Source organism: Ahaetulla prasina, chromosome 3 (assembly GCF_028640845.1).
Source record: "Ahaetulla prasina isolate Xishuangbanna chromosome 3, ASM2864084v1, whole genome shotgun sequence".
NCBI classification, from domain to species: domain Eukaryota; kingdom Metazoa; phylum Chordata; class Lepidosauria; order Squamata; family Colubridae; genus Ahaetulla; species Ahaetulla prasina.
The window spans coordinates 219787305-219931483 of NC_080541.1; the positions used below are offsets into that span (position 1 = coordinate 219787305).

The 144179-nt window shown below is 45.2% G+C and overlaps 1 protein-coding gene across 1 annotated transcript; it reads left to right on the plus strand.

Annotated features, from left to right (window-relative positions):
* The first annotated feature begins 8485 nt into the window (after nucleotides 1-8485).
* Nucleotides 8486-86442, plus strand: SLCO4A1 (solute carrier organic anion transporter family member 4A1). The gene is made up of 13 exons (XM_058178519.1): nucleotides 8486-8509; nucleotides 8746-8876; nucleotides 46678-47687; nucleotides 47974-48064; nucleotides 51556-51677; nucleotides 54612-54723; nucleotides 61330-61484; nucleotides 66032-66227; nucleotides 71147-71312; nucleotides 74346-74518; nucleotides 75356-75420; nucleotides 83073-83221; nucleotides 85753-86442. Exons 3-13 carry the CDS (start codon nucleotides 46874-46876, stop codon nucleotides 85903-85905), a joined length of 2196 nt encoding a protein of 731 aa, XP_058034502.1. The 5' UTR covers nucleotides 8486-8509; nucleotides 8746-8876; nucleotides 46678-46873; the 3' UTR covers nucleotides 85906-86442.
* Nucleotides 86443-144179: the final 57737 nt, after the last annotated feature.

Here is a 144179-nt window from a genome sequence, read left to right on the forward strand (position 1 = left end):
TGCACCGGACAGCTGGTCTTTGTGTGAAGACCTGCTAGCCAGCACATATGTGCGCGCTGGAATCTAGAAGAGAGCAGCTGTCCGGCACACAACAGAACCCGAAAAAGCAGCTGGCGAGGGCACATGTGCCCACAGAGAGGGCTTTGTGTGCCACCTCTGGCACGCGTGCCATAGGTTCGCCATCATGGGTATATTTATTTATTTATTTATTTATTTATTTATTTATTTATTTATTTATTTATTTATTTATTTATAATTAAACTTTTATACCACCCTTCTCCCGAAGGACTCAGGGCGGTGTACAGCCATCTTAAAATACAACAAAGAAATAGCAAATTTAAAAGAATTTAAAAACAAATATTAACAAGGCCATCAACTAAAACGGTCAAAGACCGACTTAAAAACCCCTTAAAATACAGTTAAAATACACATTAAAATATACTTAGGCTAGTCCCGCCCGATGAATTAGTAATAACGTCTTCAATTCCCGCTTGAAGGTCCGGAGGTCGGGAAGTTGGCGTAAACCCGGAGGCAACTCGTTCCAAAGGGCCGGTGCTGCCACAGAGAAGGCTCTCCCCCTGGGGGCCGCCAACCGACATTATTTGGTCGACGGCACCCTGAGAAGGCCCACTCTGTGGGAGTGCACAGGACGTTGGGAGGCTATAGGTGGCAGAAGGCGGTCTTGTAAATATCCCAGTCCTAAGCCATGGAGCGCTTTAATGGTGGTCACTAACACCTTGAAATGCACCCGGAAGGCTACCGGCAACCAGTGCAGGCTGCACAGGATGGGTGTTATATGGGAGCAGCGCGGTGCTCCCTCTATCACCCGCGCAGCCACATTCTGGACTAGCTGGAGCCGCCTGGTGCTCTTCAAGGGGAGCCCCATGTAGAGAGCATTGCAATAGTCCAGGCGGGTCGTGACGAGGGCGTGAGTGACCGTGCGTAAAGAGTCCCGGTCAAGGAAGGGGCGCAACTGGTATAAGTTCTGCTTGAGCAGGAGGCTGGACTAGAACAGGGGTCTCCAACCTTGGTCCCTTTAAGACTTGTGGACTTCAACTCCCAGAGTTCTTCAGCCAGCTTTGCTCTGGGAGTTGAAGTCCACAAGTCTTAAAGGGACCAAGGTTGGAGACCCCTGGACTAGAAGATTTCCAAGTTCCCTTCCAACTCTGTTATTCCCTTTCTTGCCTTTTTAGCTTTCTCTTTGAATTCTTTTTCTTTCCTTTTTCTTACTTTACTTGCATTCGTTTTTAATCATTTTTGTTTAAAACCATCACTTCAAAATAATAAAAAAAAAAGAGAGAGAGAGATGGAGATTTTATTTGGAGGACATATTCTTTGCAAAAAGTGAGCGGGGCCAGAGGTGAAATGCTACCGGTTTGGACCGGTTTGCCCGAACCAGTAGTTAAAAAAACGCTACCAGTTTGAGCGAACCGGTATTTCCAATGATCAGCTGTGCTGTGCAATTTATATTCGCGCAGGAAATCCTGGTTTCTAGCGAATCTAAATACGCAGCACTGCTGTTTTCCTCCTGCTTTGCTGTTCTACTTACCTTTGCAGACTCAAAAAGGCTTCTTAATCCTCCTTTTTCAGCGCAGCACGGTAGCGCCTGCGGTCTGCCTGTGTGCAAAGCACGTGTTTGGCATGCACCACGCATGTACGTATGAAGCGAACCGGTAGCGAGGTGAACCAGTAGCAGACTTCAGAGCATTTCACCCCTAAGCGAGGCATCTTTGAATCAAAGCAAGCAAGCAGACAATAAGGTAAAGGTAAAGGTTCCCCTCGCACATACGTGCTAGTCGTTGCTGACTCTAGGGGGTGGTGCTCATCTCCGTTTCAAAGCCGAAGAGCCAGCGCAGTCCGAAGACGTCTCCGTGGTCATGTGGCCGGCATGACTCTACGCCAAAGGCGCACGGAACGCTGTTACCTTCCCACCAAGGTGGTCCCTATTTTTTCTACTTGCATTTTTACTTGCTTTCGAAACTGCTACATTGGCAGAAACTGGGACAAGTAATGGGAGCTCACCCCGTTACACGGCAGCACCAGGGATTCGAACTGCTGAGCTGCCAACCTTTCGATTGACAAGCTCAATGTCCTAGCCCCTTGAGCCACCGCGTCCCTTCTAAGCAGACAATATAGATGGGCAATAACAGTTGAAGAAAAGCAGAAGAAAAACTAATCTCTGCACTGCTTCCAACTTCCTTGTTCTTGAACTCTAGTCTTTAGAAACCCTTTGATTAAAACCCACATCAAATGTGGGAAATAAGTAAACTGATACATCGAATGGTAAAACAAGAAGTAATCTCCCAGGTCCCTTTTTCAACCTTAGAACAAAACAAGAATTGGAGACGGGGAAAGAAAGAAGCCGCTGCATCCTTCTTCACGGGTTGTTGAGACTCCTTCAAACCTCAAATTTTTATTTGCCCTTTTCATAGCTTTGGTTTGAGGATAGCCGTTATTTCATCTCTGTTCTTATCTTCTGCCTAAGGTAGATTAAGAGTTTATTTTTACAGAAGGTCCTTGGACTGAGCTAAATCTTCTGATGGCTGGGAACTCTTCTGTCTTTTTGGCACATCTAACAGACCCTTGCATGCAAGAAATTCTGCTTTTAAACTACGTAAACAAACAAACAAAAAATCGGAGTACATTTTTTTTCTTCCTCTTTAGGTTCTGTCTTCTTCCTGGTTTCTTGTTGCCTTATCCTAGTGTGTGTTTTTTTAGAAAGAGAGATTTTAAATAGAAGAAGAGAGAGTTCTTGTTAATTCATGTTGTATCTTAAGCATTTAAGGATGTAGGCAGTGGTGGTATTCAGACGGTTCATCCCAGTTCAGGCGAACTGGTAGCGGCAACCCAACTTGGTGCTATGCAGTCCTATTTAGACATGTTTTTGAGGCTGGGTGCATGCACGAAAGGCATGTGCATGTGAGCAAAGCACATGCATGGATAGCTGGGAGAATGCGCATGCAAAGTGAGCGTGCGGGCGCAGGGCGAACCACTCACAAAAATATACGAAACCCACCTCTGAATCTAGTGATTACCACCATTCTTATCCCTAAATGTCTTTGACCTGTGTTTGGAAGCAACAGAATAACAGAATAATAGAGTTGATGAAAGAGTTATTGATGGGGGCTCTAGAGATATGACAGCGGGAGGTAGATGTAGAGGTAGTTGAAATACTTAGATTAAATATGAATGATGTAAAGGGATACAAGATCCCAAGGGACGAGCATCGGAGATTTATCCAAAAGTCAGTAAGAGCTGAAATACTAAAAAGGGCAAGAGATGATGGATAGATACAGAATTACGTCTTAATGTGGGATTTGCTTTATTAAGGGTTAGAAAATAGAGGTAGAAATTAGAAATTGGAAAAATATTATGTATCCTGCTATATATCCTGAAAATATTTACAGATCCCTCACATCCAGGACATAAATTGTTTCAACTCCTACCCTCAAAACGACATTATAGAGCACTGCACACCAGAACAACTAGACACAAGAACAGTTTTTTCCCGAAGGCCATCACTCTGCTAAACAAATAATTCCCTCAACACTGTCAAACTATTTACTAAATCTGCACTACTATTAATCTTCTCATGGTTCCCATCACCCATCTCCTTCCACTTATGACTATATGACTGTAACTTTGTTGCTGGCAATCCTTATGATTTATATTGATATATTGATCATCATTTGTGTTGTAAATGTTGTACCTTGATGAACGTATCTTTTCTTTTATGTACACTGAGAGCATATGCACCAAGACAAATTCCTTGTGTGTCCAATCACACTTGGCCAATAAAAAATTCTATTCTATTCTATTCTATTCTATTCTATTCTATTCTATTCTATTCTATTCTAATATATTATAATTACTATGTATGTGTAAATGTTAGAAGTTGAAAGATTATCATGGATAGCTAAATAGTAGTAGTAGTAGTAGTAGTATTGTGTATAAAGTAAATTGACCCATACAATACACTGTTCGCTAAGCACTTACGTATGTCAAAGAAAAAAACATAAAAGTAAAGAAAAAAGAAAAAGAGATTTTAGATGGAAAAAGAGAGTTCTTGTTAGGTCATGATGTATCTTAAGCATTTAAGGATTACCACCATTCTCATCCCTAAATGCTTTTGACTTGTGTTTGGAAGCAACGGAATAACAGAATAAAAGAGTTGGAACGAAAGTTGGAGGTCTTCTGGTGCAACCCCCCACTCAAGCAGAAAACCCTAAACTATTTCAGACAAACCGTTGTCCAATCTTTTCTTAAAAACCTCCAGTGTTGGAGTACCCACAGGTTCTGGAGGCAAGTCCTTCCACTGATTAATTGTTCTAACCGTCAGGAATTTGTCCTTAGTTTGCTAGACCAATTCTAGAATACAGCTCGCCTGTTTGGAACCCTCACCACATCTCTGACATCAACACAATTGAACGTGTCCAGAAATATTTTACAAGAAGAGTTCTCCATTCCTCTGAAAACAACAAAATACCTTATCCCACCAGACTTGAAATCCTAGGCTTAGAAAACTTGGAACTCCGTCGCCTTCGACAAGACCTAAGTTTAACTCACAGAATCATCTATTGTAATGTCCTTCCTGTCAAAGACTACTTCAGCTTTAATTGCAATAATACTAGAGCAACCAATAGATTTAAACTTAATGTTAACCGCTTTAATCTAGATTGCAGAAAATATGACTTCTGTAACAGAATCATCAGTGCTTGGAATACTTTACCTGACTCTGTGGTCTCTTCCCATTATCCTAAAAGTTTTATCCAAAAACTTTCTACTATTGACCTCACCCCATTCCTAAGAGGACCATAAGGGGCGTGCATAAGCGCACAAACGTGCCTACCATTCCTGTCCTATTGTTTTTCTTTTCTTCTTCTTTTCTAGTTCTAGGTTGGTTCTCTCCTTGATTAATTTCTATCTTGTTTGCTTCTTGTCCTGCCTTCGGGTGCTTTGGAAATTAAGTTGACTCCTTCTTCTTGGTGGCAGCCTCTCAGATATTGAAAGTACATTCTGGATAGATGGAGCTGGGCTGCTTGTAAACAGGGAGGAAAAAAATGCTCCATTTAAATTTCAAGAAGCAACCTGGGTGTCAAGGTTCCAAGGAACACCCCCAACGAGGTTCCTCAAAGCTCCAATTTTTTAGAGATGTCATGTTGGCACAGCTGGGAGAACCCGAAACTGAAAGCTTCCAGGTTTTCCACACTCAGTTGACAGTTCACAGCCCTGCCCCACACCGACAAGTTCATCACATTGTCCAATCAACTCTTCACACTCAATTGGATACAATCTTCAGGCAGTCTCTATCAGACGCAGTCCTTGAATACGGAATGTTATGACTAACTTTCTACTGCTCCAACAACAACCCCCTCCCAACTTCCCCAGCTAAAATATGTGGCAGTTAAGAAGCAAAAAGAAAATTGCCTTCCAAAATTGACACTGGGATATAGTCTGATGCATCACTATTTCATGGCACAGTGTTAGATTTGTGGACTGATATGCTAGTTTTTAATCAGTCTCACTTGAAGTCATCCAGAAGTGAGAACAGCTGTGATAGTGTTGGAACTCAGATAAGTGCTATGTTGGAACTCTGTTTTTAGTTAACCTTTATCTGGTATTTAAACCTTGAGTCTATTCTTCTTCTAATTTCCCAGATCTTTCTCTTATCAGCCACAATATACACCAGAATAAATTGAGCATAGCTTTTCAGGGTCAAAATAGACACCAGGTCCCAAAATGGATGATTAGGTTCTCCTACATTTTATCTTTGACTATTTTGCGAAAGGCTAAAAAGATGATTGTTGGATAGATAGGTGTTGTTGTTGTTTTTTCTCCTCTCACACACATCCTCAGCAGCTTTTGCTTGTGGGTTGGGCCTAGCCAGGTTGCTGAAAGATTAGATAGTGGAATGTGCACAAGCCAAGCGTGTGAAGTCTGTTTGATTAGGGTTGAATGGATTGCACAATCCAGCCGATAGGATTAGCTACTCATTGAATGGATTGTGCAAATGCAAATACAAAAAAAAAGCAGTGAATTTAGCACTCAGGTTAAGAGAGTTGCATCAACACAATCCTCGCACAAAATGGTCTGTAACCAGATTAAAGGTAAAGGTAAAGGTTCCCCTCGCACATATGTGCTAGTCGTTCCCAAATCTAGGGGGCAGTGCTCATCTCTCTTTCAAAGCCGAAGAGCCAGCACTGTCCAAATACGTCTCCATGGTCATGTTGCCAGCATGACTCCACGCCAAAGGCGCATGGAACGCTGTTACCTTCCCACCAAAGGTGGTCCCTATTTTTCTACTTGCATTTTTTATGTGCTTTTGAACTGCTAAGTTGGCAGAAGCTGGGAGAAGTAACGGGAGCTCACCCCGTTACACGGCACTAGGGATTTGAACCACTGAACTGCTGACTTTTCTATCAATGAGCTCAGCATCTTAGCCACTGAGCCAGCACATCCTTGTAACCAGATTAGTTTCTCCTAAAGCAGTGGTCTCCAACCTTGGCAACTTTAAGCCTGGAGGACTTCAACTCCCAGAATTCCCCAGCCAGCAAAGCTGGCTATGGAATTCTGAGAGTTGGAGTCCTCCAGGCTTAAAATTGCCAAGGTTGGAGACTTCTGTCCTAAAAGATCTGGTGAGGATGCAGAAGAAGAGAAAACCACCAGTTGTTCTGACCCAGCCATAGCAGAGCCAAGAAACAGACTTCTTGTCTCAAAAAACCCCTCTTCATTTAACTACTGGGAATTCATGGCATTCACACACAGAAAAGTCCAGGCAATAATTCTTCCAAGGGTTAATGGCAATAACAGACCTTATCAGTCACCAGTCACAAGGATCCTGCAAGGGTCATTGTAAAAATCACTTTTTTTTCAGTGTCCTCGTAGTAACGGTCCCTAAATGAAAGGTTGTTGAGCGGAGGCAGGGGTGAAACCAAGCAGGTTCTGGAGAACCGGTAGCGGAAATTTTGAGCAGTTTGGAGAACCGGCAAATGCCACCTCTGGCTGGCCCCAGAGTAAGATGGGAATGGGGATTTTGCAATATCCTTCCCCCAGGAGTTGGGAGGGAATGGAGATTTTGCAATATCCTTCCCCCAGGAGTGGGGAGGGAATGGAGATTTTGCAATATCCTTCCCCTGGAGTGGGGTGGGAATGGGGATTTTGCAATATCCTTCCTGGCCCCAGAGTAAGATGGGAATGGGGATTTTGCAATATCCTTCCCCCAGGAGTTGGGAGGGAATGGAGATTTTGCAATATCCTTCCCCCAGGAGTGGGGTGGGAATGGGGATTTTGCAATATCCTTCCCCCAGGAATGAGGAGGGAATGGAGATTTTGCAATATCCTTCCCCTGGAGTGGGTTGGGAATGGGGATTTTGCAATATCCTTCCCCCAGGAGTGAGGAGGGAATGGAGATTTTGTAATATCCTTCCCCTGGAGTGGGGTGGGAATGGGGATTTTGCAATATCCTTCCCCAGGAGTGGGGAGGGAACGGAGTTTTTGCAGTATCCTTCCCCTGCCATGCCCACCAAGCCACACCCACACCACACCCACCAAGCCATGCCCACAGAACCGGTAGTAAAAAAAATTAGATTTCACCACTGAGTGGAGGGCTACTATGGACTATGGACCTCACCCCATTCCTAAGAGGACCATAAGGGGCGTGCATAAGCGCACAAACGTGCCTACTGTTCCTGTCCTATTGTTTGTTTTTTCTTTTCTTCTTCCTATATATATGCTTATACCTCCTTATATTTACTCATATATGTGTTTATATACTATATAATCTTTTGTATGATACCTACATATATTGTTGTGACAAAATAAAATAAGTAAAATAAATAAAATCTTCTTGGATGAGAAGCCAGAAACATGGTCAAAAAAATTGAAAACTCCAGTTGCCTCTTGAAAAAGTCCAGTTGTGGGAGCTTCATCCCTGGCAGCTTTCAATAAGAGACTGGACTGCCATCTGTCAGAAATGGTGTAGGTAGCGTCTTCCGCTTTTGGGGGGGGTTGGACTAGATGACCTACAAGGTCCCCCTTCCAACTCCACCTGTTTAAAACTTTAGTTGGGGTGGGGGATATTCCCCAAAACCTCTATGCCTCCTTTAAATTTTCCTCTTATTCTTGCACCCGTTGGCTATTGTTCCCCTATTTCTTTTTGTTCTCGTCATTGTCTTTCTCACTCACACACACACCTCACCCCACCCCGCCCCGCCCCGTTTTGACACGCCTTCCCGCATTTGCTTGTTTTTAACCTTTTCCTTCCCTCCTTGGCTGTCATTTCGGCTGCTTCGCAGGTTTTCTCGCCATTGGCTTAAACCGAGATAAGACCATCGCGTCAGAGGCGCTTGGGTTGGTCTGGCCAAACCTTAGTCCTGGCGAAGGAGGCGGGTTTTAATGAGAGGGGTTGAATGAGAGAGGGAGGGGAGAAAGGAGGGGGAGGGGAGGGGAAAAGGGAAGGAAGAACCGAAGAAGGGAGAGAGGCTCCCCGATCAGTGCAAAATAAAAACAGGTACAGGTGAAGCGAGATGCAGCGAGGTGGAAGCGAGCTGTAAGACGTGGAAGGAAGATTAGTTAGGGAGGGAAGGAAGGAAGGAAGGAAGGAAGGAAGGAAGGAAGGAAGGAAGGAAGGAAGGAAGGAAGGAAGGAAGGAAGGAAGGAAGGAAAGAGGGAAAGAAAATCGAGTGTCTCGAAAGAAACGTCGGGAAGCTACCTGGGGATGAGTGAATTACGATGTTTTCCGCGCAGCCTTACGCTGATCGGCGCGTCTCCCCGTTCGGTTCCTTAAGAATCGGAAAGCGCGCGATGGGAATCCACCCAAGCCCGGGGCAGCGTCCGTGACACGTGGAAGACAGTCACCCGTGGGAACGGGAGCCTAGGTAAGAATGGAAGGGAATCCGGGCTGGGTTGGACGGGCGGGCGGGAGAGGGAGGGAAGGGTGGTGGGTTTCAAGCGTCTCGGAGGAGATTCCTGTGTTGAATACCTCGATTGTCGTCAGCCGTTACAAGCGCGGATTCGGAAAAAATAATCCAGATGTGTAAAAAAAAAAAAAAGAAGAAGTAGAAGAAGAAGCAACTCGGCTGGTTTAGATTCTGCTTCGACGTTTCTCTTCGGAGCCTCCGATTTTTTTTTATTCTGTATTATTTATTTGTTATTTATTTATTTATTTGGATGGGAACAGCTGGTTGTTTTTTTCTGGCCGCTTGCTTGCTTGCTTGCACCGAGCCACAGCGGAGAGAAGATGCGGGTCGTTGGCTGTTAAGAGCCGGTAAGGGGGTCGTTGCCCCCACTTTTTTCCTTCCTTCCTTCCTTCCTTCCTTCCTTCCTTCCTTCCTTCCTTCCTTCCTTCCTTTCTCCCTCCCTTCCTCTCTTCCTTTCTTCCTTCCTTCCTTCCTTCCTTCCTTCTTTCCTTCTTTTTTTTTTTTGCACGCTGCAGATGCAAACGGCGCCGACATGACACAGCGTTTCAGAGCCGGGAGAGCGGTTTGTTGTAGCGGCGGTGTGCGCGGTGGCTGGCGACCCAGTGGGCGGAGATGAATGGGGACGCGGCGGGTGTTGTTGAGTGTGGGATGCAGAAGGGCGCGAAAAGCCCTTGGCAACGAGACGGGCGTGTTTGTGTGTGTGTGTGCGAGCGCGCGTGCAAGCGACTTCCTTTGTGTGACAAACGTCTCCCCGGCAGCCAAGCGGTTCGCTCGGGTGGGCTATGTTTGCTGAACAAACACCCGAGTGCAGCGGCGTTAGGGAAAATTAACGGGGGGTGAGGGCGGGAGGGGGTTTCCCTATTCTCCAGCCCCCACCCCAATAAAGGAGAATATTCGTAGCTCGGGTTTGAGATGATGAGAGATTCTTCGATGCTCTTTGAGGCTTGGCGGTTTTCTTGCAGACGTTCCATTACCCGATTAGCTAACATCATCCATGCTAGAAGGAAGCGGGGTTTGCGAGGAAGAGGAGTGGGATGGGAAGGGGGACTGGGGGAGTGGGTTTCCTTGGTGCTCTCTGAGGCTTGGTGGTTTTCTTGGAGACGTTTCATTATCCCAGGGAACACCGTCCGTGTTCTTCGTGCCGTTTGGCGGGATCCAGCGGGCGCCCGAGAAGGAGGTTCGGCCGGTGCTTTTCTTGAAATTCTCAGGGTCCCTTCTGCAGTTTCGGGGTGCTTGTCTAAGAGAGACGGGCGAAGGAAGCGTTGCACTTCTTCCCAGGAGCTCCCCCAAACGCGGGGGTTTTAGGGAACGCGGGTTGGCTGACCCTGAGCAACCAGGCGTGATCTTGCTCAGAAAGCAGATTATGATCAAGTCAAGGGTGATTTGTAAAAAAATCAGATCTGCGCAAGTTAAGACCCTTTGTCTAAAACCGAGGAGTTATTCTTCCCCCCACCCTCCACCTCCCGGAGATGAGAAAAAAAGACGTTTTCTGCCCGAGAGAAAAACAAGATGATCTTGTACTGTCTTCACACGACTCGCTTGACTTGGGTCAGGTGCAAACGTCTCGGCCCGAGATTCTTCCCAAGCGCTCAGGTTGGGGCAGGTTTCGCCGGCGAAGGGAGGGCGGCTTAATTCTGGAGGGAAGCCAGCTCTGGGTTTAGTTGGTTTTTTTTTCCCGCATGACGTGCGAATCCAAACAATGAATGAAGTCGGCCAACGGGGTTGTGCGAAGGCAGCCTCCCTGCGCCGTAGATTCCCCTTCCGGCTCCGGGAGCGGCGGGCGCAGCTGTCTTCTGGAGCGAGAAGCGGAGACGCGCCTGCAGGATGTGGGTGGCACAATGAGTTGGCGTGCGGGGACAACCGTCGCGCTTGGGCGGAGGGGGCGAGCGCGCGCCTGCTACCCGGGGTTACCTTCGGTCATCTTTCCAATCTTACGGAGAGAGGTGGGGGGGAGGGGGGAGAGAAAGAGAAAGGGAAGGAAGAAGGGGGATAAGGGACACAGAGAGACAGAGAGAGAGAGAGAGAGAAGGAAGGAGGAGGAGGGAGGAAGAGGGAAGGAAAGAGGGGAGAGAAAGGGGGAGGAAGGAAGGAGAGGAGGAGGGAAAGAGGAGAGAGAGCGGGAAGGAAGGAGAGAAGAAAGGAAAACGAAAGGGGGTGAGAAAGAGGGGGGAGGGAAGGAAGGAGAGGGAGGGAAGGAGGGAGAGAGAGCGGGAGGGAAGGAGAGAGAAGGAACGAGGGAGGAAGAGGGAAGGAAGGAAAGAGGGGAGGAAGGAAGGAGAGGAGGAGGGAAAGAGGAGAGAGAGCGGAAGGAAGGAGAAGAAAGGAAAACGAAAGGGGTGAGAAAGAGGGAGGGAAGGAAGGAGAGGGAGGGAAGGAGGGAGAGAGAGCGGGAGGGAAGGAGAGAGAAGGAACGAGGGAGGAAGAGGGAAGGAAGGAAAGAGGGGAGGGAAAGAGGGGAGGGAAGAAGAGAGAGAAAAGGGAGGAGGGAGGGAAGAGGAGGGAAGGAGAGAAAGGGGACGGGAGGAGAGAAGGAGACAGAGAAGGAAAGAGGGAAGGAGAGGGAAGGAAAGAAAGAGGGGGAGAGAAAGAGGGGAGGGAAGGAAGGAGGGAGAGAAAGAAAGAGAGAAGGAAGGGGAAGAAGAGGGAAGGAAAGAAAGAAAGAGAGGAGGAGAGAAAAAGGAAAAAGTGGGAGGTGGGGAGAGAGACCCACCCTCTTCCAGCGAAGTCTCTTTCTCGCCGCCGACGCTCTGGGGAGACGGGTTTTCTTCCCACGCTGCTTGACAACGTGGGAGCGGCCGCAGCTTGACCCCCACCCCCGCTCCGACGCCGACGCCGGCGGGGCTTCTGAGCTGGTTTGGCAGCAGGCGCGCGGCGGAGGGGATCCCGTCGGTTACAGGAGGAGGTCAAGGAGAGAGGGGCTATTATCCCCGGGTGGGCCGCAGAACAAAGTGGCATTGAGGGGATTGCAGCCCTCGACGCTTGTTAGCTGGCTTCACTCCTCATTCTGGCCCTGGGGACTAAGTTAACCCTTCTCTGGTTTTGTGGGGTGCAGTCCAGTGATGGGATTCAGCCAGTTCGCACCACTTCGGGAGAACCGGTTGTTAACTTTCTGGACAGTTTGGCAAACTGGTTGGTGGTCGAAATCATTAGGGCAGAGAACCAGTTGTTAAATTACTTGAATCCCACCACTGGTGCAGTCCAACAGGACCCAACCCACAGGAGCAGGAAATCCTCCAAAACCCGGGTTATTTACGGGACCGCCTGCTGCTACTGGTGGCCTCCCATTGACCAGTGTGCTCCCATAGGGAGGGTCTCCTCAGGGTGCCGTCACAATGCCGGCTGGCGACCCCCAGGGGGAGGGCCTTCTCTGTGGGGGCTCCAACCCTCTGGAACGAGCTACCACCAGGGATCCGCCAACTTCCTGATCTCCGGATCTTTCGATGGGAGCTGAAAAACATTTCTGTTCTATCACGCAGGGCTGGCCTAATGGTTTTTAAATGGGGTTTTTATTGGATTTTTAGTTCCTAGCCAAATTTGAATATTTGTTTTTAAATTTGTTTTAATTTTTGTATCTGTTGTTTTTATCTTGGCTGTAAACCGCCCTGAGTCCTTTGGGAGAAGGGCGGTATAGAAATTGAAATAATAAATAAATAAATAAATAAATAAATAAATAAAATCTAGCTAAAGTGACCTTGTGTGAATGTGACAGCTAAGGAGGCAATTGATCTTAGGGAATCAATTTTATGTAGTGATTGTTTTGCCTTAATCATGAAAGCCAGCTGGTGATTTTGAGCCGATCACTAGGAGACTGGGAGTTCTAGTTCTGCCTCAGGCATGAAAGCCAACTGGTGATTTTGAGCCGATCACCAGGAGACTGGGAGTCCTAGTTCTGCCTCAGGCGGGAAAACCAGCTGGGTGATTTTGAGCCGATCACCAGGACACTGGGAGTTCTAGTTTTGCCTTAGGCATGAAAGCTGGTTAGGTGACTCTGAGCCAGCCCCTCTCTTTCAACCCAACCCACCTCACAGGGTTGTTGTTCACAATAGGAAAAAGAAAGAGTATTATTACGAATGTTTGCCATCTTGAATTACTTACAGAGGAAAAAACGGTGGAATAAAATAAATAAATAAATAACCTGGCTAAATGTGTGTGAGGGAATTGGTGATTCAGGGAGCTGCTGCTGCTATCAGGCGTTGTGTTGTATGAAAGGTAGGCCTCCTGCTGAGTTTATAACCTGGCTAGCAACTGTCCTCTTTGGTTGGAGGTCCATACAGGCCCATCTCCTTGATCTAAACAGGGAGGGTGACCACAATTTTCCCAGGGATTGAAAACGCACTTTTGGTGCGACCTAGGAGAGGTTACCTCCGTGGGCTGCCGCTCATGAAAGTTCATGCCTATCAATAAAGTTTCTTCCACAGAACTTATTGAAGTTCTTACAGTTCTACTGTATAAAGTTCTAACTTTATACAGTTCTTCTAGACCCCTCTGTAACAACATTGCCAAAAAGGCACTAAGAGTTGTTAACCTAATCTTGCGTAGCTTCTTTTCTGGTAATATTGTACTACTAACTAGAGCAGGAGTCTCCAGCCTTGGCAACTTTAAGACTTGTGGACTTCAACTCCCAGAATTCCTCAGCCAGCAAAGCAATCCAGGAGCCCTCAAGCAGTCGCATTAATGTGATTGCTTGAGGGCTCCTGGATTGGAGCTGAACAGCGAAAGGGAAGCAGTATGCTCCCTCCCGTATTGGGGTAGACCAGGTGCTTCGACAGAAAAACATTTAATATATATATATACATACATACATACTTGTTTTCTGAGGTTTTCGCGGGTGTTTGTATGTAGGTCTTTGGTTATTCGAGTTTTCTCCCGCGTAAAATTGGAAGTGTCTTGGCGACGTTTCGACGAAGTCTCGTCATCTTCAGGCTTCAGCTTCGTGCTTCTGGGAGCAATTGCTTCGTGCTTCTGACATTGCTCCCAGAAGCACGAAGCTGAAGCCTGAAGATGACGAATGAGACTTCGTCGAAACGTCGCCAAGACACTTCCAATTTTACGCAGGAGGAAACCCGAATAACCAAAGACCTACATACATACATACATACATACATACATACATACATACATACATACATACATACACATATACACACACCTTCTCTTGGGCCTTGCCTTTGAGCTTCCTGTTCCTGTGCAAGAAATTTATCCTATTGGCTGTCAGACTCCCAGGGGGCTATGCGGGGGGGTCTTAGCTAACTTTGTAGGCTGTCTGTGTCCCAGGCTTGGTTGAATCTTGCTGGGTGATGCAATGAAGGGGCTTTGGGCAATTCCTATTATGGCTGAAGGCTAATCCTACCTTTGTTGGCTCTTGGGTGAGGGTATTTGCTTATGAATAGACCTAGCCATCTCTTTATCTCTTAAGTGCTGACATCTGCTATGGGCTACTGAGGAGGGTGGGCGCTATTAAAAGTGAGTCTGCTTCCTGCCTCAAAAAAAATGTTTCTCCATTTTTCTTCCAGTGAAATATAATATTCTACCTTTTTAATATTTCCTAGAATATTTCATTCTTCTAGGAGAGGGGTGGGTGCTAAATTTCTACAATGGTGTGCTGTCAAGTCAATGTTTGCTCTTTAGGAACCACATGGATACATTTTCTCCATGATGATCTGTCCTTAATTTGGTCTTCTACTGGAAGTGCTCTTCAGGCACAAAGTATCAGGACCACACATTAAATTCCAGTTAAGATGGTTGATTTGTTCATGCCTATACATAAGAATCTAGTCAACTAACACTAGATTAGAGTGTTAAGGCTAGTGTCGTGTCCCACTCCTCCTCTGACGGCCGGGTCTGGGAAGTCTGTCTCAAGTGTGGCCACAGAGCCTCTGCAGCTTTGCCAAAGTCCTGTCAGAGTTCTCAGGGCAGGCAGGAATCCAAGGTGTGACTTCAGCAATCAGATTAGACTTTGCCTGACTCAAGGAATGCCAGAAAGCAGATCCTTTATATAGGCCATGGGGTGTGGCTCCATGACTCAGCACTTATCCAGGCCTGCCCCTCCCTTCCTTTTGCTGACGTCGCTTCTCCATTCTCCGGAAGCGGGGATTTGTCCACCCTCCAGCTGCCGGCAATTCTAGCTCGTGACTGGCTTCATGCTCACACGCTGTGGGGGGGAGGTTTATTTGCTCAGTCTGTCCGGGCATGGTGCCAGGACTGGGGGCTGGAGGCATGCCAGGCCATTCATCTGCACTATCAGTCTCTGGCTGAGATAGCAGGAGATGAGAGGGGCCCGGCTGCGGAGAGGGGGGCGGGCGAGGCACAACAGCTAGTCAACAGTTGATGGAGTTCAAGGGAGTGCTGGACTTGGATCGCTTGTGGGAACGTAAGGACTCCAGGCTGATTACTCACTTGACTCCACCTCCATGCTCTGCTTCGTACTCTCCTACGGTCCTGGCTGATGGTTGTCCTCTTCTTCTATTTATAGGTTATATTCATTGTTTTGTTGCTGTGGTGATGTAGGTTTATTTTTATTTTATTTTATTGTCAATCCTTTTCTTCATTTTCTCTTGGTGCAATATTATTAAACAAAGTGGGCCTGGACTTAGGTCTCTTTCAGAGGCATAGAGATTCCAAGAGACTCCAAGCTGATGATATGTTTGATCCCCCCCACCCTTGGACTTAGCTTGGTCATCTTCTTGCAGGAATTAGGTATGGTTAGTTTAGAGAAAAGGGACATGGTGGCTCAGTGGCTAAGATGCTGAGCTTGTCGATCGAAAGGTCGGCAGTTCAGCGGTTCGAATCCCTAGTGCTGCATAATGGCGTTACTTTCCCAGTTTCTGCCAACCTAGCAGTTCGAAAGCACGTAAAAAATGCAAGTAGAAAAATAGGGACCACCTTTGGTGGGAAGGTAACAGCATTCCGTGCACCTTTGGCGTTGAGTCATGCCGGCCACATGACCATGGAGACATCTTCGGACAGCGCTGGCTCTTCGGCTTTGAAACGGAGATGAGCACCGCCCCCTAGAGTCGGAAACGACTAGCACATGTGCGAGGGGAACTTTTACCTTTACCTTTAGTCCAGAGAAAAGAAGATCTAGTGAGACATCATAGCAGTGTTCCAATACTTCAGGGGTTGCAACAAAGAAGAATGGGTCAGTGTAAGGCAAGACAAGAAACAATGGAAACTAATAGAAGAGAGAACCAACCTGGAATTAAGGAGAAATTTCCTGACAGTGAGAAGAATTAACCAGTGGAAGGGCTTGCCTTCAGAAGTTGTGACTGCTCCAGCATTGCAAGCTTTTGAGAAGAGACTGGACAGCCATTTGCCTGAAAGGGTCTCCTGTTTGAGCAGGGGATTAGACTAGAAGACCTCCAAAGTCCTTTCCATCTCTCTGTGTTAAAAGAGCCGTGCTGGCACAGTGGTTGGAATGCAATATTGCAGGCTAATTCTACCGACCGTTAGAAGTTCGATTCTTTCTTTCTTTCTTTCTTTCTTTCTTTCTTTCTTTCTTTCTTTCTTTCTTTTGTCACAACAGTATATATAAGCATAAGCATAAGATTCTGATAGGCTCAAGGTGGACTCAGCCTTCCATCCTTCCGAGGTCAGTAAAATGAGGATGCAGATCGCTGGGGCAAATAAGCTGACTCTGCAAACCGCTTAGAGAGTGCTGTGAAGCACTATGAAGCGGTATATAAGTCTAAGTGCTATTGCTATTCTATTCGGTTTTGGGGCGTTTTTTTGTAAAAAAAGGAAAGGCATATGGGAGAAAGGGTGTGGGATGCTTTCAGTTTTGCAGAAACGGTGTTTTGGGCCCTGTGCAACATCTGGACATCACCTTCCATCCATTCCACCTGTGCTGTGGATTATGGCAGTTTTATTTTTATTTTATTTTTATTTTTCGCATTTTTATACCGCCCTATCTCCCTAGGGACTCAGGGCGGTTTACAGCCAGATAAAACATACATATAAATACAAAATAAAACATCAATTAAAAAACTTATTAAATAAGGCCGAATATTTAAAAATAGCAATACAAATAGTAAAAACCCCATTAAAACCAAATTCAAAATTTAAAATTCTAGTCCAGTCCTGCGCAGATAAATAGATGTGTCTTAAGCTCGCAGCGAAAGGTTCAAAGGTCAGGAAGTTGGCGGAGTCCTGGGGGAAGTTCGTTCCAGAGGGTGGGCCCTTCCCCTGGGTGTCGCCACAGAGAAAGCCCTTCCCCTGGGTGTCGCCAGTCAGCACTGCCTGGCCGACGGCACCCTGAGGAGTCCCTCTCTGTGAGAGCGCACGGGTCGGTGAGAGGCATTCGGTAGCAGCAGGCGGTCCCGTAAGTAACCCGGCCCTATGCCATGGAGCGCTTTGAAGATAGTTACCAGAACCTTGAAGCGCACCCGGAAGGCCACAGGTAGCCAGTGCAGTCTGCGCAGGAGAGGTGTCACATGGGAGCCACGAGGGGCTCCCTCTATCACCCGCACAGCTGCATTCTGAACTAACTGGAGCCTCCGGGTGCTCCTCAAGGGGAGCCCCATGTAGAGAGCATTGCAGTAGTCCAGACGAGATGTCACGAGAGCGTGAGTGACCGTGCATAGGGCATCCCGGTCTAGAAAGGGGCGCAACTGGCGAACCAGGCGGACCTGGTAAAAAGCTCTCCTGGAGACGGCCGTCAAATGGTCTTCAAAGGACAGCTTTCCATCCAGGAGAACGCCCAAGTTGCGCACCCTCTCCATTGGGGCCAATGACTCGTCCCCAACAGTCAGCCGCGGCTGCAGCTGACTGTACCGGGATGCTGGCATCCACAGCCACTCCGTCTTGGAGGGATTGAGCTTGAGCCTGTTTCTCCCCATCCAGACCCGTACGGCTTCCAGGCACCGGGACAGCACTTCGATAGCTTCGTTGGGGTGGCCCGGTGTGGAGAAGTACAGCTGAGTATCATCAGCGCACAGCTGGTACCTCACACCGAAGCCACTGATGATCTCACCCAGCGGCTTCATATAGATGTTGAACAGAAGGGGCGAGAGAATCGACCCCTGCGGCACCCCACAAGTGAGGCGCCTCGGGGCCGACCTCTGCCCCCCTGTTGTGATCCGAAAGCCAGTGTAAAAGGCAGCAGGTTAAAGCAGACTGTTTTTCCCCTTTCATGTTGCCTGTCTTTAAGATTTCTTCTTCTTGAAAAACAACAACAACAATTCAGAGTTTTTCCTCTGTCCTTTAATTTAAATGACAGGAAGGATTGGGGGCCGCATGGAAAAGGATTTTTATTTTTCAACATTTCTGTGTCTGTTTCAGTTTCAGGCTGATTTTTGCTCTGTTTTATTTTTATTGGTTTGAAGTTGAATTTCCATTTGCAATTGTATTTATTTATGATGCAACTAAATCAAGGGTTTTCTGCAGAATTAGATGTTTGTGGATCTCATTAAGCCCTGTGTGTTAAAAAACATGTAGCCCTCCATCAGGTTTACTCATCTCTCCTAGTCTAGAACAAAATTTGTGAGATTCATCACGCAAGTCCCAATTTGGGGGTGGGGGGTGGTTTCCCCCCCTCCCCTATCAACTCTTTATGGTCCCTTGTGTTTGTGGCTCATGGAATCAGAGATATGACTCAAGCAAAATTTTCTCATTCAGACCGAAAACCCAGATCCTTGAAGGAGATGAGTTTGCAGGTTTGATAAAATTACTCAGAGGTAATGAATTTGTAGCGTGAGTAAGAGCGAGTGGAACAATCACATGTGTAAGACGCATGACTAGGAAATCTGGAGTTGTCATCTCAACGCTTCTGACGCATGCTAGCTTGGGGAAAGCAGTTTAAAAAAAAACCTATTTAATTAAAAAAAAGCATCAGAATATTCAGTGAAACTAGAAAGAACCTTGACCTCTATGAAGCTAAAGCTTGAAGGTGAAAATTGCACGCACAGAACAATATCTGTACAAGCCAACTTGTTTTCTTAGGCAAGCTAAGGCAATTATTTCATCTTACTTTTCAATGCCAGCCTCTGTGGCTTAAACTTTATCTTATGCATGTGTTCAGAGGCCTCCAATTATCTTCCACCTTATCTTGAAAAGTTGGAATGGCTAGATTGACAGATGTAAAAAGACTCCATTTCCCTAAAACGTCCTTGTATCTGCTCCCTTCTTCTCCTTCCCCCAAATTATCAACGGCATGAAGAAACTCCAAATTTGGTTTGAGATTCGCTTTTGATTCACCTGGAGTGACCCTGAGGTTGAAATAGACTAGCGTTTCTCAGTCTGGGGCAGTTTGTTACCTCCACCTGCTCTATAAAACTTGGCACATTCAAGTCGGCCCATCATTTTTGGGGCAGTCACACAACTCCAAAACACAATACAGTCTTTCCCATGCTTATCTGTTAGCAAGATGTTCTGTTCTTCTTCGCCTTCAAACTTTTTATTCCAAAAGTATTTTGTGTGGCTGTGACTAAACAATTCCATTTCCCCCCCCCCACATCAGTCCCAAGCTTTTTGTTCCAAATTGTTGCAGGCTTATCATAGTTGTCTTTAGACAATAACATCTGTGATGTGATCGGCGAAAAATACACTTTCTCACCACGGTCCCACATACATCATTCTGATGCACAAAACTGTGCAGTGGTTCTGTGGATAACTACTCCAGGATTGGCTATTATTTTTTTTAAGCAGGTGGTTTGTACTGATTTATGGATTCTTATAATAATAACAACAGAATTGGAAGGGACCTTGGAGGTCTTCTAGTCCAACCCCCTGCCCAGGCAGGAAACCCCATACCATTTCAGACAAATGGTTATCCAATATTTTCTTAAAAATTTCCAGTGTTGGAGCATTCACAACTTCTACAGACAAGTTGTTCCACTGATTAATTGTTCTAACTGTCAGGAACTTTCTCCTTAGTTCTAAATTGCTTCTCTCCTTGGTTAGTTTCCATCCGTTGCTTCTTGTTCTACCCTCAGGTGCTTTGGAGAATAGTTTGACTCCCTCTTCTTTGGGGCAGCCTCTGAGATATTGGAACACTGCTATCATGTCTCCCCTAGTCCTTCTTTTCATTAAACTAGACATACCTAGTTCCTGCAACAGTTCTTCATATGTTTTAGCCTCCAGTTCCCTAATCATCTTTGTTGCTCTTCTCTGCACTCTTTCTAGAGTCTCAACATCTTTTTTACATCATGGCGATCAAAACTGGATGCAATATTCCAAGTGTGGCCTTACCAAGGCATTATAAAGTGGTATTAACACTTCACGTGATCTTGATTCTATCCCTCTGTATATGCAGCCCAGAACTGTGTTGGCTTTTTTCTTATTGTAAAGGTCCTTGGTGCTCTCTGAGCTTGGTTGTTTTCTGGCAGAAGTTTCATTACCCATACTAGTCTCTCACTGATGATGTTACCTATTCTGGCAATGAAGTGACTGCCAGAAAACAACCAAGCTCAGAAACCACCAAGGTCCTCTCATTTCAACCCTGAGCTGCAAATATTCTCCTCTATTTGCCAATCTTCTTTGCCAATCTCATCAGATCTTGGCAACAGTGAAATGCTCTCGGTTCGAACCGGATCAGCCGATCCAGTAGTGATGGTGGCGGGTGGTTTGGCGAATCTGTAGCAAAAATTCCTGCCCCCCCCCCACATGCCTAACCAATTGCCCGGTCGCCTGCTTGCCGCTTTTTAAAAAAAATACTTTTAAAAGTAAAAAAAAAGAGGCTCTGACAATCACAGCTGAGCTGCGTGATCGTCAGAGCCTCTTTTTTAAACTTTTAAAAGCATTTTTTACAACCTAATCAGCCGAATAGGTTGTAAAAAATGCTTTTAAAAATTAAAAAAAAGATCATGTGCCACAGCTGATCTCACACACAGAGAGACCCCTCGTGCTGTTCTACTTAGCCCATGACTCCTTTGGGCATGCACTGCGTAAGCGCACACCTCGCATTTGGTGCTTGGTGCGCGCTACACATGCCCAGCCAGCGAACCTGTAGTAAACCGGTTCAGATTTCACCGCTGGATCCGGGGCACTTCTAGCAGAGATCCTGGGTAGTTTTATTTTTATTTATTTATTTATTTTATTAAATTTTTATACCGCCCTTCTCCCGAAGGACTCAGGGCGGTGTACAGCCAAGATAAAACATGAAATATATACAAGTTAAAACATTTAAAACCTAGCAAATTACAAAAAGGCTGAATATTAAAATTTAGTTTTAAAATTTTAAAAATATTAATAAAACCCCAAATTAAAATTTGACACTATTATGCCAGTCCCGCTTGAATAAATAGGTGTGTTTTGAGCTCACGACGGAAGGTCCGAAGATCAGGCACTTGACGTAAGCCAGGGGGAAGTTCGTTCCAGAGCGTCGGTGCCCCCACAGAGAAGGCCCTACTCCTGGGGGCCGCCAGCCGACACTGTTTGGCGGACGGCACCCTGAGGAGACCCTCTCTGTGAGAGCGTACGGGTCAGTGGGAGGCATAGGGTAACAGCAGGCGGTCTCGTAAGTACCGGGTCCTAAGCCATGGGCGCTTTAAAGGTGGTAACCAAAATCTTGAAGCACACCGAAAACCACAGGAAGCCAGTGCAGGCTACGGAGCAGTGGTGTTACGTGGGAGCCACGAGCGGCTCCCGTTACCACTCGTGCAGCCGCATTCTGGACTAACTGTAGCCTCCGGGTGCACCTCAAGGGCAGCCCCATGTAGAGAGCGTTGCAGTTATCCAACCTAGATGTAACCAGGCGTGGTGACCGTGCATAAGGCATCCCGGTCAAGGAAGGGCGCAACTGGCGGACCAAGCGAACTTGGTAAAGCCCTCCTGGACGGCCGCCAGATGTTCATCAAAGGACAGCCGTCCATCCAGGAGGACGCCCAAGTTGCGAACCACCTCCTTTGGGGCCACTAACTCGCCCCCAACAGTCAGCCGCGGATGCAGCTGACTGTACCGGGGTGCCGGCATCCACAGCCACTCCGTCTTGGAGGGATTGAGCTTGAGTCTGTTTCTCCCATCCAGACCCGTACAGCTTCCAGGCACCGGGACAGCACTTCGACCGCTTCGTTGGGGTGGTCCGGGGTGGAAAGGTACAGCTGAGTATCATCAGTGTACAGATGATAACTCACCCCAAAACCACTGATGACCTCACCCAGCGGCTTCATATAGATGTTGAACAGGGTAGGCGAGAGAATCGACCCCTGAGGCACCCCACAAGTGACCGCCTCGAGGACGACCTCTGCACCCCCGTCAACACCGTCTGCGACTGGTCAGAGAGATAGGAGGAGAACCACTGATAAACGGTGCCCCCCACTCCCAATCCCTCCAACCGGCGCAGCAGGATACCATGGTCGATGGTATCAAAAGCCACTGAGAAGTCTAATAGGACCAAGGCAGAGGAACAACCCCTGTCCCTGGCCCTCCAGAGGTCATCCACCAACGCGACCAAAGCCATCTCCGTGCTATAACTGGGTCGGAAGCCGGACTGGAACAGGTCTAGATAGACAGTTTCCTCCAGGTGCCGTGGGAGCTGCCATGCGACCACACTCTCTACAACCTTTGCCACAAAGCGAAGGTTGGAGACTGGACGATAATTTCCCAAAATAGCTGGGTCCAGGGAAGGCTTCTTGAGGAGGGGCCTCACCACCGCCTCTTTCAAGGCGGCGGGGAAAACCCCTTCCACCAAAGAAGCATTTATAATCCCCTGGAGCCAGCCTCGTGTCACTTCCTGAGCAGCCAGCACTAACCAGGAAGGACACGGGTCCAGTAAACATGTAGTCGCATGTAACCTCCCCAGCAACCTGTCCACGTCCTCGAGAGCCACAGAATCAAACTCATCCCAAATAACATCAGCAAGACGTGTTTCTGTCATCTCAGTTGGATCGCCGCAGTCTTGGTTCAAACTATCCCGAAGCTGAACGATTTTATCGTATAGATAACCGTTAAACTCCTCAGCTCGTCCCTGTAAGGGGTCATCCTGTCCCTCTTGATGGAGGAGGGAACAAGTCACCCGAAACAAGGCGGCCGGGTGGTTATCTGCCGATGCAATGAGGGTGGAAACGTAAGAACGTTTCGCCTCCTTCATTGCCACTAGGTAGTTCTTAGTAAAAGACCTCACTAGTGTCCAATCAGCCTCGGAACGGCTGGAACTCCAGGTGCTCTCTAGGCGTCTTCTCCGGCATTTCATCTCTCTCAGCTCCTCGGAGAACCAGGGAGCCAATTGAGATCTACGCCGGGTCAGAGGCCGCAAAGGCACGACACGGTCCAAAGCCCCAGCCACGGCCCGTTCCCAGGCCACAACTAGTTCTTCAGTCGTGCCGTGGGTAAGATCCTCAGGAAATGGCCCAAGCTCCGTCAGGAACCTCTCCGGGTCCATCAGGCGCCTGGGACAGAACCAACGCACTGGTTCCGTCTCCCTGCAGTGGTGGGCGGCGGTCTGAAAGTCTAGGCGAAGAAGAAAATGATCTGACCATGACACCGGTTCCTTCACTATATCTTCTAAAACCAGATCATTAACCCACTGACCAGAGATAAAAATCAGGTCTAGCGCGCCTCCCCTGCTGTGTGTAGGGCCATCAGTTACTTGAATCAGGTCCAAGGCCGTCATGGAGGCCTGGAACTCCTGAACCACCGTTGATGACAAGCCGGCCGATGGCAAGTTGAAATCCCCCAAGACCATAAGTCTGGGAATCTCAACCGCCACGCCAGCAAGCACCTCTAGTAGCTCAGGTAGGGCCGTAGTCACGCAGCAAGGAGCCAGGTACGTGATCAACAGTCCCATCTGATTCCGATGGCCCCACTTCACAAGGAGGGATTCACAACCAGCTATCTGAGGAACAGTGGACTCCCTCGGCTCCAGACTTTCTTTAATCACAACCGCCCCCCCCCCCACCCCTACCTTGGGCCCTCGGCTGATGAAATGCCCGGAAACCCGGAGGGCACAGTTCAACCAGGGGGTTGTTAAAATTTTAATTCCGGATATAATCTTTTTGGGGAAGACAATTGGAAATTGGCCGATTAAAAACAATATAAGACGTAATGAAGTGATTAAAGAGGAAAATATAGAAACTATTAGAGATTGGATAAAAGTTTTGGAAAATGAAAGGAGGAACAAAGAAATTACTGAAAAATTAGGGTTAAGTTGGTTTGAAAAAATACAGATAGAAAAATGGACAAAAAAATTAAAGGAAAACTATTCGATAAATAGATGTGAAACTGAATTTGAATATTTAGTATCTCGGATTATGAAAGATGAAATTGGGCTAAAGGGACTCGTTAGTAGGGTTTATAAGATTATAAACTCTGATGAAAAATTACAAAGAGTGATGAGGACAAATTGGGAAAAAGATCTTAATATTGAAATACCAGAGTCAGATTGGAATGTGAATTGGAATAGTAGAATTATGAGAACTTTATCTATAAGGATTAAAGAGCATAATTATAAAGTTGTTTGGAAATGGTATTTGACTCCAGTAAGATTGTCACAAATGGATAAAAAAATTAGTAAAAAATGTTGGAGATGTGAGATGGAATTGGGGACTTATGAACATATGTGGTATAAATGTGATAAGGTTAAAAAGTTTTGGCAACAATTGGAGAAAATGATATTTGAAATGATGGGGAAAGTAATAATATTGAGAGTGGAAACTATATTATTGTTGGTAATTAAGGAAATAGAATTAACAAAATATGAAAAAGAATTGATTAGAATTATGATTATAATAGGTAGAATTATAATAGCTAGATATTGGAAATTAGATGTGATTTTTAGAATAGAAGAGTGGAATTCTGAAATGTGGAAATTAGCCTTAAATGATAAAATGACATGTGATATTAAAATTAGAAGTGGTGTGTATAAAGAAGATATTTTCTGGAAGACTTGGAAACCATTCGTGGACTATGCGCTCGGAAAATTGGACGCCTCGGTACCTGTACCTCGAGAACGTGGATTTTGGCAATCATGAGGACATATCCGAAGACCCAAATCTTCCTTTTTTTATGTATAGCACAAGGGTGCAATAATGTATTTTCTTTTTTGTTTGTTAGAAAAAAGCAATAAAAAATAATAATAATAATAATAAAAAATAATCACAACCGCCACCCCGCCATCCCTACCTTGGGCCCTAGGCTGATGAAATGCCCGGAAACCCGGAGGGCACAGTTCAACCAGGGGTACACCCCCTTCCGTGCCCAACCAGGTCTCCGTAATGCCCATAAAGTCCGCGGACTCCCTCTGAATGAGATCACAAATCAGGGGAGCCTTGTTAACCACGGACCGGGCATTGCAAAGCATCAGCCGAAGACCCAAACTCTGAGGGTCTTGACCATCCGGGGAACGAGTGAGGACTGGGGGGCCGGAGCACGTGATCGCTTTTAAACATCGAACACGTGCTCCCAAAGAACGATACGGCCCCCTGCCTCCGCCATATCTGCCTCTCCCACTTACCGTACAGATGGAAAAACACTCTCTGCTCTGCACAATCCCCTCCCCCCTGTCTTCGGACCAACTAAAATAATGTCGTGAACGTGCGCTGGGACTGGACATACTCTCGCCGACGGGTTCCCCACCCTCCCCCCCAACCCCTCCAACCCAAACCCGTCAGTTCCCACCCTCCCCTTAAAATTTCCATTAAAACTCCCCTTAAAAAACCGATTAAAACAATTAGTTAAAAATCCCCTGAGTCTCCTATTTTTGGCATGCCATCTCTCGGGGTTCCAAAACCCATCCTCAAGATGGGCCTTTGATAATGTGGGGGGCCAAACCCGCGAGAGAGGGGAATCTCGCAAGGCAAGAAGGTCAGCCGCTTTTCAAGCTAATGTCCCACAGCCAGGGAAGAAATTGAAGTTGAAAGGTGGTTGAATAAGATCCTAAATTCAACACCCGTGGGAAGATCTCAAACCTGCCCTCTATGCAAGGAGACCTACGAATAGTCCTCAGTTGGAAGATTCTGCACAGATGATGAGGGGATTCCAGAATCAAGAATAGAAATATAAGTGTTGATTTTGCCTTTCCTGTTTTTGTGAAGCACCATTTAGAGCAGGGGTCTCCAACCTTGGTCACTTTAAGACTTGTGGACTTCAACTCCCAGAGTTCCTCAGCCAGTTTTGCTGGCTGATGAACTCTGGGAATTGAAGTCCACAAAGTCTTAAAGTGGCCAAGGTTGGAGACCCCTGATTTAGAGCATGGAAATACTGAGAAAGGAAGAAAAGCCAACACTTTATTTGCCTTCTAACATGTTTCCCCAAAAACAAGACCGGGTCTTATATTAATTTTTGCTCCAAAAGATGCATTAGGGCTTATTTTGTGGTGAGGTCTTATTTTGGGGGAAATATGGTACTAAATTCACCCGTCTGGCTGACAATCTTTTTTATTATTATTATTATTATTATTATTACGATTTTCCTTTTGGTGCATATTCAACAAACTGTGACATTATTGCATATTTCGGATCTTCCTTCCATATAGTTTCTATATACATTATACGCTGACAATCTTAACTGGGGCTTATTTTGGGGGTAGGGCTTATATTACGAGCATCCTGAAAAATCATGCTAAGACTTATTTTCCGGTTGGGTCTTATTTTCGGAGAAACAGGGAATGTTCTTCACTCTATTTTTTTTTTCCCAACAAAAATCACTTTTCTCTTTTCTTAATTCCAAAAGATTATCATAAGTCATGTAATGTGGCTGGGGGGGAAAAAATCCAAGTTCAATTACAGAGTTCAAAAAATGACTTTGAGCCAGCTGGTATCTCTTAAGGTCAGTCTAAGGATAAAGATGATCTTGGTGTCAGTAGCAGAACATAAAAAGGTCACAGTTCCTGCATCACACAACTCTTAGATTTAAAAAAAAAATCAAACCACAGTGGCTTTCTTACTATAGAGTGTTATAACCACGAAAGTACACTCCCTCAAGCACAAAAGTAGGCCAATTCAAACAGCACAGCTGAATCATAAGTAACTCAACTCCCCTTTCGCCTAAACTACCATGTTGTGGGAACCTGGTTAATCAACACCAAGAGATTTCAGAGGAAAACAGGTGTAAAAGAGGAAGAAAGAAATAAAAACTGCCCTACAAGGTCTCGATTCTGTGGTATTCTGGATTTAAAAGTGGCAACCAAAAAGGAGAAGGATATGACCTGGCCTCCATCTGCCTTCTCCCACCCCACCCCACCAAATCTGGCATGGAGTTAATATGGGTATTTACAGAATCTTTTCATCGCCTCTTTCATGATGAACTGCAACCGCTGATGGCAAATTTGATGACTAATTGCAAACATTTGCAGAATTTCCAGAAACTTTCCACTATCGCCAACGTTGCAGATGTGAAGCTCAGATAGAACAAGTCCTCAAGAACACACGAGAGGCAGCAGACATGCCCCAGTTTTAAGATAAATCTGCTGCATTCTCGTATTGACCCACGAATAACTGACAGCATCTCAAAAAAAAAAAAAAGGTAGAACACAGGAAGTGGGGATTGGCAGCTCCTTTGCCTGAGCAGCCACATTATTATTATTTTTTGAGTTGCTTAAAGAAGTCTCTACCGCAGGTGAAATGCTACCAGTTCGGACCGGTTTGGCTGAATCTGTAGCGATGGTGGCAGGTGATTCGGAGAACTGGTAACGATATCAGCACGAGGTTCCATCTACCCAGCCAGTCGTTGTTACTTATTTATTTATTTTATTTATTTATTTATTTATTCGATTTTTATACCGCCCTTCTCCCGAAGGACTCAGGGCGGTGTACAGCCAAGGTAAAACAAACAGTGCAATATACAATTAAAATACGAATTAAAAAACTTATTACATAATTGGCCTAAAACTTTGGAACATATAAAACTAAAACCCATTAAAAATTAATAATAAAAATTTAAAACCAATAAAATTTAAGCCAGCCCCGCGTGAATAAATAAATGTGTTTTCAATTCGTGGCGGAAGGTCCGAAGGTCAAGTATTTGGCGTAAACCCGGGGGAAGTTCGTTCCAGAGGGTAGGAGCCCCCACAGAGAAGGATCTTCCCCTGGGGGCTGCCAGCCGACATTGCTTGGCGGACGGCACCCTGAGAAGTCCCTCTCTGTGTGAGCGTACGGGTCGGTGGGAGGCATGAGGTAACAGCAGGCGGTCCCGTAAGTACCCAGGCCCTAAGCCAAGGTTTTAACCAGGAAGTAACCTTTTTTTTTTACTCTGCACAGGTGCAGAAGGGTTTGCGCATGCGCAGTGGGTCCGCGCGCACATGTGATGCGTTCACTTCCGAACCAGTAGGGAAGATAAGTAGATTTCACCCCTGGTCTCTACCTTGAAGCCATGATATATAGTTGTAGAGTTATATGTATGATATATGTATACGTATGATATACAGTTATATGTATGATATACAGTTGCATGTATGATATACAGTTGTACGTCTAGTTTGATGAAGAGGAGGACTAGGGGAGACATGATAGCAGTGTTCCAATATCTCAGGGGTTGCCACAAAGAAGAGGAAGTCAAACTATTCTCCAAAGCACCTGAGGGTAGAACAAGAAGCAATGGGTGGAAACTGGTCAAAGAAAGAAGCAACTTAGAACTAAGGAGAAATTTCCTGACATAACAATTAATAAGTGGAACAACTTGCCTGCAGAAGTTGTGAATGCTCCAACACTGGAAAAATTTAAGAAAATGTTGGATAACTATCTGTCTGAGATGGTGTAGGGTTTCCTGCCTGGGCAGGGGGTTGGACTAGAAGGCCTCCAAGGTCCCTTCCAACTCCGTTGTTATTATTATTATTATTATTATTTCTCTTTTGGTACATTGTTCCCCAACCATAGTAGGGAGTGACTTCAACTCCCAGAATTCCCCAGACAACATGTGTGGACTTCTTGCCTTGAAGCCGTTGTGCTAACAGCATTTTGCTGGACTACTTGCAGCCAGAGGCTGCTGGATGTTTGTGTGTGTGTGTGTGTGTGTGTGTGTGTGTGTGTGTGAGAGAGAGAGAGAGAGAGAGAGAGAGCGTTTTGCTACGGGACTTGCCATAAACATAGGAGCGTTTGGCAGAAAGTTGGAGCAGTAAAGGGGTGTTTGAACTGTCAGCTGACTGGGTTGCCTCCCTGCCTTGCCCAGGATCATCACAAACATGTAGAGGAAACATCAATTGAGAACGCTTCAGCCAGATCCACAGAATGTTCTCAGTTTCATGGCCTCCAAAGCTCTTTTGAAAGATTAGCGATTTCCCAGGAAACTTATTCCCCGGCCTGCCCTTGGGGACGGCTGCCTCTGCCAACTTGGAGAGCTGATTTGTTAATGGCCCGTCTCTCTCTCCTGGCAGGAAATAATCCGCAACTGGTGCCAAGACATTTGGGCCATCATTGGTAACACGATCTTCCTTTTTTTCCCTGCCCTTTATCGTAGAAAGAAATGGCACTTCCATTTGATCATGTTTTCTTTTTTGTTGTTGTTGTTCTTGGACCAGAGAATTATTTCCAAGCATAAAAGCTCCCTTTCTTTTCCAGAGGCTTCTTGGAGCTGTTGCCTCTTGTTTCCTAAACATTTTCTTGGCTTAGACTTCTCTCAAATTGTCCTGGACTTGGTGATCTTTCATATTAGTTCTTGGAATGCTGTCATACAATTGGTGAGGATATTGTTTCACCCAGTGGTGGGATTCAAATAATTTAAGCCAGCCCCGCGTGAATAAATAAATGTGTTTTCAATTCGCGGCGGAAGGTCCGAAGGTCAAGTATTTGGCGTAAACCCGGGGGAAGTTCATTCCAGAGGGTAGGAGCCCCCACAGAGAAGGATCTTCCCCTGGGGGCTGCCAGCCGACATTGCTTGGCGGACGGCACCCTGAGAAGTCCCTCTCTGTGTGAGCGTACGGGTCGGTGGGAGGCATGAGGTAACAGCAGGCGGTCCCGTAAGTACCCAGGCTCTAAGCCAAGGTTTTAACCAGGAAGTAACCTTTTTTTTTTACTCTGCACAGGTGCAGAAGGGTTTGCGCATGCGCAGTGGGTCCGCGCGCACATGTGATGCGTGCACTTCTGAACCAGTAGGGAAGATAAGTAGATTTCACCCCTGGTCTCTACCTTGAAGCCATGATATACAGTTGTAGAGTTATATGTATGATATATGTATACGTATGATATACAGTTATATGTATGATATACAGTTGCATGTATGATATACAGTTGTACGTCTAGTTTGATGAAGAGGAGGACTAGGGGAGACATGATAGCAGTGTTCCAATACCTCAGGGGTTGCCACAAAGAAGAGGAAATCAAACTATTCTCCAAAGCACCTGAGGGTAGAACAAGAAACAATGGGTGGAAACTAATCAAGGAGAGAAGCAACTTAGAACTAAGGAGAAATTTCCTGACATAACAATTAATAAGTGGAACAACTTGCCTGCAGAAGTTGTGAATGCTCCAACACTGGAAAAATTTAAGAAAATGTTGGATAACTATCTGTCTGAGATGGTGTAGGGTTTCCTGCCTGGGCAGGGGGTTGGACTAGAAGGCCTCCAAGGTCCCTTCCAACTCCGTTGTTATTATTATTATTATTATTATTATTTCTCCTTTGGTACATTGTTCCCCAACCATAGTAGGGAGTGACTTCAACTCCCAGAATTCCCCAGACAACATGTGTGGACTTCTTGCCTTGAAGCCATTGTGCTAACAGCATTTTGCTGGACTACTTGCAGCCAGAGGCTGCTGGATGTTTGTGTGTGTGTGTGTGTGTGTGTGTGTGTGTGTGTGTGTGTGTGTGAGAGAGAGAGAGAGAGAGAGAGAGAGAGAGAGAGAGAGAGAGCGTTTTGCTATGGGACTTGCCATAAACATAGGAGCGTTTGGCAGAAAGTTGGAACAGTAAAGGGGTGTTTGAACTGTCAGCTGACTGGGTTGCCTCCCTGCCTTGCCCAGGATCATCACAAACATGTAGAGGAAACATCAATTGAGAACGCTTCAGCCAGATCCGCAGAATGTTCTCAGTTTCATGGCCTCCAAAGCTCTTTTGAAAGATTAGCGATTTCCCAGGAAACTTATTCCCCGGCCTGCCCTTGGGGACGGCTGCCCCTGCCAACTTGGAGAGCTGATTTGTTAATGGCCCGTCTCTCTCCTGGCAGGAAATAATCCGCAACTGGTGCCAAGACATTTGGGCCATCATTGGTAACACGATCTTCCTTTTTTTTTCCTGCCCTTTATCGTAGAAAGAAATGGCACTTCCATTTGATCATGTTTTCTTTTTTTTTGTTGTTCTTGGACCAGGGAATTATTTCCGAACTCAAAAGCTCCCTTTCTTTTCCAGAGGCTTCTTGGAGCTGTTGCCTCTTGTTTCCTAAACATTTTCTTGGCTTAGACTTCTCTCAAATCGTCCTGGACTTGGTGTCTTTCATATTAGTTCTTGGAATGCTGTCATACAATTGGTGAGGATATTGTTTCACCCAGTGGTGGGATTCAAATAATTTAACAACCGGTTCTCTGCCCGAATGACCAGTTGGGTAGGCGTGGCTCGGTGGTCATGTGACCCTGTGGGCGTGGTCAACTCAACGTCACTCACATCGATGGGCGCTTCACCATTAGCTGTTACAATGTAATAAGGGTTAACCAGAGAGGCAGTTTCTGTAAGCAGGGCAATACAGATTAGACTAGAAACACCACCAGAATGTTTCCTTCCTGCCTTCCTTACAGGATTAGCCCTGTAAAGTGGGAAAAAACAAAATAAGATTTAATCCAACAACCGTTTTGCTGAACTGCTTCGAAAGTTAACAACTAGTTCTCCTGAATAGGTGCAAACTGGCTGAATCCCACCACTGGTTTCACCCCATTGTGTGTTGACTGGTTTTGATTTTCCAGTGTCCAAGGCAGGAGCCCTGTTCACACAAAATTACAGTCCTGTAGTTAAAGGATATAATGATTTACCAAATTTATCTAATAGTCCAAGTTTGCACAACACACCGAACTATAAACTTATAGCTTGATGCCAACTTACTTTCCTGATCATCTCCTTCCATCAAAATTTATTCATCCGATACATACAGTGCATTAGAATTTCATTTTAATATGTGCCATTGTGTATGCAGGAAAACGTCAACAAAGATTATTCAATTCAAACATGGTGGGGGAAAATTGCTTATGATTCCCCATTTTTTAAGATTAGGGGCCTGAGGCAAAGAAGATATGAAATAATCCGTTTTCTGGATCTACCCTATGCATTCAAACATCAAATAACCAAATGGATTCTGTTCGCACAACATGTAAAGCCATGTATGCAAAAGAAAACAGCAACAATTTATAATGAACCTAAGTTATCACTAACCAAGGTCAAGACGTTGTGCAGATGTTTCACTTCACAAATGTTGTGCAAAATGTTTCCCATTTTTGTCCTTAACAAGATATCCTTTCTTTCTGTTTCTCTTTTTGTGGGAAATTTTAGCATGACTTGAGGGAGAAAATGTATGAGTGAGTTGAACATCAGATATTGTACTTGAAAGACAACCAGTTAATTCCAAAAACAAAATGAAATGGAGGGGAGAATGAATGAATGAATGAATGGGGAGGGAGGAAGGAAGGAAGGAAGGAAGGAAGGAAGGAAGGAAGGAAGGAAGGAAGGAGAGAGAGAGAGAAAGAAAGAAAGAAAGAAAGAGAGAAAGAAAGAAAGAAAGAAAGAAAGAAAGAAAGAAAGAAAGAAAGAAAGAGAGAAAGAAAGAAAGAAAGAAAAGAGAAAAAGAAAGAAAGGGGAAAGGGGAGAAGGAAGGAAAGAAAAAGGAAGGAAGGAGAAAAAGAAAGAGACAGAGACGGAGAAAGACAGAAAATAACAAAGAAAGAAAAACGCAGGGGGGGGGGAGGAAGGAAGGAAGGAAGGAAGGAAGGAAGGAAGGAAGGAAGGAAGGAAGGAAGGAAGGAAGGAAGGAAGGAGAAAAAAGAGAAGGAGACAGAGAAAGACAGAAAGAAACAAAGAAACAAAGAAAAAAGAGGGAGGGAGGAAAGAAGGAAGAGAAAAAAGAAAAAGAAAGAAAGGGGGAGAAGGAAGGGAAGAAAGAAGAAAGGAAGGAGAAAAAAAAGAAAGAAAGAAAAAGAAAGAAAGAAAGAAGAGGGAAGGAAGGAGGGAGGGAGGGAGGAAAGAAGGAAGAGAAAAAAGAAAAAGAAAGAAAGGGAGAGGGGGAGAAGGAAGGGAAGAAAGAAGGAAGGAAGGAGAAAAAGAAGAAAGAAAGAAAAAGAAAGAAAGAAAGAAAGAAGAGGGAAGGAGGGAGGGAGGGAGGGAGGGAGGGAGGGAAAGAAGGAAGGAAGGAAGAAAGGAAGGAAATAAATATCACAAGTTAAACACATTTAGTGACTTTAAGATTACAAACATCCATCCCAGATTTTCTTACCCACAAACAAATCTACAAAGCATCAATTCAGTCCAGATGCCACTAAAAGCCCATTAAGCATTTCTGTGTACAATATTATTTATTCAAGGGTGAGACTATCGCTGCTGACACTTCAACCTTCGATTTACTTTGTGTTCTCGGCAGGATTGCCCCGAAGAGCGATTCAAATAACTCCAGAGCTTTATCTGTGACTTCCAAATGTGTAAAAAGCTTTCTCGAAGCAAAGTGAAGGAGAAGAGCGGGGGGGGGGGGATATCACCCAAGTGATTTTTTATTTTTTTTTGCTCCCACGAAATGTGGCGCCCTCCGTTGTCAACCTGCTTTGCTTTTTCCTTAAAGCCATAATTGACTTGTTGCCTTGGTGGATGCAGATGTAAAACTCCATTTAGAGCCTGAATTGATTCCTGTGGGATCAAGCCAGAAATGGATTTTGAGTCCTTTGCTATTATAGTACTGGCTGGCAAAATGCTTTGGTGAAGCATGGATAGGAAAACATCTGAAGTCCAGCATCTCATTTGAGGTTCTGCTTATCTAAGACATCAACAATAGATTATGATTGGGTATGAGAACTCTTATATCGGTTTCACTTATGCTTTTAGTGGCTCCTGAAATCCTTTAATCTCTTTTTAGGCATGCTTTTATCCTTCCTTCCTTCCTTCCTTCCTTCCTTCCTTCCTTCCTTCCTTCTTTCCTTCCTTCCCCCCTCTCTCTCTCTCTCTCTCTCTCTCTCTCTCTCTCTCTCTCTGTCTCTTTCTTTTAATTTGAGGATAGGTGGCTTAGACTGGTACAATGGCGGTATTATTTTAAATAAATTGCTTTATGGTTGTTAGAAAGACTTCTTGTGGTCCACCAGCAGCCTGTGGAGCTGGCAACAGAGACGGACAGCAATGAGGCTGAGGAAGAATGTGGGCCAGTCCTGGAGGCTGGGGAAGGCCTGGATGAGGGCTCTGCGTCAGAGGCAGAAGTGGGGCGAGGGCCATCGGGGAGTCATGTGCAGACTCCAGCCTCCAGAGGCTGACAGTAGTGAGGCAGAGGAACAGGAGGAGCCTGTTCCTAATGCACGCATGAGAAGAGCTGCCAGAAGGCAAGAGCAGCTCAAGCAGAGAGGACGACTCAGGAGTAAGGCCAAGAGATGACTGGCCCCTCCCATAAGGCTTAAAAGATCAGCAATGGCATTTGGGCTCTTTGCTGGAAAACAACGTTGATAGCTTTCTCTTCTTGCATTTATTTTGTATCGGTGTCTTCTGAACTTTTTGCCAAGAAAGGCCTTTGGCAGTTTGCCTAATTGGACCAAGGTTTGCGGTAGGACTGAGGAATTTGTGTTGGAAGGAATTTGCTTTAATTTAGTTGAACTACACTGAGAATGAAGTAATTCTCAGCTGTTCGAATAAAGTTTGTTTGTTTTACACTGACTGAGTTTCCTACTATCTACTGGAGCCTGGGTCACAACAAGACCTTAACACCGTTCTTAACAAGAAGCAAGCTACAAATCCTGTTCTTATTGCAGTTAAGGGGTACGGCCATTAATGGAGGATAATGCAGGTAGTCCTCGATTTAAAACAGTTTGTTGAGTGATCGTTCAAAGTTACAAAGGCACTGAAAAAAAGCTTTTCATATTCTGGTTTCCCCATTGACTTTGCTTGTCAGAAGGTCTCAAAAGGGGATCCTGTGACCCCAGGACAGGGCGACGGTCATAAATGTGAGTCAGTGGTCAAGCTCTGAATGTAAATCACGTGACCAACCAAGGATGCTGCATCAGTTGTAAGTCTGAAAAATGGTCATAAGTCACTTTTGTCAATGCCGTTGTAACTTTGAAGGATCACTAAGCAAACTGTTGTAAGTTGAGGACTACCTGTAATAGCCTGATTTGTTCATCACTGCAAGTTGTCCTCATCTTACAATTCATTTAGTGACCATTCGGAATTACAATAGCCCTAAAAAAGGTGTCTTATGGTGGTTTTTCACACTTATGACCATTGCAGCATCCACATGGTCATGTGATCAAAATTCAGACACTTGGCAACTGGCATGTACTTCTGACGGTTGCATTTTTCCAGGGTCATGTGATCGCCTTTTGTGAACTTCTGACAGGCGACACCAATGAGGAAGCCAGATTCACATAACAACCGTGTTACTAACTTAAGAACTGTAGTGATCCACTTAACAACTGTGTTAAGAAAGGTCACAAAATGGGAAAAAACTCACTTAACAAATGTTTCACTTAGCACAGAAATTTTGGTCTCAATTGTGGTCGTAACTTGAGGACTACCTGTACTTAAAATAACCACTTAGTACAAGGGTCTCCAACCTGTGGGCCACAGCTCACTACCGGGCCGTGGGAAATTGCTGCCGGGCCGTGTGATTGGCTGGCCGGTGTGCTTGCCTCCACGTGTGCGCACAGCCCTGCTCACACGAGCCTTGTCGCGGGAGCTCCCGGCCCCACTCGTGTGAGTGCCACCGTGAATATCGCAAGTGAGCTTGCCCCCTCCCAAATCATCCCCTCTTTCCTCCCCCCTTCCCCTCTTTTGGGCCATCAACCCAAAAATGTTAGAGAACCCTGGCTTAGTACATCTAGAGCAGGGGTGGCAAACCGTGCCCAGAGTGGACATGGACAGCTCAACGTCGCTTGTGTTGGGAGTGCCTGTGGTGGCCAGTGAAAATGGGCTCCTTTGCCAGTGAAAATGGGCTCCTGAGTTTCGTTTTTGGCTATTACAGCTTTCTGCAACCCTCTGCCAGCAAAAACAGAGCTTGGGAAACAGAGCTTGTTGTGGTCCGCCAACAACCTACGGAACTGGCAACGGAGTCGGACGGACAGCTTTGCCGGAAAACAACATTGTAGCTACGTCTTCTGCTTCGTATCTGTCTTTGTTTTTGTGGCTTCTGGACGTTTGCCAGGAAGGGCCTTTGACAGTTTGCCTAATTGGACCGAGGTTTGCGAGAGAACTGAGGAATTTGTGTTGGGAGGCATTTGTTTTACCTTGAGTTGAACGATGCTGGGAATGAAGTAATTCCCAGCTGTTCGAATAAAGTTTGTTTTTCCACAGACTAAGTTTATTACTACCTGCTTAGGCCTGGGTCACAACAGAACTGCCCCCGGCCCTCGCGAGCTTGTTTTTGCTGGCAGAGGCACTGCGGGCTGGTCCTTTGCTGTTTCCAGGGCAGCCCCGCCGGCCATATCTAAGCACCCCGCGGGCCGGATCCGGCCCCTGGGCCTTGAGTTTGATACCCCTGTTCTAAATCCTACAGTCTTTGTGTTTTGATGTTTATTGGAGACCCATTTTTTCATTTTCCAATATGAGAGTTTCAGAGCAGCTTTTTAAATAATCCCCAGCATATACTGTAAGTAAACCTCAATTTACGACTGGTCATTTGGCGACTGTTCGAAAGTTATGACAGACTCCCTCAAAAGATACTTAGGGCCCGATTCCAGTGGCTTCGGGGAAGGTGGGCCTCATGATCCAGAGGTGGGTTTCAGCAAGTTCTGACCAGTTCTGGAGAACTGGTAGCAGAAATTTTTTTTTTTTTTATTATTGAAAGAGTTTTAAAAAAACAAAAACATTTTTCCCCCTTTTTTCCCCCTCCCTCCCAAAAAAAACAAAAAAAAAACAAAACACCCCCCTCCCTCCCCCACCCCCCGGCTTCCCGGGTCAATCACAAGGTAAAGTCCAATCCAAATAACCACATCCAAAGCTTTTCGTCTCCCAACCCCCTCCCCATTACATAAAATAACTTTCTAATTATTCAAGGGCAATCTGATATTTCTTAATCTGATATCTGTTTTGTAGATAATCAATCCATTTTTTCCATTCAATTAAATATCTTTCCTGCGTATTGTCTTTTAAAAACGCTGAGATTTTAGCCATCTCAGCCAAATTAATAACTTTCAATATCCATTCTTCTATTGTAGGTACCTCTTCTTTCTTCCAATATTGTCCAATCAACAGTCTTGCTGCTGTTATTAAGTTCAAAATCAATTTAGTCTCAATCCCTGTACAATCCATTATAATTCCCAAAAGGAAAAATTGTGGCAGGAACTTTATCTTCTTCTGGTAGCAGAAAATTTGAGTAGCTCGGAGAACCGGTAGGAAAAATTCTGACTGGCCACGCCCCTATCTATTCTCTGCCTCCCGAAGTCCCAGCTGATTGGGAGGAAATGGGGATTTTGCAGTATCCTTCCTCTGCCACACCCACCAAGCCACATCCACCAAGCAATGCCACATCCACCAAGCCACACCTACAGAACTGGTAGTAAAAATTCTGACTGGCCCCACCCCCATCTATTCTCTGCCTCCCGAAGTCCCAGCTGATTGGGAGGAAATGGGGATTTTGCAGTAACCTTCCCCTGGATTGGGGAGGGAATGGAGATTTTACAGTATCCTTCTCCTGCCACACCCACCAAGTCACACCTACTAAGCCATGCCATGCCCACCAAGCCACACCCACAGAACCGGTAGTAAAAAAATTTGAAACCCACCACTGCCGTGATCATGTGACTACATTTCACCCTGTGGTGACGTGACTGTAGTTCAGTCACTCAGCAATCAGCTAACATTTATGCCTGTTTCCTGTGTTCCATGATCACATGACTGTGATTTACAGTAGTTTGACCGAAAAATGGCATTTACTTCCAGTTTTCATCAAAGAGGCCCCCTAGTGAACCATAACTTTGCTATAGTTTTTAACAAACACAGATTTCCTTAACAACCACGGTGATTTGCTTAACGACTGCTGCAAAAATGGTCATAAAATCAGGTTGGTCAAGTAATGGCCCGATTGACAACTTTCATGACTTACAACCATAATGGGGAGGCTCCATTATAGTTGTAAATCAATCTGTATATACTATCTCTTGTGGGGTCCTTGGTGCTCTCTGAGCGTGTTCATTTTTTTGCCGATGTTTCATTACCTAAACAAGATAATATTATCAGTTCTACCTAATTGTTCTCTTTCTCCTCCTCCTCCTCCTCCTCTTCGTCTTCTTCCTCCTCCACCCGTTCCTCCTTTGCTTCCTTCTCCTTCTCTTCCTCCTCCTCCTCCTCCTCCTTCTTTCTCCTCCTCCTCCTTCTCCTCCTCCTCCATCTCCTCTTCTTCCTCCTTCTCTCCTCCTTCTTCTTCTCCTTCTTCCTCCTGCTTCTTCTCCTTCTTCCTCCTCCCTCCTCCTCCTCCTCCTCCTCCTCCTCCTCCTCCTCCTCCTCCTCCTCCTCCTCCTCCTCCTCCTCCTCTTCTTCTTCTTCTTCTTCTTCTTCTTCTTCTCTTCTTCTTCTTCTTCTTCTTCTTCTTCTTCTTCTTCTTCTTCTTCTTCTTCTTCTTCCTGTTCCTCCTTTGCTTCCATCTCCTCCTCCTCCGCCTCCTCTTCTTCATCTTCCTCCTCCTCCTCTTTCTTCCTCCTCCTCCTGTTCCTCCTCCTCCCCCTCCGCTCCACAAACACCTTTCTCTTCTAGCCCTGATGGTGTTACCTAGTTTGGGTAATGAAACATCTGCAAGAAAACCACCAAGCTCAGACAGCACCAAGAACCCCCTCATGTCAACCCTGAGCTACAGATATTCTCCCTTATTAATATCTCATTTGTTGGAACTGAATAAGGTCATGGCAATTTATGCAACTGAATTAACAGAGGGGGATTTTGATGTGCCACTTTATCCGACATGAGTATTATCTCCCACTTCTGAAGGAAGAAAAACCCTGGCACTGAGATCGCAAATGGTTCTGCTTTTCTTGTCTCCGTTTCAACTTCTCTTTCACGCTGGCTCATCGTTACCAGTTTTAATAAGATTTCTCTCAATGGTCTCCTTGTCCTGAAAATGTTATCCTCTGAACAGTGGAACGATTGAGCATATTACCATAAGCTGAAAGATAAAAGTATACATTGGATTCACCCAATTTAAACTCTCTTAACTATTCCTTGAGATGTTGTCATCTTCCTTTTGACATCCTACTTCACGGAGCATAATGAGGACTTAAGAGAAGTAGGTAGGAAGTCTCCGCGGTGGCAGATTAAACCTGGTTGGATGTTACGGCAGTAATCAATTTTTTGGAGTGATTTCACATCTGACAAAATGATTTACTATTGATTTACGATTAATCAATCAATTAAACAGAATAGAGCTGGAAGGGACCTTGGAGGCCTTCTAGTCCAGCCACTCCTTAAGCAAGAAGAAGAGGAGAAGGAGGAAGAGGAACAGGAGGAGGAGAAGAAGGAAGAAGGAGGAGGAGGAAGAAGAAGGAGAAGAAGAAGGAGGGGAGAAGGAGGAAGAAGAGGAGGTGGAGGAGGAGGAGGAGGAGGAGGAGAAAGAAGGAGGAGGAGGAAGAGAAGTAGGTAGGAAATCTCTGCGGTGGCAGATTAAACCTGGTTGGATGTTATGGCAGTAATCAATTTTTTTGGAGTGATTTCACATCTGACAAAATGATTTACTATTGATTTACGATCAATCAATCAATTAAACAGAATAGAGCTGGAAGGGACCTTGGAGGCCTTCTAGTCCAGCCACTCCTTAAGCAAGTGACCAATTTTAGACAAATGGCTGTCCGGTCTCTTCTTAAAACCTCCAGTGATGAAACACCCACAACTTTTGAAAGCTAGCTGTTTCATGGCTTAATTTTTTTTTTAATTTCATTTTGTCACAACAGTATATACAATCATCAACATAAACAATAACCCATCATGAGAGAGAAAAAAGTATATATAAGTAAAAGTATGCAACAACTATGTTAATCTGATATAATGAAGGGAACAATAGGACAGGAACGGTAGGCACTTTTGTGCTCTTATGCACGCCCCTTATAGTCCTTTTAGGAATGGGGTGAGGTCAATAGTAGACAGTTTTTGGTTGAAGATTTTGGGGTTTTGAGTAGAGACTATAGAGTCAGGTAGTGAGTTCCAAGCGTTAACAACTCTGTTACAGAAGTCATATTTTCTGCAATCAAGTTTGAAGCGGTTGACATTAAGTTTGAATCTATTGTTTGCTCTTGTATTGTTGCGACTGAAGCTGAAGTAATCTTTTATAGGAAGGATATTACAATAGATGATTCTGTGTGTTAAACACAGATCATGTCGGAGTCGGCGGAGTTCTAAGTTTTCTAATCCCAGGATTTCTAGCCTGGTGGTATAAGGTATTTTGTTGTTTTCGGAGGAGCGAAGAACTCTTCTAGTAAAATATTTCTGGACGCGTTTGATAGTATTAATGTCAGAGATGTGGTATGGGTTCCAGACGGATGAGCTGTATTCAAGAATAGGTCTGGCAAATGTTTTGTATGCTCTGGTTAGTAGTGTAGAGTTTTTGGAAAAGAAGCTACGTAAAATTAGGTTTACAACTCTTAGAGCTTTTTCTGCTATGTAGTTGCAGTGGGCTTTGGCATTTAGGTCATTTGATATGAAAACTCCAAGTTCTTTGACAGGGAGGGGGTCGTCGGTAAGGTAATGTCCATCAAGCTTGTACTTGATGTTAGGGTTCTTTTTACCAATATGTAAGACTGAGCATTTGCTGGTTGATATTTGAAGTTGTCCTCATTGTTAGGAAGTTTCTCTTTAATTCCAGGTTGCTTCTCTCCTTGATTAGTTTCCCTCCATTGTTTCTTGTCCTGCCCTTCTGGTGCTTTTATAAAATAAGTTGACCCCCTCCTCTTTGTGGCAGCCCCTCAAATACTGGAATACTGCTATCATGTCCCCCCTAGTCCTTCTTTTCTCTAGAGCAGGGGTCTCCAATCTTGGCAACTTTAAGCCTGGAGGACCTCAACTCCCAGAATGCCCCAGCCAGCTTTGCAGGGGTTCAGGAGAACCTTCTGTGCAGTTCGGAGAACCCCCTAATCCCACTCCTGGCTGGTCCCTCCCACTGCACCCTGCGCCTCCCCTCCCAGGAGTCCCCATGTGGCCCAGCATCCGAATTTTGACCATGTGACTATAGGGTTGGTGGTGCAACGGCTATAAGTGTCGAAAAAATGGCCATGTCCCTTTTTAAGACTTTTTGGACTTAACTCCCAGAGTCCCTCAGCCAGCAAAGCTGGCTGAGGAACTCTGGGAGTTGAAGTCCAAAAGTCTTAAAGGGACCAAGTTTGGACACCCCTGGACTATAGGGTTGGTGGTGCAACGGCTATAAGTGTCGAAAAAATGGCCATGTCCCTTTTTTTCAGCGTTGTAACTTTGAATGATCACTAAATGAACCATTGTAAGTCAAGTACTACGTGCGCTTGTAGAATCAGAATGTTCTCTCAAAACAAAGATGATTAGGGGACTGGAGGCTAAAACATATGAATAACAGTTACAGGAATTGGGTATGTCAAGTTTAATGAAAAGAAGGACTAGGGGAGACATGATAGCAGTGTTCCAATATCTCAGGGGTTGCCACAAAGAAGAGGGAGTCAAGCTCTTCTCCAAAGCACCTGAAGGCAGGACAAGAAGCAATGGATGGAAACTAATCAAGGAGAGAAGCAACCTAGAACTAAGGAGAAATTTCCTGACAGTTAGAACAATTAATCAGTGGAACAGCTTGCCTCCAGAAGTTGTGAATGCTCCAACACTGGAAGTTTTTAAGAAGATGTTGGATAACTATTTGTCTGAACTGGTGTAGGGTTTCCTGCCTAAGCAGGGGGTTGGACTAGAAGACCTCCAAGGTCCCTTCCAACTCTCTTTATTCTATATTCTATTCTAATGTTTTCACTTCTCTAAATCTGAAAAAGGATCCGTTATTTATAGCCCTTTATTTCCAGCAATGCACTAAGTGGTGAAATGCAGCCGTTCAATTTCCTCTTTTGCCAAGTTTCCATTTTTCCCTCTTACGAGGAAAGTGAAATGCCTCGAGTGAGAACATCCTTGGCTTCAGAATTTTTCCCATAGGAGTTGTCCTGCTTCAGAGGAGAATTAATGCAACCCTCTCTACAGTCAATCCTCAGAATGAATAAACTTGTAGGGCAGTGCTACTTCTTATCATTAGTGGCTTCTAATTGGATTATATGTTACTGTTCTGACCCAGCCCTCCGAACACGACAAATCCTCTGAAGTGAACTCAAAGATTCCTTTAATTAGGAGTGCTGGCAGCCTGAGCAAAAAGTTTCTGTCTCACCCCAGGCTAACAAGTCTGTCTGGCCAGAAGATGAATAGTTGTCTGCCACATCTATTCATCTCCGCCCCCTGCCTTTTATCCCCAGAGCTAGGGTGGGGCTTTGTTAGCAGCAGTGGCTCTTCCTTCCCAAGGACTGGCCCCTAGATTTCCACTGCTCTCCTCTCCTCTGCATTCTGGGCATCGGTGCGTCAGGCACTGGACCCAGCTGTTCCTCCTCTTCCTCATCAGCCACCTCCAGACCTGGGGGCTGTTGACTCTCCATCTGAGGACTGACGGAAGGCCCAGGCTCTCTCTCTCTCTCTCTCTGCCAGCTCCATTCCCTCTTCCCCCACAGAGCTCTCAGGTTGCCTGACCCTGACTCCCATGCCTCCTCCTCCTCTTTCCATTGGACAGCCAACAGGCCACAACAGTTACTCGGATATTTGGATTATCATCTTGGAACACTGCTGTCATGTCTCCCCTGGTTCTCCTCTGGTTCTCAACCAGAGGTGGGTTTCAGCAGGTTCTGACCAGTTCTGGAGAACTGGTAGCAGAAATTTTGAGTAGTTCGGAGAACTGTTAATAAAAATTCTGACTGGACCCGCCCCCATCTATTCTCTGCCTCCCAAGTCCCTGGGAGGAAATGGGGATTTTGCAATATCCTTCCCCTGGAGTGGGGAGGGAATGGAGATTTTACAGTATCCTTCCCCAGTCACGCCCAGCAAGCCACACCCACAGAACCGGTAGTAAAAAAATTTGAAACCTACCACTGGTCTCAACATCTTTTTTATAGTGTGGGGACCAAAACTGAATGCAGTATTCTAAGTGTGGTCTTACTAAGGCTTTATAGGGGAATCTCTGATGCTGCACAGATTGTGAAGTTTCATCAGGGTTGTCCTCTCAATATCCTAATGGACCAAGGCAAAGATCATTAGTTCCTTACAGCAGATCAATTATTACTGGGTAGCCCTGTTCAAACAAAATCCTTCACTAGGTCATGAACTGGGTTAGTATGTCAGTGGACTTAATTTTAGCTTCAAAGTCCCTAGAGCTCTTTGGTGCTGATTAAGCCTGCATCTTTCTCCAAAGGTTGAAAGACTTTCCAAAGTAGATTTAGAATAATTGGGCCTCTCTAAAATACTCCATAACTGTTTATTTTCTACTTTTTTTAAATTTATTATTTTATTTGCATTTATATCCCGCCCTTCTCCGAAGACTCAGGGCGGCTTACACTATGTTAGCAATAGTCTTCATCCTATTTGTATATTTATATACAAAGTCAACTTATTGCCCCCCCAACAATCTGGGTCCTCATTTTACCTACCTTATAAAGGATGGAAGGCTGAGTCAACCTTGGGCCTGGTGGGACTTGAACCTGCAGTAATTGCAAGCAGCTGCTGTTAATAACAGACTGTCTTACCAGTCTGAGCCACAGAGGCCCCTGGTCCTGAGTTTCACTCCTGGTCTTGACTTTGGTGACACGATAGCAGTCTTCCAATATTTGAGGGGCTGTCACAGAGAAGAGAGGGTTGACCTATTCCTCAAAACATCAGAGGGCAGGAGAAGAAATAATGGGTGGGAGATTATCAAAGAGAGATCCCAACCTAGAATTGAGGTGAAATTTCCTGACGTGAATAAAATAACAAAGCTGGAAGGGACCTTGGAGGTCGTCTAGTCCAACCCCGTGCTTAGGCAGGAAACCCTACTATTTCAGACAAATGGGTATCCAATCTCTTCTTAAAAACTTCCAGTGTTGGAGCATTCAGAACTTCTGGAGGCAAATTGTTCCACTGATTAATTGTTCTCACTGTCAGGAAATTTCTCCTTAGTTCTAAGTTGCTTCTCTCCTTGATTAGTTTTTGTCCGTTGCTTCTTGTTCTACCCTCAGGTGCTTTGGAGAATAGCTTGACTCCCTCTTCTTTGTGGCAGCCTCTGAGATATTGGAACACAGCTATCATGTCTCCCCTAGTCCTTCTTTTTATTAAACTTTACATACCGAGTTCCTGCAACCGTTCTTCATATGTTTTAGCCTCCAATCCCCTAATCATCTTTGTTGCTCTTCTCTGCACTCTTTCTAGAGTCTCAACATCTATTTTACATGGTGGTGACCAAAACTGGATGCAATGTTCCGAGTGTGGCCTTACCAAGGCATTATAAAGTGATATTAATACCACTGTTGAGAACAATTAATCAATGAAACGACTTGCCTCCGGAAGTTGTGGTACTCCATCACTGGAGGTTTTCAAGAAGAAATTGGACAGCCATTTGTATAGAATGGTATAGACTCTCCTGCTTGAGCAGGGGGCTGGATTAGAAGACCTCCAAGGTCCCTTCCAACTCTATTATTTTGTATTCTATTCTGTTTGCGTTCTGCAACCCAACAAGAAAGACACAGACTTCAGAAGATAATTAGAACTGCAGAAAAAATAATTGCTACCAACCTGCCTTCCATTGAGGACCTGTATACTGCACGAATCAAGAAGAGGGCCGTGAAAATATTTACAGATCCCTCACATCCAGGACATAAACTGTTTCAACTCCTACCCTCAAAACGACGCTATAGAGCACTGCACACCAGAACAACTAGACACAAGAACAGTTGTTTCCCGAAGGCCATCACTCTGCTAAACAAATAATTCCCTCAACACTGTCAAACTATTTACTAAATCTGCACTACTATTAATCTTCTCATCGTTCCCATCACCAATCTCTTTCCACTTATGACTGTATGACTGTAACTTTGTTGCTGGCAATCCTTATGATTTATATTGATATATTGACCATCATTTGTGTTGCAAATGTTGTACCTTGATGAACGTATCTTTTCTTTTATGAACACTGAGGGCATATGCACCAAGACAAATTCCTTGTGTGTCCAATCATATTTGGCCAATAAAAAATTCTATTCTATTCTATTCTATTCTGATTCTTTTTCACCCTCTCGGAGTACAAAACCAGCAGCTAGGAGTTGGCAACTTCTCAACCTCCTTTACAGAGGTTGGAAGACCCCAGAAAATGGCTGCTGTCCAAATGACTAAGTGGTCTTGATGCAGCACTGCTGACATGAGGGAATTGGCCATGACAGCTCATGACCAAAACTGTCAATCAAAAAAGCCACAAAGATATTATTTTGACTCATCCTGTAGACCGCGTTTTGGGTGATGGAAATGGATACGATTACTTGTTTTCTCATGTCATCGAAAAAGGGCTCAGACAGAGTCAGGATCCAGAGTAGGCCATGTGTTCAAGCAGAACTGGGCCACCTGTGAACTGGCTTGAACATGTTATGATTTTTGTATAATAAACAGGAATGCTACTTAGAACATAGAGTCATAAAATAAGTTTCTTAATCGTATTTTAAATTGTACATTGTATTACCTGTTTTATTTTGCCTGTACACCGCCCTGAGTCCTTCGGGAGAAGGGCGGTATAAAAATCAAATAAATAAATAAATATAAATAAATAAAAAATAAAAATAGGGCTAGAAGGCACCTTGGAGGTCTTCTGGTCCAACCTCCTGTTCAGGGTGAAAGACTGTATACCAGTGGTGAAATGTAAAATTTGTTAGTACCGGTTCTGTGGGCGTGGCTTGGTGGAATAATGTGACCCAGCGGGCGTCGCTAACCTTTTTAATTTTTTTTGCTTTTAAAAGCATTTTTTTCTACAACCTCTTCGGCCAAAGAGGTTGTAAAAAAATGCTTTTAAAAGGCTCTGATGATCCCAGCTGAGTTTCCTGATCGGCAGATGCTTTTGTTTTCTTTTAAAAGCATTTTTTTGGTCTTTAAAACAAAAAAAAAAAGCCTCTGACGATCAGGCAACTCAGCTGGGATGGCCAGAACCTTTTAAAAGCAATTTTTCTACAACCTCTTCGGCTAAAGAGGTTGTAGAAAAAATGCTTTTAAAAGGCTCTGACGATCCCAGCTGAGCCACGCAATCATCAGAGGCTTTTTTTTTTTACTTTTAAAAGCATTTTTTCGGCTGAAGAAAAAATGCTTTTAAAAGTAAAAAAAAAAAACCTTTGATGATCACGCAACTCAGCTGGGCATGGCGGGGGGAGGGATTTTTGCTACCGGTTCTCCGAACCACCTAATGCCATCACTACCGGATCGGGCAATCTGGTCCGAACCGGGAGCATTTCACCCCTGCTATATACCATCCCAGTCAAATGGTTGCCCAGTCTATTCTTGAAAGCCTCCAGTGATGGAGCACTCACAACTTCTGGAGCTAAGCTATTCCACTGATTAATTGTTCCCACCATCAGGAAAATTTTCCTCAGTTCTAGGTTGGATCTCTCCCTGACAAGCTTCTACCTGTTTACTCCTTGTCCTGCTTTCTGGTGCTTTGGAGAATTAAGTCAATCCCCTCTTCTGTGTGATGGTCCCTCAAGAACTGGAAGACTGTTATTCTAAGATATTCTGCTGATTTCTCTTACGTTCTGTTTCTTTTTTTCAGAATGAAGTGTTTCAAAATCTCTCCTTGGCCCACCTTTTCATTTATCTGTTTTCTACAAAATCCCTTCTTCTGAAGACCCAGATTTTAGCCTTCAACCACAAGGATCCAAGCCAACTTGAGGGAGGACGAGAGAGAGAGAGAGAGAGAGAGAGGGAGAGAGAGATCTGAGAACATCAACTGGGCCTGTTTGATAGAAATGTCTCACAAGATGGTGGGAGAAAATGGCTTCCACTGCACCCACAAACTTATTTTCTCCAACACACCCAATTCCGTGGAGAACAGCCCTCCTTTTGACAGCCCCAGTCCCCAGGAACCCTGCCCCACTCCTTTGAGCAATGGGACATTCTACTCCAACACAAACAGTCCTTCAGATTCCTGCATGAAGCCTCTCTGTGAGGCGACGTCCCCCAAAGAAAACGGGTTCAACGGCGGCATTAAATACGTCTCCACCGATCGGGAGGTCCTGGTGTGCGGTTGGGGAGGCTTCACCCCAAGTTGTTTACAGTTTTTCAACACCCCCAAAGGGGTTCTCTTCTTTTTGTGCGTGGCTTCCTTCTTGCAAGGCATGACCGTCAACGGCTTTGTTAACACCGTCATTACATCCATCGAGCGGCGCTTCGACCTCCAGAGCTACCAAAGCGGATTGATTGCCAGTTCCTACGACATCGCGGCCTGCGTGTGTTTGACGTTCGTCAGTTACTTTGGGGGCAACGGACATAAACCGCGGTGGCTGGGCTGGGGAGTTTTGATCATGGGGATTGGCTCCCTCATTTTTGCCCTGCCTCACTTCACCACCAGCCAATACGAAGCCCATTTTTCGGAGGAGATTGGCACGTGCTCCTCCAATCAGAGCACATGGTGTTCAGAAAGTGTCTCCACCCTTTCTAATTATCAGTTTGTCTTCATGCTCGGTCAGTTTCTACACGGGATTGGAGCAACGCCACTCTACACCCTTGGGGTGACCTACCTGGATGAAAATGTCAAGTCCAACTATTCTCCTGTGTATATTGGTAAGTCCTGCGGTCTACATAATGAGGGAATAGGTAGGGAATGCCATCCATGATGGCTGGGGAATTCTGGGAGTTGAAGTCCACAAATCTTAAAGCTGCCAAGTTTGGAGGCCTCTGGATTAGAGGACCAGTTGAATTCTTTTCAACTTAATGACTGAATGAAACGTGGAGAAGGTTATAGGCTCCAGCGGTGGCCTTCTTTGCCCCAATTTGAGTCTGAGCAAACACCAAAATCTTCCATGTTGAACTTTGCCCATTATCATAGTTGTGTCTTTTCTCTTTTCAGCTGTTTTCTACACCGCTGCCATATTGGGCCCAGCAGCTGGCTACTTGGTTGGAGGCATCTTTCTCAATATTTACACTGAAATTGGGAGACAGTAAGTTCCTGGCCCCCTTTCTCTTTCCTTCCATCAGCCCTTCTGAAATTCCCAGGGAACCTTCTGCCCCTGTCTCAACATATTTCTGTTGTGACCCAGGCCCAAGTAGATAGTAGGAAACTCAGTCTGTGAAGAAAAAAAAAACTTTATTCAAACAGCTGAGAATTACTTCATTCCCGGCGTCGTTCAACTCAAATTAAAACAAATTGCCCCCAACACAAATTCCTCAGTCCTATCACAAACCTTGGTCCAATTAGGCAAACTGCCAAAGGCCTTTCTTGGCAAAAGTTCAGAAGTCACAAAAATAAATGCAAGATGTAGACGAAGCAGAAGGTGAAGCTACCAACGTTGTTTTCTGGCAAATCCCAAATGCTGTTGCTGGTCTGTTTTAAGCCTTATGGGAGGGGCCAATCATCTCTTGGCCCTACTCCCGAGTTGTCCTTTTTGCTTGAGCTGCTCTTGCCTTCTGGCAGCTCTTCTCATGCGTGCATTAGGAACAGGCTCCTCCTGTTCCTCTGCCTCACTACTGTCAGTCTCTGGAGGCTCTGGAGTCCGCACCTCACTCCCCGATAGCCCTGGCCCCACCTCAGCCTCATCACTGTCCGACTCCATTGCCAGCTCCGCAAGCTGCTGGCGGACCGCAACATATTTCCATCAGATAGAACCAAAGTCGGTATCAACAGAGATGTAGCTTCAATAAATGCCAGCGTTTTCAGACAGGTGTTTCAAGTAAGACATTTGTGTAAATCTGGATGTCCAGACATTATGCAAGTTCAAGCATCTTCTAGGCCAGTGATGGTGAACCTTTTTGGCACTGAGTGCCGAAAAAGGAGCACTTTGCGTGCATTTGCGCTTGTCAGGGCCGTGACCAGGAAGAGGAGCTGCCCAGGGGGCATGCACATGCCAGATAAGGTACTTCTGGTTTCCAGTGCATGCATGCGCACCAGCCAACAAGTCTTCCGGTTACTACCATGCAGGCACACATGCCTATCAGCTGGTCGGCGCGCATGCTCACGCCAGAAAATGGAAGACCAGTTTTTCTGGTTTCCGGCACTGCCACATGCACAAAGGCCAGCTGATTGTCATGCGCCAGAAACCCGGAAGAGGAACGGGCGATGCCGCGCATGCCAGGCGACATGGTTCCACGTGCCACTTCGGGCACGTATGCCATAGGTTCACCATCATGGTTCTAGGCAGTGTTTCTCAACACTAACATTTGAAGATGAGTGGACTTCAACTCCCAGAATTCCCTAACCAGCAGTGTTGGCTAGGAAATTCTGGGAGTTGAAGTCCACTCATCTGGAATTCAGTTGTCAAGGTAAACACCAATCTAGCGACGGCAGTTGGTGACAATTCACTCCTCCCCAACTTAGAGCACCTTTGAGATCCTAAAATTCCACACTCAATTCTTAGTTAAAATATAATGGGGGGGGAAGGATGTGGTGGCTCAGTGGCTAAGATGCTGAGCTTGTCGATTGAAAGGTCGGCAGTTCAGCGGTTCGAATCCCTAGCGCCACATAATGGGCTGAGCTCCCGTTACTTGTCCCAGCTTCTGCCAACCTAGCAGTTTCGAAGGCACGTAAAAATGCAAGTAGAAAAAATAGGGACCACCTTTGGTGGGAAGGTAACAGCGTTCCGTGCACCTTTGGCATTGAGTCATGCCGGCCACATGACCACAGAGACGTCTTTGGACAGTGCTGGCTCTTTGGCTTTGAAACGGAGATGAGCACTGCCCCCTAGAGTCAGGAATGACTAGCACATATGTGCAAGGGGAACCTATACCTTTACCTTTAATGGGGTGAAACCCGTAATTCTCCAGGCCTCATTCTTTTATTTATTTATTTTGAAGCATGTCCATTTCTGGCTTGGTCCCTGCATATTACTGTTGCCATGAGAAATTTGTAGCCTTGTTATTAACTTTTCATCACCAGGTGGATAGTTCGTGTTAAAAGGAAAAGAGCACCGTTCAAACTATAGTGGTAACTATGGTAATAACTCCTGGGCAATGTATCCGTAGCTCTGGACAGAGAATTCAACCCCCGCCAAAGCCAATTAACAGTTTAATTTAGAATACAATAAAGGTATCCTATGGTGATGTGAGTCAACAGAATATTACAAGAGAGCTCAACCACTCCATTCAGTTCTTCAGCCGAGTCACCGGTTACAACTCTGTTGGCATTTACACAGTGTTATCCAAGAATGACATTCATTCATTCATTCATGACACTAGTCCTCGACTTACGACTACAGTTCAGACCGGAATTTCTGTTGCTAAGCGAGGCAGCTGGGAAATGAGTCACGCCCAATTTCATTGTCCTTTTTTTTTTTCCCCTGCATTCGTTAAATGAATCACTACAGATGTTAAGGGCTGTTAAATGAATCTGTTTCGCACTGACTTTGCTTGTCAGAGGCTGGCTAGGAAAATCACAAATGGCAATTACCTGACCCCAGGATACCTCAGCTGTCATAAATACATGCCAGTTGCCAAGCCCCCCAATTTTGATCATATGACCCTGGGAGCAGTGCAATGATCATAAAGTCCAAGGACTAGTTATAAGTCACTTTTTTTTAGTGTGGGTGTCACTAAACAAATGGTCGTAATTTCAGGATTACCTGTAAGTTTAAAGTTCTCCAACTAGCCTTAGGAGCTTTCCTTCTTCCTCATCTTTCACTTTCTTTTTGTACTTTGTCACTCTCACTTCCCTACAGAATATCCCTTTGAGTTGTTTATCCGATATCATTTAAAGATCTCATCTCTTTCTCCCACTCGATGAGTAGCTTAAGATCCAGCAAGAAGATTTTTACAATGATTGGTCCCAGATGTCCATTTGAGTGGCATGATAGCATAGTGGTGAAGACGCTCACCTCCCACTCGGAAGGTTGAGAGTTCAATCCTAGGTAGCGGCAGATATTTCTCTCTTTGGGCACAAAGAAAAAATATCTGCTGTGAACTCCACATAGGCATCGGGAAGGGCATCCAGCCAGTAAATGCTCAGCTCCATCCAGTCACCCTGACTCTATGCCAAATTAGATGTCCATTTGGAAACTTTACACAGCTAGTTCTCTTTTCTGCTTATCCTTGGAACTGTGGTTATCATTAACATGATTGTTATTTCTGTCTCAGTTTGTCAAATGCAGTCCCAACAAACCAGAAAGTCTCAGACTGGGTGGGAAAAACTACTCTGAGACTCGCTTGTGTGCAGGTGTGTGTGCACACTTTATTGTTGTTGTTGTCATTATCCTTTAGCCCTGCCTAAATCAAAGTACAATGACTCTGATTTATTTTTTCTGGTGGTGTCCGGTTTGTAACCCTTACAAAAGTATGTCCTTCTTAAAAAAATTCTCCCAAGCAATTAAGGAAGTAATATATCTTTGAAGAAAGAAATGGCTACATTTCACGCTTGTGTGAATTAGCTTTGTCTCAAAGCCAGAGAGACCGATTTGATTAGACTTCTGAAAGTTTATGGCTTTTTTCCTGGTTTTATTCCCAGAATTGATCTTACACCGGATAATTCCCTGTGGGTCGGAGCATGGTGGATTGGATTCTTAGGCGCTGGCGCCGGTTCCCTCTTGATTTCGGTACCCATTTTGGGGTACCCTCATCGTCTCCCAGGTACGTGAACTGAATCCCAACCAAATCCTTTGAGCGTCTTTTCAGGATTTTGGAAACCTGCCAAAGTAGCCATTTCTCCTCCGTTGACTTCCCATCAAGGGTACAAGGCGCTATAATAGTTTTCCTTTATTTAAAATTGCAGTGTTTTGAATCTTGACCCATTGTAGTATTCAATGCAGATTTTAATGCAATACTGTTTATGTAATTGAGTTAAACCTTATGGACATTCTGTTATTTAGAAAGGCTAGAGTATGATGGAGGAGGAGGAGGAGGAGGAGGAGGGGAAGGAGAAGGAGGAGAAGGAGAAGAAGGAGAAGGAGAAGGAGAAATAATTATATCAATCTTATTTTAAGGATGTTAATACAGATATTCCTCGACTTATGACCACAGTTAAGACTGGACCTTCCATCACCAAATAATGTGGTCACTAAGTTTAATTTCTCCTTGATTTCACATCCTTTTTCCATGCCTGTTAGAAGCCAGCTGGGAAGGTCACAAATGAAAATCATATGATCTAGGGATGTTGCAATCATTGTAAATACATGCTGGTTGCCAAGCTCTTGAATTCTGATCGTGTGTCCATGGGGACACTCAGACAGTTGTAATCCTGAGCATCAATCCTAAGACATTTTTTTCAACACCATCATAACCTTTGAACGATGGGTGGTCCATTTCTGGAGTTTTTAAGAAGAGATTGGAAGACGTTTGTCTGAAATGATAAAGGGTCTCCTGCTTGAGCAAGTGGTTGGACAAAAAGACCTCCCTTCCCTTCCCACTCCACTGCATTCTATTCTATCTTCTATTCTATTCTCCAAAGCATCTGAAGGCAGAACAAGAAACAATGGATGGAAACTAATCAAGGAGAGAAGCAACCTAGAATTAATACAGCTTAATTAATACTTAAATTAATTAATTAATACTTGAATACAGCTCGACTGTTTGGAACCCATACCACATTTCTGACATCAATACAACTGAACGTGTCCAGAAATATTTTACAAGAAGAGTTCTCCACTCCTCTGAATACAACAAAATACCTTATGCCACCAGCCTTGAAATCCTGGGTTTAAAAAATTTAGAACTACGCCGCCTTCGACATGACCTGAGTTTAACTCATAGAATCATCTATTACAATGTCCTTCCTGTCAAAGACTACTTCAGCTTCAATCGCAACAATACACGAGCACACAATAGATTTAAGCTTAATGTGAACCGCTCCAATCTTGATTGCGGAAAATATGACTTCAGTAACAGAGTTGTTAATGCTTGGAATACACTACCTGACTCTGTGGTCTCTTCCCAAAATCCCCAAAGCTTTAACCAAAAACTGTCTACTATTGACCTGACCCCATTCCTAAGAGGTCTGTAAAGACAGTGCATAAGAGCACAAACCGTGCCTATCGTTCCTGTCCTATCGTTTCCTTTCGTTATATCCAATTAATATAGTTATTACATACTCATACTTATATATATGCTTATATATTTTATAGTTATTTCATACTTATGCTTATATATACTGTGTGACAAAATAAATAAATAAATAAAAATTAAGGAGAAATTTCCTGACTGTGAGAACAGTTTATCAGTGGATTACCTTGCCTTCAGAAGTTGTAGATGCTCCATCCTTGGCAGTTTTTAAGAAGAAATTGGATAGCCATTTGTCTGGAATTGTATAAGCAGAGAGTTGGACTAGAACAGGGGTCTCCAACCTTGGCAACTTTAAGACTTGTGGACAAAGCTGGCTGAGGAATTCTGGGAGTTGAAGTTCACAAGTCTTAAAGTTGATAAGGTTGGAGATCCCTTAAAGTTGGACTAGAAGACTTCCAAGGTCCCTTCCAACTATGTTATTCTATCCTGTTCTGTTCCAATCCAATCCAATCCATTCCATTCAATTCTATTTTTTGCAATGGTCATACAGTAGGTCGAGGACTATCTCTATTGCAAGCGTAAAATTAATTAACAGTTTTTTTCCAAAATTGAGTATAATGCTCAAAAAGGACTGCTGCACAAGATTATAACTTTTGCTTGCCAAGGATTGGAAGTTTTTTCCTGAGCGCTTCAGTTAAAAGTTCTCAAGATGATAAGACTGGAAAAGGTATAAATATTTATAGCTGGACTACCTTAGAGGGAAAGTGTTGGCATAAGTTTGCAGGAGTATAGTACCCGTAACAAATGATCAGCCTATCAAATAGTACCCTGAGTAGAAACATGATATATAGCCCACTTTGCTAAGTCCTTTGTGCATCAGAATGCAACATAGACCAAGTCGGAGTATACAGGTTGCAATAAATCGTTCTAATTACAAGCATAATTTGTTGAATAAATCACCAGAGGTAAGTTTTATTTACTGAGCATACTAAGCTATAAATCAAATTTTGCAGGGCACATTAGTTTAACTCGTAACCTGCTAAGACAAACTACACAAAATACTTGGGGTGTTTGACTGTTCGTAAATCTTGCGCCACCTCCGCATATGCGCAGGACCTTCTGCGCATGTGCAGAGCATTAAAAAAAGGACATGATGACATCTGGGTGGTGGGCGGAGCCTACAGTAGTGGCAGCTACCAGTTCGCCGGAACCAGGTAGAACCAGCAGAATCCTACCACTGACCTTATTTTAAGAGAAGGCATAGCAGGAACCTCAGGATGTTGGTTATTGATAGAATAGAATAGAATATAATTTTTTATTGGCCAAGTGTGATTGGACACACAAGGAATTTGTCTTGGTGCATAGGCTCTCAGTGTACATAAAAGAAAAGATACGTTCATCAAGGTACAACATTTACAACACAAATGATGGTCAATATATCAATATAAATCATAAGGATCGCCAGCAACAAAGTTACAGTCTTACTGATGGGAGCATTGATATGTTCAGACGATCCAGCTGATAAGTCACGAATGAATGACCTTATTGAAGCATTTGCTGTCCTAGGATCACAACGTTACATAGTCATGCGAGTTTCGGAAACCCATCAATCAAAAGATGGCAGCCATAAAACCGCCTCGGATCCTGATTTCGGAAAGACGGTCAAAGATCTGCCACAGTAAGAACATCCCTTTTTAATCATTCATAGATATGTGAATTGAATGTGACTTTGGGGTGTGGGGAAAAATAACTCCAACACTGTCTGTGTTCCTTTCACCAAATGTATTCATAAGGCAGATACGGTATTCAGACAATACATAGAGCCAGTTTGGCATAGTGTTAAGGTTTTGGCGTAGAAACCAGGAGCCTGTGAGTTCTAGTCCTGTCTTAGGTACAAAACCAACTGGGTAACTTTGGGCCAGTCACCAGGAGACTGTGAGGTCTAGTTCCGCTTTAGGCATGAAAGCTGGCTGGGTGACTTTGGGCCAGTCACCAGGAGACTGTGAGTTCTAGTTCTGCCTTAGATCACATGAAATATTAATGCCGCTTTATAAAACCCTAGTGAGATCACACCTGGAATACTGCAACCAATTTTGGTCACCAGACTACAAAAAAAAGATGTTGAGACTTTGGAAAAAAGTTCAAAGAAGAGCAACTAAAATGATCAAAGGCCTGGAGACTAAACCGTATATAGAATGTCTGCTGGCTTTGGGTTTCGCTAGTCTACAGAAAAGAAGAATTGGGGGTGACATGTTAGCAGTATTCCAGTATTTTCACAAAGAAGAGGGTGTCAAATTATTCTCCAAGGCACCAGAGGGCAGGACAAGAAACTAATCAAAGAGAGAAGCAATCTGGAATTAAGGAGAAACTTCCTAACACTGAGGACAATTAACCAGTGGAACAGCTGGCCTCCAGAAATCATGGGCGTTCCATCGTTGGAGGTTTTTAAGAAAAGACTAGACAGTCACTTGTCTGAAATGGTATAGATTCTCCTGCTTGAGCAGGGGGCTGGACTAGAAGATCTCCAAGGTCCCTTCCAGCTCTATTCTGTTCTATTCTTAGGCATGAAAGCCGGTTGGGTGACTTTGGGCCATTCAGTTAAGCAGGAAAGTTGGCTGTCTGTGACATTGGGTCAGTCACCTTCTCTTTCACTCCAATGCACCACATAAGGTTGCTTTTGTGAGGAAAATAGGAGGAGGAAGGAATATTATGTATGTTAGCTGTGAGTTATTTATAAATCCTGTAATAAAGGTAGGATAAAAAACTAATGAATAAACAAATACAGGAAATCAAAGCTAACAAAATACAACAAAATACAACTGCTACAGTACGTTATTATAACATAGTATGTTCCCAGAATAAATCACAGAGTTTATGTTAATAACCTTGATTTCCAGTTGTTATGACTCTAAAATGTTTAGTCAGATCACTTACAAACCAGGGGTGGCTAAAGAATACAACATGTTGTACAACCAAGAGCCGTGGTGGCGCAGTGGTTAGAATGCAGAAATGCAGTCTAAATCTGCCAACTGCCAGCAGTTCGATTCTGACAGGCTCAAGGTTGACTCAGCTTTCCATCCTTCCGAGGTGGGTAAAATGAGGACCCAGATTGTTTGGGACCAATAGGCTGACTCTGTAGTAAACCACTTAGCGATGTCTCTAAAGCACTGTGAAGCGGTATATAAGTCTAAGTGCTATTGCTATCCTGACACCGATTAGTTTAAATCATGAACAAATGTACAGTAGCTTATTAATAAATAAACTCAACTGATCTGATAGGATTCAGTCCCTTCTTAAAAAAAACCCATAACGGGTAGGGTGACAAGTTTATTCATTTATTGAACATCTACAGTTCAGTGGTGGGTTTCAATTTTTTTTTACTACCGGTTATGTGGGTGTGGCTTGGTGGGCATGGCATGGCTTGGTGGGCATGGCTTGGTGGGTGTGGCAGAGGAAGAATACTGTAAAATCCCCATTCCCACCCCAATCCTGGGGAAGGTTACTGCAAAATCCCAATTTTCTCTCGATCAGCTGGGACTCAGGAGGCAGAGAATAGATGGGGGAGGGGCCAGTCAGAATTTTTACTACCAGTTCTCCAAACTACTCAAAATTTCTGCTACCGTTCTCCAGAATTGGTCCGAACCTACTGAAACCCACCTCTGCTACAGTTGTATAAGCATAGCCATATTTTACTAGAAGAGTACTCAAATCTTCTGTTCAAAATAAAATTCCCTATCCCACCAGGCTTAAAATTGTAGGTCTGGATAGCCTCAAACTACGCCGTCTACATTCTGACCTATACTTAGTTCATAAGATTATTTACCAAAACGTTCTACCTGTAAATGAGTACTTCAGTTTCAACCATAATAACACAAGGGCTATCAATAGATTCAAACTCAATGTAAATTGCTTTAATCTTGATTGTAGGAAATATGACTTCTGCAACGGAGTGGTAAATGTCTGGAATACTCTACCTGATCCTGTTGTTAGTCTCTCTAATCCCCATACCTTTTACCGTAAACTGTCTACGTGGACCTTTCATGTTTCTTAAGAGGTCCCTAAGGGGGTGTGCATAAGCGCACCAGCGTGCCTACCATCCCTGTCCTACTGTTCCCAATTATATGTAATCATTCTATGTGTTTATGGCTATGTTTTGCCTATTTATATTCTTTTTTTGTGCCAATTTTTTTCATGTGTCCATGTCCATGTCTATTCTGTTACTTGTTTCCTTATTCTTTTTGACCAATAAATAAATAAATAATATAAATAGCAATAGTAAGCACAAGAGAAATATTCAATCGGAACAAATTATTAAACAAACAAACAAACAAACAAAGCCAGTGGCTGGGTTCCTTCAACATGCTGAGTCATGACATCCCTAGTCTAATCTAATTTGTTGTTTCATTCCTTTGATGAGTCTGCTACCAAACCGAAGAACAGCATTGAATTGTCTTCTAAAGAGGATCCAAACAAATGCACCCTTCATTTTGGACACCCTTGTGCTGCCTTCAAAACAGATGGCTATAATGCAGTGCTGTATCTTCATTGTACACAAGTTGTTAGCTGCCGCTCCTAAAGGCAAAGAATCAACAGTATTTTAATTTTGCGGGGAAGCAAACTAGGCTACTCCAGAAATCTGAACTGAGCTAAACTCAGAAGCATAAACTTTAGAGGAGGAACAGTAGTTTGGTTAATGCTAGAGTTAAACCTGTTGGGAATTGTGAAGCTGAATCTATTGTTAACTCATCTTTGCAAAGAACGTGGCATTTTCTCTGAGATCTCTTGATAAAAGCAAGTACACAGCAGCTATCGTTAATCTAAGAACTGTTAACAGTAATATATATATGGAAAGTTTAAAAAAAATGACCATTTGCCACTTTTGAACACCATGACACAGTTATTCTGCGTAAGACAATTAAGTTCCAAAATCACATTTGAAATGGGCCGTAATAGCTCAGGCTTTTAGAAGCCTGTTATTAGAACACAGCAGCCTGCAATTACTGCAGGTTCAAGCCCGGCCCGAGGTTGACTCAGCCTTCCATCCTTTATAAGGTAGGTAAAATGAGGACCCAGATTGTTGGGGGGGCAATAAGTTGACTTTGTAAATATACAAATAGAATGAGACTATTGCCTTATACACTGTAAGCCGCCCCGAGTCTTCGGAGAAGGGCGGGATATAAATGTAAATAAAAAAATAAAAAAATAAAAAGAAAGCCAGGCAGCGTGTGACCAACTCAGTGGACAAAAATGAAATAAAAAGCAGACATTTAAACTATGTTGTGACTTTAACCTCTTTTTCTTCCAAATATTAACCCAACTTTTATTGAATGAAGGGATGAAATGGAGATCTTTGCATTACGAAACCATCTGCAAAACCACTCTAAATCATTTCCTTATGCCAATACTAACTATGCAGTTGGGTTTATACATTGTGTTTAATCTTAAACTTAACTATGTACAGTTTTATTCCTTTAACATGAAATGCATAAACAAATAGACCTCATTGTGGTTTAATATGGCCTGATCACCACAAGATGCTAAGAGTCACTTGTTTCCCACAATCTATATATATGAAAGCCAAATTCAAATCACTCATTACAAAATCTCCAGAACGGTAAAGCATACAAACTTGAAATTTGGCATGTATGTTCCTCTTGGCTTCTAGCTGCTCATTAAGAAATGATTTTTTCAAAACGACCATCAGATCATTAGTATTTCATATACAGTATTATATTTACATGGGGCTCCCCTTGAAGAGCACCCGGAGGCTCCAGCTGGTCCAGAATGCGGCCGCGCGGGTGATAGAGGGAGCAAATCGAGGCTCCCATATAACACCACTCCTGCGTAGGCTGCACTGGCTTCCAGTGATCTTCCGGGTGCAATTCAAGGTACTGGTTACCACCTTTAAAGCGCTTCATGGCATAGGACCTGGCTATTTACGGGACCGCCTACTGTGACCGACGGCCCCCCAGCGACCAGTGCGCTCCCATAGAGTGGGCCTCCTCGGGGTGCCGTCGGCTAGACAATGTCGGCTGGCGACCCCCAAAGGGAGGGCCTTCTCTGTGGGGGCCCCAACCCTCTGGAACAAATTACCACCAGGTATTTGCCAACTCCCTGATCTCCGGACTTTCCGACGTGAGTTGAAAACATGGCTGTTTCATCGTGCAGGACTGGCCTGATAGTTTTAATTGGGAATTTTAAATGGGTTTTAAGGAGTCAGCCTAAATTTAAATATTTCATTTTAAATTATTTTAGTGTTTTTAAAAATTGTTTTAACATGGCTGTAAACCGCCCTGAGTCCTTCGGGAGAAGGGCGGTATAGAAATATAAACAAATAAATAAATAAATAAATAATGCACTGATGCTAAGGAGCTAGACATTCTACTCCCCCTCTCCACCTGAAAAGAACTCTGTTCCAACTGCCAGTTGCCTTATATTAACATGCTCTGATGCTACTCCTTCGCTAAACCGGGCGTGGGCATGGCCAGCACGTGACTCATCCAGCTTGCAGGCTGGGACATTGTACTCCCTCTCTGTTCCAACTGTCAGTTGCCTTATTCTACATTAAATTTCAGGCTTTAAGTATCAATTTATCATGCCCGATCACATAGTTTCGTAGGGCGTCCAGCTAGTATCAAATATAGAAGTCACAAAATAGGTTTAGCTGGCATGAACTCAGCCACGTTTCCTACTAATGGTTCACATTCAGCACTGAAAATGTTACCTAGTTTTGGTAATAAAACGTCTGCAAGAAGGAAAGAAAAAAAAAACCAAGCTCACAGAGCACCAAAAAACCCCTCGTTAAAATTCTCCCTTTCCCGATACCTTTGACTATTCAAACAGAAAGAGCTATTGTGTAACATACATTGTCTGGTTAATTTTGTTCTCTTTCTAATTTCCTGGTAGGGAACAGGAAAAAAAACACACCTTAAGTAAAGGAGAAGAAAGTACCACCAATTGCATTTTAGATTAGTTGTGGGTTTTGGGGTTTTTTTCTTCTTCACCCGATTTAACTGTCTAGAAATACAGACATCTTACCAACTGGTGTGGGTTCCTAGGTCATTCTCACTTCTGGGAAAGTGCCTGTGTGAGAAAACATTGCTGAGCAGCTGCTACAACATATCACAAGGGAGTTGGTGCACAAATTATTGTCTCTAATAGATTTTTTTTTAAGGAAGCAATTTTCTGTAAGAGACCTTTCTCTGTTCCCAGGACTGTGTTATTTTTCCCTGAACAAACACTTCAATAATAAAGATTATTTATTTGTTTGTTTATTTGTTTGTTTGTTTGTTTGTTTGTTTGTTTATTTATTTATTTATTTATTTATTTATTTATTTATTTATTTATTTATTTATTTATTTATTTATTTATTTATTTTACAGTCCACCTCATCCAGAAATCATTTTTAGAGGGGCATTTTTCTTGGATTTAGGGATTTTTCTTGGAGCTAATGATTCTTGATGATGGAGGAGGAGGAGGCACAATAATACATTTTCGTAAAAAAAGGGATAGATTTGCACAACACACAAACTAAAATACAGTTGCTGTATTGTGGGTCACTATCAGGGGTGAAATGCTCCCAATTCGGACCGGATCAGGTGATCCGGTAGCAATGGCAGCGGGTGGTTTGGAGAACCGGTAGCAAAAACCCCTGCCCCCACCATGCACAGCTGAGCCACACAATTGTCAGAGCCTTTTTTTTTTTACTTTTAAAAAAGAGGCTTTTTAGTTCCTCTTCACTTTCTGCCATTAGAGTGGTATCATCTGCATATCTGAGGTTGTTGATATTTCTCCCGGCAATCTTAATTCCAACTTTTGATTCATCCAGCCCCGCCTTTCGCATGATGTGCTCTGCATATAAGTTAAATAGACAGGGTGATAGTATATAGCCTTGCCGGACTCCTTTCCCAATTTTGAACCAATCAGTGGTTCCGTGTCCAGTTCTCACTGTTGCTTCTTGACCCGCATACAGGTTTCTCAAGAGACAAATAAGATGGTCTGGTACACCCAATCTCTTTAAGAAGTTGTCAGAATAAATAAATACAGATAAAAACTAATCACAATGGAGAGAGAACAATCTTTTGAAAGATAACAATCATTTCTTTTTAATTATAAGAAATTGGAGGAACATGCCATGAGGGATATGGGATTATAATCCTCAGGAAAACCTAGAATCAACTAAAATAAATGGAAATCACCTTATTAATGCTTGTACACCTAGCTTGGAACGTAGGATCTACACTAAATAATTTGTTCCCTTTTGTTTTTTGGGGGGATCCTAAAGGTCACTTTGGCTGCTACTGAAGAACCCAACTTTCATCTTCCTTTGCTTAGCTGGAGCTACAGAAGCTACCTTGATTGCTGGGATGTCAACTTTTGGCCCCAAATTCCTTGAATCCCAATTCAGCTTAAGTGCCTCTGAAGCAGCAACTTTGTTTGGTAAGAAAAAAGAGTCGTCGAATGAAGCTTTATTAGGGGGTTTTAATCCCCATTAACTGAGCTCAGCTCCTGCTGGCTTCACGGCCACATCTATATACAGCTAGTCAGTCATGGGATCCAGCCAGTTCGGGCGAACCGGTAGTTAAATTGCTGGGTGGCCCTGCCCTGCCCCTTCCAGGAGTCCCCACGTGCCCCATTTTGGCTCTCAGGTAAGTGCAGGGAGGCCTACTAGGCCCAAAACGAGGCATGGAGGGAGTGGTGTGCCTCCCCCCAGCCTGTTTATGCTCCTAGGAGGCTGCAGGGAGGCCTACTAGGCCCACAACATGGCACTGGAGGCAGTGCGTTCCCCCGACGGCCTGTTGTGTCTTCCAGTGGGGTGCAGGAGGCTGAGTGTTGCCTCTCACACACCCTAGCCACACCCACCATGGCCACGCCCACACAGCCAGTCATTAGGGCAGACAACTGGTTGTTAAATTATTTGAATCCCACCACTACATAAATACACTTGTAAACAGTGTATTTCTGGGTTAATTTACTTATACATAATAATAGTAATAATAATAGTATTATTTACTTGTACATAGAGGCATTCTTCCAGCTTCTAATTTCTACCTCTATTGTCTAACCATTGGTAAAACAAATCCCATGTTAAAACATATTCTGTATCTGCTTTATCCTTTATCTTTAATGTTAACCTATCCATTTCCAACACAATCTAATATTTTTTAAATTATATTTTCACCTGTAGGAGTTTTCCTCATTTTTCCAGGGTTGTGCAAATACAATTCTCGGCTGCTGTCAAAACATGTAATATTAAATATATGTTCCCTTTGTCATATTTTTCTGGTAATATACCTGACAAAAATATTTCTCAGCTCCCACAATTTTGAAGGCAACTTCTGTTCCATTGGTTGATGGTTCTCACTGTCAGAAAATTTTTCCTTATTTCCAGGTTGAATCTCTCCTTGGTCAGTTTCCATCCATTATTCCTTGTCTGGCCTTCGGGTGCCTTGGAAAATAGCTTAACCCTTTTCTCTCTGTGGCAGCCCCTCAAATATTGGAACACTGCTATCGATGATTACTCAATCAACCACCTCCATTGCATTGTTCCCAGATTAAGATCTTCAGGCTGTTATAGGAGGGTTGGGTTCCAGGGGTGGGTTTCAAAAATTTTAGCAAGGGGTTCTCGGCCTGGTTGCTGGGTGGGCGTGGCTATGGTAAGCGTGGCCTCCTGCACCACGGCGGGGTGCGTGTGTATGTTTTTGCCCTCCCGGGGCTCCAGAGGCTTTCCTTGAGCCTCTGGGAGGGCGAAAACAGCCTCCCCAGGCTCTGGGGGCCCTTTGGAGACCAGAAACAGGCCCGTTTCCCGCCTTCCCGAACTTCCAGTAGGTCTGTTTTTCACCCTCCCCAAGCCTCCACGTATGCCCTGCACTTACCTGCATCCAAAACGGACCGCATGGGGACTCCGGAGAGTGGAGGGGAGGGGAAGGGTGGAGTGGGCGGGGCCAGCCAGGAGTGGAATTTGTGGATTCTCCGAACTGCACAGAATCTTAGCTAGAGGTTCTCCCGAACCCCTGCGAATCCCCAGCAGCCCACCCCTGGTTGGGTCCAACCCAGGGGTGAAATGCTCCCGGTTCGCACCGGCTCCCCCAATTAGGTAGCGATGGCAGCTGCTTGTTCGGAGGACCGGTAGCAAAAATCCCCGGCCCCGCCCCCCCTGCCTCTGCTGAGCCGCACCATCAGCAGAGGGTTTTTTTTTTTACTTTTAAAAGTTTTTCTTCAGCTGAAACATGCCTTGAAAAGTAAAAAAAAAAAAACCCTCTGATGATCGCGGGGCTGAGCAGAGATCATCAGAACACTTTAAAAGTTTTTTTTTAAAAAAACCCTTCAGCCGAAGGGGAAAAAGAAAAAGAAAAAAACCGGAGGTTTTAAAAGCCTCCTCTGGCGATCCCAGAGGAGTTTCCTGATCCTCACAGGTTTTTAAACTCACTTTTTAACAGCCCCCACTTACAAGAGCCCCCACCCAAGCCCAGCCAATTCTCCCTCCTCACTTACCTATAATTACTGCTCTTTTGGGCTGGCAACGGCATGTTTTCTTCAGCTACTGAAGAAAAAAAAAAGCTTGCTTTGACTTCCTGCTTTGCTGGCTGAGGAACTCTGGGATTTGAAGTCCACAATAAAATAAAATAAAATAAAATAATAAAATAAAATATTTGTGCAGCTTTCTGAGATTTGGGGTGTTTCTGTAGTGTTTCACTCTAACTACACAAACACACAAAATCTCAGAAACCTGTATATGGCATTTTGTGAGTGTGTGTGAGTTGTGTGTGTGTAAAGTGTGAAAGTTGGTTTTTGAGCTTTTTGTGGCTGTGTGAAGTGTGAAGTGCAGCTGCTTTTACATTGTGTGTGAGTCTTGTGTTGTGTTGTGTGTGTGTAAAGTGTGAAAGTTGGTTTTTGATACCTCTTGTTGTTTTTTATACTTTGTTTATTATTTTTATTATTTATTGTTATTGGCCATGCCCACTCAGTCATCTGACCACCAAGCCATGCCCACCAATTAAGCCACGCCCACAGAACCGGTAGGGAAAATTTTTAGATTTCACTCCTGGTCCAACCTCACATCGATGTCAAGATGTTCCAGAGATCAAGAGCAACCGCAGAGAAGGCCCTCCTCCTGGGCCCCATCAGCCGAAATAATTCGGATGATGGGACCCACAGCATTTGTTCTCTGCCAGCACGAGGAGTATGGGCCAATCCCAATGGGGAGAGACAGTCCCTCAAGTACCCTGGACTCATGCCACCAAGGGTTTTAAAGGTGACCACCAACACCTTGAATTGCACCTGGAAGCAGACCCACAACCAATGCAGGTTACGGAGAAGTGTTGTTACAGGGGCCATTCTTGGGACCCCCAAAACTGCCCCCGTATATTGGTTTGCTATTGCAAATGTTCTGATAAGCTCTTTTCAATTTACAAGTCTAGTCCAGAGTCCTGGTTTCCTGGTTCCTTCCCAATTCTAACCAGATTCAAGTTGGCCAACTCACAGCTGGCCAGATTTATTTACTTTATTTTATTATTTATTTATTATTTTATTTTATTTTATTTTATTAAATTTTTATACCGCCCTTCTCCCTAAGGACTCAGGGCGGTGTACAGCCAGAAATAAAATACAAGATATATACAGTCAAAACGAATTAAAATGTAGCAAAATTACAAAACGGCTAATAGTTAAAATTAAATTTAAAAGTTTAAAATATTAATAAAACCCCAATTTAAAATCAAACTATTATGCCAGTCCCGCTTGAATAAATAAATAAATAAATATGTTTTTAGCTTACGACGGAAGGTCTGAAGATCAGGCACTTGACGTAGGCCAGGGGGGAGTTCATTCCAGAGCGTCGATGCTCCCACAGAGAAGGCCCTCCTTTATATTATATTGAATAATATAAAAATTATTCAAATTTTTATACCGCCCTATCTCCCGAAGGACTCAGGGCGGTTTACAGCCTTATAAAACATAAAAAACATAAGAATAAATACAAGTTAAAACAACATTTTAAAAAAAAACTTATTACATTAGGCCAAATTTAAAATATCGATTAAAATAGTACAAAACCCCATTTAAAACTAATTTTTAAAAACTAAACCCTAGGCCAGATGCTGCCACCTGCTGAAAGTGTCGATTGTTCATTTGTTCAGCATTGTTGAACTCTTCAAAATATTTTCCCCAGAATGTTCTAAGTACTGTCAGTGCCAAGTACAGATAGTTCTCAATTTACAACAGTTCGTTTAGTGACCGTTTGAAGTGACAACTGCACTGTAAAAAGGGACTTATGACCATTTTTTTCACACTTACGGCCATTGCAAGCAACCCTATGGTCACACGGTCAAAATTCAGATGCTTGACAACTGATTCATACTTACGATGGTTGTAGTGTCCCGGGGTCATGTGATCCCCACTTGCAACCTTCTGACAAGCGACATCAATGGGGATTCACTTAACAACCGTGTTGCTAACTTAACATCATCAGATTCACTTAACAACCGTGTTGCTAACTTAACATCATCAGATTCACTTAACAACCGTGTTGCTAACTTAACAACTGCAGCGAGTCACTCAACGACTGTGGCAAGAAAGGTCGTACAATGGGGCAGAGCTCACTTAACAGCTGTCTTGCTTAGCAACCGAAATTTGGGGTGCAATTGAAGTCATAAGTCGAGTCAGTTGTCAACCGAATGTTAAATCAGGTGGCCGCAACGGTCATCAATGTGAAAAATAGTCGTCAGTCAAGTCACTTTTCTCAGTGCTGTTGTAACTTTGAACGGTCACTAAGTGAACCGTTGTAAATCGAGGACTACCTGTAGAGACTCAGCTGCCATTCTTTGCAGTTCTTAACCACCTTTGCATTTTGATCCTAATGAATGCCAGGTTAATACGATGGCTTAAATTTTAATGTAATAATAAGTTGTAAATGAAATGGAATACGATTTAAATCACAAAAAAATTAAATTTGAAAAACGACAAACCTGTTTCCTCTCCTTTGGAAGGCTACCTTGTGGTTCCGGCAGGAGGAGGCGGCACTTTCCTTGGAGGGTTCATCGTGAACAAGTTTAAGCTGCGCTGCTCAGGGATCATCAAGTTTTGTTTCATGTGCACCATGTCGAGTCTGCTGGCAATTTTCATCTTTTTTATTGATTGCCCCAATATGCCCATGGCTGGAGTCACCCAGATGCATGATGGAAGGTAAGCAGGGGAAGAACAATTTCTTTGCAAAGGAGGCTACTCCAAAAGAATAATATCACATTGCCTATCCATCCATCGATATCTATCTATCTATCTATCTATCTATCTATCTATCTATCTATCTATCTATCTATCTATCTATCATCTATCCATCCATCCATCCATCATCTCTCTCTCTCTCTCTCATCTATTTATCTATCATCTATCCATCCATCCATCCGTCCGTCCATCCATCTATCATCTCTCTCTCTCTCTCTTATCTATCTATCTATCTATCTATCTATCTATCTATCTATCTATCTATCTATCTATCTATCTATCTATCTATCTATCTATCTATCTATCTATCTATCTATCTATCTATCTATCATCTATCTATCTCTCTCTCTCTATCTATCTATCTATCTATCTATCTATCTATCTATCTATCATCTATCCATCCATCCATCCGTCCATCTATCTATCATCTCTCTCTCTCTCTCTTATCTATCTATCTATCTATCTATCTATCTATCTATCTATCTATCTATCTATCTATCTCTATCTATCTATCTATCTATCTATCTATCTATCTATCTATCTATCATCTATCTATGTATCATCCATCCATCCATCCATCTATCCATCCATCCATCCATCCATCTCTCTCTCTCTATCATTTATCTATCTATCTATCTATCTATCTATCTATCTATCTATCTATCTATCTATCTATCTATCTATCTATCTATCTATCATCTATCCATCCATCTATCCATCCATCCATCCATCTATCATCTCTCTCTCTCTTATCTATCTATCTATCTATCTATCTATCTATCTATCCAGTGGTGGGATTCAGCCAGTTCGCATCACTTCGGGAGAACCGGTTGTTAACTTTCTGAACAGTTTGGCAAACTGGTTGTTGGAAGAAATCATTAGGGCAGAGAACCGGTTGTTAAATTACTTGAATCCCACCACTCTATCTATCTATCTATCTATCTATCATCTATCTATCTATGTATCATCCATCCATCCATCCATCCATCTATCCATCCATTTATCCATCCATCCATCCATCCATCCATCCATCCAGTGGTGGGATCCTGCCAGTTTAAAAACCGGTTCGGTGATGGTGCGCTGTGCATGCACGCACAGTTTTATGAAAACTTACCTTCCGTGTTACTGCTGGGGAGTAGCACAGCTGTGACGTGGCAATCCACTCTGCCACACTAATGAGCTGTAAAGATAAAGGTCAGTAAAGCGCAGGGTTGGGCAGACAGACCCACCTGATAGTCGGAGAGAACCGGTTCACCCAAACCAGTCCGTACCAGTATAATCCCACCCCTTTATCTCTATCTATCTATCTCTTTCACCTGCCCTGTGTACTAAAATTATATCTCACTGTGTTATTTGTATCTTTCTGTCCATCCATCCACAGTATCCATCCATAATAATCATCCATCCATCCACCGACAGCATCCATCTGTCCATCCACCCATCCATCCCTGCCCTATCTACAGTATCTATGTCCATCTATCTGTCTGTCTGTATCTATTTATCAGTCATCTATCTGTTTTTCTATCACCTGTTTTATTTGCTGTAACTATAGCCAGCTAACTCTGTTGGATATAGATATTACCTATATCTATCTGTCCATTCAGCTGTCTCTCCATCCATCCATAAGTAAATACATACATACATACTTGTGTTTCCCTGAAAATAAGACCCTGTCTTATTAATTAATTAATTAATTAATTAATTCATTTATTTATTTATTTATTTAGATTTTTATACCGCCCTTCTCCCGAAGGACTCAGAAGGGCACTATTTTTTGAATAAGTGCTTGGCCTTATTTTGGGGGAGGTCTTATTATTTTGGGGCGCATGGAGCAAGATGGGGCTCCTCTTGCCATCTTACCTGATTTCCAGTTCTGCATTTAAATATTTCTGGGGAGGGCTTATTTTCGGGGGGGAGGCTTATTTTAATGTATGCGCTCAAAAGCCCGATTGGGCTTATTATCAGCGGATGTCTTATTTTCGGGGAAGCAGGGTACATACATACGTATATACATCTTATCCATAATATCTATGTCCATCTATCTATGTTGCTATCTAGCTATCCTTTATCATCTACTGCATACAGTATATCTATCCCTCACTTGCTCCCTATCATCCATTTTATCTACCTTTCCACTTATCCATCCATCCATCTTCTGATCTATGGAAGAGTGGCAACCAGAGAAGATCAACCGTGTGACAGACATTAGATTTTTAATAAATAATCCATAAATACTATAATATTTGGATTTTCTTTACAGTCTTCCAGAGAGCTTAGGGTTATACTTTTGGTGCTGGTTACCAACTTTAAAGCGCTCCATGGCATAGGACCGTGTTACTTACAGGACCGCCTACTGCCACCAGTAGCCTCCCATCGACCTGTGCGCTCCCACAGGGAGGGCCTCCTCAGGGTGCCGTCAGCCAAACAATGTCGGCTGGCGACCCCCAGGGGGAGGGCCTTCTCTGTGGGGGCTCCTGCCCTCTGGAATGAGCTGCCTCCGGACTGTGTCAACTCCCCGACCTCGGACCTTTGCATGAGCTGAAGACTCTTCTGTTCCATCGCGCAGGGCTAGCTTAAATGTAGTCTTTTAAACGGGGTTTTATTCTTATTTTAGTTTTTTAGGCCATAAATTGAATTAGTTTTTTATATTGTTCTTAACTTGTATTATATGTATTTTTTACTGGCCTATGAGCCGCCCTGAGTCCTCTGGAGAAGGGCGGTATACAAATCGAATAAATAAATAAATAAATAAATAAATAAATAAATAAATAAATAAATAAATAAATAAATAAGCTGCCTTGTATTCAATTTTGACCACTAAAATAAATGTATGGGATGGGGGAGGGGGCAGGACAGATAGGGGATGCCCTATGCCCGGTCACTCATGCTCTCGTTACCTCTTGTCTGGACTACTGCAATGCTCTCTACATGGGGCTCCCCTTGAAGAGCACCCGGAGACTTCAGCTAGTCCAGAATGCGGCTGCGCGGGTTATTGAGGGAGCGGTTCGGAGCTCCCACGTAACACCTATCCTGCGCAGACTGCACTGGCTACCTGTTGTTTTCCGGGTGCGCTTCAAGGTATTGGTTACCACCTTTAAAGCGCTCCATGGCTTAGGACCGGGCTACTTACGGGACCGTCTACTGCCGGCCTCTATCTCCCAGCGTCCGGTGCGTTCCCACAGAGAGGGACTCCTCAGGGTGCCGTCAGCCAAACAATGTCGACTGGCGACCCCCAGGGGGAGGGCCTTCTCTGTGGGGGCTCCTGCCCTCTGGAATGAGCTGCCTCCGGACTGTGTCAACTCCCCGACCTCCGGACCTTTTGCCGCGAGCTGAAAACTCTTCTGTTCCATCGCGCAGGGCTAGCTTAAATGTAGTCTTTTAAACGGGGTTTTATTCTTATTTTAGTTTTTTAGGCCATAAATTGAATCAGTTTTTTATATTGTTCTTAACTTGTATTATATGTATTTTTTACTGGCCTATGAGCCGCCCTGAGTCCTCTGGAGAAGGGCGGTATACAAATCGAATAAATAAATAAATAAATAAATAAATAAATAAGCTGCCTTATATTCAATTTTGACCACTAAAATAAATGTATGGGATGGGGGAGGGGGCAGGACAGATAGGGGGATGCCCTATGCCCGGTCACTCATGCTCTCGTTACCTCTCGTCTGGACTACTGCAATGCTCTCTACATGGGGCTCCCCTTGAAGAGCACCCGGAGACTTCAGCTAGTCCAGAATGCGGCTGCGCGGGTTATTGAGGGAGCGGTTCGGAGCTCCCACGTAACACCTATCCTGCGCAGACTGCACTGGCTACCTGTTGTTTTCCGGGTGCGCTTCAAGGTATTGGTTACCACCTTTAAAGCGCTCCATGGCTTAGGACCGGGCTACTTACGGGACCGTCTACTGCCGGCCTCTATCTCCCAGCGTCCGGTGCGTTCCCACAGAGAGGGACTCCTCAGGGTGCCGTCAGCCAAACAATGTCGACTGGCGGCCCCCAGGGGGAGGGCCTTCTCTGTGGGGGCTCCTACCCTGTGGAACGAGCTTCCCCTCGGGCTTCGACAACTACCTGACCTTAGGACCTTTCGCCGCGAACTTAAAACCTATTTATTTCGTATGGCTGGACTGGCCTGATTTTAAATTTTAAATTTTAATTGAATTTTGATGGGTTTTAAATTTCTGTAATTTTATGGGGTGTAATGTTATTTTAAATTTTCTGGCAAATTTGAATCAGTTTTTTAAGGGTTGTTTTAATTATGGTGTATGTTTCTGTTTGTATTTTATTTGCCTGTTCACCGCCCTGAGTCCTTCGGGAGAAGGGCGGTATACAAATTAAAACATTATTATTATTATTATTATTATTATTATTATTATTATTATTATTATTATTATTATTATTATTATTATTATTATTATTATTATTATTATTATATTACAGTTGAGGTATGAGACATTGATACAATAGGTGCCCAAGGATGCTGTACACTCATGGCTGACATGAATTGCAACATCACTTAGACTTACATACCGCTTCATAGTGCTTTTACAGCCCTCTCTAAGCAGTTTACAAAGTCAGCATATTGCCCCCAACAATCTGGGTCCTCGTTTTACCAACCTCAGAAGGATAGAAGGCTGAGTCAACCTGGAGTCGGTCAGGATCGAACTGCTGGCAGTGGGCAGAGTCAGCCTGCAATACTGCATTCTAACCACTGCGCCACCACAGCTCAAGAATGCCCCTTCTTGAGCATCAAATGACTATTGAGATATACCAGTAATCCTTAGCTGAGTAAATCTCCTTCTAGCCTTGCATGTTGTTTTCAAGTGTCCCAACTTAGGATGCTAGAAAGAAAAGATATTGACCAACGATCTTCTTTTGTTTAGCATCCTCCTGCAAGGTCACCTCAACTTGTCTGACCCCTGCAACATGGACTGCCATTGCCTGCGTGAGACCTACAATCCCGTGTGTGGGGACGATGGCATCACTTATTACTCGCCCTGCCATGCTGGTTGCAAGAAAGCATCAATAAACCATGATAACGGGGAAAAGGTATGTGGGGGATGTCAGTCTTCACTTGTTCTCCAAGTCCTTCTCATATCCAAACCCTGTTGATGTGTAACCAAAGGACTGAGATTGACTCTGTGTGTGTAGGTCTATGGAGATAGGATAGGATAGGATAGAACCAGAACCAGAACCAGAACCAGAACCAGAACCAGAACTTGGAAGGGACCTTGGAGGTCTTACAGTTCAAACCACTGCTTAGGCAGGAAATCCTATACCCATATGACGAACCTATGGCACGTGTGCCGGAAGTGGCATGCAGAGCCATGAAGCCTGGCACATGTGGTGTTGTCCTCTTCCGGGTTTCCGGGGCATGCATGTGCACTGGCCAGCTAGTCTTCTGGCTACAGGTGCACAAGCACGTGCGATGATCAGCTGGCTTTCACTTGTGCAGTAGCGGCCAGCTGATTGTCGTGCATGCGTGCGTGCCAATAACCAGAAGACTAGCTGGCCGGTGCGCATGCGTACACCGGAAACCCAGAAGTTCATTCCCAGTGCGCACATACAAACCAGGCAGCTCCTCTTAGCGCAGGTGCACACCGGCCATGCCATCGCCCGCATGCAGCCCCGGGACATCCACCCTTTGCCAGCTAGGACTGCTGCCATTAGTTGCTCCCCTGTGTCCACCTGCCTGCCTGATCACTGCCACTGCCGCTGCAAGGAAAGGCCCCGAAGCTTCACTGCCTGGGATCCACGTGGCCTGCCACAGTGGGAGGCCAGGTATGGCTGGCTGGACACTGCCCGGAATGCAAGGCTGGCAGGAGGAGGAGCCACCATTGCCTCTTCCAGTGTGAATGGTCTGCTGCCACAGCCTGCTGCCACCCTCTCTGCCCTGCCGGCTGCTCCTGCCACTGCCAGGGAAGTTGCAGCGTGAGAACTGCAGCCGCCAGGGGTGAGGGGGTGGCGGCGGCAAGGATGGGCAGGCTAGGGCTTCCCTGTCTCCCTGCCCAAGCAGGCTTCTGACACAGCCCCAGGCCTCTGGGGTGAGGGATTGAAGCCTGGCCTGCTGCTCCTGGCGCTGCCGGGGAAGCGGCAGCCTGAGAAGCACCACTGCTGAGGGCAAGGGGGTGGTAGTGGCAAGGATGGGTGAGCCAGGGCATCCTGTCTCCCCATCCAAACAGGCTTCTGGCATGGCTCCAGGCCTCCGGGGGGAAGGATTGAAGCCCCAGCCCGCTACACCGCCGCCTCCCCCCCCGCCCTGTTTTGGGCCTGGAAAGCCTGGAAAGCTTCCTGCACCAAACTTTGCCAGTGTGAATGGCCTGCCAGCCTTGCTGTCCGGGCAGCATCCAGCCGTGCTAGCCATGCTGGTGCTGCCTGGAGCGCAACTTGGGCAAGCCATTCGTGACGACAAAGGTTGGTGCAACTCTCTCCCACCACTTCTTCTAAGGGAGCATGACCACTTCCCAGCCGGCACACCTCTTACCACTTACTATGACCACTTCCTGGCTGGTGGGTCTCCATGAGTGAGGAGCTACGCTCTCCTCTGGTCCTCCTGGGGCAGCTCACCTCCCCACCAGCAGCTTCTCCTTCTCCTGGCTGTTCCAGGAGCAGCCTCTGCCTCTTATCCGGCACGAACGGCCTGCTGCTGCAGCCTGCCACTGCCCTCTCTGCCCCACTGGCTGCTCCTGCCACTGCCAGGGCAGCAGCACCACGAGAACGCAACCGCCGGGGGGAAGGGGGTGGTGGTGGCAAAGATGGGCAGGCCAGAGCTTCCCTGTCTACCCAACCAAGCAGAATTCTTGCACAGCTCCAGGTCTTTGGGGGGAGGGAGGGAAGCCCCAGCCTGCTGTTCCTGGTGCCACCAGGGAAGCAGATGCGCAAGAACCGCTGCCACTGGGAAGTGGATAATGCATAACTGGATATTGTGGCCTGAATTTAGGGATGTGTCGTGTCCCACCCCCACTCCGACGAACGAGTCAAGGAAGTCCATAACAAACTTGGCAACAAAGCCTCTGCAGCTTGCCAAGTTCCTTTGAGGGTTATCAGGGTAGGCAGGAGTCCAAGACTTCAGCGATAGGGTCCGGTATCAGCAAACTAGATAAGACTTTGCTTGACTCAAGGTTGGCATGCCAAAAGCAGGTCCTTTATATAGGCTGTGGGGTGTGGCTCCATTACTCAGCATTTATCCAGGCCTGCCCCACCCTTCCTTCTGCTGGCGTCGCCTCTCAGATCTCCGGAAGCGAGGGTCCACCCACTTTGAATTGTCTTCAGCTGGATATGCTGTCAGCATCTGGGAAAGGGAGGGGTCAGAGGGAGTAGGCCCGAGTAATTCCAGCACCTGGCTGGCTTCCTGCTCTGAAGGCTGAGCCAAAGGAACACATGCTGTATGAGTGAGGTTTATTGGACTACTCCTTTCACTCCTTGAATCCTGTCCGGGCATGGGGCCAGGGCCAGGGGCTGGAGGCATGACAGGCTGTTCATCTTCATTATCAGACTTGTATTCTGATAAAAGGCCCGGTTGGAGACGGGAGGGGCCCGGCTGAGGAGAGGAGGGAGGACGAGTCACAACAGGATGTTTGCATGCAAAATATGAGCTGTACCACTCAGCTTTCATTTGTTTCCCCTGAGTAACATTGGCCAGACAAAAGAAATAGACACCAATGCGTTACAGTGTGTAGTGGCTGTTCTAAAAAGGGGTGAAATGCTACCGGTTCGCTCTGGTTTGGGCAAACTAGTAATGATAAAAACTAGTACTAGTTTTTACTAGTAGTAAAAAAAAGCTACTGGTTCCTCTGAACCGATATTTCCAACGATCAGCTGTGCCACGTGGTTTAGCTTTGCTAGAAAGCAGGAAATCCTGCTTTCTAGCGAAACTAAATCGCGCAGCACAGCTGATCCCCTCTCACTATTCTACTCACCCAAACCTCCTTTTGGCGGGTAATGTGCATGTGTGTGGAACATGTGTTTGGCATACACTGTGCGTGTGCATGCATAGCGTGTACATGGTGCATATGCGCAGCCAGCAAACCGGTAGCAAACCAGTTCAGATTTCACCACTGTCTACTATCCTTGTTTCCCAAGGTTTATCATGAATGCAGCTGCATTGTTGGACCCAACACTTCAGTGTCCAGCCTGGCTATGGCAGGGAAGTGTACATCTTCATGTGAAAGAAGGACTCTTCTCTTGGTTTTCATGTTTGTTATCATTCTCTTCACATTCCTAAGTAGCATTCCTGCATTAACAGCTACATTGCGGTAAGCCACAAAGAAATAAGACTTATTTTCTCAAAGCTGAACCAAAAAGAATGTTTTTTTAAGCCATTTAAATGAGGGGTCTCCAAACTTGGCCACTTTAACACTTGGGGACTTCAATTCCCAGAGTTCCTCAGTCAGCAAACTTGGCCACTTTAACACTTGAGGACTTCAATTCCCAGAGTTCCTCAGTCAGCAAACTTGGCCACTTTAAGACTTGGGAACTTCAATTCCCAGAATTCCCCAGCCTGCATGGCTAGGTGAGGAATTTTGGGAGTTGAAGTCCACAAGTCTTAGAGTGGCCAAGTTTGGAGAATCCTGATAAAAACTCCAGCACCCCTTTCTTTCTTTCTTTTTTAAATTAAGTCTGCAGATAAATTAGTTGTTACTCCAGATCAACATTGGCTATAAGAACAAAACTGGGTTTACTCTACATTTTAAATCCTAACTTGATGTGAGAGCAAACCAGAAATGGCTATAGTTGTATATGGTGACCACAGATATAGCTAGTGGGATAGTCTGGTTGTTCACACAACCTGCTTAAAATGATTGCCTAAGTACCTACAACATCCCGAACGGTCACTAAATAAACTGCTTTAAGTCGAGGACTACTGGTACATAAGAAATGGCATTTGCGTTACAACACACATTTGTCATTTCTGCTTGTCTCATCTCCAAGAGATCCCTGGCCATTGTCCAGCAAGTTTTACTCATCCTTGTATGGTTACTTCATTCTCACAGTTAATGTTATGGGGAAAAATACAGAACGGTTGTGTACGAATCACTCTGTAGCTGATCCTGCTTGCCTTTGATTTTAAATGTTTGTTTTATGTGTCCTAGGTGTGTTTCCGACAGACAGCGGTCATTTGCACTAGGAATTCAATGGATTGTTGTGAGAACGCTAGGTATAGTATCCAGACAAAATCTGTAGCCTTCTCCATGTTTTGTCTTAATTAGGATACGCTAAACCAGGGATGTCAAACTCAATTTCATTGAGGGGCCACATTAAGGTTGTATTTGACCTCGGGGGGCTGGGGTGTGTGTGACCAGGGTAGGAATAGCCAGTGGTCACTTGTATCAGTGCTTAAGGTGGCCCGAGTGCTATGCCAGCAAAAACAGGCTCCTGAACTGCGTTTTTGGCTGCAACTACTTCTTGCAACCTTCTGCCAGCGAAAATGCAGCTCAGGAGGATGCGTGGACCTTGCAAGCTGCATTTTCGGCTGTGACGGCCTCCTGCAACCCTCTGCCAGCGAAAACAGAGCTCGGGAGGGTAATTTTCACTGGCAGAGGCACCATGGGCTGGTCCTATGTTGTTTCCAGGTCAGCCCTGCTGTCGTGTCCCACTTCTCCGCCGATGGCCGGGTCAGGGAAATCCGAATCAGGCGTGCCTCTGCAGCTCTGCCAAAGTCCTAGCAAAGTCCTCAGGGCAGGCAGGAGACCAGAAAGTGACTTCAGCAAGATATGTTTAGACTTTGCCTGACTCAGAGAATGCCAGAAAGCAGATCCTTTATATAGGCCATGGGGCTCCATGGCTCCATGACTCAGCACTTATCCAGGCCTGCCCCTCCCTTCCTTCTGTTGCCTCCGTCTATCAAGTCTTCTGACGCGAGGGTCACTCCACTCTGCAGCTGTTGGCAATTGACCTCCCTCAGGCTCACATGCTGTGGAGGAGGGGGAGGGGTCTAGTTGCTCCGTTTTCCTGGGCATGGAGCCAGAACTGGGGGCTGGAGATACTTCCTCCTCTTCAGCCTGTCTGGGCATGGAGCCAGGGCTGGGGCCGGGAGGCATACTAGGACATTCCTCCATGTTTGGAAGCAGATAAGAAGGCCCCGGCTGTGGTGAGATCGGACGAGACACAACACCTGCTGGCCAGATCGAAGCACTGTGGAGGCCACATCCAGCCTATGGGCTTTGAGTTTGACACCTCTGCTGTAAACCAATGGCTCCCAACCTGTCGTGTCCCACTCCTCCGCTGACGGCTGGGTCCGGGAAATCCGAATCAGGCTTGCCTCTGCAGCTCTGCCCAAAGTCCTAGCAAAGTCCTCAGAGCAGGCAGGAGACCAGTAAGTGACTTCAGCAAGATAAGTTTGACTTTTGCCTGACTCAGAGACTGCCAGAAAGTAGCTCCTTTATATAGGCCATGGGGTGTGGCTCCATGACTCAGCACTCATTAAGGCCTGCCCCTCCCTTCCCTCTGTTGCCTCCGCCTCTCCAATCTTCTGATGCGAGGGTCACTCCAATCAGCTGTTCTTGGGAGTAAACCCTCCTCAGGCTCACCTGCTGTGGAGGAGGGGGAGGGGTCTAGCTGCTCCGTTTGCCTGGGCATGGAGTCAGGGCTGGGGCAGGGAGATGCTCCTTCTTCTGCAGTTTGTGTGGGCATGGAGCCAGGACTGGGACCGGGAGGCATACATTCCTCAGTGTTGGGGAGCAGGTAAGAAGGCCCCGGCTGCTCTGAGGGCGGGCAAGACACAACACTATCCCTCACCGCAGGGCCCTTCCCCCGGGGCTGACGATCGGGATGCGGTCGGGCCGGGTTCTGCTCGTGGAAGGCCCGCACCAGGTCCGGGGCGTGGACGTCGGAGGCGTTGACCCAGGTGAACTCGGTCCCGTACCCTTGCCACGCAACCAGGTATTGGAAGCGCCCCTTCAGCCAGCGGGAGTCGCGTATGCTGTGCACCTCGTACTCCTCCGCCCGTCCTCGTCGACAGCGACGGGTGGCGCCCGGGCGCGGAGGAGGCAGCGGGGCCTCAGGGACCAGCAAGGACCGATGGAAGACGGGATGGATCCGCATGGAACGCGGCAGGGTCAATCGGTAGGCCACCGGATTGATGACCGCCTCGGCGAACGGACCGATGAACCGGTGGTCCAGTTTCTTCGCCGGCGGTCGGACGGGAGATGCTGTGGAGAGCCACACGGTCTCCGACCACCAGTGGGGTGTTGCCCGTCGGGAACGATCGGCGACCGCTTGTAGTCCTCCTTCGCCCGATTCAGCTGCCGGCGCACCATCTGCTGGACGCGTGCAACTCGGAGAGAAAGGACTGTGTCTCGGGAACCGGGAGTCCGGGGCGCCAGAGGAAGAGCGGATGGTACCCCAAGTTGGCCAGGAGCAGGGTGGTCTGGGTGGAGGTGTGTTGGGAGTTGTTGAATGCGAACTCCGCCAGGGACAGGTAATCGGCCCAGTTGTCCTGCTGTTGGTTCACGAAGCACCGGAGGTACTGCTCCAGGGCCGATGATCTTCTCCGTCCGCCGTCGGTCTCCGGATGGTGCGCCGGCGACAGGCACACCTGCACCTCAATGCGGCCATCAGGCTCTTCCAAAAGCGGGCCGTGAACTGCACCCCACGGTCCGACACCACCCTGTCCGGCAGGCCGTGGAGGCGGAAGGCGTGCTGCAAGAAGAGGCGGGCTGTCTTGGTGGCGGTGGGGAGCCCGCGGCACGGGATGAAGTGGGGCATCTTGGTGAGCATGTCCACCACCACCAGCACCGTGGTGAACCCGAGGGCGGCAGGTCCGTCAGGAAGTCCATGGAAATCGCCCCCCAGGGTCTGTCAGGAGTCGGCAAGGGCTGGAGGAGACCGGGAGGGGCCCCCGTGGCGGCCTTGGCTTGCCGGCACGGCACGCAGGACGTCACATAGGCATGGACATCATGCCGCACCCGGGGCCACCAGAAGGTCCGCGTTACCAGGTTGAGAGTCTTGAAAAACCCGAAATGGCCCGCGGCAGGGTTGTCGTGGCACTGGGTCAGGACGAGGACGGAGCGGCCACGTGGGCACATACAACCGCCCCCGGAACTTGAGTACGTCGTCTTCCAATGTCCACGGAGACGTGGGGCCCGCCTCCGCTCGCCGCTGCTGAGACCAGGCGTCTTGGCGCTGCGCCTCTCGCACCCGGGCCCGTAAGTCCACCGGTTCCCGGGCGGCGGCCAAGGCTTCCGCCGGCAGTACAGTCCGTGGAGGAAGAGGGTCTTGGGCGCTCAGGTACTCCGGCTTACGGGACAGGGCGTCCGCCCTCCGGTTGTGGCCACTGGGGATATAGGTGACGCGGAAGTTGACCCGGGCAAAGACCAGCGCCCCCCGGATCTGCCGCTGGTCCACCTCCCGAGCCGTGGTGAGATGTTCGAGGTTCCGATGGTCCGTTCGGACCTCCACCTGATGCCGGGCCCCCTCCAGGTGGTGCCGCCACGCCTCGAACGCGGCCTTGATAGCCAGCAACTCCTTTTCCCAGATGGTATAGTTGCGCTCGGAAGGGTTGAGCTTCCGCGAGTAGTACGCGCAGGGAAAAAGAGTGCCGCCATCCGCCGGGGCCTGTAGCAGCACCGCTCCGAGGGCGACGTTGGGCGTCCGTCTCCACCACGAAGGCGGTGCGGGTCGGGATGTCGCAGGATGGGCTCCGTGACAAAGCCTTCCTGAGAGCCGTGAAGGCTTCCTCCTGCGGGGACCCCACGGGCAGGACCTTCTTCTGAAGGAGCTGGGTGGCGGGCCGCCAGCGTGGCGAAGCCCGGGATGAAGGTCCGATAGTAATTGGCGAAGCCCAGCAGCCGCTGGACATCCTTCACCCGACGCGGGGCTTCCCAGCTGCTCAGGGCCTCCACCTTGCGCGGGTCCATGGCGATCCCCTCGGGTGAGAGGATGTGCCGAGGAACTCAATGGGCGACGGAGGAAAAACACTTCTCCAGCTTGGCGTGAGCTGGTGCTCCGCAGGCGCTGCAGGACCAGGCGGAGGTGCTGGAGGTGACTTTCCTGGACCGAGTAGACCAGGATGTCGTCAGGTAGATCACCACGAACCGATCCAACATGTCCCGGAACACATCGTTCATAAAATGTTGGAAGGCGGCGGGGCGTTGGTCAGCCGAGCGGCATGACCGTGTACTCGTAGTGTCCGTGCGGGTGCGACGCCGTCTTCCACTCGTCCCTTCACGCATCCGCACCAGGTTGTAGGCCCCGGAGGTCGAGCTTGGTAAAGATGGAGGCCTCCGCAGCGGTCCATCAGCTCCGGGATGGCGGCGGGGTAGCGATTCCGCACCGTGATGGCGTTCAGCGGCGGTAGTCGCAACACAGGCGCAAATCCCGTCTTCTTTTTTACGAAGAGGACCGGGGCCGACAGAGGGGACTTGGAAGGCCGGATGAACCCTCGGGCCAGATTTTTGTCCAGAAAGTCCCTGAGGGCGGCCAACTCGGGCTCGGACATGGAATACAGGCGTCCCGTGGGCAGCGGGCGCGGGTTGCAGGTCCACGGGCAGTCGTGGGGCGGTGCGGGGTAAGCGGTCCGCCTCCTTTTCGCTGAAGCCGTCAGCGAAGTCCTGCAGCTCCGGGGGCACGGCGACGGCCGGGGTGAAGACGTCCTGGCCGGCGCAGGTGTGGCGGATGTGGTCGACACACTGCAGGCTGGGAAACGAGATGGCGTTCGCGACCAGGCCACCTGAGGTCGTGCGTCCGCAGCCAGGCCAGTCCGAGGATCACTGGGAAGTGGAGGTCCGCTGTCACGTGAAGCGAATCGCCTCCTCGTGGTCCCCGATGGCGGCGCAAGGGCTGCGTGGCGGTTAATGGGTCCGCCACCAGCTCCCTCCCGTCGATGGTCTCGGCGCTCATCGGAGGTCTACGGAACCAAGGGGACACCAAAATGGTCCACGAAGGCCCGGTCCATAAAGTTCGTGGTGGCCCCTGAATCCACCAGCGCGTGTGCGGGATCCCTTCCGGCGGTCACCCACCACACCGGGTGTCCAAAATCAGGTGCCGAGGGGCCCAGGGTCCACGTCGGCCATGTCTGGCGGGGCTTGGTCCGTGCCCGCCTAGGGTTTCCCTGGGCCGGGCCTGCCCTTCCCGACTGGCCAGGCGGGATTCGGGACGGGCGTCGTGTTCCGCCGCTTCCTGGGGCATGCGGCGGCGAAATGGCGGGCTCCCACAGTACAAGCACAGCCCCCTTGGCGCCTCGGCTCCGCTCCTGGGCCGTCAGGCGAGGCCTGGCGCTCCTAACTCCATGGGCTCCTCGGCGGCAGCCACGGCCGGGTGGCCGGGGCGGGGGCCGGCAGGTCGAGGAGGCGGCGGTCTTTGACGGTTGCGGGCGGCGACAGGACGGGCGTTGCTGGAGGCGGGTGTCGAGGCGCAGGCAGAGGGCACCAGGTCAGCGAGGTCATGGCGCCTCCACCGAGCCAGCTCGTCCTGCAGCTCTTCCGAAGGCCCCTCTTGAGCAGCGTCCGCTAGTGCCGTGTCGTTCCAGTCCGAATCATGGCACAGCAACCGGAATTCGCGATGTACTCCCGGGCGGGGCCCTTGTTGGATCTCTCCGGCGCCAGGCAGCCGTCTGGGCCCGCACAGGGTCTTCATACATCAGGCGTGGTGCCCCAGAACCCCTGGTAGTCCGCCAGCAAGGGGCTGTCCCTGAGCACCAAGGCGTGGCCCACTCGCAGCCTGGCCAGACAACAGGTTCATCACGAAGGCCACCCTGGCCCGGTCATCTGGAAAGTCCCCGGCCGCATTGCCATGTAGGTCTGGCACTGGGCCATGAAGGCCGGGAACATCTCCATCCGTCCTGAGAACTTCTCCGGCACCGGTACCGGGCTGTGGCGCTGAGGAGGAGGAGGAGGAGGAGGTTGGACTGCTGGGGCATTCCCAGCAGCCAGTTGAGCAGTCAGCTGGGCGACTTGCTGTTGCAGTTGCTGGTTGTCTGTTTGTAGCTGCTGCACAATCAGCGCCAGCTGTTGCAGATCCATCTTGTAGATGTGTGAGCCAGGCAAGATGTCGTGTCCCACTCCTCCGCTGACGGCTGGGTCCGGGAAATCCGAATCAGGCTTGCCTCTGCAGCTCTGCCCAAAGTCCTAGCAAAGTCCTCAGAGCAGGCAGGAGACCAGTAAGTGACTTCAGCAAGATAAGTTTGACTTTTGCCTGACTCAGAGACTGCCAGAAAGTAGCTCCTTTATATAGGCCATGGGGTGTGGCTCCATGACTCAGCACTCACTAAGGCCTGCCCTCCTTCCTCTGTTGCCTCCGCCTCCAATCTTCTGATGCGAGGGTCACTCCAATCAGCTGTTCTTGGGAGTAAACCCTCCTCAGGCTCACCTGCTGTGGAGGAGGGGGAGGGGTCTAGCTGCTCCGTTTGCCTGGGCATGGAGTCAGGGCTGGGGCAGGGAGATGCTCCTTCTTCTGCAGTTTGTGGGGGCATGGAGCCAGGACTTGGGCCGGAAGGCATACATTCCTCAGTGTTGGGGAGCAGGTAAGAAGGCCCCGGCTGCTCTGAGGGCGGGCAAGACACAACACAACCTTTTGGGCACCAGGGACTGGTTCTATGGAGAAAGGTTTTTCCGTGGACCAGAGGGGACGTGGTTTAGTGTGCTGCCTGCCTCACGTAGATGGGGCTTAGCTTGTTTGCACAGCCCAGTTGCTGGCATGCCACGGACTGATGCCAGTCCACGGACCCGGAGTTGGGGACCCCTGCTCCAAACTGCTGAAATTTTGGCATGTCAGAATATGGCCCAGGTAGTCCTTGACTTACCACCATTCGTTTAGTGACCATGTGAAGTTGTGACTATGACCATTTTTCACACTTATGGCCATTGCAGTATCCTTATGGTCAGGTGATCAAAATTTGGATGCTTGGCAACTGGCATGTATTTATGATGGTTGCACTATCCGGGGATCATGTGATCACCATTAGTGACCTTTCCAACCAGAAGTCAGTCAGGGAAACCCAGTTCATTTAAGGTAAAGGTAAAGGTTCCCCTCGCACGTATGTGTTAGGTGTTCCCGACTCTAGGGGGCGGTGCTCATCTCCGTTTCAAAGCCAAAGAGCCAGGGCTGTCCGAAGACATGTCCGTGGTTATGTGGCCGGCATGACTCAATACCAAAGGTGCACAGAACACTGTTACCTTCCCACCGAAGGTGGTCTCTATTTTTCTACTTGCATTTTTTAAATGCTTTCAAACTGCTAGGTTGGTAGAAGCCAGGGCAAGTAACGGGAGCTCACCCTGTTATGCAGCATTCGGGATTTGAACCCCTGAACTGCTGACCTTTCAATCGACAAGCTCAGCATCTTAGCCATTAAGCCCACCACATCCCTTGTAGGTTCACTTAATGCCTGCATTATTCACATAACACCTGAAGTGATTCGCTTCAGAACTGTGGCCAAAAGGTCATAAAATGGAGCAAAACTCACTTAATGACTGCCTTAGTTTGCAGTGTAGTGAAAATTTGGGGCTCCGTTGTGGTCATAAGTCGAGGACTACCTGTATAGACGCTGAGCTTTTGTGAAGGATGATACTTTTGTTCTTATGCTATCAATGGGAACATATATAAGGTTGATCTTGGAACTGGTATTTTTTTTTAAAGAGGTCGTGAACCGTTCTGAGTGGATATTGTCTTACCACCTGTTCTTTCGGAGTAATTTTTTTTTTTCCATTTATGAACTTGGCCAGTGGAGACTTTCAAAATAAATCAGATTCCAACAAAGACAAGTTGAAATATGATTGACACCCCGGAATCAAACACTCCAGCTATTCCAGAAGTAATTTGTGTAATATGAAATGTTTGATATATACGACACCTCTCGTTTCTGTCTTTTGATAGGGAGCATCCCGGGCCCCATTGCTTTTGGGTCGATGATTGACAAGTCATGCCTTCTGTGGCAGAGTCAATGTGGTGAACAAGGATCTTGTTATGTCTATCAGAACTCCTCCATGAGTCGATATACCCTGATCGCTGGTCTGATATTCAAGGTAATCCTGGATTATAGCAACAACAGCAGCAGACTTCTATAGACTTATATACCGCTTTGTAGTGCTTTACAACCGGGGTCCCTAACCTTTGTGGGTTGGCTGCAGAGGTGGTATTCAGCTGGTTTGGGCGAACCGGTAGTAGCGACCTCCACCCCGGCGCTATGCCATCCTATTTAGCCACACTTTCAAGCCGTGCACATGCGTGGAAGCCACACGTGTGAGCAAAGCGCAGGCGCAGAAGGCCATGCACAAGTATGTAGGTGTTGGCGCTCATATTTTCGGTGCTGGGCGAACCGGTAGGTAAATTATGTGAATCCCACCTCTGGTTGGCGGCCTGGCTGGGAGGAAAGAAGAGCCCTCCGCTCGTGCAGCCAGGTTGTGAATAGGCCATGGCCTGATAATAGGCATGGCCCACATGTTCAGCACCTCTGCTTCAACACCCTCTGGACTGTTTTACAGAGTCAGCATATTTCCCCCAACAATCTGCGTCCTCATTTTACTGACCTTGGAAGGATGGAAGGCTGAGCCAACCTTGAGCCAGTCAGGATATGGCGGCTCATTTAAGGAGACCTCGATACAAAACTCTCCTGCAGGGTAGTCCTCGGCTTGCAACCATTCGTTTAGTGACCATTGGAAGCTAGAACAGCACTGGGGAAAAAGCAGCTTATGAGCATGTTTCACTTATGACCGTTGCAGCATCCCCAACAGTCATGTGACCAAAATTCAGAGCATGGCAGCCGGCAGGTATTTGTGACAGTTGCAATGTCTTGTCATCATGACCTTTTGCAACCTAACAAGCAAAGTCAATGGGGAAACCAGATTCACTTAACAACCGTGTTACTAACTTAGCAACTGGAGCGATTCACTTGAGAACTGTGGCAAGGAAGGTCGTACAGTGGGGCAAAACTCACTTAAGAACCGTCCTGTTTAGCAGCGGAAAGTGCGGGCTCAGTTGTGGTTGCAAGTCAAAGACTACCTGTAGTTCAGTCAAACAGAATAGAGCTGGAAGGGACCTTGGAGATCTCCAAGCAAACTGACAGCGAACAGCACTCCATACTAACCCTGATGATGTTATCTAGTTGGGTAATGAAATGTCTGCAACAAAACAAGCAAGTTCAGAGAGCACCAAAGACCCTTCATAGCTATCTATCATCTCTGTCTGTCTGTCTATCCATCCATCCATCTATCCATCTATCTATTGTCTGTCTGTCTATCTCTATTGTCTGTCTGTCTGTCTGTCTATCTATCTCTATTTATCTATCTATCCATCTATCTATCTATTGTCTCTGTGTGTGTCTGGCTGGCTGTCTGCCTACCTATCTATCAACTAGCTAACTAGCAGTAGCACTGATGATGTTACCTAGTTGGGTAATGAAATGTGCAAGAAAACAAGCACGCTCAGACAGCACCAAGAATCCTTCGTATCTATCTATCTATTATATCTATCTATCTATCTATCTATCTATCTATCTATCTATCTATCTATCTATCTATCTATCTATCTATCTCTCTATCTCTCTATCATCTATCTATCTATCTATCCACCCATCCAGTCTGTCTTTTTCAGTTTATCTCTCTCTCTCTAGCTAGCTAGCTAGCTATATATCTCTCTCACCATCTCTCACTCATCTGTCTGTCTATCTATCTATCTATCTATCTATCATCTATCTATCTATCCACCCATCCAGTCTGTCTTTATCAGTTTATCTCTCTCTCTCTCTAGCTAGCTAGCTATATATATCTCTCACCATCTCTCACTCATCTGTCTGTCTATCTATCTATCTATCTATCTATCTATCTATCTATCTATCTATCCATCCATCCATCCATCCAGTCTGTCTTTCTTAGTTTATCTCTCTCTCTCTAGCTAGCTAGCTATATATATCTCTCACCATCTCTCACTCATCTGTCTATCTGTCTGTCTGTCTATCTATCTATCTATCTATCTATCTATCTATCTATCTATCTATCTATCTATCTATCTTATTTAATCATCTATCATCTAATCAACTAATTATCTAGCTATGTCTAGCTATATATTTCTGTATCATCTATATATCTATTATATCTATCTATCTATCTATCTATCTATCTATCTATCTATCTATCTATCTATCTATCTATCTATCATTTAGTTAATCATCTATCTATCATCTACCTAATATCTAATTATCTAGCTATATATTTCTGTATCCTCTCTCTCTCTCTCTCTCTCTCTCTCTCTCTCTATCTATCGATCTATCTATCATCTAGCTAGCTAGCACTATCACTAATGATGTTACCTAGTTGGTAATGAAACATCTGCAAGAAAATAAGCAAGCTCAGAGAGCACTGAGGACTCCTAGTGTTGAGGACTAACTGTACTTTGCAATCTGGAGTGGCATCGTGCTAATGTTTTAGACTCGCTTGGTTCATCCAATCAGTTCCAGCTCCGATTCTCTTTTTGTTCTTTTGTATTCCGAGAAACTGGGGACACGTAGGAACAGCCTTCTTGCTGAAAGATTAAAACCCCAAATTTGGATGTCTTACAGGTGATGGGCTCGTGTTTCTTCCTACTAGCCTGCATGCTCTACAAAGCCCCTTCCCCGGAATCTCTCCACAGCAGCTCGGCCGTCTCCGAAAATGGCACCTGGGATGTTCAGGAAAGTAAATCTTCACAGCGGTCTTCTGGCGGGGATGTATAGCCTTTGGGCTACCACAAACAACTGTCTCATAATTGCCCAGAAACTGTGGCAAAAGAATGTCTTACAGGTCTCTTTTTGCAGATTTGACTTCTTTTCCTCCTTTTGCAGCAAAAAAACCCCACAATTTTGTGAAGATCTACTATTGTTCCTTTTTGTGTGTGTACGTGTTTTTTTTTTCCCCCACAAGCAGCAAAAGCACATGGCAAAACTTGAATCCTCGCCTTTCCACTGTGTAAAGAGTGAGCTAAGGAAGAGATGAGTAGTTTCATTTTCTCCTGGATCTGGACTGCAATTCCGAGATGGTCTTGGAATATTTTTTTTAAAAAAGAAAGAAAATGGAAAGCGACAACTTTTGCAGGGTGCAGGAAGTTTTTTTTTTTTTTGTTGTTGTTACTTGCTCACTCGCTTGATGGAGTGTTTTGATCTTGTATTTAGACACCAGATCTGACCTCAAGATTTGTGCCATCTGTTTTCTCCACTTCTTACAGTATTAATTTATTTAAAGAAGGGCTAAACATAACTTTATACCAGGGGTCTCCAACCTTGGCAATTTTAAGCCTTGGTGGGCTTCAACACCCACGCTTTGCTGGCTGGGGAATTCTGGGAGTTGAAGTCCGCCAAGGCTTAAAAATGCCAAGGTTGGGGACCCCTGCTTTATACCATTCCTTTACAAAGCACTAAAGAAGCCAACTATCACCATGCACTGGACCACATATTCAAGCTGGTGTAAAATCTTTGGTATAAATGAGGTATAAATATCGTCTAGCCAACCTATCGTTTGTTGATTAAAAATGTGAAATCTTTCGTAGGCATTTCTTTTCTTTTTTCTTTTTTTTGGGGTGGGGTGGGGTCTGTTATTGCTTGATGGTTGCAATGTTTCAGAAGCTTGCGGGAATAAATCTGCTTGTCGTAGATGAACTATCTAACACAGCTTTGACGTCGCACACAACACCTCAAACACTACCATTACTGCTGCAAACCCTTCAATGCAGGGGTGAAATCCAGCAGGTTCTGACAGGTTCTGGAAAACCGGAAATTTTGAGTAGTTCAGAGAATGCCACCTCCGGCTGGCCCCAGAAAGGGGTGGGAATGGAGATTTTGCAAAACCCCAGGAGTGAGGAGGCAAGGGGGATTTTGCAGCATCCTTCCCCTGCCATGCCCACCAACCCACACACCCCCTCCCTATTTCCCATAGTAGTAAATGTGGCAGGCCTGAGGATGCAAAGAGAAAAAAAAATAGCATCCAGACCTGACAAATGGTTTTTGGGGCTGGCGATATAGCAGTAGCAATAGCACTTTATTTTTTTATTTAAACACATTAAAACATAAGTCAAACATACGACATTTATATACATATCACTATTTCTTATCAGCTAGTCAGAGCGGTCCTTTCTTACTATATATACATATTTTAATTCTATCTTATTCTACTTTATGATCTATCTTTCCTTTATTTCATCTACATTCTACCCTATTATTCAGTTTTCTTATCTTTCCTATTTTCCAACCATTCACACCATCTACGCCAGGCCTTATAATATTCTGTATCTTCTTTTTCTTCGATTTCTTTTGTGAGTTTATCCATCTCAACGCATTCTAGAATGCAATAGCACTTAGACTTATATACCGCTTCATAGTGCTGTTACAGCCCTCCTCTCTAAGCAGTTTATGGAGTCAGCACACTGCCCCCAACAATCTGGGTCCTCATTTTACCCACCTCGGAAGGATGGAAGGCTGAGTCAACCATGAGCCTGGTGAGATTTGAACTGCAGCTACCAGTCAACTGAAACAGCCTGCAGTCCTGCACTCTAACCACTGCGCCACCTCGGCGCTATAGAGATATATCACTTGTTTTAAAAAGTAACGTGCTAATAATAAAAATACACACCGAGCCTTTTTCCCCTGGTGAGCCATTTTTTCCCCCCCATCTGCTTTGCTTCTATTTCCATTTGGAGGTGGAACAAAACTCTCATGCTTTTTATTTGCATATGGAAAAAGGATTTATTCATTCGACGAGTCCAAATTCAATATTTAAAAATGTCTCCAGTTAAAAAAGCCAGAGAGCAAGAAATAGGGAGAAAAAAAGACAGATAGTCCTTAACTTACAACAGCTTGTTTAGTGACCAAAGTTACAATGGCACTGAAAATGTGACTTTTTCATACTTATGTCCCTGGCGTTCCGATAGTCACATGATCAAACTTCAGACTTTTGGCAACTTTTTTTTTAATTTATTTACATTTATATCCCGCCCTTCTCCGAAGACTCAGGGCGGCTTACAGTGTGTAAGGCAATAGTCTCATTCTATTTGTATATTTACAAAGTCAACTTATTGCCCCCCCAACAATCTGGGTCCTCATTTTACCTACCTTATAAAGGATGGAAGGCTGAGTCAACCTTGGGCCGGGCTTGAACCTGCAGTAATTGCAGGCTGCTGTGTTCTAATAACAGGCTTCTTACAGCCTGACCTACCACGGCCCTGATTCATGTTTATGACATTTGCAGTGTCCCGGGGTCACGTGATCCCCTTTTGCAACCTTCTGACCAGCAACATCAGTGGGGAAGCCAGATTCACTTAACGACCGTATTACTAATTTAACAAGTGCAGTGATTCACTTAACAATAGTGGCGAGAAAGGTCATAAAATGGAGCAAAACTCACTTAACGACTGCCTTAGTTTGCAGTGCAGTGGAAATTTGGGGCTCCGTTGTGGTCATAAGTCAAGGACTACCTGTATAGACGCTGAGCTTTTACGAAGGATGACATTTTTGTTCTTATGCTATCAATGGGAACATATATAAGGTTGATCTTGGAACTGGTATTTTTTTTTAAAGAGGTCGTGAACCGTTCTGAGTGGATATTGTCTTACCGCCTGTTCTTTCGGAGTAATTTTTTTCCCCATTTATGAACTTGGCCAGTGGAGACTTTCAAAATAAATCAGATTCCAACAAAGACAAGTTGAAATATGATTGACACCCCGGAATCAAACACTCCAGCTATTCCAGAAGTAAGTTGTGTAATATGAAATGCTTTGATATACGACACCTCTCGTTTCTGTCTTTTGATAGGGAGCATCCCGGGCCCCATTGCTTTTGGGTCGATGATTGACAAGTCATGCCTTTTGTGGCAGAGTCAATGTGGTGAACAAGGATCTTGTTATGTCTATCAGAACTCCTCCATGAGTCGATATACCCTGATCGCTGGTCTGATATTCAAGGTAATCCTGGATTATAGCAACAACAGCAGCAGACTTCTATAGACTTATATACCGCTTTGTAGTGCTTTACAACCGGGGTCCCTAACCTTTGTGGGTTGGCTGCAGAGGTGGTATTCAGCTGGTTTGGGTGAACCGGTAGTAGCGACCTCCACCCCGGCGCTATGCCATCCTATTTAGCCACACTTTCAAGCCGTGCACATGCGTGGAAGCCACACGTGTGAGCAAAGCGCAGGCGCAGAAGGCCATGCATAAGTATGTAGGTGTTGGCGCTCAAATTTTTGGTGCTGGGCGAACCGGTAGGTAAATTATGTGAATCCCACCTCTGGTTGGCGGCCTGGCTGGGAGGAAAGAAGAGCCCTCCGCTCGTGCAGCCAGGTTGTGAATAGGCCATGGCCTGATAATAGGCATGGCCCACATGTTCAGCACCCCTGCTTCAACACCCTCTGGGCTGTTTTACAGAGTCAGCATATTTCCCCCAACAATCTGCGTCCTCATTTTACTGACCTTGGAAGGATGGAAGGCTGAGCCAACCTTGAGCCAGTCAGGATATGGCGGCTCATTTAAGGAGACCTCGATACAAAACTCTCCTGCAGGGTAGTCCTCAGCTTGCAACCATTCGTTTAGTGACCATTGGAAGCTAGAACAGCACTGGGGAAAAAGCAGCTTATGAGCATGTTTCACTTATGACCGTTGCAGCATCCCCAACAGTCATGTGACCAAAATTCAGAGCATGGCAGCCGGCAGGTATTTGTGACAGTTGCAATGTCTTGTCATCATGACCTTTTGCAACCTAACAAGCAAAGTCAATGGGGAAACCAGATTCACTTAACAACCGTGTTACTAACTTAGCAACTGGAGCGATTCACTTGAGAACTGTGGCAAGGAAGGTCGTACAGTGGGGCAAAACTCACTTAAGAACCGTCCTGTTTAGCAGCGGAAAGTGCGGGCTCAGTTGTGGTTGCAAGTCAAAGACTACCTGTAGTTCAGTCAAACAGAATAGAGCTGGAAGGGACCTTGGAGATCTCCAAGCAAACTGACAGCGAACAGCACTCCATACTAACCCTGATGATGTTATCTAGTTGGGTAATGAAATGTCTGCAACAAAACAAGCAAGTTCAGAGAGCACCAAAGACCCTTCATAGCTATCTATCATCTCTGTCTGTCTGTCTATCCATCCATCCATCTATCCATCTATCTATTGTCTGTCTGTCTATCTCTATTGTCTGTCTGTCTGTCTATCTATCTCTATTTATCTATCTATCCATCTATCTATCTATTGTCTCTGTGTGTGTCTGGCTGGCTGTCTGCCTACCTATCTATCAACTAGCTAACTAGCAGTAGCACTGATGATGTTACCTAGTTGGGTAATGAAATGTGCAAGAAAACAAGCACGCTCAGACAGCACCAAGAATCCTTCGTATCTATCTATCTATTATATCTATCTATCTATCTATCTATCTATCTATCTATCTATCTATCTATCTATCTATCTCTCTATCATCTATCTATCTATCTATCCACCCATCCAGTCTGTCTTTTTCAGTTTATCTCTCTCTCTCTAGCTAGCTAGCTAGCTATATATCTCTCTCACCATCTCTCACTCATCTGTCTGTCTATCTATCTATCTATCTATCTATCTATCATCTATCTATCTATCCACCCATCCAGTCTGTCTTTATCAGTTTATCTCTCTCTCTCTCTAGCTAGCTAGCTATATATATCTCTCACCATCTCTCACTCATCTGTCTATCTATCTATCTATCTATCTATCTATCTATCTATCTATCTATCTATCTATCTATCTATCCATCCATCCAGTCTGTCTTTTTCAGTTTATCTCTCTCTCTCTAGCTAGCTAGCTAGCTATATATCTCTCTCACCATCTCTCACTCATCTGTCTGTCTATCTATCTATCTATCTATCTATCATCTATCTATCTATCCACCCATCCAGTCTGTCTTTATCAGTTTATCTCTCTCTAGCTAGCTAGCTATATATATCTCTCAACATCTCTCACTCATCTGTCTATTTATCTATAGCTATCTATCTATCATCTATCTATCCATCCATCCAGTCTGTCTCTCTCAGTTTATCTCTTTCTCTCTAGCTAGCTAGCTATATATCTCTCTCACCATTTCTCACTCATCTGTCTATCTGTCTATTTATCTATCTATCTATCTATCTATCTATCTATCTATCTATCTATCTATCTTATTTAATCATCTATCATCTAATCAACTAATTATCTAGCTATGTCTAGCTATATATTTCTGTATCATCTATATATCTATTATATCTATCTATCTATCTATCTATCTATCTATCTATCTATCTATCTATCTATCATTTAGTTAATCATCTATCTATCATCTACCTAATATCTAATTATCTAGCTATATATTTCTGTATCCTCTCTCTCTCTCTCTCTCTCTCTCTCTCTCTCTCTCTCTATCTATCGATCTATCTATCATCTAGCTAGCTAGCACTATCACTAATGATGTTACCTAGTTGGTAATGAAACATCTGCAAGAAAATAAGCAAGCTCAGAGAGCACTGAGGACTCCTAGTGTTGAGGACTAACTGTACTTTGCAATCTGGAGTGGCATCGTGCTAATGTTTTAGACTCGCTTGGTTCATCCAATCAGTTCCAGCTCCGATTCTCTTTTTGTTCTTTTGTATTCCGAGAAACTGGGGACACGTAGGAACAGCCTTCTTGCTGAAAGGTTAAAACTCCAAATTTGGATGTCTTACAGGTGATGGGCTCGTGTTTCTTCCTACTAGCCTGCATGCTCTACAAAGCCCCTTCCCCGGAATCTCTCCACAGCAGCTCGGCCGTCTCCGAAAATGGCACCTGGGATGTTCAGGAAAGTAAATCTTCACAGCGGTCTTCTGGCGGGGATGTATAGCCTTTGGGCTACCACAAACAACTGTCTCATAATTGCCCAGAAACTGTGGCAAAAGAATGTCTTACAGGTCTCTTTTTGCAGATTTGACTTCTTTTCCTCCTTTTGCAGCAAAAAAACCCCACAATTTTGTGAAGATCTACTATTGTTCCTTTTTTTGTGTGTACGTGTTTTTTTTTTTCCCCACAAGCAGCAAAAGCACATGGCAAAACTTGAATCCTCGCCTTTCCACTGTGTAAAGAGTGAGCTAAGGAAGAGATGAGTAGTTTCATTTTCTCCTGGATCTGGACTGCAATTCCGAGATGGTCTTGGAATATTTTTTTAAAAAAAGAAAGAAAATGGAAAGCGACAACTTTTGCAGGGTGCAGGAAGTTTTTTTTTTTTGTTGTTGTTACTTGCTCACTCGCTTGATGGAGTGTTTTGATCTTGTATTTAGACACCAGATCTGACCTCAAGATTTGTGCCATCTGTTTTCTCCACTTCTTACAGTATTAATTTATTTAAAGAAGGGCTAAACATAACTTTATACCAGGGGTCTCCAACCTTGGCAATTTTAAGCCTTGGTGGGCTTCAACACCCACGCTTTGCTGGCTGGGGAATTCTGGGAGTTGAAGTCCGCCAAGGCTTAAAATTGCCAAGGTTGGAGACCCTTGCTTTATACCATTCCTTTACAAAGCACTAAAGAAGCCAACTATCACCATGCACTGGACCACCTATTCAAGCTGGTGTAAAATCTTTGGTATAAATGAGGTATAAATATCGTCTAGCCAACCTATCATTTGTTGATTAAAAATGTGAAATCTTTCGTAGGCATTTCTTTTCTTTTTTCTTTTTTTTTTGGAGGGTGGGGTCTGTTATTGCTTGATGGTTGCAATGTTTCAGTAGCTTGCGGGAATAAATCTGCTTGTCGTAGATGAACTATCTAACACAGCTTTGACGTCGCACACAACACCTCAAACCCTACCATTACTGCTGCAAACCCTTCAATGCAGGGGTGAAATCCAGCAGGTTCTGACAGGTTCTGGAGAACCGGAAATTTTGAGTAGTTCAGAGAATGCCACCTCTGGCTGGTCCCAGAAAGGGGTGGGAATGGAGATTTTGCAATATCCTTCCCCCAGGAGTGAGGAGGCAAGGGGGATTTTGCAGCATCCTTCCCCTGCCATGCCCACCAACCCACACACCCCCTCCCTATTTCCCACAGTAGTAAATGTGGCAGGCCTGAGGATGCAAAGAGAAAAAAAAAATAGCATCCAGACCTGACAAATGGTTTTTGGGGCTGGCGATATAGCAGTAGCAATAGCGCTTTATTTTTTTATTTAAACACATTAAAACATAAGTCAAACATACGACATTTATATACATATCACTATTTCTTATCAGCTAGTCAGAGCGGTCCTTTCTTACTATATATACATATTTTAATTCTATCTTATTCTACTTTATGATCTATCTTTCCTTTATTTCATCTACATTCTACCCTATTATTCAGTTTTCTTATCTTTCCTATTTTCCAACCACTCATACCATCTACGCCAGGCCTTATAATATTCTGTATCTTCTTTTTCTTCGATTTCTTTTGTGAGTTTATCCATCTCAACGCATTTTAGAATGCAATAGCACTTAGACTTATATACCGCTTCATAGTGCTGTTACAGCCCTCCTCTCTAAGCAGTTTATGGAGTCAGCACACTGCCCCCAACAATCTGGGTCCTCATTTTACCCACCTTGGAAGGATGGAAGGCTGAGTCAACCATGAGCCTGGTGAGATTTGAACTGCAGCTACCAGTCAACTGAAACAGCCTGCAGTCCTGCACTCTAACCACTGTGCCACCTCGGCGCTATAGAGATATATCACTTGTTTTAAAAAGTAACGTGCTAATAATAAAAATACACACCGAGCCTGTTTCCCCTGGTGAGCCATTTTTCCCCATCTGCTTTGCTTCTATTTCCATTTGGAGGTGGAACAAAACTCTCACGCTTTTTATTTGCATATGGAAAAAGGATTTATTCATTTGACGATATTTTAATATTTAACAATGTCTCCAGTTAAAAAAGCCAGAGAGCAAGAAATAGGGAGAAAAAAAGACAGATAGTCCTTAACTTACAACAGCTTGTTTAGTGACCAAAGTTACAATGGCACTGAAAATGTGACTTTTTCATACTTATGTCCCTGGCGTTCCGATAGTCACATGATCAAACTTCAGACTTTTGGCAACTTTTTTTTTTATTTATTTACATTTATATCCCGCCCTTCTCCGAAGACTCAGGGCGGCTTACAGTGTGTAAGGCAATAGTCTCATTCTATTTGTATATTTTTACAAAGTCAACTTATTGCCCCCCCAACAATCTGGGTCCTCATTTTACCTACCTTATAAAGGATGGAAGGCTGAGTCAACCTTGGGCCGGGCTTGAACCTGCAGTAATTGCAGGCTTTTTGTGTTCTAATAACAGGCTTCTCTATTGCCTGAAATCACATTTCCATTTGAGGTGGAACAAAACTCTCACGCTTTTTATTTGCATATGGAAAAAGGATTTATTCATTTGACGATATTTTAATATTATTTGTATATCAACTTATTGCCCCCCCAACAATCTGGGTCCTCATTTTACCTACCTTATAAAGGATGGAAGGCTGAGTCAACCTTGGGCCGGGCTTGAACCTGCAGTAATTGCAGGCTATTGTGTTCTAATAACAGGCTCCTTACAGCCTGACCTACCACGGCCCTGATTCATGTTTATGACATTTGCAGTGTCACGTGATCCCCTTTTGCAACCTTCTGACCAGCAACATCAGTGGGGAAGCCAGATTCACTTAACGACCGTATTACTAATTTAACAAGTGCAGTGATTCACTTAACAATTGTGGCGAGAAAGGTCGTAAAATGGGGCAAAACTCACTTAACAAATGTCTCGCTTAGGCAACAGAAATTTCGGGCTCGTTTGTGGTTGTTAAGGACTACCTGTACTGTGGGACACATTCAAATACATTTTAGTACATGCCACAATTTTTAAGTCCATTTATAATATAATATAACAACAGAGTTGGAAGGGACCTTGGAGGCCTTCTAGTCCAACCCCCTGCCCAGGCAGGAAACCCTACACCATCTCAATCAGATGGTTATCCAACATTTTCTTAAAAATTTCCAGTGTTGGAGCATTCACAACTTCTGCAGGCAAGTCGTTCCACTTATTAATTGTTCTGTCAGGAAATTTCTCCTTAGTTCTAAGTTGCTAAGTTCTAAGTTTAAATTTCTCTGTTCTGATGGGTAGTAGACTCGTGTGTAGTTTTCCAAAGAAAAGGCATTTTTACCTCACTTTCGGGAAATTTATCCAGGTTTGAGCAACACCGTTATAGATCAGGGGTCTCCAAACTTGGCAACTTTCTTGTGGACTTCAACTCCCAGAATACCCCAGCCAGCATGTTGACTGAAGGATTCTGGGAGTTAATAATAATAACAGAGTTGGAAGGGACCTTGGAGGCCTTCTAGTCCAACCCCCTGCCCAGGGTTGAAGTCCCCAAGTCTTAAAGTTGCCAAATTTGGAGTCTTCGGCTGTATATATATATATATTTTCTGAGGTTTTCGCGGGTGTTTGTATGTAGGTCTTTGGTTATTCGGGTTTTCTCCCGCGTAAAATTGGAAGTGTCTTGGCGACGTTTCGACAAAGTCTCATTCGTCATCTTCAGGCTTCAGCTTTGTGCTTCTGGGAGCAATGTGTGATTGCAGCTGTTTCTTCCTTTTTAACTGCTAGTGGGGGTTTGAACTGATTGGGTAGGAGCTTGGCTGTGCTCTGATTGGATGGGGTTTTTTTGTGCTCTGATTGGCTGGGGGTGTTTCCTGTTCGGGTGGGGGCTTGGTTGTGCTCAGATTAGTCTGAGTTGCAGGGGGATTTGAGCTGGTGAGCTGCATGACGAATGAGACTTCGTCGAAACGTCGCCAAGACACTTCCAATTTTACGCGGAAGAAAACCCGAATAACCAAAGACAGACAGACAGACAGACAGACAGACAGACAGATATATATATATATATATATATATATATATATATATATATATATATATATATATATATATATATATATATATATATATATATATATATATATATATATATATATATATATATATATATATATAAAATTTTCGTCTGCTCTGTGTGGTGAAGGTACCATGCTAGAGAGCAGGAAGCTGTGAATTCTAGTCCTCCCTTAGCCATGAAAATCAACTGGGGAACCTTTGGGCCAGTCATCCTCTCTCAGCCCAACCTACCTCACAGGGTTGTTGTTGTTGTAGGGAAAATAGGAGGAAGGAGAGCATTACTACATTTGCTGCCTTGAGTTATTCGTAAAAATAATAAAGGCAGGATATGAACAAACAAGAAGACACATTTATAGTATACATTTGAATTGCAAAGCGGTTTCCCAGAATTTATTCCACCCATATACAAAGTGATGAATAAAATGAACCAGCGAACAGATGGGAAAGTCTTACTCAACGTTGCTATTTTCAAACTTAGCAGGAAACGTTGTTTTTATTCTTTGCTTGTCTTCAAAGGGCATTCAAAGGATTGCTGTCTCTGAATTCTATTCCTCTTTTGCAGGATTTTGAGGGGAAAAAAACATGGCCATAGCCCCCTTTGGTCCTACTTTTATTTAAAACAAAATATTTTTTCCCCCTCTCACTGTACAGTAATGTAACAAAGATTTGTCTTATTGCTTGTGAGTGATTGCACTATCCCCTGGCCATTTTGACACGGAACTTACGTAAAAAATGGAAGATCTATGCAAAGTTACGCTTTGTTAGCTCTGGAAAGCGATTGTTTTTAGATATATGGAAAAAAAATTGCTCATGGGTTTCATTGGCCTGTCATTGGATATTAAGCAGTGGTGAAATCCACTTTTTTTTTACTACCGGTTCAGTGGGCGTGGCTTGGTGGGCATAGTGTGGCTTGGTGGGCGTGGCAGGGGAAGGATACTGCAAAATCTCCATTCCCACCCCACTCTGGGGCCAGCCAGAGGTGGTATTTGCCAGCTTCTGAACTACTCAAAATTTCCGCTACCGGTTTTCCAAACTGCACAAAATTTCCGCTACCGGTTCTGTCGGAATCTGTCAGAACCTGCTGGATTTCACTCCCGATCTTAAGCAACATAGAAATATGGAAATACACCCTCTTTCCCAGCACAATTACAATAAAAAAATTAAAAAATATGCAGAAGCAATAAAATCAGTTACAAGTAATCCTTGACTTACAACCACAATTTGAACCCAAAATTTTTGTTGCTAAGCAAGACAATTAAGTGATCTTTGCCCCATTTTATGACCTTTCTTGTTAAGTGAACCACGGCAGTTGTTAAGTAAGTAACACGGTTGTTAAGTGGATCTGACTTCCCCACTGAAGTCGCAAAAAGGAGGTCACAGAAGGTGCTCACATCACCCTGGGACACTGCAACCGTCGAAAGTACATGCCAGTTGCCAAGCATTTGACTTTTGATCACCTAATCGTGAGGATTCTGCAACGGTCATAAGTGCGAAAATAGTCATAAGTCATTTTTTTTAGTGTTGTTGTAATTTCGAATGGTCGGTAAATGAATGGTTGTAAGTCAAGGACTACTTGTATACATTACGGTGTATTACAGTCAGAGTAAAAATAAAATTTACGCAGCTGTGCCAGCTGAAACTTATAAGTCTGATACTGTGGCTGTCTAACTTTGTTAGATATGCCACAAAACAGAGGTCGGCTGCTGCTGGTTCGCACCGGTTCAGACAAACTGGTAGTTAAGATTCTGCGCAGTTCGGTGAACCGGCAAATCCCACCACTGTCTGGCCCCGCCCCTGCTTGTTTTTTGGCCTGTTTTCTGGGCCACTTTCCAGGCCAAAAATGGCTTGAAAAACGGCCTGAAAACGGCCCCAAAACAGTATAAAAATGGCCTAAAAAATGGTCGAAAAACAGGTCGAAAAATAGGTGGGGCGGGGCCAGCCAATGATGGGATTAGCCCCAACTGGCTGAATCCTGCCTCTGCCTTTGAGGTGAGTGGCTGGGAGGCGGGGTTGGATGTAACGAGTGACATCACCCTCCCAGTCACATGACCAACTGGCCACACTTACCCAGCCAGAGAACCGGTTGTTAAATTATTCAAATCCCACCACTGCCACCAAGTAACCTTACCATCTAACTTTATTCATTGTCATTCTCCACATAAGCTGACAATCGCTTCTTTCAATCGCTCTGCTTTAATCGAAGATATTTTTAAATCCTTGTATGTCTGGCGCTGGAATTGGCTGGGAAAGAATCTAATTTATATTATAGCTTCTCTTCCCCACCCCCCTCTAATCTTCCGCTGAGCACCAGAAGTGCTTGTTAGATTTATTTCCCTTCTTTCCTCAAGTTCAAAGTCTTCATTAATTTTTATCTCCACCACAGCAACTGGGTTGTAAGGATAAATTGATCCAAAAAAAGAGAGAGGAAGAAAACCCTTTGATCCTTGTCTCACCGCTCCTAATTCATCATTACAGCTCTTTGGCTATCCACATTTCATTGCAAAGAGATGGAAATGTTGTCCCGTTACGTTTGTCCAGTTGAAGGTAGTCCTCAAAGTATGACTGTAATTGAACCCCAAATTAAGGTTGTGGATTATGCCGGTCATTATGTGTTCACACCCGATTGTATCACCTTTTTTTGTGGCGGTTAAGCAAATGCCATAGTTGTAAAGCAAACACCAGAGTTGTTAAGCAAATTCATTGTCCACAATGGGCATTTTTGCCGGAAATCAAAAGTAAAGGTCAGCTTCTACTGATGATGATAAGGATGTTTATCCATTCAGTGGTATCTGACTCTTGGCAATTTTATCAATCAATCAGAATAGAGCTGGTCTTCTTTTTCTTCTTTTTCTCTTTTTTTATTTGCATTCATATCCCGCCCTTCTCCGAAGACTCAGGGCGGCTTACACTATGTTAGCAATAGTCTTCATTCTATTTGTATATTTATATACAAAGTCAACTTATTGCCCCCAACAATCTGGGTCCTCATTTTACCTACCTTATAAAGGATGGAAGGCTGAGTCAATCTTGGGCCTGGTGGGACTTGAACCTGCAGTAATTGCAAGCAGCTGCTGTTAATAACAGACTGCATTAGCAGTCTGAGCCAAAGAGGCCCACAGAGGTCTAGTCCAACACCCTGCTCAAACAGGAGACATTATACATGTGGTGGCGAACCTATGGCATGCATGCCAAAGGTGGCACACAGAGCCATTGCTGTGGGTACGCGAGCTGCCACCTCTGCTCAGCTCCACCACACATGCATGCGTGCCTCCTGCCGGCCAGCTGGTCTTCAGGTCTCTGCCATTCATATGGGGGGTGGCTTATGCATGGGGTGTGCACGCACGCACAGGGGCACATGCAGGGGGCGTGTCAGTTTTGAAAGACAATTTTCTTTTTTTGCTTCTTAACTGCCACATATTTTAGCTGGGGAAGTTGGGAGGGGGTTGTTGTTGGAGTGGTAGAAAGTTAGTCATAACAACATTCCGCATTCAAGGACATCCTGCGTCTGATGGAGACTGCCTGAAGATTGTATCCAATTGAATGTGAAGAGTGATGAATTTGTGTGTGTGGGGCAGGGCTGTGAACTGTCAACTGGGTGTGGAAAACCTGGAAGCTTTCAGTTTTGGGTTTCCCAGCTGTGCCAACATGATATCTCTAATAAATTGGAACTTTGAGGAACCTCAAGCCTCAGAGCTTTATTTCGTTGGGGGTGTTCCTTGGAACCCTGACGTTAACCCGAAACTGAAAGCTTCCAGGTTTTCCACACCCAGTTGACAGTTCACACACCTGCCCCACACACACAAGTTCATCACATTGTCCAATCAACTCTTCACACTCAACTCCGCATGCAGGGAGAGGCAGACTGCATGAATGGGGGGCCATGTGCACATGCGTGGGGAGAGGGGTGTATGCAGGAACACACACATGCGTGGGGGGCGTGGCACATGCGGGGGGCACGTGCACATGCATGTGGGCTGTGGCACATGCGCAGGGCCCACAGGTGCATTGCATTTTGGGGTTGCGCGTGCGTGCATTCGCATGTGCGCACTTTGGGCACTCAGTCCGGAAAAGGTTAGCCACCATTGCCTTATACCATTTCAGAGAGGTGACTGGCTGTCCAGTCTTTTCTTAAAAACTCCAATGATGAAGCACCCACAACTTCTGAAGGCAAGCGATGTATTGTCCTCACGATCAAGAAATTTCTCCTTAATTCTAGGTTTGGTTCTCTCTTCTCTTGGTTTCCATCCATTCTCTTGCCTTCTGGTGCTTTGGAAAATAAGATGACCCCTGTTATGTCCTCTTCACCTCCATCCGAATGATGGCTTAATTAGCCGTCTCTTATCAGCTCTGGCAGCAAAAGAGCCAGCGTCTGCCAAGAGCTCTCGTTGGCTGCCAAGACGGTGGTGAGTCACAACCTTCAGCTCTAGTCAATCCGTGGATTTGCCTGATACAAAGAGACACACCAGCTCTTGCTGCCTTTTATATCCTGTGGGGTGTGGCTCCATGACTCAGCACTTCCTAGGCCTGCGCCTCCCCTGCTTCTGTTGTTCTCTTCTCTCTTGACTACGAAACCTGGGATTGAGCCAAGCCTGATTGCCATCAGCTGGGTCTAGAGGCGTGGCCTGGGGGGAAAAGAGTCAGGGGAAGGAGGCCTCGTTATCTCTTTCGCTTGGCCTGCTTCTGGCTCCTGGAGCTGATCCAGGGAGGCCGGTGCTTCCGAGGTAAGTCCTGATGGCCCTTCCCCCTCACTGTCCAAGTCACTTTCTGGCAGCAGGCCTGGCTCCAAGGCACTTTCGGGCATGGGGCCAGGTTCTGGGACGGGAGCCACAACAACCCCCTCCTCTTTGTGGCAGCTCCTCAAACACTGGAATACTGCTATCATGTCCCCCCTGGTCTTTCTTTTCTCTAGACTGGCCATACCCAATTCCTGCAACTGTTCTTCATATGTTTTAGTCTCCAGGCCTTTACTCGTCTTAGTTGCTCTTCTTTGCTCTTTTTCTAAAGTCTCATTTTTAGCCCAGCTGAAAGGCGTGGCAGACTGCTATGCTGTGCCTTTCAGCTGGGCTAAAAATGAGACTTGCCGTGCCTCAGCTGTTCTGAAATGCAAAATTTGTTGCAGCTGGCATGCGTGCGTGCATGAACCGAACCAGTGATAACACCGGTTGAAACCTCCCACTGCAGAAAGTGTAAATGACCTCTGAGCTATCCCCTCCCTTGTCTCCAGAAACGTATCTAAAACTTATAAGAACCTACAGCAGGGTCGTCAAACTCCTGGCCCGCAGGCCGGATGTGTCACGCGCTGGTCATGCCCACTGTTGTATCTGTGCCCCCCAAGCTGGCCCTGCTGCCAGAAAGTAACTTGGAGCTGGGCCTGCTGCAAGAAAGTGACTTGGAAAGTGAGGGGGAAGGGCCGTCAGGACTTACCTCGGGAGCACCAGCCTCCCTGGATCAGCTCCAGGAGCCAGAAGCAGGCCAGGTGGAAGAGATAACGAGACCTCCTTCCCCTGACTCTTTCCACCCCTCCAGGCCACGCCTGCAGACCCAGCTGACGGCAATCAGGCTTGGTTGAACCCTAGGTTTTGTAGGCAGGAGAGGAGGGAACAACAGAAGTAAGGGTGGGGCAGGCCTCGGAAGTGCTGAGTCATGGAGCCACACCCCACAGGATATAAAAGGCAGCGAGAGCTGCTGTGTCTCTTTGTAATAGGCAAATCCACTGATTAAGAGCTGAAGTTTGTTTCTGGGTGACTCACCAACATCGGGGAAGATAACAGAGGCTCTTGGCAGACGCTGGCTATTCTGCTGCCAGAGCTGATAAGTGCCAACTAATTAAGCCATCATTTGGACGGAGGCGAGGAAGGACAGAACACCCACGTCCGGTTTAGCAAAGGGGGGGAAAGTCTTGATACATCACATGACACTGACGTGACGATGTGAGTTTCACACCCTGAGCTACAGCAACAGTCAAGGTTTCCCTGTCCAGTTGTGTCTGACTCTAGGGTGTGTGCTCATCTCCATTCATTGACTGAAGGAACCAGCATTGTCTGAAGACATTTTCCATGGTCATTTGGCCAGCATGACCAAGACCACCATGACCGAGGCGTACAGAATGCTGTTATCTTCCCACCAAAATGGTACCTATTTATCTACTTGCATTTGCATGCTTTCAAACTGCTAGGTGGATAGGAGCTGGAGCAAGGAACAGGAGGTCACTCCATCTCGCGAGACTTGGGTCTTGAACCCGGGCTGCCACTTTTTCTGGCTGACAAACTCAGCATCTTTAACTGCTGAGCCATCAGGGCCCCATAAGTACCTATATTTATTGCTTATCATTCCTAATCAAGCTTGGCTAACTTCACAAAACCCAACAGAATCAAACCTGAATAATGCTGAATAAAGACCAGGATTCAATTATTGCCTAATTGCAAAATTGAAAACAGTTATGAGTTTACTTCCACAATGTCATTAAAACTTTCTGGATGTCTCCAGGAAGCTGCTAAGAGCTGGAGTAGCTGAAGTTTAAGTTGAAGGAGATGTTTAAAATCTTTTCAGATGTGCTGAAACATACGGGAAATTCCACATTAAAGTCAAAAAAGAAACCCTTAGTCTCCAACCTTGGCAACTTTATTTTTATTTATTTATTTATTTTGTCACAACAGTATATATAAGCATAAGCATGAAATAATTATACGATATATAAGCATATATATATCTATATATATATGTAGGTCTTTGGTTATTTGGGTTTTCTCCCGCGTAAAATTGGAAGTGTCTTGGCGACGTTTCGACGAAGTCTCATCGTCATCTTCAGGCTTCAGCTTGGTGCTTCTGGGAGCAATGTGTGATTGCAGCTGTTTCTTCCTTTTTAACTGCTAGTGGGGGTTTGAACTGATTGGGTGGGAGCTTGGCTGTGCTCTGATTGGCTGGGGTTTTTTTGTGCTCTGATTGGCTGGGGGTGTGTCCTGTTTGGGTGGGGGCTTGGTTGTGCTCAGATTAGTCTGAGTTGCAGGGGGATTTGAGCTGGTGAGCTGCATTGCTGTTGTTTGGCTTCGTGTTTGTGGTCGTGCTACATCTTCATAGTGGGTGTCTGTCTGCTGTATGTATGGATTGGAGGGCTTTGAAATGGCTAATGTTGCAGCTGCGGTCTGGCTTCTGGTCCTTGGTCGTGCTAATATAGATATTATATATATTATATATAATATATATATATATATATATATATAAAAACTTTAAGACTTGTGGTCTTCAACTCCCAGAATTCCTCAGCCAGCAAATTTCTTTTTTAAAAAAAAATCATGCATGTTCACATCACCATCAGGCCTATGATTTCTGGCTGTTGAAGCAGGAAATGGAAACCCTATTATCAGAAAGATAATGTAATATTTAAGCAGTGATTTCACATGCCCACGAGATGGCAGTCATGCTCATGTTTTCGCCATCTTCCATACACCAGAATCCTTTCTATGGCTGTTCAAAGCCATGGTGCTTTTTCCTGGGTAGGTATTGAGAGCCATGGATGGAGGTTGCAGAGTTTGCTTGGTTGGCTCAAGTTAGAGAAGCAAACAAAACAGGGTTTTTGTAGGACTTTCAGCAAGGCAATACGTCCTTTTGAAGATTTTTCATAATCCTAACACCTTTCGCTTATTGGGATCAGATGTCTGGTCATACAAATCAAATTAAAGACTTCACGTCACCTTATAACTTCATGGTTTAACAGATTCATGTCTCCTGTTAGTGTAGCTTACAGTCCAATATGATGTCTCTTACTGTGTTTCCCCGAAAATAAGACTGGGTCTTATTTTCTTTCCTTTTTTTTTAACAAAAAAGAACAACAATACATAATATAAATTGACATAAAACATATATTCCTTCTTTGCATCAGCTTCATTTCCTTATTCTTCTCATATTTACATCCTTATTCCCCCTCCCGTTTTGTTTAATTATACTTTTCTTTTTTGGCCCGTTCGCTCTTATTTCTTTTTATCTTCTATCCTATCTATCCTTCTAACTATTCATTTTCTTTCATACATTGCTATTTTATATACATATATATATATATATAAACTTTCCACCTTTTTTCATCATCTAGTATTTCTAGTCTCTAGCCAATTATACAATTTGTTCCATACTGTGTAATATTCCAACTCTTCTTTTTCTTTTAACTCCTTTGTTAGTTTGTCTATCTCAGCACAGTCCAAGATTTTCTTTGTCACTTCCTCCTCCGCTGGTATATTCTCATTTTTCGACTTCTGTGCATATTTATTTATTTATTTTATTTATTTATTTATTTATTTGATTTTTATACCGCCCTTCTCCCGAAGGACTCAGGGCGGTGTACAGGCAAAGTAAAAACAAACAATACAATATACAGTTTAAAATGCAAATTTAAAAAAACATTATAATTGGCCTGAGACTTTAAAAATATATAAAAACTAAAACCCCATTTTAAAAATTAGTGGTAGAAAATTTAAAATCAATAAAATTTAAGCCAGCCCCGCGCGAATGAAAAGATATGTCTTCAGTTCGCGGCGAAAGGTCCGAAGGTCAGGTATTTGGCGTAAGCCCGGGGGAAGCTCGTTCCAGAGTGTGGGAGCCCCCACAGAGAAAGACCTTCCTGGGGCCGCCAGCCGACATTGCTTGGTGGACGGCACCCTGAGAAGTCCCTCTGTGAGAGCGCACGGGTCGGTGGGAGGCATGTGGTAACAGCAGGCGGTCCCGTAAGTACCCAGGCCCTAAGCCATGGAGCGCTTTAAAGGTCGTAACCAAACCTTAAAGTGCACCCGAAGGCCACAGGTAGCCAGTGCAGTCTGCGAGGAGCGGTGTTACATGGGAGCTACGCGAGCTCCTCTATCACCCGCAGCTGCATTCTGACTAACTGAAGCCTCGAGTGCACCTCAAGGGGAGCCCCATGTAGAGAGCATTACAATAATCCAAGCGAGAGGTAATGAGCATGAGTGACTGTGCATAAGGCATCCCGATCAAGGAAGGCGCAACTGCCGAACCAGGCGAACCTGGTGGAAGGCCCTCCTGGAGACGGCCGTCAAATGATCTTCAAGCGACAGCCGTTCATCCAGGAGGACACCTAAGTTGCGCACCCTATCCTTTGGGGCCAATAACTGCGCCTCCAACAGTCAGCCGCGGCTGCAGCTGACTGAATCGGGATGCCGGCATCCACAGCCACTCCGTCTTGGAGGATTAAGCTTGAGCCTGTTTCTCCCCATCCAGACCCGTCGGCTTCCAAACACCGGGACAGCACTTCAACAACTTCATTGGGGTGGCCGGGGTGGAAAAGTACAGCTGGGTGTCATCAGCGTACAGCTGGTATCTCACCCCAAGCCACTGATGATCTCACCCAGCGGCTTCATATAGATGTTGAACAGAAGGGCGAGAGGATCGACCCCTGCGGCACCCCACAAGTGAGGCACCTTGCGGTGACCTCTGCCCCCTGTCAACACCGTCTGCGACCGGTCGGAGAGATAGGAGGAGAACCACCGATACGGTGCCTCCACTCCCAATCCCCCCAACTGGCGCAGCAGGATACCATGGTCGATGGTATCAAAAGCCGCTGAGAGGTCTAATAGGACCAGGGCAGAGGAATAACCCCTGTCCCTGGCCCTCCAGAGATCATCCACCAACGCGACCAAAGCTGTCTCCGTGCTGTATCCGGGTCGGAAGCCGGACTGGAACGGGTCCAGATAGACAGCTTCATCCAGGTATTGGGGTAGCTGTCGCGCCACAGCACTCTCTACAACCTTCGCCGCGAAGCGAAGGTTGGAGACTGGACGATAATTACCCAAAATAGCTGGGTCCAGGGAGGGCTTCTTGAGGAGGGGTCTCACCACCGCCTCTTTCAAGGCGGCAGGGAAAATTCCTTCCAACAAAGAAGCGTTGATAATCCTCTGGAGCCAGCCTGTGTCACCTCCTGAGTGGCCAGTACCAGCCAGGACGGACACGGGTCCAGTAAACATGTAGTGGTGTGAAGCCTCCCCAACAACCTGTCCACGTCCTCGGGAGCCACAGGGTCAAACTCATCCCAAACAGACTCGACAAGACGTGCCTCCTCTCCCGAATATTCTATTCTGTCAGCTGTTATTATATGTAGAATTATTTCTTTACTGTATTTTGTGTTGAATATTCCCAGCAGGAAGGTCTCTGGTCTCCAGTCTATATATTGATTAGTTATTTCTTCCAGCCACTTTTTAATTTTAACCCAGAATTTTTTTCACTGTTGGGCATGTCCACCATGTGTGGTAATAGGTTCCGTATATCTTTTTACACTTCCAACATAATGTGGAGCTATTCAGGTACATCTTAGCAACCTTGCAGGTGGAAGGTGCCCTCTATAAAATATTTTCAACTGGTTTTCCTTGAATGCCGCTGACATTGTCGTTATTTTCTTTCAGGTCCCAAAATAGACACTAGGGCTTATTTTCATCTTATTTCCCCCACTCCCATGTACAGGAGGCCCACTTATTCTGCTTGCTCATGGTGGGGAAGGAGGCTGGCTGTGCAGGCTCTTAAGTAGGGCTTATTTTGGGGGTAGGGCTTATATTAGGCACATACATAAAAACCATGCTAGGGCTTCTTTTCAGGATAGGTCTTATTTTCAGGGTAACAGGGTATTAGGTTTAATCCTGCTTAGCTGTTGGAGATCAGAATAACAAAATAACAGAATAACAGAGTTGGAAGGGATCTTGAAGGTATTCTGGACCAGGGGTCTCAGACTTGTGACCAGTGGGCTGGATGCGTCACATGCTGGCACTGCCCCCGCCCAGTTTAGCAAAGGGGGGAAAAGTCCCGATACGTCAAGTGACGACACCGTGACAATGTGATTTTGACACCCCTGTTCTAGACCAACCCTGTTGTGACTCCAGCCCCCAAACCTGACCCCATGCCTGAAAGTGACTCCGAGAGTGAGGGGGAAGGGCCAGTAAGGCTTACCTTGGGAGCACCGATGCCTTTGGCCCGGCTCCAGGAGCCAGAACCAGATCAGTCGGAGGACGTAATGAGGCCGTCATCCCCTGATTCCTCCCTTCCCCAGGCTATGCCTTCAGACCCAGCTGATAATAATAATAATCAAGCTTGGACTGACCCGTGCTTCAGAAGATTAGAGAGGCGGCGTCATCAAAGGGAATATATAAGGAGCTTTGGGACTGCTCTCATTCCACGGGAAGCAAAAAATAGCTGAACTGTTTCAAAGAGAGCTGAAAGTCTTACTCTGTGAGTCATATGTTTGAACTTTGGCAGGCAGCTGCGATTTCTCTGCCAGGACTGATAAGAGCCGTGAATCCACTGGCTGAAGGCCAGCTCGTTGCTCCGAAGTGGGGAAGGAGACAGAACAAACCCCCTGTTCAAGCAGCAGATTCATTTTAGACTAATGGCAGTCCAATCTCTTCTTAAAAATCTCCAGTGATGGGATACTCACAACTTCTGAAAGCAAGCCATTCCACCGATGAATTTTTTCTCCCTGTCGGGAAATGTCTTTTTAGTTCTAGGTGGGGTCTCTGCTTGATAAGTTTTCCCTCTGAAGTTCATTGATTAAACTAGAATTTAAAAAAAAAAACACCTTGGAAAAAAAGCAATGACAAATCACGTCCATTTCATGGTGAGATAAATATGGATGATGAACACAATTTACAGGGGACTTGATTTTTTTTTTAACAGTGAAAACTAAGATGTGTGTCCAAGAACTGGTGTTAGCCACTCAGAATGTTCAGATAGAGATTAACAGAGTTGGAAGAGACCTTGTAGGTCATCTAGTCCAAACTCATGCCTAGGCAGGAGACCCTACATTATTTTTGACAGAGGGCTGTCCGGTTTCTTCTTGAAAGCCACCAGTGATGAAGCTCCCACAACTTCTGAAGGCAAGCAGTTCCATTGGTTGATTGTTTTCACTGTCAGAAAATTTCTCCTGATTTCCAGGTTGAATCTCTCCTTGATCAGTTTCCATCCGTTATTCCTTGTCTGGCCTTCAGAGGCTTTGGAAAATAGTTTTACCCTTCCTCTCTGTGGCAAATATTGGAAAACTGCTATCATGTCTTCCCTGGTCCTTCTCTGCACTAGACTAGCCATGCCCAGTTCCTGCAACCGTTCATCGTATGTTTTAGTCTCCAGTCCCGTGATCATCTTGGTTGGTCTTCCCTGCACTCTTTCTAGAGTCTCAATGTCTTTTTTATACGGTGGTGTTCCCACAACTATTTGTTGCACCATGTTGACTTCTACAGCAAGAGGACCACTGGAGAAACTCCCAGTCTTCTGCTGAATGGTGCCGATAATTAAATAGACTTGTAGAATGACAGCTGCAATTGTTTGTCTAATTAGATCAGTTGACTGCAAACATTTTCTCTTTTTTTCGCCTCCAGATACTCAGTCCATCTGGTTTTTAAATTTTCTTTGGAGAGAGCTTTGGTCCTCTTATACCAGGGGATGTCTAGGAATTAACTGAGAATATTTAACAACAATCCTTATGCAGGTAGTCCTCGACTTACAACAGTTCGTTTAGTGACCATGTCAAAGTTACAACAGCATCCTGAAAAAAGGGACTGATGACTATATGTCACTCTTATGACCGTTGCAGCATCTCCGTGGTCACGTGGTCAAAATTCAGACAGTTTCTAACTCATTCATATTTATGATGGTTGCAGTCATAGGTCCTGGGGTCACATGATCAAACTTTTGCGGCCTTCTGTCAATGGGAAAGCTTGATTCACTTAACAACCGGGTTACTAATTTAACTGCAATGATTCCATTAACCACGGTGGTAAGACAGGTCGTAAAAAGAGGTAAAAACTCTCTTAACAATTGTCTTGCTTAATAATGGAAATTTGGGGCTCATTTTTGGTCGTAAATCAAGGACATGAGATGGAAGAGCAAAAGTTCTTCTGTGAAGATAAAGTGTCCATAGGCAAGGGGAATGGGAAACCGGCGAAGCAGCCAGAAGCCAAAGACAGGAGTGCATTCCAGACATATCTTTCTCAAGGCTGTCTCCCAGGATTACCTACAGCAGCCGAAAGGGAGTGATCTCTACAACCCGTGAAATTGCTCCGTTGGCGAATGTGATTGATGACATACCCTGGTGGGAGGGGGGAAGCAGGGTCATGATTAGGGCTGTAAATTACGTGGGGTCAGAGTTGGCCGTTGGAACCCTGACACATAGCTCAGGGCCAAATACAGGTTTAGGAACAACTTTCATGGGCAAATTGAAAATCTTTGCAGCTAGGCTATTTTATTTTATTTTATTACCAATTTTTATGACCTCTCAGGGCTGTGGATGAGGGTGCTGCACACACGCTTAAGGGAGGGCAAGAAGAATACCATCCAGTCTTCTTTGTGTAAGATGGGTAATGTGATTAGTGATGGAGGTGCTGGATTGAGACTGAAGAAATCCATGTTCTAATCCATCCTGTATATTTATTTACTCGTAACCTTTTCTAACTTTTTATAAATAACTCAAGGTGGTGAATATTCCTTCCTCATCCTATTTTCCCCACAACAACAGTCCTGTAAGGTGTGTTGGGCTGAGAGAGAGTGACTGGCTCAAAGTCACCTAGCAGCTTTGATGCCTAAACTGGGATTAGAACTCACAGTTTCCTGGCAATAGTCTATGGAGATTCTCAGTCGTCCAGGTCATGGTTGTCCCAATGTTCTTTTTCAAGAAGCAACTGGACTTTCTGGTTTTTCTTTGAAGATGTTTCACTGCTCATCCAAGAAGCTTCTTCAGCTGCCAGTCTGCTGGCAATTGGACCAAAGTCACCCAGCTGGCTTTCATGACTATGGTGGGACTAGAACTCACAGTCTCCTGTTGATTGGCCCAAACTCAGCCAGCTAGCTTTCATGCTTAAGGTGAGACTGGAATTCAGTTTTCTGGTTAACCTAGCCTGGTGCCTTAACCACTAACCCAAAATTGGCATCTGGATATGAATGTCTCCATAAATACAGTAGAAATGAACTTTTTTTTTCAGGAAATTCACATATGGGAGATGCAAATCAGAAGAATGAATCCATCCCTAAAAATATAGGAGCAGTCCAATAACTTAGGCTTCTTATGTTTTTTCTAGCAGCAGGAAGGCATCCATGAATAAGACTGGGAGGAGGAGGAGGAGGAGGAGGAGGAGGAGGAGGAGGAGGAGGAGGAGGAGGAGGGGAAGAAGAAGAAGAAGAAGAGGAGGAGGAGGACGAGGACGAGGAGGAGAAAAAGAGGAGGAGAAAAATAATATAAACCATATACTTGGAAATGCTACAATCCTGCAGAGAAAGAAAATGCTTGCTCTAGGAAGAAAACCAGCCAAGATTTTTAAAAAACAGGCAACTACACTTGATCTTAGCCAAAAGGCTGAGCTGGCATCCAAGCAGCATTTTAGCAGTTCTTTGATAAATGGAGCTAGCTCTGATCTTCTTTTTTAAAAAAAACCAAAAACTAACTGAGTTTTACAAAGCACACAGAACCTCACACTCCCTGATCTTATGTCTCATTTTCATAAACATAAAGAAATTTACAGACTCTTTACAAGCCCCTGACAATAATCAACCTTTTCCCAACTCAGTTCTTTATTCCCATCAGGTTTCTGGATCAGTTAGAATCGTGTCATAAACATATGATTTCCCATGGGAGGCCTCTCCTTTTACTGTGTTAATTGCCTTAATTAATCCAATGTTTCAGAACATAACAGAATAACAAGGTTGAAAGGGACCTTGGAGGTCTTCTAGTCATAATAATAATAATAATTAATAATAACAAATAATAATAACAAATAATTCCCTCAACACAGTCAAACTAAATCTGCACTACTATTAATCTTCTCATTGTTCCCATCACCCATCTCTTTCCACTTATGACTGTATGACTGTAACTTTGTTGCTTGTATCCTTATGAATTGTATTGATATTGTTTGTTTCCTGATTGCTTATTTGTACCCTATGATTATCATTAAGTGTTGTACCTTCTGATTCTTGATGACCGTATCTTTTCTTTTATGTACACTGAGAGCATATGCACCAAGACAAATTCCTTGTGTGTCCAATCACACTTGGCCAATAAAAAATTCTATTCTATTCTATTCCTGCTCAAGCAGACAATTACCATTCCAGACAAATGCTTGTTCAATCTCTTCTTTAAAATCTCCAGTGTTGAAACCAGTTGTGGAGGCAAACTGTTCCACTGATAAATTGTTCTATCAGTCAGGAAATTTCTCCTTACTTCTAGGTTGCTTTCAGAATAAAATGCACTTAACTTCGCTACTGGGTCGCAAATGTGAGCATGTGCATGCGCATATTTGCTATGCTTGTGTGCGCTTCCTCCATGCATGCACAGAGCGTCTGGGCAGATGATGTCCGGGCAGGTGGGTGGAGCCTCCTGCCTCCAGTCCTAACGGATCATGCAAGCTGGATAGATACAGCTGAATTTGACCACTGGTTGCTTTTCTCCTTGATTCGTTTTAGCCCCCTCTTCTTTGTGGCAGCCCCTTAAATATTGGAAGAGTGCTCTCATGTCACCCCTCGTCCTTCTTTTCATTAAACTAGACAAAACCAATTCTTGAAACTATTCTTGTTGGAATTCATTGTATCAACAGTAGAAACCTTCAAATTTCTGGGTTCTATCATATCGCAAGATCTCAAATGGACAGCTAACATCAAAAACATCATTAAAAAAGGACAACAAAGAATGTTCTTTCTGCGCCAACTCAGTAAGCTCAAACTGCCCAAGGAGCTGCTGATCCAATTCTACAGAGGAATTATTGAGTCTGTCATTTGCACCTCTATAACTGTCTGGTTCGGTTCTGCAACCCAACAAGAAAAACACAGACTTCAGAGGATAATTAGAACTGCAGAAAAAATAATTGCTACCAACTTGCCTTCCATTGAGGACCTGTATACTGCACGAATCAAGAAGAGGGCCGTGAAAATATTTGCAGATCCCTCGCATCCTGGACATAAACTGTTTCAACTCCTACCGTCAAACGACGCTATAGAGCACTGCACACCAGAACAACTAGACACAAGAACAGTTTTTTCCCGAAGGCCATCACTCTGCTAAACAAATAATTCCCTCAACACTGTCAGACTATTTACTGAATCTGCACTACTATTAATCGTTTCATAGTTCCCATCGCCAATCTCTTTCCACTTATGACTGTATGACTATAACTTGTTGCTGGCAATCCTTATGATTTATATTGATATATTGATCATCAATTGTGTTGTAAATGTTGTACCTTGATGAACGTATCTTTTCTTGTATGTACACTGAGAGCATATGCACCAAGACAAATTCCTTGTGTGTCCAATCACACTTGGCCAATAAAAAAAAAAAAATTCTATTCATTGTTGGAATGTATTTCTATGCAACAACTTCAGTAGTACTCAGCCAGTAGATGGCAATATTTACAAATCTGGATCTATGCTGTATACTCTATACTCTTTTGTTCTGAGTAGTGTTTCCTGTTTCCTCTTACAGTTCTATAGTTGAGCTGTAAAACACATGGTGACTGTACTCTTCGTTTGCTCTGTGTGGTGCTTTATATATATAGAATTTCTAACAATTCTTCATATGTTTTAGCTGCCAGTTCCAATTTTGTTAAATCAATTTTAAAAGATAAATTAGCACACTGTGTAAGACACAACTGGAAAGACATTAAAGTCCATGGAATACTGCTGCTCTCTAAGCTTGGTTGTTTTGTTGCAGATGTTTCATTACCAAAACAGGTGACATCAACATACACTTAGTGATGTCCAGGGAGACCTTTAAATCTTGGGGTTGTGTCAGGCCCAGTGTTGTGGCCCACCAGCAGCCTGCGGAGCTGGCAGCAGAGTCGGACAGTGAGGAGTCTGCAGAGGACAATGGGTCAGTCCTGGAATCAGGGGAAGGCCCAGACAAGGGATCTGTGTTGGAGGCAGAGATGGGGCCAGGGCCATCTGTGAGCGATGTGAGGACTCCGGAGCCTCCAGAGATGGACAGCACAGAGGCAGAGGAACAGGAGGAGCCTGTTCCTAGTGCAGGCATGTGAAGAGCTGCCAGAAGGCAAGAGCAGCAAAAGTAAAAAGGGTGACTCAGGAGTAAGGCCAGGGGATGATTGGCCCCTCCCATAAGGCTTAAAAGAGCAGCAACGGCTCTTGGGCTCGTTGTAGGAAAGCAACATTGCTACATTTGTTTCTAGTCGTCGTCTCTTGTTTCTGAACTTCGTGGGGTTTTGCCAAGAGAAGCCTTTGGCAGGGTGCCAAAGAAGACAAAGGTTTGTGATAAGGCCGAAGGACTTTTTTGGATTTGTTTTGGAATGAAGTAATTCTCAACTGTTCTAATAAAATATGTTTGTTTAGGACTGATTGTGTCTGGTAATAACTACTTGGGCCTACGTCACAACACCCAGAACAATCTATCCAAAGTTCAGTTCTTATAAACAGATGAAAGCTTTACTGAGGGGTCCTTCGTGCTCTCTGAGCTTGGCAGTTTTCTTACAGACATTTCATTACCCAACTAGATAACGTCATCAGTGCCAGAAGATAATGGTGTTATCCAGTTTGGTAATGAAATATCTGCAAGAAAACAACCAAGCTCAGAGAGCATCAAGGACCCCACAGTCCTTCTCCTCCCAACACCCCTCCCTTCTGGCACATGATGTTACCTAGTTGGATCATGAAACATCTGCAAGAAAACCACCAAGCTGCTGCTGCTGCTGCTGCTGCTGCTTCTTCTTCTTCTTCTTCTTCTTCTTCTTCTTCTTCTTCTTCTTCTTCTTCTTCTTCTTCTTCTTCTTCTTCTTCTTCTTCTTCTTCTTCTTCTTCTTCTTCTTTTCCTCCTCCTCCTCCTCCAGTTCTTCTTCTTCTTCTTCTTCTTCTTCTTCTTCTTCTTCTTCTTCTTCTTCTTCTTCTTCTTCTTCTTCTTCTTCTTCTTCTTCTTCTTCTTCTTCTTCTTCTTCTTCTTCTTCTTTTCCTCCTCCTCCTCCTCCTCCTCCTCCTCCTTCTTTTCCTCCTCTTCCTCCTCCTTCTTCTCCTCCTCCTAACAGACACCTTTCCATTCTAGACCCAACTGTTACCGAGTTGGGTAATGAAACATCTGCAACAAAGCAACCAAACTCAGAGATCATCAAGGACCCCACCCTGAGCTACAAATATTCTCTTCCATCGGTACATTCAAGTCTATTTGTGATGTGCCCTACAAAATAAAATCCCCTTGAGTTTGATGCATGGAGAGATAACCGTAGAAAACTTTTAAAAGAAACTTAAGGGCAGATCCTGAGAGGTTTCACGATACCAAAATATCCTCTTTTACTTATGAAGCTGGTGGATTCCAAGCACAACACTTATAACTAAGTGTTGTCAAAACCGCATTGCAATTTCTCGGAAGATTTCTCTTGTTTGGCACCAGAAGCCGTTTTTATTTTTCAACTTGGTCCTCGGGGGTCCTTGAGGTTCTTTTTGAATTTCTCTTGATCTCTTTATTCCTGGAGGTGACAGACGGGCTTCTGAGCTTTGGGGCATCTGCTGAGCAGAGTCCCCATCTGCATGCAGCTTTTAAGACTTCCCTGTCTTAAAACGTAGACGTTCCTCAGCAATTGGTCCTTCAGGATTTAATGAAGGTAGGTCAGGTAGGTCAGAGAGAGAGGGAGAGAGGCTGTCCAGTAAAAGATAAATGCCATATCCAGCTGTGGGCAAGATCAAAGCAGTAAAAACTACACATATTTCACAACCTTGTTTTTAATGCTCGGGTAGAGTAATCCAGAGTCTTGAAGCAGTAGGGGGAATTTTCTGTCGTCGTAATTACTTTCATTAAGAAAGTATCTCTTTGAGGGATTCCTGATTTTCTGCCCAACTGGACTGTGTTGCTGTTTATGAAAGAAACTGCCAATCGACTTGCCTTCTATCCTTCGATAGGTTTTGATAGTGCTTCTTTGTACATTGAATGTATCATTACCTTCAGTGTACAAAGGGGAATGTATTATTCACAGGAATAGTGAAACCGTAGACCTGTCTCTGTTTTGTTGTTGTTGTTGTTGCTGTTGCTGTTTACTAGGTGAATTCTCAGAGTTCTATTATTTTCCCCTTCTAGCCCAAAAATAGCAAAATGATGAAATGGTGTTATCCTCCTTTCCTCATATTTTCTTCCCCTTCCCCTCTTCTTTCTTCTTTCCCTTCTTCTTTCTCATACATCTCTCCTTCCTTCCTTCCTTCCTTCCTTCCTTCCTTCCTTCCTTCCTTCCTTCCTTCCTTCCTTCCTTCTCCATCTCCTTCCTTCCCTCCTTCTCTTTCTTCCCCTTCCCTGCCTTTCCTTTCCTTTCCTTTCCTTTCCTTTCCTTTTTTTCCCTTGCCTCGCCTCGCCTCGCCTCCCCTCCACTCCTTTTCCTTTCCTTTCCTTTCCTTTCCTTTCCTTTCCTTTCCTTTCCTTTCCTTTCCTTTCCTTTCCTTTCCTTTCCTTTCCTTTCTCCTCCCCTCCCCTCCCCTCCCCTCCCCTTTCCTTTCTTCCCTTCCCTTCCCTCCCTTTCCCTTTTCCTTCCCACTCCTTTCCTCCCCTCCCCTCTCCTCTCCTCCCCTTCTCTTCCTTCCTCCTCCTCCTTCCCTCCCTTTCCTCTCCTCTCCTCTCCTCTCCTCCCCTTCCCCCTTCTCTTCCCTTCCCTCCCTCCCTTCCCTCCCTTTCCCTCTCCTCTCCTCTCCCTTCCCCTCCCCTTTCCTTTCCTCCCCTTCTCTTTCCCTTTCCCTTTCTCACAACTGGACTGGAGGGGCTAAACATTCAGGGAAGAAAACGAACCTGTGACAGAATCAAAAGACCACAGAGACTAGTAACATAGGAAATTGAGGCAGCAAGCGAAGAATGCCATTGACTGCTAACTTGGGGCTTGAGATGGAACGCTTCAATTAAGCCATGGGAAGGCTCCTACTGATGGCCCCATTTGGAGTGTTTGAAGAAAGGCATAATATCCAGCTGTGTCTGGAACATGCCACTGTGTCATATAGCCAAGAAGCATCATCCACAGTACCTTTTGCTGCAAACTTACAAAATAGAATAGAATAGAATAGAATAGAATTTTTATTGGCCAAGTGTGATTGGACACACAAGAAATTTGTCTTGGTGCATACGCTCTCAATGTACATAAAAGAAAAGACACGTTCATCAAGGTACAACATTTACAACACAAAAGATGGTCAATATATCAATATAAATCATAAGGATTGCCAGCAACAAGTTACAGTCATACAGTCATAAGTGGAAAGAGATTGGTGATGGAAACTATGAGAAGATTAATAGTAGTGCAGATTCAGTAAATAGTCTGACAGTGTTGAGGGAATTATTTGTTTAGCAGAGTGATGGCCTTCGGGAAAAAACTGTTCTTGTGTCTAGTTGTTCTGGTGTGCAGTGCTCTATAGCGTCATTTTGAGGGTAGTAGTTGAAACAGTTTATGTCCAGGATGCGAGGGGTCTGTAAATATTTTCACGGCCCTCTTCTTGATTCATGCAGTATACAGGTCCTCAATAATTAATTATTAAATTACTACGTTCATTTGTAGACAGGATGATTAAGGAGCTGGAGGCTGAAACAGAAACTGGGTATGTCTAGTTTAATGAAAAGGACTATTGATGACATGGTAGCAGTGCTCCAGTATCTCAGGGGCTGCCCCAAAGAAGAGGGAGTCAAGCTATTCTCCAAAGCACCTGAGGGCAGGACAAGAAGCAATGGGTGGAAAACTAATCAAGGAGAGAAGCAACAAGGAGAAATTTCCTGACAGTCAGAACAATTTATCAGTGCAACCAGTTGCCATCAGAAGTTGTGGATGCTCCATCAATGGAGGTTTTAAGAAGAATTTGAACAATCATTTGTCTGAAATAGCATAGGGTCTCCTGCTTGAGCAGAGGGTTGGACTAAAAGACCTCCAAGGTCCCTTCCAACTCTGTTATTCTGTTATATCTAAGATCACATGGTAACAGTACTTTCAAAGGCCCCCTTACAATCATGTTTAAATTTTAAATGCAGTTTTACGTCTGCTGAATAAAACACCAGGCTGTGTCAGAAAGGAAAGGGGGAAAAAAAAAGATATCTTAGCACCAACAAGTGTGTTGCCAACGGAAGATAAGTGAAATCTAATTATGCAGAAGGCTGCTGAGAATGTCCAATGACTAAAACGGATTAAGTTTGAAGCCCTTGTTAAAAATCAGTGCAATTGCAATTGTAGTTTTAATATCCTGTTTGGGAAGATACCCCTGTGCTTAGATTGGGAGAGTTTGTTCCCTGCTTTCTCCTTGCTCTGATCTGAGATGCTGCTTGAGGGCTAAACCTAATTAAGGGGACGAACAGCTCTTGATAAAGAAGAAAAATAAAATTATCAAGTAGCCGCATGCTAATATCTTAAGGAGGCCCTAAGCAAAAGGCTGCTGTGATATTCATCATTTAATATTATTAAATTCTTATTATTATAAAAAAAAAGAACAGTAATATTAATGCCTGGAATGCACTACCAGACTCCATGGTCACATCCCAAAATCCCCAAAACTTTAAGTATATGTCTACTGTTGACCTCGCCCCATTCCTAAGAGGGTCTATAAGGGGCGTGCATAAGAGCACCAGCGTGCCTACCCTCCCTGTCCTAATGTTCCCTTTAGTTGTATTCATTTTATGTATTCAGTTCATGCTTATACTTATATATATTATTTAATATGTATTTGACTAAATAAATAAATAAATATTAAAGGATTGCAATGTATGGCTGTGAAAGTTGGACCATAAGGAAGGCCGAGCGCCAAAGAATTGAGGCCTTTGGTGCTGGGGAAGACTCCTGCGAGTCCCTTGGACTGCAAGGCAATCCAACTGGTCAGTCCTAGAGGAGATCAACCCTGACTGCTCTTTAGAAGGCCACATCCTGAAGATGAAACTCAAATACTTTGGCCACCTAATGAGAAGAAAGGACTCACTGGAGAAGAGCCTAATGTTGGGAAAGATTGAGGGCAAAAGAAGAAGGGGACGACAGAGAACAAGGTGGCTGGATGGAGTCACTGAAGCAGTCGGCGTGAACTTAAATGGATTTTATTTATTTATTTATTTATTTATCAAATTTATATACCGCCCTATCTCCCGAAGGACTCAGGGCGGTGTACAGGCATTTAAAACACATAAATACAATGTAAGAAATATAAAACAGTTAAAACTTATTCTAAACGCCTATTAATTTAAAATTAAAATATAAAATAAAAGCCAATTTAAAACCAGTAATTTAAAATTTAAAATTTAGCTCAGCCCTGCACAGTTAAATAAATGTGTTTTAAGCCCATGGAAGGTCCGGAGGTCCAGCTGACGAAGACCGGGGGTGGTTCGTCCCAGAGGGTGGGGGCCCCCACAGAGAAGGCCCTTCCCCTGGGCGTCGCCAGACGACATTGCCGCGCTGACGGCACCCTGAGGAGACCCTCTCTGTGAGAGCGCACGGGTCGGTGAGAGATATTCGGTAGCAGTAGGCGGTCCCGTAAGTAACCCGGCCCAATGTACCAATTCCAGAGATTGGTAGAGGACACGAAGGCCTGGAGGAACGTTGTCCATGGAGTCACCATGGGTTAGACATGACTTCGCAACTAACAACAACGAACAATGTGAAAGGAACAATAACACTAGCTTAATGGGAAATTTCTTCAACAGACTCTATGGCATAGGACCAGGATATCTTCGGGACCGCCTTCTGTTACCACATGCCTCCCACACTCCCATAGAGAGGGTCTTCTCAGGGTGCCGTCAGCCAAACAATGTAGGCTGGCGACCCCCAGGGGGAGAGCCTTCTCTGTGGGGGCACCTACCCTCTGGAATGAGCTTCCCCCAGGACTTCGACAACTTCCTGACCTCCGGACCTTTCGCCGCGAGCTTAAGACATATCTATTCTTCTGAGCAGGACTGGCTTAAATAGGGTTTTTAAACATGGATTTTATTGGGGTTTGTTTTTAGTTTGTATTGTATTTTAAATTTAGGCTATATTGAATAAGTTTTTTAAATAGTGTTTTTATTGTAATGTATTGTATTATTTTTATCTGCCTGTTCACCGCCCTGAGTCCTTCGGGAGAAGGGCGGTATAAAAATTAAATGATGATGATGATGATGATGATGATGATGTTTTCAAGTTGAGTTGAGGCACTGATGTGGAGAGTCAAGAAGAAATAAACTAAAATTAAAAGACTACCTGTGTAATGGTTGAAAAGGCAAAACCTATATAGGCAAAACCCTGTGACAACATCCCAAAGGTGCTTTTCTTCAAGAGGCATCTGGACTTTCTGGTTTTTCTTTGAAGACATTTCGGTTCTCATCCAAGAAGCTTCTTATCCACTTCTTATCCACTGAGAGCATTTGCACCAAGACAAATTCCTTATTTGTCCAATCACACTTGGCCAATAAAAAAATTCTGTTCTATTCTATTCTATTCAGCTCTTGAAGCTTTCTTGGAGCTTTCCTGGAGCTGAAGAAGCTTCTTGGATGAGAAGCGAAATGTCTTCAAAGAAAAACCAGAAAGTCCAGTCGTCTCTTGAAAAAAGCACCTTTGGGGACAACCGTGACCTGGATGATTGAGAATTTCCATAGACCTGTGATGACAGGTCTTGATTTGAAGTTTCGACTTGACGCTCACTTAGGTCAAATCTCTGAAACTGATATTTCTAACTCACTTGGTGATTTGTAATGAAAAAGTTTGGTCTAGTGGTAAGGTATTAGGCTGGAAACCAGGAAACTATGAATTCTACTCCTCCGTTAGGCATGAAAGTCAGCTGGCTGACTTTGGGCCAATCACCAGGAGACTGGGAGTTCTAATCCCACCTAAAGGTATGAAGGCCAGTTGGCTGACTTTGGGCAAATCACCAGGTGACCGTGAGATCTAGTCCCACCTAAAGATATGAAAGTCAGTTGGGCCAATCACTAGGAGACTGGGAGTTCTAGTCCCACCTAAAGGTATGAAGGCCAGTTGACTGACTTTGGGCCAATCACCAGGTGACCATGAGTTCTACTCCCACCTTAGATACGAAAGTCAGTTGGGCCAATCACTAGGAGACTGTGAGTTCTAGTCCCACCTAAAGGTATGAAAGCCAGTTGGGCCAATCACCAGGAGACTGTGAGTTCTAGTCCCAGTTTAGGCATGAGAGCCAGCTCAGTGACTTTGAGCCAATTACTCTTTCTCTCAGCCTAACCAACCTCACAGGGTTGTTGTTGTGGGAAAAATATCAGGATGAAAGTGTGCTAGATAGGTTAGCGGCCTTGAATTCTTATAAAAATAATAAAGGCAGGATATAAAATAAAATAATTAATCTCCACGGAATACTTCTCAGAAATAATTTGTTATGCTGGTGTCATATGTTGCAAAGTCGCAGCCGGTCCCATATATGGGTGGGGAAGAGAATAAATCTCAAGTCAGGATTTTTTTGCAGGGCAAATGCCAGCACAAACCTTAGAAGTGTATTTTTCTCTCTTTGTTACGGACAATAATTAGATTTTGTTGCCATAACTCTGTGTGATATCTAAATGTTAATTTAAAGTTTCATGCTGTGATTTTGGGGTTCATTTGATACCATGATCTGTACGTGGTATCGAAGCAGCAACAGGCAGTTGACTTCTGGCATAGAATTAATAAACCAAGGAGAGCGCATTGTGGATTGAGAGCCTGCAATAATTCTTATTGTAGCACAAACACACACACACACACACACACACACACACTTCATAGTCACATGACTGCATTTCCAGCTTTTGGAAACTGGGTTATTGTTACAGCTTAGTGTTCCATGATCATACGATATGATTTATGATATTTGTTTTGCCAGAAAGTGGCTTTTTCGGTGGTTTCTTCCGGTAAGAAACACCCATAAGAATGCATCAACTCACTTTCTATTTGGAAACCGCTTCTGGACTTTGTGCTTGTGGTGGGGGGAAAAAAATGAAACTTTGATTTTGGGTTTTGCTGATTAGATCAGGGGTTTCCAGCCCACAGGGTGCTTAGATCTGGCCCACAAGGCCACCCTGGAAACATGAAGGACCAGCGCATGGTGCCTCGGCCAGTGAAAATGCACGCAACCTTCCTGGGCTCCGTTTTCGGCTGCGACAGCCTCCTGCAGCTCTCTGCCAGTGAAAAATGTGCAGACTCCCAGACCTCTGTTTTAGCTGGCAGAGGGCTGTTAGGAGTCCATCCCAGCCAAAAATGGAGCCTCGATGAATGACATTAAACTGGCCACGGCCACCCTGGCCACCCCTACCACCCTGGCCACGTCCACCCCCACGCCCCCACCCCCTGAGGTCAAACACAACCCTGATGCAGCTGAAATGAAATCAAGTTTGATACCCCTGGATTAGACAATTTGTTGTCTCGTGGAAATGGATAGTTTACACTATTATGTAAAAGAAAAATGTTGCGGTTTGGTATTAATGCCATATTCTACTGCACCAAAGGGAGTCAGAAGTCAGTGTCTTTTTTTTTCTTTTTCCCCCCTTGCTTTCCCCCACTTTTCTCTTCCCCTTTCCCTTCCCTAATTTCCCTACTACTTACTTTTGTATTTTCTTTGTATATTATAAACTAATTTTTAAAAAAAGTTAAATCGAAGAGCGCACCAACTCGCTTAATGACCGTTGCATTCTGTTAGCAACCATCGCAAAATGTTGTAAAAATCAACACGGTCACCTGGGTGTCACAGCTTATGGCCAGCATGAATATCCCAGGCTCCATTACGAGGATTACCGGTATACATTTCAGTGACTTTGACGTCTGCCTTCATATAGAAATAATTCTAGTAAGCAGCTCACCATCAGCCACTGCAGTCATAAGATCTTAAAAAGAATAGAATAGAATAGAATAGAATAGAAAATGGAATGGAATGGAATGGAATAGAATAGAATAGAATAGAATAGAATAGAATAGAATAGAATAGAATAGAATAGAATAGAATAGAATAGAATTTTTTATTGGCCAAGTGTGATTGGACACACAAGGAATCTGCCTTGGTGCGTATGGTCTCAGTGTACATAAAAGAAAAGATACCTTCATCAAGGTATAACACAACACTTAATGATAGTCATAGGGTACAAATTTAACACTTAATGATACAACACTTAATGATAGAATAGAATAGAATAGAATAGAATAGAATAGAATAGAATAGAATAGAATAGAATAGAATAGAATAGAATTTTTTCTGGCCAAGTGTGATTGTACACACAAGGAATCTGCCTTGGTGCATATGCTCTCAGTGTACATAAAAGGACAAGATACATTCGTCAAGGTATAACACTTACAACACTTAGTGATTGTCATAGGGTATAAATTTAACACTTAATGATACAGGCAGTCCTTGACTTACGACCACAGTTGAGCCCAAAATTTATGTTGCTAAACGAAACAATTGTTAACTGGATTTTGCTCCATTTTACAATCGTTCTCACCACAGCTGTTAAATAAATCACTGCGGTTCTTCAGTTAGTAACATGGTTGTTAATGGGATTGTTCACTTAACAACCCCATTGATTGGGCTTATCAGAAGGTCGTAAAAGGGGATCACATGATCCTGGGACACTGCGACCACCATAAATATGAATCAGTTACCAAGCGTCTGAATTCTGATCAAGTGACCACGGGAGATGTTGTAAAAGGGTCTTAAGTCAATTTTTTGGGTGCTGTTGTAACTTTGAACTTGTCACTAAATGAACTGTTGTAAGTTGAGGACTACCTGTATAAGGATCATTGTTAAATATTCTCAGCTAATTCCTAGACATCTCCTGGTGTAAAGGGAGAAAAGCAATGGTGGGTTTCAATTTTTTTTTACTACCGGTTCTGTGGGTGTGGCTTGGTGGGCATGGAATGGCTTGGTGGGTGTGGCTTGGTGGGTGTAGCAGGGGACGGTTACTGCAAAATCCCCATTTCCTCCCAATCAACTGGGACTTGGGAGGTAGAGAACAGATGGGGGCGGGGCCAGTCAAAATTTTTACTACCGGTTCTCCAAACTACTGACAATTTCCGCTACTGGTTCTCCAGAACTGGTCAGAACCTGCTGAAACCCACCTCTGGAGAAAAGCTCTATCTGGAGAAAATTTAAAAACCAGATGCTCAACAGTGTTGTGGCCTGTTGGCCGCCCGCTCCTCCAGCAGCCGAATCAGAGGAGGAGGAGGAGGAGGCGTGGGAGTCAGGGTCAGCATCAAGGCAACCTGAGAGCTCCGAGGGGGAAGAGGGAATGGAGCTGGCAGAGAGAGAGAGAGAGCCTGGGCCGTCTGTCAGCCCTCAGATGGAGAGTCAACAGCCCTCAGTTTTGGAGGTGGCTGATGAGGAAGAGGAGAAACAGCTGGGTCCAGTGCCTGACACGCAGCTGCACAGAAGGCAGAGGAGAGGAGAGCAGTGGAAATCTATGGGCCGGTCCTTGGGATGAAAGAGCCACTGCTGCTAGTGAAGCCCCACTCTAGCTCTGGGGATAATAGGCAGGCGGTGGAGATGAATAGATGTGGCAGACAACTATTCATCTCCCCAGCCGGATAGACTTTGTTAGCCTGCAGTCAGAGAGAAACTTATTTGCCTTTTGGCTGCTGGTGCTCCTAATAAAGGAATCATTGATTAAACTACAGAGGGTTTGTTGTGTTTGGGGAGCTGGGTCAGAACAATGAGTATCTGGATGCAGTGTTTGCAGTCAATTGATCAAATAAGACAAACAATTGCAGCTGTGAAAAACCTCACTTTTTCCCCCAGCGCTGTTGCAACTTTGAATGGTCATTAAATGAACTGTTGTAAATCGAGGAACACCTGTAAAGGAAACCGGAGCTGGAGGAATTCTTAATAAAATCCATCGACAGCGGGGGCAGCGGCGTGCTAGGAATAGCTGAACTGCATTAGGTTGGTAGCTTAGCGAAGGTTTGACTTTGATTCGTTCTGTGGTGACATCTCATTTAAAACTCCAGGAGGCTATCCGTCACTTTCACAGAATCACAATCAGCAGGAGCCAACCCTGAGGAGCAGTGTAAGACCAGCACATGGTCAGTTCTTCCAGGTTGACGGCAATCTGGAAAAAACCAGAAAAGTGCTTAAGAAACATTCAGCCTTTTCTATATGGCCCAGCTAGCACCTGATGTCGTGTCCCACTCCCCCTCTGACGACCGGGTCTAGGAAGTCCATATCAAGCGTGGCAACGAAGCCTCTGCAGCTTTGCCAAATTCCTTCCAGGTTTCTCAGGGCAGGCAGGAGTCCAAGTTGTGACTTCAGCGAACTAGATGAGACTTTGCTTGACTCAAGGTTGGAATGCCAAAAGCAGGTCCTTTATATAGGCTGTGGAGTGTGGCTCCAGGACTCAGCACCTATCCAAGCCTGCCCCTTCCTTCCTTCTGCTGGCATCGCCTCTCAGATCTCCGGAAGCGAGGATCCTTCCACTCTGAATTGTCTTCAGCTGTCTCTACTGTCGGCATCTGGGAAAGGGAGGGGTCAGGGGGAGCAGGTCCGGGTAATTGCACCACTTGGCTGACTTCCTGCTCTGACGGCTTCGTTGAAGGAACACACACAGTGTGAGTGAGCTGTATTGGGTTTCTGTTTTCACTCCTTGACTCCTCTCCGGGCATGGGGCCAGGGCCGGGGGCTGGAGGCATGACAGGCCGTTCATCTTCATTATCAGACTCAGAGTCTGATAACAGGCCTGGGAAGAGACGGGAGGGGCCTGGCTGGGGAGGACGAGGCACAACACCTATCCAGTCAGTGACTGTCACTGCAAATCTTATCACACTTTGCCTTAAAAGAAAACAACAAAGCTACAGGCATTGCTCTTTTATTAAAAAAAGAATTTAAATCAGCACGTGGAAACTCCTATGACTATCATTAAGTGTTGTACCTTCTGTTTCTTGACGAACGTATCTTTTCTTTTATGTACACTGAGAGCGTATGCACTAAAGACAAATTCCTTGTGTGTCCAATCACACTTGGCCAATAAAAAAAAAATTCTATTCTATTCTATCAACTTACAGGGGTTGCATGCCAAAAGGGGAGAGCTTCTTCTCTACCATCGTGGCCGCCATCTTGACTTATCTAACCTCCTCATGGTGGATACCTCCAAGTGGATTCCCTCCTTGCAGTTGCCAGTTGGGATTATCATGATTGTTTTTCCTCCATGGGTAAAGTGACCAGATTTCAGCAATGGCAAAGCGGGACACCATTGAGGGGGGAGGGGGGGCTGCACATGCGTGCTGAGTCTTGCCATCTGCCTGAAGGAGGAGGAGCGGCTGCTGCTTTTCCGCTCTTCCAGGCAGGCTCTTCTCTCCTCTTGGCTCTTCTCTTCCTCTCGGGTGAAGTCAAACGGCGTCTCTCCTCCCTCTCGTGCCCCCTTCTCTGCCACTCCCCCTTCTCCGCCTCCTCCTCTTGCGTTGCTGCCTCCCATTTTCAGAATAGAAGTGAAACAAAAAAAAAAAATCGGGACTTTTTGGAATTGCCGCGGGACGCGGGACAAATTATTAAAAAGCGGGACTGTCCCGCCAAAAGCGGGACATCTGGTCACTATATCCATGGGGGAACCAACTGAATGCTACCTCTGGCTGCAGCCTTCTGCCAGGCCGTAGTCCGTTTGGAACCAGGCCGCGGAAGTGGTGGGCAAGAGCGCACACAGCTGTATTCATGAAAGCAGCGTGCACATGCTCTCCCCTTTCTCCGCCAATCTGCCAAGCCAGAAAGATTGAGGAACTCTGGTTTAGACCAAAGCATGGCTATAACATTCCCTAATAAATCTATATTTTACAGCAAATGTAATGAAGGTCTGGTAGTCTTCATTTGCAGCTTGGTTAAGCATATATACTCTACCTCCAAAATGTTGGGAGAAAAATCCATGTGGTTCAGTTCCAATCAGGGAGAAAGGCACGAGAGATAAAATGGAGGCTGGAGGCTGATTGGAAAGAAGATCCATTTATTGATGGAGCAGAAGCACATGGGTGGTTCTGGGCAGCTGACCACATGGACTTGAGAGTGAGGGGTTTTTATACCTTCTCTTGGGCCTTGAACTTGAGCTTCCTGTTCCTGTGCAAGAACATGTATTCTATTGGCTGTTGTCAGACTCCCATGGTGCCATGTACAAATCCTAGGAGTTTGTCTGAGCTGCGTTTGGTTGAAGTTTGGGCTGATGCAATGAAGGAGCTTGTTGGGCACTTCCTATTGTGGTTGAGGGCTAATCCTGCCTTTGCTCAGACCTTGCGGCAGGGAATTTACTTATGAATAGAGCTAGCTATCTCTTTATCCCTTAAGTGCTGACATCTGCTGTGGGCTATTAAGGAAGGTGGGGGCTGCATTCTGTCTCCAAGAGCTTGTTTCTCCATTTCTCATCCTGGGAAATATAATATGCTGCTTTTTTAAAAAAATATTTCTCAAAATATTTCATTCTTCTATCTAGGAAAAGGGTGGGTGCTAACTTTCTACAGGGAAACAAAAATGCGTTTTACTTGTCATTGTACTTTACTTTAGTTTGTCCGCTATTTAAATACTTGATAGTCTTTTTAACATGCTGCAGATCATCGCGAGCATTCCTTTTAACAAGAGCCGCTGCTGAATTCAGACTTCCGGCAATCTTCCTCTGGGACTTTTACAGAAAGCGTAAAAAGCAGTCTGTTGGAGATGCAATTGTACAGTGGAAGATAAGGCTTAGCCTATTTAAAGAACCACAGACTGTAGTGCTGATAGTTCAGAGACAAATGCCTTTTATTTATCAATCTCCCACTGCCTTCATTCGGCCCTACTACCTCCCTTCATTTGATTGAAAGCTTTTGAGGGTGGGGGGTGTTAGTGTCTTCGCTGACTCAAATTGTCAGCTTGCATGGAGGCCGTCATTAGACAGAGGAAATGCTCTCTGTTGGATAAAATATGCCTGGCTGGATTTGTAAAAGGAATAGAGATACACAGTTAATGATGTGGGTCCATTTTCGCTGTGAATATTTATTTATATTTATTTATTATATTGTTAGGTAAAGGTAAAGGTTCCCCTCGCACATATATGCTAGTCATTCCTGACTCTAGGAGGCGGTGCTCACCTCTGTTTCAAAGCCAAAGAACCAGCGCTGTCCGAAGACGTCTCCGTGGTCATGTGGCCGGCATGACTCAATGCCAAAGGCACACGGAACGCTGTTACCTTCCCACCAAAGGTGATCCCTATTTTTCTACTTGCATTTTTTACCTGCTTTCGAACTGCTAGGTTGGCAGAAGTTGGGACAAGTTACGGGAGCTCACTAGGGATTCGAACCACTGAACTGCCGACCTTTTGATCGACAAGCTTAGCATCTTAGCCCCTGAGCCACCATGTCCCCTATTATATTGTTATCCTTCCCTTATTACTTTATAAGTAACTCAAGGGGCAAACTTACACCATTCTCCTTCCTCCTCCTATTTTCCCTAAAACAATCCTATCACGGTGGGTTGGGCTGGGGGAGAAAGTGACTGTGTCAATTTGCAAAGCGTCCCTTGCCTGCTCTCGAATTGCCATAGGCAAGGGGGATGGGAAACCGATGAAGCAGCACGGCAGCCAAAGACTGGAGCATGTTCCAGACATATCTCTCTCAAGGCTGTCTCCCAGGGTTACCCACAGCGGCCGGAGGGGAGTGATCTCTACAAAATTGCTCCATTGGCAAATGTAATTGATGACACACCCTGGGGGGAGAGAGGGAAAACAGGGTCATGATTGGGGCATACATTACATGGGGTCAGAGTTCGCTTCACCTGGAATGTGCTGACAGGAAGCTCCTAATAAATAACTGGATTTCTTTTGAAGCTTGGCTCGAGACTCATGATTTAATTAGGGCATCCTTCGGAACCCTGACAGCAAGCCAAGTCTGGCTCAAAATCACACTGCTGGTTTTCATGCCTAAGGTAAGACTAGATCTCACAATCTCCTGGTGATTGGCCCAAAGTCACCCAGTCAACTTTCATGCCTAAGGCGGAACTAGAACTCATCATTTCCTGGTGATTGGCCCAGAGTCATTCAGCCAGCTTTCCTGCCTAAAGTAGAACTAGAACTCACCCTCTTCTGATGGGCCACCTTAACCACTAGGCCAAACTGGATATAATTTTAAAGAGTGGCTAGCTCTGTGAGAAGCCCCCCCCCCAGCCCTTCCCCACTAGAAGAATGAAATATTTTGAGGAATATTTTAAAAAGGCAGAATATTATATTTCCATAAGTAAGAAATGGAGAAACATCTTTTTTTTTAGAGGAAGGAAGCAGACTCTTTCTTAACAGCCCCCAGCAGATATTCTGTGCCTGTTAGGAAAGATTGGGCCAGCCTATTCAGAAACCAGCCCCAGTCTCCCTGTCCCCCAAGCAGGAACTGAGGAGGCCAGCTTTTAGAAATGCAGATTTGGTAATCCAGTCGAGGCAGGATATTTTGAAACGAAGGCAGAATGGTCAGATTAGAACAAGCAGCCTCTCACCCAAGATCCAACACAGGAGGAAAGCCATTAGGCACAATAGGAATTGCCCCACACCCTTTCAGAACACAAGCCCCTTCATTGTGCCACCCCCAGAGGAGTCCAACTTCACCTGGAAACTCAGCTAAGAAACAAACAAACAAAAGGTTGACAAAATTAGCTCAGACAAGCAACTAAGATTTGCATTTCCTCTTTTGCCCATAGAGCCAGCTAAGACCCCCTACGTAACTCCTACGTGACCTCAATCTGACAACAGCCAATGTTGTCAACAGACACGTTGTTGCACAGGAACAGGAAGTTCAAATACAAAGCCCAAAGAAGATATAATCCAGGGGTGAAACGCTCCCGGTTCAGCCGATCCGGTAGCAATGATGGTGGCGGGTGGTTCAGAGAACCAGGAGCAAAAATCCCCGTCCCCCATACACACACCTTGCCCATGCTCACCCAATTGCCTGGTCGCCCGCTTGCCTGCTAGCCCGCTTGCCGCTTCTTTACGGCTCGCTTGCTTTTCCCGCCCGAATGGTAAGAGTAGGTTGTAAAAAATGCTTTTAAAAGGTAAAAAAAAAAGGCTCTGATGATCACCGCTGATCTCACACACACACACACATCCGCACACTGTTCTACTTACCCCATGCCTCCTTTTGGCATGCACTGCACGCGCACACCTCACATTTGGTGTATTGTGCGCACTATGCATGCGCGCACGCAATGCGCATTTGACACACAGCGTGCATGCACAGACAGTGAACTGGTAGTAAATCAGTTCAGTTCAGTTCCTAACAAACAGGAAGCAGCAGGTGAAGCTAAGCAAGATCACATCAAATACCTGTACAATTAGCACAGGGGCCCCCCAAGGCTGTGTGCTCTCCCCACTTCTCTTCTCTCTGTATACCAATGACTGCATCTCCAATGATCCATCTGTTAAGCTACTGAAGTTCGCAGATGACACAACAGTGATTGGTCTCATTCGAGACAATGACGAATCCGCATATAGACGAGAGGTCGAACGACTAGCCTTGTGGTGCAACCAAAACAATCTGGAACTGAACACACTCAAAACCGTAGAAATGGTGGTAGACTTTAGGAAAAACCCTTCCATACTTCCACCTCTCACAATACTTGACAACACAGTATCAACAGTAGAAACCTTCAAATTTCTGGGTTCTATCATATCGCAAGATCTCAAATGGACAGCTAACATCAAAACATCATTAAAAAGGACAACAAAGAATGTTCTTTCTGCGCCAACTCAGTAAGCTCAAACTGCCCAAGGAGCTGCTGATCCAATTCTACAGAGGAATTATTGAGTCTGTCATTTGCACCTCTATAACTGTCTGGTTCGGTTCTGCAACCCAACAAGAAAACACAGACTTCAGAGGATAATTAGAACTGCAGAAAAATAATTGCTACCAACCTGCCTTCCATTGAGGACCTGTATACTGCACGAATCAAGAAGAGGGCCGTGAAAATATTTGCAGATCCCTCGCATCCTGGACATAAACTGTTTCAACTCCTACCCTCAAAACGACGCTATAGAGCACTGCACACCAGAACAACTAGACACAAGAACAGTTTTTTCCCGAAGGCCATCACTCTGCTAAACAAATAATTCCCTCAACACTGTCAGACTATTTACTGAATCTGCACTACTATTAATCGTTTCATAGTTCCCATCACCAATCTCTTTCCACTTATGACTGTATGACTATAACTTGTTGCTGGCAATCCTTATGATTTATATTGATATATTGATCATCAATTGTGTTGTAAATGTTGTACCTTGATGAACATATCTTTTCTTTTATGTACACTGAGAGCATATGCACCAAGACAAATTCCTTGTGTGTCCAATCACACTTGGCCAATAAAATTCTATTCTATTCTATTCTATTTCACCACTGGTATAACCCCCTCCCCCCCACACACACACACTCATCTCTATTTTATTTATTTATTTATTTATTTGCATTTATATCCCGCCCTTCTCTGAAGACTCAGGACAGCTTACACTATGTTAAGCAATAGTCTTCATCCATTTGTATATTATATACAAAGTCAACTTTTATTGCCCCAACAATCTGGGTCCTCATTTTACCTACCTTATAAAGGATGGAAGGCTGAGTCAACCTTGGGCCTGGTGGGACTTGAACCTGCAGTAATTGCAAGCAGCTGTGTTAATAACAGATGGACTTAGCAGTCTGAGCCACCAGAGGCCCTTTTATTTATTTATTTATTTATTTATTTATTTATTTATTTATTTATTTATTTATTTTATTCGATTTTTATACCGCCCTTCTCCCGAAGGACTCAGGGCGGTGTACAGCCAGATAAAAATACACAATATACATGTTAAAACAGGATTAAAACAAACATATTACAAGGTGGCCAAAATTTAAAACTATTTAAAACCTTAAAATTAAACCCCAATTAAAATTAATAAAACTTTTAAGCCAGTCCCGCTTGAATGAATAGGTGCGTTTTCAGCTCACGGTGAAAAGTCCGAAGATCAGGCACTTGACGTAAACCCGGGGGAAGTTTGTTCCAGAGGGTAGGAGCCCCCACAGAGAAGGACCTTCCCCTGGGGGCCGCCAGCCGACATTGTTTGGCAGACGGCACCCTGAGAAGTCCCTCTCTGTGTGAGCGTACGGGTCGGTGGGAGGCATAAGGTAACAGCAGGCGGTCCCGTAAGTACCCGGGCCCTAAGCCATGGAGCGCTTTAAAGGTGGTAACCGAAATCTTGTGGCGCACCCGAAAGACCACAGGGAGCCAGTGCAAACTGCGCAGGAGTGGTGTTACATGGGAGCAACGAGTTGCTCCCACTATTACCCGCGCAGCTGCATTCTGGACTAGCTGCAGCCTCCGGGTGCACTTCAAGGGCAGCCCCATGCATTTTTTCTTCCAACAGCTCCCTGTGACTTCCTCTCCAACAAGAAGCAGCAAGTGGTGAGTCCATAAGAACACATCATATTCCTCAGCACAGGAGTGGTCTTCTACAAAGGAGCAGCGGGAAAAAAAGAGAGAGAGAGAAGCTATATTCCATATGAACTTGAATTCAGACAAAGCCACTAGTCCTTGCAAGGATAAGTTCAATCATGTGGTAGTTTACTATTATTTATTGCAAAGAATGCAGCAAGCAACTTGCAAACTCTATTGCGAAATGAACATGATATAGGAGGTACAAATACAGTACAAATCCATTTTTTTTTACTACCAGTTCTGTGGGCGTGGCTTGGTGGGCATGCTATGGTTTGGTGGGCATGGCAGGGGAAGGATACTGCAAAATCTCCATTTCCACCCCACTCCAGGGGGAAGGATATTACAAAATCTCCATTCTCACCCCAATCCTGGGGGAAGGATACTGCAAAATCTCCATTCCCACCCCAATCTGGGACCAGCCAGAGGTGGTATCTGCCACTTCTCCTAACTACTCAAAAATTCCGCTACCGGTTCTCCAGAACCTGTCAGAACCCGCTGGATTTCACCCCTGCACAAATATAATCTTATGCACAGTTAACCAGAACTAAGCCTCAATTCTGTGCACTTCTAACTCAGAATCACAGTTTCCACTTGTGAAACACATTTAATTTTCCTGAAAGAGCTGAAATGAAAACCCTCTGGCTTTCTCTTATCATATCCAAGTCTTGCAAAGCAATGTTACCTGTTCAGCTACCAGCTTGAGCTCCATCAAAGGAAAATCCAGCTTCTCTTTGATGTGTTTTTATCCTTCTCTTGCCCTCTCTGTACAAATCCGTTTGTCAACAATATCGGGAAGCTGAAAACCTACTTATTACTCACTGGCAAGAGCCAAGAGATCCCAAATGAGCTTGGTATTCTAGTAGAAGGGTTATACTGAATAAAAACTGGTTGAAAATACCTTGAATTTTAAGACGGACATATGATTCACTATCGGATGGAGTAAAACCACAGTAACGTACAGAAGCTCTGACAGTGAAGCTAAAGTTGAAATACGTATAAATATATTTTGGACAAATAATGCAATAGCAACTCAAAGGTGGGTTGTTGTTTTTTTTTCAAAAGGCAAGTGGACTTTTTTCCCCTAGGAGGAGGAGGAAAGGGGGAAAGGAAGGGGGAGGAGGGAGGAGAAGGAGGACATGGAGGGGGTGGAGGAGGAGAAGGAGGAAGGAAGAAGAGGAAGAGGAGGAAGAGGACAAGAAGAAGGAAGAGGGGCAGGGGTAGGAGAAGGAAGGAGGAGAAGGAGGAGGGGAGGGAGGAGGAGAGGAGGAGGAAGAAGAAGAGGAGGAGGCAGAGGGCAGGGGTAGGAGGAAGGAAGGAAGGAGGAGGAGAAGAAGAAGAAGAAGAAGAAGAAGAAGAAGAAGAAGAAGAAGAAGAAGAAGAAGAAGAAGAAGAAGAAGAAGAAGAAGAAGAAGAAGAAGAAGAAGAAGAAGAAGAAGAATTGGAGGAGGAGGAGGAGAAGGAGGAGGAGGAGGAGGAGGAGGAGGAGGAGAAGAAGAAGAAGAAGAAGAAGAAGAAGAAGAAGAAGAAGAAGAAGAAGAAGAAGAAGAAGAAGAAGAAGAAGAAGAAGAAGAAGAAGAAGAAGAAGAAGAAGAAGAAGAAGAAGAAGAAGAAGAAGAAGAAGAAGAATCAGTTTCACTTCTCACCCAAGAAGCTTCATTGGCAGTCACCTAGTCTTAGTACAGTTAAACCCCCAAGTGACCTCAGGAGCTCTCAGGGAGAGTGCTAATGACCAGATGACTACAAAGAAACATGATCTTTCCACCACCACATCCAATCCTGTCAGAATTAATCTTTCCATAGCTCCCACCACCCTGCCAGAGCCGATGAAGCTTCTTGGATGAAAACATCTTCTTCCTCAAGGAAAAAAAAAACCCAGTCCAGTTGCCTTTTGAAAAACCACCTTTGAATCAACTATGACCTGGATGACTGAGCATGTCCACAGACAATACAAAGGGAAAGTTTCAGCCGCAAAATCTCAAAACCCAACTGGGAAACTACCAGCATCCTAGATCAGGCCAAATCTAAAAACTCTGGGGAAGCCTAGAAGCTTGGCATTCAGTCAAATCAATCAACACTAGACACATAGAGATAAACCACATTTATACACCATTCAAAAGAGACAATAGCAAACCTAGGAGGAAACAAAAAAATGAGAACACATTCCCTCCAGTCGCTCACATACAGATAAGCAGGGATTAAGACCAAACAAAGAGTCAGGCAGAAAATAATATTTTAATCAAGGAACAACCAAGAAGAAAAGTTCACTTTGACCCAAACTGGTAGGGCAAGCTTCTGTGTATATATACAGGTAGCAAATGCCACACTTACTAGCACTAATGATCAGTGGTGAAATGCTACCAGTTCACACCAGTTCAGCCAAACCGGTAGTGATAAAAGTTACCAGTTTGGGCAAACTGGTAGTAAAAAAAGCTACCAGTTCATTCGAACTGGTATTTCCGACGATTAGCTGTGCCGCGTGATTTATTATCTAGGGAATCTAAATTGCGCAGCACAGCTGTTTCCCCCCCCTCGCAATTCTACTTATCTTGTTAAGCCTCCTTTTTCTGCGTAAAGCACCTGTTTGACGCACACTGCCCATGCGCTGCCAGCAAACTGGTGGCAATCCGCTGAGGATTTCACTACTGCTGCTGATGTTACCTAGCTGGGTAATGAAATGTCTGCAGGAAAACAGCCAAGCTCAGAGGGCATCAAGGAGTCCACAATTCAACCCTGAGCTATTGAAAGGCAGAATCTTTAGAGAAGGTGCAGACGCTTGGAAACGTCAAAGACAAACAACAACAGCCCAACAGAAGATAGGATGGCTTAGTGATATCACTGACCACACAAGCTTCAAGATACAAGAAACCTGTTGTGTCTTGTCCGCTCTCACCGCAGCCGGGGTCTGCTTATCTGCTCCCGAACACGGAGGAATGTATGCCTCCCGGCCCCAGTCCTGGCTCCATGCCCAAGCAGGCTGCAGAGGAGGGAGCATCCCCCGGCCCCAGCCCTGGCTCCATGCCCAGGCAAACGGAGCAGCTAGACCCCTCCCCCTCCTCCACAGCATGCGAGCCTGAGGAAAGTTTACTTCCAACAACAGCTGATTGGAGTGACCCTCGCATCAGAAGATTGGATAGGCGGAGGCAACAGAAGGAAGGGAGGGGCAGGCCTTAATGAGTGCTGAGTCATGGAGCCACACCCCATGGCCTATATAAAGGATCTGCTTTCTGGCAGTCTCTGAGTCAGGCAAAGTCGAACTTATCTTGCTGAAGTCACTTACTGGTCTCCTGCCTGCTCTGAGGACTTTGCTAGGACTTTGGGCAGAGCTGCAGAGGCAAGCCTGATTCGGATTTCCCTGACCCGGCCGTCAGCGGAGGAGTGGGACACGACAAAACCCAAGGAGCAGGCAATGAGATAATAAGACTTCTGGTGTTCTCAAGGGTGCTTTTTCAGAAGGCAACTAGACTTTGGTTGGTTGGGTTTTTTTGAAGACATTTTCATCCAAGAACTTTCATCAGTTCTTCACCGGAAAAACAAAGAAAGAAAAGCCCAGCTGTGTTTTGAAAAACCATCTGTTCTGTCTCCTTCCCCACTTCAGACCCACGAGCTGGCCTTCAGCCAGTGGATTCATGGTTCTTATCAGTCCTGGCAGAGAAATCGCAGCTGCCTGCCAAAGTTCAAACAAATGACTCACATAGCAAGATTTTCAGCTCTTTTTGAAATGGATCAGCTAAACTTTGCTTCCCGTGGAGTGACAGCAGTCCCAAAGCTCCTTATATATCCTGTGGGGTGGGGCTCCTGCCCCAACCTTCCATTTGATGATGCCCGCCTCTCTAATCTTCTGAAGTGCAGGTCAAGCCAAGCTTGATTATTATTATCAGCTGGGTCTGAAGGCGTAGCCTGGGGAAGGGAGGAATCAGGGGATGATGGCCTCATTACGTCCTCTGACTGGTCTGGTTCTGGCTCCTGGAGCTGAGCCAAAGGAATTGGTGCTCCCGAGGTAAGCCTTACCGGCCCTTCCCCCTCACTCTCAGAGTCACTTTCGGGCATGGGGCTAGGTTTGGGGGCTGGAGTCACAACACCATCTTTGAGACAACCATGACCTGGATGGACACACTCCTTGTATGTACCGTGATGTCTATTGGGTCAGAAGAGCAATAAATGATTGAAGAACAACCAAGATGCTGTCATCACTTACCTTAAAAAGTCTTGGATGTCCAGCCATCTGTCTTCTTTCTTCATGGTGCCAAACATTTTCTTCCCTGAAGATCTAAACTTTCTCATGTTCTATGTAACATCGCAGAAGCTGATTTAAACATGTCATGATGTCACTGGAAAGAAAACATCTGATCGATACTTCTTGCTTCTGGGTTCCTTAATTGGGAACATTTCTTCTCATTCTACTTGTTTTCTTTTCCTTCCCCTCCTATGACACTAAACATTTTCTCTAGCATTTCTCGGAAAATAATCTCTGGATAATGCAAGATGCCCTCTGCAAACTAATTTGACCAGGACTTCTTTCTCCTGTTTGAGAAAACATTTCTAAGAACCACTTTGTTTTTTCTGTATGGGTGTTTTTTTTTCTTTTTATCTCAAAACTGTTATGAGCTGCAACACTGGAACTTTTACCTGTTGTGTAGCAGTTTGGAAATGGCAACTGTCTATTAAAATCGCGGGGTGGTTAAGAAAATATGGCGTTCAAGGAAGTGGAGTCATCATGATGAAGAATGGATTCTTGTAACTAAAATTCCTTTTTTTAAAAAGAGATGCCATTATATTTACCTTCATCCTGTTCAGAGCATGCCCTTATACAATGGAGATAATAACAGGGTTGGAAGGGACCTTGGAGATCTTCTAGACCAACCCCCTGCTCAAGCAGAAGACCCTATCCCGTGATGGAGAACCTATGGCATGTAGAGCCCTCTCAGTGGTCTTTGTGCTAGCTGGAGCACCAGAAACCTGAAGACGAGCTGGCCAGTGCACATGCAACCAGCTGATCTTCTAGTTTCCAATGCTCTGGTCCATGTGAAGACCAGCTGGCTGGTGGCGCACATACACACCAGTCAACTGGTTTTTGGGGTTCCGGTGCTCCAGTGCATGTGAAGACCAGCTGGCCGCCACGCATGTGCTTGCCGAAAACCCAAATATCAGGTGGCCACTGTACATGCAGCTGGTCTTTGGGGTTCCGGTGCTCCAGTGCACAGAAAGACCAGCTGGCTGGCGTGCAAGCGCATAGCAGAAACCCAAATACTTCAGGGTCCAACATTCTGGTTTGAGCACTCAGTACCGAAAAGGTTCGCCACCGCTGCCCGATACCATTTCAGACAAATAGTTGTCCAATCTCTTCTTAAAAACCTCCAGTGATGGAGCACCCATAACTTCTGGAGGCAAGTCGTTCCATTGATTAATTGTTCTAACCGTCAGGAAATTTCTCCTTAATTCTAGGTTGCTTCTCTCTTTGATTAGTTTCCACCCATTGCTTCTTGTCCTGCCTTCAGGTGCTTTGGAGAATAGAATAGAAGATAGAATGGAGTGGAGTGGAGTGTGAAAGGAAGTCTTCTGGTCCAACCCCTTAGTCAAGCAGGAGACCCTTTACCATTTCAGACAAATGGCTGTCCAATCTCTTCTTAAAAACCTCCAGTGATGGAGTGCCAACCACTTCTGGAGGCAAGTTGTTCCACTGATTAATTATTGTAATTGTCAGGAAATTTCTCCTTAGTTTTAGGTTGATTTTCTCCTTGATTAGTTTCTATCCATTGCTTCTTGTCCTGCCCTCAGGTGCTTTGGAGAATAGGTTGACCCTTTTTCATCTGTCACAGCCCCTTAGATATTGGAAGATCGCTAACTTGTCACCCCTAGTCTTTTTCATTAAACTAGATACACCCAATTCCTGCAATTGTTCTTTGTATGCTTTAGTCTCCAGTCCCCTAATCATCTAATCACCCAGCTGCTGTGGCCTAGAGGTGGAGCTCTTGCCTCACAATCAGGAGGTTGTGAGTTTAATCCTAGGTAGAGGCAGATGTAGGGTTCTCTGTTTGGGCAGGGGGTTGGAATAGATGACTTGCAAGGTCCCTTCCAACTCTGTTAATCTGTTAAATCTTTGTTGCCCTTCTATGCACACTTTCTAGAATCTTAGGATCATTTTTACATTGCCATGACCTGGATACAGTATTTCAAGCACGGCATTATAAAGCGGTATGAACATTCCATTATTTGATAACATCTTTCAGAATGCTGTTTCGCAATCCAAAGTCTTCATTGACAATTTCCATAGAAATAAAGAGTGACTGCTTGGAGATTTTATGAATTACCTGGCAGGTAAATAAAAAAGATGACATCTATTTCGTATTTCTGGACCAGCATTTTTTAAATGTGACAACTTTAATATATACCTATACGGACTTCAACTCAGTGGTGAAGTCCAATTTTTTTTACTACCAGTTCTGTGGGCATGGCAGTGGAAGGATACTGCAAAATCTCCATTCCCACCCCACTCCTGGGGGAAGGATGTTGCAAAATCTCCATTCCCACCCCACCCTGGGGCCAGCCAGAGGTGGTATTTGCTGGTTCTCTGAACTATTCAAATTTTCCGCTACCGGTTCCCCAGAACCTGTCAGAACCTGCTGGATTTCACCCCTGCTTCAACTCCCAGAATTCCCCAGCCAGAAATGCTGGCTGAGGAATACTGGAAGTTGAAGTCTGCACAGCTTAAAGTGGCTAAGATTGCAAAACTACGATTAATGTCAAAAACTGCAGCTTGGCCCAAGGGAAGAGCAATCTGGGAATAAACATTTCAAGTATTCAAAGAAATTCAAATTTATCGTAAAGGAGGATGGGAAATTCCATTTGCAGTTTCCAAAATCCTGAGTATTTGCTCATAATCACCCATGCCTTAATCTCTTTCCCTTTGGATTACTGCAATGCGTTCCACGTGGATCTGCTTTTGAAGACTATCCAGAAGCAGCAACTGGTCCAGAATGCACAGCATAACCAATTGTGGGTGTCCTGTACTTCACCCACATCTGACATAGAATAGAATAGAATAGAATAGAATAGAATAGAATAGAATAGAATAGAATAGAATAGAATAGAATAGAATTTTTTATTGGCCAAATGTGATTGGACACACAAGGAATTTGTCTTGGTGCATATGCTCTCAGTGTACATAAAAGAAAAGATATGTTCATCAAGGTATTGATGATTGATTGATGTCAGGCCTAAGAATGGCATGTGGAGTTGAGTAGCTTCTTCATTATTGCTCACCTACAGCCAGAATGAATGTTTTTTCTGGTGGGATTGGTCTATCAGGGCCAAGTATGGGATGGAGCATACTGCTTCCACTTAATCACTCCCCTGGTATAGCCGACAAAGCCTGGAGAGCCCATGGCTTAGAGATTAATACAGCTACCTAATATGCAAGTAGCTCAGGTTCGAATCCCAGAAGGGTATGGCTAACTAATGAGAGCTAAATAGTTTGAAATAGTTCTATACTAGTCTCCCTTTATTTCTTTGTTGGTAAACATAAATTCTACAGACAGACTCTTACCAGAGTAAAGCACTAGCTCTGTAATTATAAGTATGCTCAGTGAACTTCTAGGAAGGGACCATCTTAGCCCTCTTCTGCCTACCAGACATTCTAAGCTCTGTTGCCTCTTTGCCCTCTGGGAAAAGCCCCTTCCTCCTTGGACTCCAGACTACATTCTACTACATCAGAGGTGGTATTCAGCAGGTTCTGACCAGTTCTGGAGAACTGGTAGCGGAAATTTTGGGTAGTTCGGAGAACCGGTAAATACCACCTCTGACTGGCTCCGCCCCATTTATTCTCTGCCTCCCGAGTCCCAGTTGATTGGGAAGAAATGGGGATTTTGCTTCCCCTGCCATGCCCACCAAGCCACGCCCACCAAGCCATGCCCACCAAGCCATGCCATGCCCACCAAGCCACACTCATAGAACCGGTAGTAAAAAAAATTGAATCCCACCACTGTACTACACCAAAGGTTTCCAAAGTTCACAACTTTAAGACTTGTGGACTTCAACTCCCAGAGTTCCCCAGAATGCCACAGCATGATTGGTTGAGGAATTCTGGGAGTTGAAGTTCACAACTCTTAAAGTTGCCACGTTTGGAGACCCCCCCTGCTATCAAATATTCCACTATCAGAATATTCAGAATATAGACGCTGTCAGGCCTGGAAGCCATCTTTTGTATTAGGCCTTCAGACCTGCCACGTTTACTACTATGGGAAACTGAGAGGGGGGATTGTATGGAGCATGGGTGATATATAGTCATAATAACATTCCTTTCTCAAGAAATCAAGGACATCTTGCCCTGCACCTGGAAGGATGTGACTGGGACGGCATCTCCAGTTGGGACGGTGCATTGATTGGGCCATGTGATGGACTTGTGGGTGCTGGGCAGGAACTTGAATAGGTAAAGGTTCCCCTTGCACATTTGTGCTAGTCGTTCCCGACTCTAGGGGGCAGTTTCATCTCCGTTTCAAAGCCAAAGAGTCAGCGCTGTCCAAAGACATCTCTGTGGTCACGTGGCCAGCATGACTAAACGCCAAAGGTCAACGGAACACTGTTACCTTCCCACCAAAGGTGGTCCCTATTTTTCTACTTGCATTTTTTACATGCTTTCGAACTGCTAGGTTGGCAGAAGCTGGGACAAGTTACGGGAGCTCACTAGGGATTTGAACCGCTGAACTGCCGACCTTTCGATCGACAAGCTCAGCGACTTAGCCACTGAGCCACCACGTCCCTGCTCTCAAGAATATCCCCTTCCAATTCCATTACGGCTAAGTTTTTGAAACTGGATTAAATGAGAAGGGAGACAGCAGCAGCTGGCCACTAAGCAATGCTACAGGCAATCTCTCAGTCACATCTGCACTTCTCACAAACAAAACTGAAGGGAAGCGAAAGTGACATCTTGAGAGAGGAATATGAAATAGCACCACTGGTGTTGTGTCTGTGCCCCCCGAGCCAGGCCCCCTGCCAGAAAGTGACTTGGAAAGTGAGGGGGAAGGACCATCAGGACTTACCTCGGGAGCACTGGCTTTCCTGGCTCAGCTCCAGGAGCCAGAGGCAGGCCAGCTGGAGGAGATAACGAGGCCTCCGTCCCCTGACTCTTTCCCCCCCCAGGCCACGCCTCCAGACCCAGCTGATGGCAATCAGGCCTGGCTGGACCCTAGGTTTCGTAGGCAGGAGAGGAGGGAACAACAGAAGCAGGGGTGGGGCAGGCCTAGGAAGTGCTGAGTCATGGAGCCACACCCCACAGGATATAAAAGCAGCAAGGGCTGCTATGCCTCTTTGTAGCAGGCAAATCAATTGCTTGACTAGAGCTGAAGTACTGTTTGTTAACTCATCGGCATCAAGGGAGATAACAGAGACACTTGGCAGATGCTCACTAGTTTGCTGCCAGAGCTGATAGTGCCAGCTAATTAAGCCATCGCTCAGATGGAGGCGAGGGGGACAGAACAATTGGAAATGGATTGGCTGCTGCAAATGATAAAATGCAGCCCCGCACCTCTGAATGCCATTGTTGTAAACTCAGTGCAACCTGGCTCATTAGTGCGGGCACATCACTTGGAACGCGGCATCTTTTAATTTCAAGCAGGGCAATATGTTATATTTATCGGTCTGCTCCACAGTTTGTACTTTACAAAGTATGTGCCCTTGCCAACCTGGGCGGATCTACAAAGGTAAAAAAAGGTTGGCTCTGATTAAGGATTTGATCAAGAAAATTAGGTATACAGTGTATAATCCAGTAGGAGGGACGCGGTGGCTGAGGGGCTAGGACGTTGAGCTTGTCGATCGAAAGGTCGGCAGCTCGGTGGTTCGAATCCCTAGTGCTGCTGTGTAACGGGGTGAGTTCCCGTTACTTGTCCCAGCTTCTGCCAACCTAGCAGTTTCAAAAGCACGTAAAAATGCAAGTAGAAAAAATAGGGACCACCTTTGGTGGGAAGGTAACAGCATTCTGTGCGCCTTTGGCGTTGAGTCATGCCGGCCACATGACCACGGAGACATCTTCGGACAGCACTGGCTCTTTGGCTTTGAAACGGAGATTTGTATTTGTATTGCGAGGGGAACCTTTACCTTTATATAGTCCAGTGATGGCTAACCTTTTTTTCCTTGGGTGCTGAAAGCATGCACGCGGGTCCACACCCATAATACAATGTCCCCCCTTGTGACTTCCTGCACTCACCTCGCTGCCCCCCACGCATGCGCACGCGCACCCCCAGCTGTGCCCCGTTTTGGGCCTAGCAGGCCTCCCTGAAGCCTCCTGGGACAGGGAGGCCTGCTAGGCCCAAAATGGGGCATGGGGCAGGTGCGCTTTACCGTCTCTCTCAGTGCCTGAATGCGCGGACCCCTCCATGATCCGTAAGCAGCCCCCACCCCTTCACACACATGCGCGTGCGTCTCCACAGAGATCTGAAAATCAGCTAGCCGGCAGGAGGTGTGCACACATGCGTGGTGGAGCTAACCTAGGGCGACGGCTTGCGTGCCTGCAGAGATGGTTCCGCATGCCACCTGTGGCACACATGCCATAGGTTTGCCATCACAGGTATAGTCTAATGCAGGGGCCTCCAACCTTGGCAACTTTAAGACTTGTGGACTTCAACTCCCAGAATTCCTGCAAAGCTGGCTGGGGAACTTTGGGAGTTGAAGTCCATAAGTCTTAAAGTCGCCAAAGTTGGAGAGCCCTGGTCTAATGAACAGAAGGACTAGGGATGATATGATAGCAGTCTTCCAGTACTTGAGGGGTTATTCAGCAGATACAATATATTCTCATTGTGCCCAGAGAAAGAGAAATATCTGCCTCTACTTAGGATCGAACTCACAGGCTCCAAATTGTGAGGCGAGAGCTCCACCTCTAGGCCACCGCACCACTCCTACATTTGCATTATCATATAGGTATCTAAATGACATCGAGACACCTTAAGATCTTTAATCCAGAGGTACCCAGATACATGCCTTTCTCCAAAACTTGGGGTGCCATGCCAGAACACCCCAATTTTTTTTAGTACAAGAGAAGAAAAGTATTAAATCCTTCTGGGGTAATCAGGGGTGAAATCCAGCAGGTTCTGGAGAACCGGTAGCGGAAATTTTGAGCAGTTCGGACAACCGGCAAATGCCACCATGCTCTGGCTCGCCCCAGAGTGGGGTGGGAATGGAGATTTTGCAGTATCCTTCCCCCAGGAATGGGGAGGATATAGGGATTTTACAGTATCCTTCCCCCAGGAGTGGGGAGGGAATGGGAATTTTGCAGTATCCTTCCCCTGGAGGATGGGGTGGGAATGGAGATTTTGCAATATCCTTCTCCTGCCACACCCACCAAGCCACGCCCACCAAGCCACACCAAGCCCACCAAGCCACGCCCACAGAACCAGTAGTAAAAAAAAAATGAATTTCACCACTGGGGTTAATCATATTAACTGTATCTATTTAATAGAATTAAAACTATAATTACAATTGCAAATATGTAAATGGCTGTGTTGTTTTGTTTCATTTATGGGTGTTGCGTGCTGTTAATCTAGGCATCCCTAATCTTTTTGTTCTGTTTTTCATTGTTCACGACTTTTATTGGGTTTTGTTTGGTTTTGGCCCGGTTTTGTTTGTAGTTGGGCATTCTCTAAATCTAAATGCTTCTAAATACTTCTAAATCCAATTACATTAATTAAAGGAAAATATTTTATTTTGCCTTCCTGTGCCTGAAGCTTAATTATCAGTATGCAGCACAAGAGCCAGATGTAGCCTTCAGTCGGAAAACTGGTGAAGGAGTTCTCCAAATGTAAGAAGGCTTGGGAATTTATTCTCAGAAATTGCATCCTCTTATTAACACTCAAGAAAAATGATGTAGAGGTTCCTATTAAGCCAAATGAAACATTTCAAAATCTCCAACTGTTTAGGAACCAGGCAAGAGTTTTTAGATTACTTTAACAAACAATTTTTTTACAGTGAATCAAAAGAGACCCACTGCTTAATCTAACGACTTGAATTAGTGTTTTCACTGTTAGTAGGGACATGCAAACTTGCCAATAATCTTGGGGGGTTTTTTCCTTAACTTTTCTCAATATTTTTTGGTCTTTCATCAAGAGAAGAACCTGACAGCATGAGAGGAAGATCAAAAGAGCCATTCCAGATCAGATCAAAGTTTTTCCAGTCGAAGGGTTCAATTCTCCTGGCCAATCAGAGGCTACAGAGCACTGTTTCTCAACCTTGGCGGCTTCCCCAGCCCAATATGGTAGTCCTTGCCTTACGGACGTTCATTTAGTGACCATTCAAAGTTACAATGGCACTGAAAAAGTGACATGACTGCTTTTTCACTCTTACGACCATTGCAGCATCCCCTTCAGTGGTGAGTTTCTACCGGTTCACCCCGGTTCGGGCGAACCGGTAGCGGTGGCAGTGGGAGGCTCCACCCACCCACCCAAATGTCATCATGGACGCTCTGCGCATGTGCAGAAGGTTCTGCGAAGCGAGCGCGTGCATGCTCACAGTTCTGAACCAGTAGCGAAGGTAAGTGAAATCCACTACTGATCCCCTTGATTACCGGTATATGATTAAAATTTGTATTTAGGACGGTTGCAGTATCCCGCAGTCATGTGATCCCCTCGTGCAACCTTCTCACAAGCAATGGAGAAGCCAGATTTTTTTTTTTATTTGCATTTATATCCCGCCCTTCTCTGAAGACTCAGGGCGGCTTACACTATGTCAAGCATTCTTACACTATGTCAAGATTCACTTAACAACCATGTTACTCACATAAAATCCCTGCAGAGATTCACATAACAAC

Bases quoted from the DNA above. Each gene is read 5' to 3' on its own strand.
- SLCO4A1 (XM_058178519.1), top strand. From the start codon at position 46,874: ATGTCTCACAAGATGGTGGGAGAAAATGGCTTCCACTGCACCCACAAA. The intron at 47,688-47,973 runs GTAAGTCCTGCG...TTCTCTTTTCAG, and splicing joins CTATTCTCCTGTGTATATTG to CTGTTTTCTACACCGCTGCC. The intron at 71,313-74,345 runs GTATGTGGGGGA...TTGTTTCCCAAG, and splicing joins ACCATGATAACGGGGAAAAG to GTTTATCATGAATGCAGCTG.